Genomic DNA, 143,397 nt, shown 5'->3' with positions numbered 1-143,397 from the left:
GAATAAAGCAATATTTCCCTCTTATGGGATGAAAGCAAACAGTCTTACTGTTGTGTACAACATCTCTAGCTGTACAAATAATAATTTGATCGAGCTAAACAAATAGTGAATACATATGTAGCTCGTGCGGTATACCTTTCCACCGAAAATTAGGTCACGTGACACAAACTGCAAGAGAACTCATATCTGCGTATGCTAAGCGATACGAATACTAAAACGGCGACGTTTCGTTGATTCCCAAAGTTGGACAGGCTCTTCATAAATTGATGTAAGGTCTCGTCTTGACCATAATTAAGCTGCATGGTTTCACATTGAGATTAAATCCACACGAAGCCACAAAGCCGCAAACTAATTGATGGGCGAGCAGCTGAGTTGTGTAAATCACCGTTCGCTTCTCAAAAATAATTAAAAAAGAACTCCTAAAGCACTACTTTCTTTTGCTTTTAACCACTTTATTTTAATGAGACCGTTTGTGTATTTTCGATGCACTTTTTTTACCAAATTGCATTTTATCCCTTTGTTTGGTTGTTGTTATAGGAATTGATTGCGTATGAGAAAGTACTCGTTATTGATCAAAGTGTTCGTCTTTTTATAAAAACTTCTAATTTGCATTCAGTAATGCGGTTAGTAATTTACGCTACAGTCTTTGCCACTTACAAAATCTGCATTGTCTATAAGATCTCTCTCCGCAATCTCTCGTCTCCATTAACTTTTTGCCCATCCTTACATTGTGTAAGGCTGATTTAGCGTCTCCTTTATTGCTGTGTTTTTGCATTTAGAGTTCGTCTTATCTCTTCCTATCTTTCGCTGCACTAATTGCTTTCTGGGCCTGTCGGAGATAAATAATCAGCTCCGTGTAGCTATTAGGGCGATTCTCTATAAATTAGTGCATGCATCGACCGAATTGTCAGTTATTACCGCTCTAAGGTATTTACTAGGATTGAATTGTACAGTGGATCGTTACACAAACCAATCTAAATGGATTTTGTTCGTATTTGCGTTTTTTTCTTCTGCTCTTGGCAGATGATTCTAATTGCTTCTTCGCAAGATTGCGATGTTTTCGTATTAACAATTCGTTCAACTTCAACAAAAACGAGGGTTAAATGTGCCAACCCTTCGGAAATAATTCTTGCCATGTTCGTTCATATCACAAAGTTCAGAGAACCGCAAGGCCTTGTATTCGAAGTGTGGGCATCTTTTTAAACCTATAGTAGGTATACATACATAAGTAATTTTTGATGTGCGCACTTCCAGGGGGCGTATATTAAGTGATTTTTATAATTCTGACTGACAGCTAAGGGACATTTGAATACATAACTTCACTGTTAATTCATTAATATGCGCTTATGAATTATTTAGCACCGATAGCCTGTGTTTGTCTACTTTTTTTGGGTAAATTCACACAGGATTGAAAACACGAGATCGCTTTATGTGGTCCGGCGCTACTAGATAAAGATCGTTTAATGTAAGTACTAAAAAATTAAATATTTTTCAACTCTTCTACCCTTTTGAACAAATTTATTATCGATGGAACTTTGGCAATATATCCTCTATACCTATGAGTGTGAGTGCAATACCTGTCTGCTTGTTATACAGGGTGGTGCACGGTAAGTGGGACATAGGGATTTAACGTGGGAAATTAGTTTTATGCAAAATCCTGCCCTCCTGTACATTTTACAGAAAAAACTGTTGAGTTTAAAGTTGTTTAGAATTAAAAGATGCATACAACACTGTTTTTACATGTTTTATTAAGCTTTTCGTAAACCCGCAAATTTAAAAATAAATTTCAACATTTCATTTATTAATGGCAATTGGCAATTCATAAAACAACAAAAGTCATGGGCTATTGCTACTAATAACAAAAATGTTGAAACTTATTTTTAAATTTGCGGGTTTACGAAAAGCTTAATAAAACATGTAAAAACAGTTTTGTATGCAAGTGTTGTCTTTTTTCCGACAAAATTTGTGAGTAATTAAAAATTTTGTTCTGCCAACGTAACCTGAACCTTTACGAAAGAGCACGAAATATATTTCATGTCATCAAATTGTTTTTTTTTCAGCGAAATTTGTAGATAAATAAAAATTTTACTGTACCAACTTAATCCCGACCTTAAGCAAACAAGAAAGGCATAACATTTAGTTCCTCTCTATGAAATCAAATAGTTTTTTTTCGTTTTTCCCAAAAATCTCAACGAAAGAGTCTTATAATTGAAACCCAAATTGTAAAATTGACAAACATATTCCAAAACTCACAATTTTTTTTATAAAATGTGGGTGCAGTATATACCTACTCGTACGTAGGTTTACTACCGGAATCCAAAGGTACGGGAATTGGTCTGTGGGGATACTGCTCTAGGTAAAAATTAGGAAATCATTCTAAAGAATGAGGCTGATTGAAGTCTTGCGGAGATTGATCAAAGTGGCACCTCACTTTTTTGACGGAAATACACGTTTTGAACAACCAGGAATCCGAATCAAACAAAATATCTATGATGTCGGTCTGTCGGTCCTTCTGTATTCTCATTTCCCGCTAAACGGCTGAACCGATTAGAACCAAATTTGGTACACACATTCTTAGACAGCTTTTGGGCAGAATTGCGCATGCGCAAGTGTGTCAAACTCACATTTCCGGCTAAACGGCTGAACCGATTGGATTCACATTTGGTGCATATATTCACAGGTATAAAAGAGCGGTATCGCGCATGCGCAGGTGTGCGGGTGGTATATGTGCTATCAACACCAAATTTTTTAAGCGATTTAGTGAGATAAAAAGGTATATAAAAACAAAAATTTAGATTTTGGAAATTCTGAGACAAACCCCTAACCTAAGAAATCAGCAGCTCTTTGTCCAATATGAGTAGGTACTTTTCCTTTAATTTGAGATAAAAGCAATCTTTCTATAGCTCAAGTTAGTTTAGGAGCATAATTTTGGTCCCCTATGAACTATTTTGTCTATACGGGCTTGATTGGATTGCAGGTGGTGTTTCAAATTCTTGTTTAAAAAAATCGATTTATTTTAGTATTGTCATCAATAGTGTCCATCCATCAATTTTGTCCATAAGAGGTTTGTTGAATTGCAGGCTGCGTATCAAACTCTTGTTCAATTTCTTCCCAAATTGAGAGTAAACAGTCACGTCGTGTACGATTGCTCTCGTATAGTTTCTTCACATCCCATTCAGCATACGATTTTCAGTAAGGGAATTTTTTGCCACGCAGCCCGTATTCGAAAACCAGACTTTTAATCAGGCTGATATTCAATAGCACTGATCCTTGAGCTCGAAATTGATCGACAAAGGTTTGACATCGCTATCTCTTTTCGTTCTCGAATTAGACGAGGAACAGACCGACAGACGGACAAAACCATCACATAAGAGGATTTTTTCTTTCGAAAAATTCCCCTAAAAGATTTAAATTGCTCGTGCATTGATTAAATTCTTAACTCTGGTACTGTTTATTATATTACATTTAGTATGAGACTCCTTGTAAAACAAACTGTAAGTCTCCATTTAGGCATGTAGACTTTATTGCAGTTTAATATTAAAATTGTTTTCATGTTCACCTCAATTGCGCTTTCCTCAACAATGGAAATAATGGTTACTCCATTCATAATAGCGAACTGAATTTTAATCACTCGTTGACCCCATTCGTCTTGAGCCGCTAGTAAACAATCCACTGGTAATTAAAATTCATTGTCCGTTAACTTTAAGTGATAGTTAACGCACATGGCGCATTAAGCATAAAGTGTTATGGAAGATAATCCATTTGGACGGAGTACTAAAAGTCATGTTTTCTTTTTCAGGAAAACTGCCAGAACTACATGCGTATTATGGCAAAAACTGCGGCGGGAGGACTGCTAGTATGCGGCACGAATTCGTTCAAGCCACTTTGTAGAGATTATGTAATTCATAATGGAAATTACACGGTTGCAAAGGAGAAACCTGGCCAAGCCGTATGTCCGTACGACCCTCATCATAATTCTACAGCGATATATGTCGGTGAGTTTCTGTTTGAGAATTTATCGAATGGTTTCGCGCACAACAAATTAAAATGTATTATTTCTAAATGACATTAATTAATTATACCGTGCTTAGTATGAACGGGGGAGAATATTGAAATAAATCAATTAGAAACGTGGATTTTAAACTGAATTAACTAAATTAACTTGATTTACTGTTGGTGCTGCGCTGATATTTCGTACAGTTTGTATAGATTTCAGAAATTTACTACATCGCCTAGAAGTCTAACCTCTTTACACATGGATAGACAACTAGTGGATAATTTATTTACCTTCCATGGCTGCCGAATCTATGTTTTTAGCTCGAATTGCGAAATATACGCAAACTGCTTTATTTATAATGTTGCATACATAACAATAGGATTTCTGTCACTTGCAACGAAGAAAACTTCAAAGCGGTTTGTGGCAGTAACGTTTCTCTGCGAACGCCACACCATGCTGCTGCAAGTAACGAGCAAAAATAATGAAGACGTTTTATGCATGTTTGGTTGTTTCCCCATTGCAGACGTCTCTTTCATCTAGGCGAGCTTTTAGTAATGCTTAGATGCAGCTCTGAATACCGTAAAAACGCCCTTCCGTCATGCATCTCGTTAATACAATATTTATACATTATTTAGGGAATATACACGACTTTTCGCTAATTTTGCAAATTTTTCAGACACTTTTATACGTTTAAAGTGCACAAAGAGTAAAACAAGTAGAAAATTGGACGAAATTATTAGCGTTCGTGCTGTGCTTCATGCTATTTCAAAGCACGAGTTTACGTTGTTCCCCTGATTCGAAAAGTCCCAACACATTAATTGGTGCTGATTTGTACATAATTCCTACGTTTTTTGGGTTACAATTAACGAAGACTCGGAATTTTCAATATAGTATGATAACTCAACGCTTATAATCCGATCGAAACTAGAATGTACGTTTGAATTGTGCTCGCTATAATTCTTTCCCCAATAATAACATACAGGAAGATTCAAACTAAACTTCGTACCTATCTAAATTGTCCTCGTGCCCTTTTGGTGTGCACCAACTTTTACACCTTTCTTTAATATCTTACAAAATGTCCTACACAAATTTTCCAAAATTTAATAAAAGCATGTCTGCATTTTCCCAAACTTTTCCAAATTTTCTACTCATTTTTAACATGCTTCATTTCAAATATTTTTATACATTTCCGAATCATTTATCTCAAAATTATTGACACATTCGTAACATTTCCTACATATTTTCGAGACATTTCCAAATTTCTTATCCATTGCCAACATTTGTTTATGTTAAACGTAAAATGTCTAGGTGGTTCTGGTTACATTTTTAAAAAATGCCTACACGTTTTGAAAATTTTGAAACGTGTAAAAAATGTCCTTCCTACTGTTTTCCATTAACATTTCTGAAGCGTTTTCTAAATTTTTTCATGCAACACTTTTACATTTTCTTAAATTTATATGTTCGTTCAAGTATCTTTTAAGTTCTTCAACATTTTTTGCACATTTTTGATATAGTTCCAAAATTTCCTAAACATTTCTAGATCTTAAACCAAGTGACCATAACGAACGCAGACTGAGAATTTGAAAAAAAGGGAAATATGCAATATTCTATTTGTAAAAATGCAACAATATTTTAGGTTGTACCCTTAAGAGTCCTTCAACGTGACAATGAATTTGTGTGTTAATAAACCCACGCCCCACTGTATAAAACGAAAGCGCATTTAATTAACACTTACCTGCAAACGACAGGTTGTGATTCTGACGTGTGCTGATATGTCACGTTTTTTAGAAAACAACCAATTTTGAACAGAAGATCATGAAATATCTCTAGTGGTTTCAAAATATTGTCATTTTTCTGGTAAATATTTTCCAAGTCAAAATTATATTTCCAACGTTCCCATCCATTGGCGATTGGCGACGGTTTATCGGCGGAAATTTTGCAGGGAAGCATTTGCCAAGAAAAATTGTCAATACAGAGTCCAGTTTCGTTTTGGAAAAAGCGCTAAAAAGTTACAGGGTTCAACGCCAAGAAATGGACAGTTTTGGCTGTAACCGAAGCCGTAACATTTCTCTTTGCGTGCTTATACATTACATAAATAGGATATAAAGTCATGGATCATCATTTAGTAAATAAGACTTGTGTAAGACGGCCAATTTCTACACTTATTTACTTTTCCTATAAAGGAAGTAACAAATAAGCATGTAAAAAATTGGGAGTAGAAGAAACCAAACAAACATTTTTTCCAAATAAACTAAGTGGCGAAAATGTTCCGTTTGGGAGCTACGCCTCCAATAGCCCTAATTTGAGATTTACGCACCCAAAGCTCTTACATTGCTCGTTTTTTTCTTAACACATAGAAGGATGTTACTAACGGGTTTATCTAGGGTCCAACATTTCTCGCTAAGAGTGTGTGCTCTCCATTAGCTAAACCGCTTGTCTGTTTTTTTTTTACCAAATTTGGAATAGTTTACAATAGGTGTAGGGCGATAAGGGTCATTTTTATCTCATAACTCGATCAAATTCCTTTTTGCTCTTAATCTTAAGTGTTACGCCGTTTTGACTTCGAATTTGGATATGGAGAATATATGATGTGAACCGTAATTATTTCTCTTGTTTATTCGAAACGGGTAAAATTTTTGGTGAATTTGTTGGAAATCGAGGAATGGGTTGCGTGACTGACTGTTACTCTAAAGCTAACATTGAGCGGCAGCGAAATGGTACAAAGGATGTGTGAGATCTTGAAATACGAGAGCTCTTTGCTTTGTTCGATTTACGTTCGTTAATGCGTTTCCAAGGGTGTTTATATTGGATCTTACACTAACAAAGTTATGTTTGTGCAGGATTGCTAATGAACACGGTAACTAAAGGTTTTGTTTACAGTTAGCAATGTACTACTACATGCACACACGCTTTGCATATTTTTCCCCATAACATTGTTAAAGAACAATAGAGGCTGCCGTTCCGTTCCTTAGCTCATCAAAATGCGTTATAATTATATTGTTCCTTTTGTTTCAGATGGAGATTTGTATACTGGCACGGTGGCCGATTTCAGCGGAATGGATCCTATTATCTACAGAGAACCGCTACAGACTGAACAATACGATTCGATGAGTCTCAATGGTAAAGTTGCCTTTGAATTGCCTCGAATAATCGGCGCCTTGGCGCTTTCTATAGATTTACCCCTAAAACGAATTTCTTACAGCTCCAGATTTTGTCAGTTCCATGACGCACGGAGATTTCGTCTACTTCTTCTTTAGAGAAACCGCCGTCGAATATATTAACTGCGGGAAGGTAAATATTAATATTTACTTGTTTTTATGATGAAAAGAATATTTCATCCCAACATTTTCGAACAATTTGCGACGGTCTTAAATGCTACTTCTATATTCTTTTTGTCAACAGTTTTAGCGTTTCTTTTATAAAAAAAACGTCGCTCGCTATCTCTTCGACTTATAATCCATTATAAGGATGTCCGATCGATTTGAACTTTAAAAAGATATTTATTATTTGCGTTGCTGTTTCCCTTTGGGGTATTTTTCATTTTGCCTTTGCCTTTGTACGAGCGACTTTGATTGATATCCCAGAGTTGATATGAATCAATTCACCGTCGATTTTTTTATAACAATAAATCAGTTGCTTTCAATATTGTAAGAAATTTTAACTTTTATACGCGCATGAAATGTTACATTTTGATCTTCTTTTCTAGGCGGTGTATTCCCGGGTGGCCAGGGTTTGTAAGTATGACCGTGGAGGGCCACATCGGTTCCGGAATCGTTGGACTTCCTTCCTTAAATCTAGGCTTAACTGTTCCGTTACGGGGGAGTTTCCATTTTACTTTAATGAAATACGTAAGTACTATTCAGCATTTCCGTTTCAACCAAACTTGTAATATTGCGCAATACGTATATCTACGACTCCCAGCTACACTGTCCTGTCCCCGTGGTAAATGCTTACTTTAATTGGTTAGTCACCATACCCTTGTCTTAACTAATCACCAGTTGCTTGAATGACGCTCTGTTTGCTTAGGGTTACTGGGACCTTGCTGTTATAGCAACTTAACCTGATATAATAGAACTCAATCCAGGTGGTATCTGGATATACACTATACAGCGAACTTAGACGTGATGAAATTATTATTTATTTAACTTATTTATTGCAAATTAAAAATTTTATTATGAGAGCAAGGCATTTACATTGCCTATACATCCATAGAATCATTTCACTCTGCTGTAGGATTCAAAGTAATACCGTTGTTACTTTTTCGCATTTGGACATCCTCCTTGTTACAAGCGAAAAAGCATAGACGCTTGTATAAGCTCCACTTATGACCACAACTCCTAAATAAATGGCACGACGGGTAAAGCAAAACATATTGAGAAACGCTGTGATCATAGGGCTTACGAGTGAATAAATTAGTGGGTATAGTGCTTGAATACGTTTAGTACTATCGGACCCACAATACTAACGTTCGAGAAGAGTAACAAAAAAAATTAGGCCACTTCTTTAGTTTTTCCCAGGAACCATACACAAAGGAAAATATGCCTAACCACTTTATATCAATATTTCTGTTCCAAAATGGCGCACGCGGTAACAGGGGGACGCTTTTGGTCAACATAGGGAAGTTTCCGCTTTATAGCGATCTTGAACGAAAGTATGTCTGGCGATAACTATCATCGTATTTCGGAAAGCAAGCGCGGTTGCCACGATCTCTTGGGATCTAAAAGTTCCGTTCCGTTCTGTTTAAAGCCTAGGGTTTTCTATTAGTCATTAGGGCGCGCCTGTCGAGGCCATTTGAGTTCAGAAATAAGTTCCTTTTCGGTTTTTCTCGTGGGCGAGATTCAAATAGCGAAATAAGTGGGACAACGCGAGGATTCGAAGACTAATTCGCGAGCGATCACCTACACTGTGGGTGCATTTTTCTATCATTGAAAATTTCTTCCTAGATTTCTTCTAACTGGACTTTTTCGCGTACTATTTTAAGTGCGTTGAAATTGAATTATTAACGTAGTTATAAAAGTAGTAACGAATTAACTTCGGGTAAACATACTCAATTAGGTTTTCCTGCAGTTTTCCTAATTCGTAAGGTAAATACCGGAGTAGTATAGAACAACTTACGAGCTTCTGCAGGGGCACCTCTAAAAAGCATTATGCGGGTCACTCTGTAATTGGGCGCAAGCCTGTTGAGGGCCCAGAACAAGAGAGGGATAATAAATAAATAAATAAATAGCCGCATATTAAGTAGGTCGCATAAGTCGTGGAGAAAAATTAAAAAAATTGCGATTCACCTGCAATTTTAATGTGTGTTCGAATAGAGCAGACGAATTACAGTAAATTTCGGGACGAAGAAAAACTTTTTAGCATTATTATACGAGCGACTTAAGACCGTGTCAATGTTGAACCCACTCTCGTAAGGCAACCTCAGGACATAGAAACAAAAAAATCAAAAATAAAATATACACATTTTTTTTATATACACTGTCCAAGATAAGGATGTCTATCATGAGGACCTCGGAAACCAGAGAAGATACGATGATGGTCAAATTAGGGAAAAGTTGCGCAATTAAACATTTATTATCATGCTTTAAAGAAAACCAGAACATTTCGACTACTTCAGAAGGTATGTCAGTAAAACTGAAAATTGCCGATTTTGTTTTTATATCGTTTTGGTCTTATTTGAACAGATACAAAAAATATATTTAAAAAACCCTTCCTCATTGCTACCTCTATGAAACAGCGTTGAAAAATTTTCGATACAACGTTTCATTGAAAAGAAATCATCTTTATTTTTTTATATGATCCGTAAAAAAGTACATATTGAGTAACATTTTTTATTACGAATACAACGATGTACTGCACACAAAAAAAAGTTGGAAACTGTCCATTTCAAAAGGATGGTGCACCCGCGCACAACATCCTAATGGTGCGAAGGTGCCTACCGGACATATTTTCCATTTTCCCGAAAATTTCCCCGCACCATTAGAAAGTAAAGAGAAAGTGGTTTTTATTTTTTTTGTACCTGCTGAAATCAGAACAAAATAAAAACAAAATCGGCAAATTTCGGTTTTCTGGCATCTCTTTGAAAGTGGGTAATCGGAATTGTCCGGTTTTCTTTGCAATACGATAATAACTCGCTAATTACGCAACTTTTCCCTAGTGGTGGAGTAATTTTTCCCACCATTTTCTCCTAGAGTAAGTTAAGTATACATTTTTTATAAACTTTTTTACAATGGAGAATAAAATTGATTTGATTGATTGATTGAAAGATTGATTGAGTTGCATCTTCGTGTTTTCTATGGTTTTCGAAATCCGCATGATAGACATCCTTATCTTGGACACAGTGTATTTACAAGAAAATTCCACTATCACCATTTTTTGAACTAGATTTCTCGTGTTACGGACCATCGGTACCTTCTGATTTTTATTGATTTTGTGTTCTTCCCACACCTTATTTATCTTTCATGTCCCTTTTGAAAAGATCGGCAATGGGGATAGCAATCCTTATGGATGTTTCCGTCAAACAGGGTTGCTGCAGACGCTGCAGTTGTTTTAAAAAAACTTCTTTTGTAAAACATTCCTATAGATTCTCATAGAACACCTTTCCCAATTGTCCTTATACGTAAATTATAGGTTCTAGTTTGAAGAATCGTCTACCCGAATACGGTCACCATAGGCCATACGAGGGCCACCAAATTTAAACTACCTACCTATCTCTTACAGTTCCCGAGATTCACATGGTGACCCTCGAATTTGAATCAGCCTGTATAATTACGCGATTATGCCGGCCCGTGTGGCGCAGTTCAATTAAAGTTGAAGACCGCGATGCTAAGGGTAAATGCATATGGGTTGAGTTGGTAGAGCAGCCTTGGCTGAAACCCCGCCCACTCAAAAAGAATGGCAAAAATAAATAAATAAATGTTCTTTCTGTAAAAAACAACTCTTATAATCAGTCAATGAATATTCAGAAAATAGGAGAAGATGGGGTGGGGGGAGACTAATTTTTGATTCAGGGCTGACTTTGGATTGGAAAAATGATATCAATACTTCGGGTACAGTTCTAAAAATTATGTAGGGTGTTACACACAAGGATGTAAAAAAATTGGGTGGTAGAGGTGATCAAAATAAGCACTTTTTTCCAAATAAACCAAGGGTTCGACATTTGGGAGCCACCCTCAAAAATGAGGTGAAATTTGCTTTTCTTCTTCAACAGCCATAGGAGTTACAAAGACCAGGGGCACGTCTTTGAATAGGTTTTGGCGTATGTCCTTTCCGATTGAGCAATTTTCTTATCACGATAAGGACGCACCCCTAAATGGGGGTGGGAAAGAAGTCTAATTTCGACGAAATGTGGTATCTGGGGGTTTTTGAACATGAAAATCACGAATAAAGTTAGAAATTAATTAGACAACAGAATTCCCCGAAATTTGATGGGTACACACTTGAGGAGTTAAGGAACAAAATTGTCCAGCAGTTTTTCAAAATCAGTTCGGGTCAGAAAGTACTCCCGCCTACCAGTGAGTTATCTAAATTCGCATATAGTTAAAAATATCGCAAATAACAAAAATGAACGATGGGTCGCTGCGGGTGGTGGGAAAATGTTATTAAGTAGAGCTGAGAGTTCTATAACAATCAATAAGCATTATTCCAAGTATCTCAATATCGACTTAAATCGTTAATTTTTTGTTATTTGCGACATGTTCAACTAACTACATGCAAAATTAGATGATTCACTAGTAGGCGAGGGATACTTTCTCTCCCGAAGGACCAATTTTCAATTAGTAAGTACAACTTTTGCTTGAAAAGTGATTTTAAATAACTAGATACCAAATTTTGTCGAAATCATAATTTATTTTCGCACCCCCATTTAGAGGTGCCCCTTTTCGTGGTAAAAGTATTGAAAAAAAATTTGCAAAATCAGAAAGGGCATACGCTAAAACCCATTCAAAGACGTGCCACCAATATTTGTAACTCTTATGGCTGCTGAGAAAAAATTGAAGAAGCAATGCAAACTTCGCCACTTTTTTGAGGGTGGCTCCCAAACAAAACACGTTGGACCCACCGCTTATGTGGCAGAAACGCTTATTATCATAATAAGCCTAACGTCTGAAAAATATTTATAGTTTTATGCCAAATTTGGGACCCAAATCTTACAACAACGCAAAAACAATATCACATTTTGTATACTAACTTCTTAGCAATAAAATAATACTTTGCCTTTATACTTCTAACTGAAATATGGGTTAGCAATGACTGTGACAGCTGATTATCCATATACACAATTTGATTAAAAGAATTTTTAGTATAATTAGTAAGCGATACTCGAAGAGTTCTTCTTAAATTTATTGATGAACTTGATGATTCTGGTTACACCGTTTTGATGCGCTATAATACAAGCATCCTTCTACTGTTATAAAACCTGATTGAAATTACCGTCTGATATTGATAAAATTCCAAATTTACAATGCCTCGAAATTACGTCATGTGACTATGTCGAAAAAGTTGCAAGAAAACTTCATGGTAGTGGAGGTCCAGGAGGAAGCAGTTCAGATCAATGGACATTTTCTTCTGCGTCATCTATGCGGCATCTACGTTGTTCTATACCTGCTTTAGCTATGAAACTGAATGAAAAAGATCTTCCTTGGATTGCGATTCGTGCCCTAATGGCAAATCGACTGATTGCAATTGATAAATAAATAAGCAGGATGGTTTCGTGCCAAATCGCTTCAACTCGCAACCATTTTTCCGTGGAAAACAAAATGCATCTGTGCTAAAACACAAAAAAAGTTGTAAAGTGGGTGATATATGTAATTGTCGGGTTGTTTTTTTAAACATAGAAATTCCTTTCTGTTCATTAGGGGATACCTTTTCAAGCCTTTCAAGTACAGTAGGTATCCTATACTAAACGTCGAATTTCTGTACTAACTACACTACACAATGTAATTGCCGGAAATGAAGTTACAAAGCACAAACTTCAAACGGAAATGCATCTCAACTAAGGGGATGAAAGTAAAAGCTTGTTTAATTAATATAGGGATTCAGGGTTGCCGGGAGGTAGCTCAAATCCATTAGGGATAATAATGACAGAGATATAAACACTTAAATACGATAAAAGTGCGAGTTTAAATTGTTCCACTCGACCTTTTTTATAACCAAACATGTCTCTTTTCATTTCGATAGTTCCCACTACGAAGTTTCAAGCTCCAAAATGAGAAGTAAGATCGCGGAAGAAACTGGCGTCATTAAACTTAAAAAACGGCTATAAGTTCAAAGACGTTTCTTTTGTTTGATGTCACAACAAAACTGCGAGGCGGGGAAAAATATCTTTGCTTATATTTTATAGTCAGACTAACAACCAGCGTAGAAAATCAGCATTTTAGTATGCAAAGATATACACTCGCCATAAACTAGGGATTACTTTAATAAGTATAAAAATAAAAGTCGAGCCATTCTATTTTAACTTTTAAGTGAAGTAAGCTACCCGGCATTATTTAGGGTACCATTTTATCATAAAATACAGATCGGTGCAAACGTTTAAATGACGCTACTTCCTTAGTCCCACTACAAGAGAGCTTAATTCATTTAAAAATCAGCCGGGCGAAGCATTTCAATCTCACTTACTGATTGCAACCTGCATTTGACTTTCCCTAATCGGTTTGAAATTGATTAGATTTTTTCCTCTACGCCAGGAATGAATGAAATTTCAGTCATGATCAAACAATCTATTACCAAATAGCTCGAGTTTATAAACGAAAATAAATGATGACCACAACAAAAAGTAAATAATATAATAAACTAAGAAAACCAATTACAGTTTCGCAGAACTTCGAAAAACATGACGAGAAATTTAATTTTGCCCGACATGATTCGGATTAGCTTGGATTAAGAATACTTTGCAGCTACAAGTATTTTAATAATTTCGTTATCTCGCAGAACCATGCAGGCACAGAGTTTTAGTTAATAGTAGGTATAATATTATGCCGCCCCCTGCTTGGACTGACCCAACTATTTAGTGTTAATTGCATATTCTCACATATGAGGTAGAGGAATACAATTACACAGAGCGTGCAATGAACATTTGCGAAACAAGTTCATTTCTGAAATACCTTTGCACACATTTAATATAATTGCAATAAGGGTTTTGTTGGCAATTCTAATTAAATCTTGAATTATGTGCATTGTGATCGTTTTCGCATACCTGTTAACACTTAAAAATCAATAAGGTTCTAGACTTGACTGGCATGAATCTTTCGTGATGATTAAACAGTTTCCCATAAAACTATTCCGTCTTTTTGTTGACCTTTTGTGAATGTTTGGTGACCTTCAGAGTCCCATTTATCAAAAAATACCACGTCTTTCAATGTTGTATAATGAGAATAGAGCCAAATTAGGATAATTAAAGACGCGCCGCGCAGAAACTACATGCTTCAAGGGTTTATGGATGCTGGAAAATTGAGATAAGTTTAGGGTTGAACAATGAATAGAGAATATCATTCATTACCAAGGGCCTCCCAATACAGGACGGGAGGTTTTTCTAAATACGATCAAATAATATTTGTAATCGCTGATTAACGAGCTCATAGTGTGTTCATAATTTTGCGGTGTCTCTCCGCCAATCCGTTTCTCCGTTAGCATCATATCTCAAAAACGAATGGATCGATTACGATGCAGTTTTACAGGTGGATCCATTATCAAGTTTGTAGATCGGATTTGGTGAATGGGCAATGTAGGTCAAAAAATAAGGACGTCCCTCTGTTAATTACCTATGAACCGAATTGAATGAAATTCAAAATGAGCATAACTTTATAGCTATATAACACGCAATACCAAGCTATACCAGGAGCAGGGGCTCGTTTGCTATATTTCTTTAATTTATTTATTTATAAATCAAAAGAAAAATTCATTAGTATATACCAATTAACTCCCTCACTTTCCGAAATAGTAGCAACAATTTATTTAAAAAAATATATATATATATATATATATATATATATATACGGACTTTTTTTTAAATTTTAGATTATTTTTGGTAATTATACTTTGGTTACCACTCCCTTATGATCTATATAACGACTACCTCCTCGTGCGCTCTCTATCTTCATCCTCTGTTGTATTCGTGCATCCAAATCTGTATAGGTAATTTTGAGAAAGTAAGCATATCGAATACGGAGAAACAGACAGACACTGGTGTAGATTGCAATAAAAGTCTGATTCAGTAAACGTACAAAATACCTACAATCCTGCCTTACTACACAAAATCAATAAGGGACGCCACTATACAATAATTCATTCCAAAATGAGCTTCGTTTAGTCTCCCTTAAACAATGCCTTTGCGCGCCATTTATTTACGAATTTTCCACCCTCTCATAATTCAATTAATTAAGCGAGTAGAATGTTAAAGACGATTGCTTAAAATTCGTCGATTGAATGACAGAAACCAAAGGAAGTTCGAGTAATTAGCATGCTTTACATCATGGGATTCTGTTAGACACAATCGCTAATTAAGGTCACGTAATCGAATTTCCCTTAGATATATTTAGATGCAAATAATGAAGCCCTCCTTCCAGATGTACCTAAGCACGTAAACCGGCAGTTTATATTTGGTTACCTAATTTGAACTAAAATATACTGCCTGTACTGAACTATAACAAACTTTTCTCCTAGTCAGATTTTTGTTTAATTGTAGTTTTAATTTGTAGAATCAACAACAGAACTAATCGACGGCCAGTATGGAGATGTGTCCGCTCAATTAGTCTACGGTACGTTCACAACACCTCCCAATAGCATTTCCGGAAGTGCCGTCTGCGCATTTTCTCTACAAGACATTGCGGACACCTTTGAGGGTAACTTCAAAGAACAATCGGCGATAAACTCAAATTGGTTACCCGTGCAAAGCTCCAAGGTGCCCGATCCCAGGCCCGGTCAGTGCCACAACGACAGTCGTACGCTTCCCGATCTCACTCTGAATTTTATAAAAACGCACTCACTTATGGACGAAAGTGTCCCATCCTTCTTCGGACAGCCGATTGTAATTCGGACAAGTTTCCAGTAAGAACTTTTTTACTGTTTTGGCGAGCGAGTGATTGCAAATCAGTTTTAGCTATAGATTTACACAAATCGCGGTCGATCCACAAGTAAAGGTTCCAGGGGGCAGAACTTACGACGTCTTATTTATTGGAACAGGTAATTGGTTGTCACTGTTGAGGTTTTTGTTAATCTACTACTCTTCCTAGATAATGGAAAGGTAATAAAGGCAGTCAACGCGCTTTCTGCCGAAACCAGACATGGAGTGCGGCCCGTAGTTGTAGAAGAAATTCAAGTGTTTCCAGTACACGTCGCCGTTCGGGGGCTGCACGTCATGCATACTCAAAAACAAGAGGGCCGCCTAGTTGTCATAGCAGATGGAGAAGTTCAATCCTTAAGGTTACACAGATGTGATAGCAATAAGATATCGAGTTGCAGGTAAGTTTGAAAACATTATCCGGCAGTACCCACCAAATCTGCGTGGTTTCAGTGAGTGTGTGGCTCTTCAAGATCCTTATTGCGCTTGGGATAAAGTGCAAGGCAAGTGTCGATCGCATGGTTCCGGACGATGGGGTGAAGAAAGCTATTTTTATCAGAGCGTCACAACAGGGCAACATTCCGCCTGTCCACCTCCTAAGCTGGGCAAGGATGCCAGCTCAGCTGGTGGGCTAAGTTCCATACAACCGAAATTTAATCAAGATCACCAACCTAGTAAAGATATGCCTGATGGACAAGTTATAAATATCATGCAAGATCGAGGGTTTGAAAACATTGGAGGTACGTACTGTCTTGTTGTGAGCAACAAAAAAATTATAAAATATAAATTACAGTAATATAAAATTAAATATAATATAAATAAAAGAGACAATGGTTATAAGTAACGTAAATGTTGAAACTATCTGCCATGATTTTTGATACAAAGATGAAGTCTCTACCCCTTAGTTTTTTTGAATGACATTCTATATCTTTTGTTTCAAAGCCAACTTGGATGAATATTGCAATTTAAATTTGTCAAATGTGCATATTTTCGCCATATATCTGCTTAGGAAACAGATATCAAAATGCGGTTTTCACTGATATTTTCACATTTTCATATTATTTGATAATCAGTCCAGTCAGTATAGACAAAAAAAGCGTTACTTTGTAAATGGTCACACGCCATCTTGAAAAAATGGCGCCCAAAATCATAAATTCCTTCATATCTTCCAAAAGGATGCTCGTAGCAGAAAAACAGCTCTTATAAAATTTATTATTAAATTCTATACTGCTTTGCTTATATAACATTTTTTGCTGTGGCCAACAGTTTTGGAACTACAGCGTTTTAAACTCAAGGATAAAATTGAAATTTCATTATTTGCTCTGTTGGACTGTTACGAATGGACCTACAGTATGTCTTTCCATTTTAATCGGTAGGCTTGACTCGTGTTCACGCCACCCTAGAGGTGAGCATCCCCACGTTTTTTTTTATATGGTATCCCCTGTAGGCGTAATCTACAAAACCAATTCAATATTTATCGCGACCTGTCGTTCTGAGTTCACAAGGGTTCAATGTCGGCCCCCCGCCCAACGCTTCCAAAAATAGTTGACAAAAGAGCAACCCAGTACCGACTCAGTAATCTACATAACTCACACCGTGTCTGAAAGGGTCATATTACGCTTAATCGAATCTCTTACGCCCATATTTTACTCTTATAGTTGACTTGGCTTATTGTAGTTGTTAACAACTGTGTTGTAGATTCACTGTTTTTTTGTTTTCTGTTCTATGAAGATATTTCTGTCTGTCAACAGGTGATCCATCAGTTACAGCTGCTGACAATTCTTCGCCACAATATTCGGCAGAAGTTTTAATCATGGCGGTAGTTGCCGGTTCCGTCACGGCGTTAGTCGTTGGTTTCATTGCGGGATATTTGTGCGGAAGGAAATGTCACAAAGATGACGACGACAATTTGCCATATCCTGATACGGAATACGAATACTTTGAACAACGCCAAAATATGAACAGGTAAAGAACACCAACTTCTGACTTTGTCATTTGTTAGTTATTCAAATTTTAGTCGAATACAAGCAGAACCGAAACTCTTACCGCAAGAAGAGGTAACGTACGCAGAACCGGTTTTGGTTCCGCAACCTCCTCCAAAGTTGCACTCCCCCAAAAATACGTTGCGGAAGGGGCCGCATCAAAATAACGCCGAAACGCTCTTCCAATTTCAACCTGATACTGGTTATAATGGTAGAGATAATTATCGCGGTAGAGACAACTTTGGTACTTTACGTTCACATCAGGTAAGAAAGGATTTCTTCATTTGAATTGTTAGTGAAGTGGAATTAACTAGGGAGATAACTATAGACGAGGTGATGGATTTTCGACGACGAGAAGTGTAAAGAAGGTGTATCTCTGAGAAAGCAGTGAGGAGGGCGGAGTAGGTGCCCGAAGTTTAGGAAGACCGCGCCCACCCCGATCGGGCCATAGTGCATTGCCTACAAACAGCGGCTCTTCCAGTTCTCCTTCGCCGCCCTCCTCGTCGCCTTCACCGACACCTCCCAATACTGCCTCGTACATTTACAGGGCATAGTTTCATGTCCTCAAAATGACTTGAGCCATGCGCAACGCTTGTAATAAAGGTAATGTCAGTTCTACTGTAAATTACAAAACTTGAAAGAATAAAAAAGTAAAAATTACTTGGCTCTGCTTGGAACGTTTTGTACAGTGTTTCTTTAGTTTAATTTATAGTTTTAAGGCAAACGAGTGTGAAAATTATTTGAAAATGTAGTCAGAAAGATCTCAGATAGGTACAACATTTTTGTTTTGTTTAATACATTGTTAGTTTTTGTTTTGAAGTTGACTATAATCCCCTACAAATACACCTATACCTACATTTATCAAAAGGGCGATTTAAATAAAGAAGGTCAGTAGATAGAAAACTCAAAGATTTCCAAAGACTCAAAACCACCCAACTAACATCTTATTATTGTTATTTTTCATCATTTTAGTTCGTTCAAAACATTTTCTCCTTATTTGTCAAAATTATAACAAAGTGTGCCTTAAATATCACCTTATTTGAGTTGCACATACCTAAACAATTTATTTTTAATAATTTCAAATATTTCACAATCACAAAATAAACATGCCATTCGCTTATAATACATATGAAGCCAACATGCTCATTCAATTAATTGTCATCTAAATGTAAAAAATCATGTGCACAAAAAAACAGACATTTTGCAATCTCAATACCGATTTTTTGTTCATCTTATATTTTTTCAGTGGAATTTGAGAACATTGTTGCGCAAAAAAAGTGTTTTCAAAAAACTCTCCAAAACCAAAGGACAATACAGTCAAATTTCTACCTAATATTTAAATCGCCTCGTATGTTTGATTACCAAATAAATACTATTAGTCGTTTCGGTTTAGTTAAAATAAACCGCACTAAGTGAGCATCTTTAGCCATTACTTTTATTACAGAACAATAAAATTTTAAACTGAAATGATCACAATGACGTGAGATTATGATATTAAAAATAATTAGCGTAGTTTGTATTGTACCGATAAATAGTTACTCATTTGAAATAGATGGTGCGTTAGCGCGTAGGGCTATGATATATTGTAGACATGATATGATAGATTTAATAAGTATTTCGATGATTAATAAGTGCTTCTTATGGATGTGTTAGATAAGTATGTCCGTACAGATAGATTGTTATGATTTAGCAACATTGTGATTAGATTGTATATTCTGTAGCTATAAAGTTGTTCCACTTGGATCTGTTGACAGAGATATCTATATTTTAGCACAGAGTATCATCTTGAAAGGTTATAGATTAAATCGGGTACAATTCATAGTTTCAATTTGTTGGGTGTGTGAGGAACCTTATTAATTTATTGGATTTATTTTTTTATACTTTTAATTGAGTCTGTAAGGTTTAGAATAGTTTGTGAAACACACCAAATGCGAGTTACGTACTATATTAGTTTAAGTATCTACTTATAAGAAGATGAACTAGATAGGATCTGTAACCTTTAATGATGAAAGGTATTAAATTCCAGTTTCAAACTGTAGTTCTTTTGGATAATGGTCGCAATTATTTCAGTAAAACTACTACGAAGCTGGTGTTAATAATTTTTGAGCAACTCTACAATAATTTTCCATATCTAAAGGCTTTTTTAAAATTACTGCATCTAGTAATGTATATAAGACTGAAATAATTAATACTCCATGTCCAAGTTTAGTCGACAAGGCTAATCTTTAGCGCGCAGTATAAACAGTACAAACTTCCTCAACTTAGGAAACGTGTTATTTTTAATTTCTAGACTTTTATTTCGGATTTGTTGCATCTTTTTTATTGTTACTTACTATGGTCGTAACAAATCCCAAACACAAGTCAATTTTTTGGTGCTCGCGCCTTAAAGACGTAAACCCTTTACTGTCCATTACACTTTAGCATAGAAGTGTAAGGATACAAGTAAAGGTTTAGTTTAATTTGTATAATTTGCTCATTTACCTTTTATTGTAGCACTATGCATGTAGCTTGTTAAATTTTTTTCTACCGTCGTAACAGTAAATTGGTTTCTAATAGTAGAAAAGCACAATTGTAAATTTTAACATTATGTAACAACAAGCAGAGCTGAAATACTTGATAACGCTGTGTAATTTAGATTTCAAGTTAAACTATATTATTGTGCATATTGTAATTAAATTAAAAACAAAATTTTATGAAGTTTAAGTCTGTTATCGGTTGCGATTTTACGTATACAATTTTATATATTATTGTAATATTATTTTGATACTAACGTTATACGTGAAATGCAACAAATAACGGATTTCGATGTCGTTATGTTAAAACCTCCAAAATTCTCATAACTGTAAGACTATTCCAATAATATGTACGTAGGTTTAAAATTTCTAAAGTTGTATAAAGTTGTAGATAGAGTTTTAAAGGTAAAAAAAACTAGTCAAGTTATATATTTAATTGGTATCTTTTTGGCACATAATTTTCTTGTGGTTCATGTTTTGTATCGATTGAAATTGTATTCGTTTTTAAATTTGTCCAATTTGGTTTTGTCTGTAATATAAGTCATATGTCTACATAGATTACATTAATGAATAAACTTGCTTCTTCCTATTGCAACAGTGCCCAGTTGGAATAGCAGATTTGTCTGCTATCGCTGTGCAGCATTTTGTATTGTAAGGCTGTCGCCATTTTTTAAATTATATTTAAACGTAATTATATTTATTGTAGGGTTAACAATTACAAAGAAATATTAGTTAACAAAATGTTTATTATGTGGACTGATTGTATAAAGTGTTTCACAGACTCGGAACTTTTTGTATGTGAAAGACGTTTTTTATTGCCACAAGTGTTGTAGTTGTAACAGTATATTAAAAACTAGTTCTTTGAATATACTTTATACAGTTCGCCCATATTGGAAGCCTTCTGCAATACGTGTGTTGACTTCCTTCAGCCAAGAAATGGATTATATTTAAACATTCCATGTATGTTTAAATAAATTAAAATAGTTATTTGTCCCAAAGAGATATTGAAATACACTTGTCAATATATTATAGGTTACAATGTTAATTGCAAAACCAATTTTGTAATTCTAAAGCTAGACCTAAAAGATAGAACTGCGTAAGACAGTTGTAATTTATATAAGCCTTTGCAGATGTACTGTATATTATATATAGTTATACTTCCATTTTGTCCAGAACTTTTATTGTAGGACACGCTTGTTTGTAATTGTAATTATGTCGAAATTGTATCATTACTTTACTTCTAAGAAGTATGTTATTGATAGTCTATTTTTTATCATTATTATTTATATTTGTTCTTCATACTAAGGTTCTGGACAAATTGTGTTGAGATATCCATTTAATATTGAATTTTAGACAACACAATGTATTCTTTGAATAGAAATAAAAAGATAATATAGTAGTGCACGCTTACAAGACCGTAGCAGCTAGGCGGCAGCTGATTTTGCAAGGTATATCTGTCAATTGTAACAGTTGGAACACAACTCCCTGAAAGATGACTCAGGTCACATGCTGGGTCCCCCAAGCAATTTTTATGAAGTCATATTAAATTTGAATCTTGGTAGCGACGATATAGTAACAGGTAATAAAAGCGACCGCTCAATGTGCATTCCACAGTTAGCGGAGTTGGCGACATGGGCATGAAAATGGCCTTGGTGTCTGGAGCATTTATTTTCACTTTCCATCCAGACATGGGAGGGCTTCCCAGATCGAAATACATACAACGCCCATATCAATAAAAGTATGTTATAAATGAAGCTTTCGAAGGTTGCATCTATTGGATGCGGCTCAAGATAAAATAACAAACAGTGTTTATAATCAATCCAACTTTCACTATATTTTCGTATATTAACAAGTCCGTTCGTAGCTTTTCCTTCGATAGCACATTCCCATACCTATTACCACAGATTATTGTAGTTAATATGTGCTATTACTATAGGCACAGATTACCCTACACTAAATCTGTGCTATAGGAAACCCGTTTCCAAAATTTAGACCAATAGTACTCTCCAGGAAAACGTAGTTCGAGAAAGAAACAGACAAGGTGAAAATTATGCACTATGTGCTAAGAAAAGAAAAATGCCCACAGTACTGTATGGAGTGGAGATCCAGTTCGAACAGGTAGGTTGATATTTGTATATAATACTCGTATGACGAGATCCTGCTGGAGAGCATAAATCGAAAAACGGCCAGAAACAGCATACACTTTAATGTAAACTGAGCCGTCATCTGCTTTTTGGGGTTGTTGGTAAAATCAATCGGGATCAGGTGTAGATTAACAAAATTAACGGCTGACCCAAAAGATCAGCTTAAGTTACGCAGTGAGGGTAGTAGTTCTCTCAGTTCCGGTTTGAGGAAAGGATGTAAAGATCTGGTTCCTTGTGGGGGAAATAAACCGACGATCTCACCTTATACTTTAATCGAGCGTATATAAACACAAGATCCCGACAAATTTTACCGTCTCGTTGTCGTGGTAATCTCTTTCCAAGAACACCTCGAATAACGGAATAAGAGTGGTACGAAATAGAAGATTTCCTCTCAGAAGCGAGCACTCATATCTTTATTCTGATTAGCGAATGCGGTAACTATAAGGGTGAGTTTTTTCTGATGTTAAGCATGGGAATCTCTGAAACTAGGCGGAACTAGAAAGATGATCAAGTGGAAACATTTTTTGTATTTGGGAAAATTTATAATGCATGAGAACGAAACTTGGGAATCGTCAAGGAAGAGATGAAAGAATAGAGACTGATGAGTTTTTGACAAGTTTCCATAAACTGATTAGGGGCGTAAAGGACACCTTCTACAACTTGACTTGATTCCATCTTGTGCTAAGAAACCAAAGAATTTTCCTTGAAGAACTTGAATTTTGCATGTGACGAGATTCCTAAAAAGTGGTTGATCTTTTTCTAGGCCGTGTGTTTACTGGAAAAAATTTCCCAGGCGGGCAACTATTATATTACTCAATATATTACCAGGGGCGCTAAAAACCGGTGCGCATTATAAGCACTACTTCTGATCGGTAAGCGTACAGTTGAAGCGATTCGGCCTGGTGAACGCACGTAATAAAATATTAATTTACTTAAATTTATTTGATACGTAAACTACTATTTTTCACTGCCGTTTAAATTCTTTTTGAAGAAGAGAGTAGGTAGGTTTATTACTTCTAATTATGTGATGAGGTGGCTGTTAGGGGGAAACTGTTCAATAAATCGTAATGTACCTATAATATTGCATTCTAATTATTTCAAGTATCGTCGTATTTTACCTTCAATGACTACGATCAGTGATTAAAAATATTAGAATATTAGGCTACTTTAAACTATATACTATAAGTTGAGGTGTTTAACCGTTCTATAATTTGATATCAATGATTAAGTTAATAATATAACTTTTGTCTTTTGGGAAGATACAGAATGGTGTAGTGAAGACAAAATATTGCTACTTTCAGACCAATGCATTCGGGTTTAGGAGAAAACGCCCTAACAATATTTCATCATTGCCATCATTTCGAATTTGGGGATGTACTTTTTGGCATAATTTTCAAAAATGAAAATGCGTTTTTCTTGTTCATTCGTCCGTTCGTTCGTGTCAGGGCCGAGATCTTAAAATTGCAAAGTCGTCAAATGAGCAAAATAAAACTAAACTGGAAATAAATGAAAATATAGAATTAAAGGCCAATCCAATTTTAAATGTCTCGCATGTCGATGTCTAAGTGCAACTTGCTTGCCTTTATATCAAATGTAAACATTTTTTTCATCCGATCATATGTGATCTACATTACTCACACTCACTATTCTTACAGATGTTTTACTAGAACATTTAATACGAAGTAGCGCGCGTGAGAAGTAATTTAAAGGGGAAGAGATCAGTTCTCCAATATGTTACTGCACATATTCCCGTATTTCCTATTTTTTAATTTGTGCCTTTCTTCAGGATGTGTTGGAATATTAAAATCCGAATTAGACGAAGAAAGTGACGTACAAACGGCCGTTACCGTAAATGTATCGCTAACTTTAGAAGAAATCCAATTTGTCAGCGCTACGAATATGGCACGTAATTTACTAATTACCTTTTCTAATTACACACTTAATTACTTTTAATAGGAATATGAGGTTACACTATTGCTCCACCAACGCTGGTTGGATCCAAGACTCGACAACAACTTGTGTACGCAGCAAAAGGCGGTGAATGGGCAAATTTGGCGACCGAAAATTACCCTTGTAAAGGGTTGCTTGAAAATTTGCAATAATGTTGATGACACCCAATTTTGGCGTGGTTTCGGTAGTAAGGGAAACGTGCTTTTGAGTGAAAAGGTGACGGTCCGCTCCTCGTGCACTCGGGATTTTCGCCGATATCCGTTTGATATTCAAATTTGCGAGTTGAAATTTGGAAGTTGTAAGTGAAATTATGCAATTTATAAATAATGGACAAGAACACTTTGCAGATGTTTTTCCGGTTGACGAAATAGAGCTAAATTGGGATCGAAATCCCATAAAAATACTATCACGTACGGATTTAGACACATTTGAGCTAACCAACGTAACCACATATAGTGAAATAGACGTACGTCCGTCGGGGAACTTCCGAATTTTGGCCGTCCAATTTTTTGTAAAGCGGTATTTTACAAATTACGTGATGTCGATAATTATATCCGGAAATTTGCTAGTTACGCTCAGTTACGCATCATTTTGGATCAATCGCGAACGGATCAACTTTCGTCTTACGATGTGTTTGTCAAATATAGCCTTTTTGATTTACCTGCACGTCCATTCTTGCAGTAACACTTTAATTAACGCGCTAGATCTATTTTTTGTAACTTGCTTAATATTTTTAATCTTCTCATTATTCGGAAATTGTCTAGTTAGCTACTTGTTGTCGATGATTCATGTCGTCGACAAAGGAAATCGTAATCACCAGAGAAGCATAATTTTGGTACATCGCTGGATTAAGATACTGTATCCTGTCATTTATCTCTCCTCATTCTTACTTTATTCATATAGCGTTATATATTAATAAATTTTGTAAATTCAAATACATCATTAGCATTTTTCGTTTAGCGAGAAGTCCACAAATAGAGATTTTCACCTGTCATAGATCCCACTATATCACTGCATAGTTTTAACTTTTGGTTCTATACGAATCCTAGTTGAATACGAATGAATAACAGGCCCTCAATTCATATTAGGGAAAAACTGTCGCATGGTTTTTATGCAGAAGTGGGATCCTAGCCTGATAAATTGATCTAAAACAATGCAAGGAACAGGCACTGGTATCTACTCCAAAGAACTGAACTTCCATATCACCCAATCACTAGGCAAACTTGCTACGGTATTCAGAATTGGTAAGACTAATGCTCGTGCAAGAAAAGTTCTTGTGCATAACATGAAAAACAAAACTATCAGAATCTCCAGTGACAGCAGGCACTTGGTCACTGTAAAATTTCCTCTGGGATAGTTTCCGAATGTCACCATCCACTAGAGCAAGTAGCAAGCAGCAATACCCTTGAGCTCCTATGCGTTAAAAGGCATACTGGAAACGAAAGGTATTGAGAGAACCGACGAGTAAGGAAGGAAAGATAGAGGGGGGGTTAAAAACGATCGTAAAGTGAAGCAAATTTTAGCTCTGTTTGTCACCAATAAAATGTCCGCCTACAGTCCTTTTCTGTAGGATTAAAGCAGCAACCGTACCGTACCATTTTCACAAAATAACAATACATTAACTTTATAGCTACATAGATGACGAAACGGCACACTACATATTTTTTTAATGTCCCGTGCTAGTCCAACTAAGGCGATCCATCTTGGGGTTATCCTTGCCGGACATAGCTACGATTGGAGTCACTCCCCCCTTCGGTTCATCTCACGAGTGGAATGACTTGAGTGATATTAACGAATTGGACGACTCTGATCATGGCGGGTAGTACAAATGGCCCGAATACGAGGGCTAAGTACGCGAGGACCCTGTCCACCCTCCTATCTTAATCCAGAATCCAGCACCCTATTTGTTTTTATTACTTGACCTATAATCAGAAAATCACTCTATTACTCCTTACGTCTTAATTCGTGAATTATTTTATTTGCCTTATAACGAAGCACCCGTTTTCCGCCCTGAAGTATCATACCCGATGTTATGATTATGACCACACCGTATATTTGTGAAGTCGACCAACTTTGCTGAATACTCGGTATTTAGAAGCGTTTACTCATTACTAAGTAGTCTCCGAATTTAATTATTTGCTCTAGGAGACAAGAAGTGAGATTTGTGTGTTTTCATTTTGTTTAATGGTTTGCCGATAACGCACGCTAGTTATAATCGTTACTGTAGGAATATTTAAATAGATTGTACAGCCGCCAAAAGCTCTCTTGCCAGAGAAGAAGATGCAAATTAATACTTTCGAATTTCAAAGACGATAAGCCATTATTAATCAGGTTTTGTTTTCTGTGGTAAACTTAAAAAGCGAGCATTGGAATTGAAAAATACGAAGAGTGTGATATATTTGAAAAAAAGAATGAGTTAGATAAATTCTATACATCGGAAGAATTTTAAGAATTCGATCCGATCTGAATAGGAGTTTAAATAATAAGAAACATTCGAAGAATCGAAAGAGTTATAAGTATCTGATCGTTTAGCTCGCTCTTGGGAATACCAAGCACGACTGAATAATCCGATGAATTTTAAGAACTTTCAGGATTTGATGGATCTCCTAATCCAAAAGATTTGTAGAAATACGATGAAGTGAAGGATTTTAAGCAATGCGAACAATCTGACATAACTAGATCGAATCAATCTAGAAGAAACGAAAGAGTTTCCTGGGAAATGACGAGGAAACGAAAGAAATCCGAATATCCTAAAGAATCTGAAACATCTGATAAACCAGGGAAATACGTAGAAATTTGAAGCATTGGCAGAAGTTAAAAAAGGCGATCGAGAAACTTGAAGATCTAGTGAAAAGCAATATTTTGAATAATACGAAAATTTGAAGAAGCTATACCAAATCGACATGCGTATTATGAAGAAATGTTAAAGTCCGAAGAATCTGATGACGGTGAAGGATCCTAAAAATCCAAGTTGATATTCTAAAGGATCTGAAACATACAGTGTAATGAAAGGGTCTACAAAACTAAAGAATCTGAAAAAAACTGAAATAATATGAAAAACTAAAGAAATTGAGACAATGTCAGGAACCCGGTGGATATAACGAATTTAAAGTGAAAAATTGGAAGATGTTGATAACAAGTAAGAACCCCAAATCTCGTAAGTGCATTTCAAGTTCTTCTTCATGAAGGTTCTTTTCAGGTATCCGATATCGGATTTCCATCAAATTCCTCTCAAGTTTCTCTAAAATTAATTGTGCCTTTTATGCTCATTTGAAGTTATTTTAAGTTTTCATTATGTTCTTCTAAAGCTCTTATCTACGGGAATAGTCGGAGAATTATAAGTTGTTTGGTACTTAGTCTTGCCGGCGAGCATGGATTGATTTGTTCGGTCAGTTCCATGTTCTAGAAAGCGTATTGCAGGAAAGTTGAGGGGTTTGGTCAAAAAGTGTACACGCCTTTCATTTTTTGTCCTAGTGAAAATGGTTCAGTTCAACCAAAAAACTGAATATTAGATAAGGTTGTTAATTTGTGGGAATGCAAATATCTTTGGAGCTTGAAAAACGTAAAAATGGGGTGAATATACCTACAAGATGTAACAATAAAATATGTCAAAAAATGAATGGCAGAGGGGAACAAATCTAAAATTTTTAAATAAGCCGAAGATAACAGCTGGAAGGATGGACCTTACAGTTTTAGCTGTTTTCTGTGAAATTATGTCCAAAGTTCTAACTTTAAAATCGTACATCCCTAAACGGGCGAAAAAATTCTGATCTCAACGAAATCCAAAGTTAGTTTCAGCAAACTCCAAAAAAAGTACTAACTGCAACTTTTGGTCGAGCCATAAAAATGTTCAGTATTTCATGAAGTTTGGTGGGCACATTCCTGAAGAATTTACTTATGGCGTGTGATTTGAGTAGGAATACACTTGTAACAAATATAGCAAACGAGCTTCTAGGTCACTGAAAAGCTACTCAGTTCTTCCTTGGGTGATGATAAATACTGAAAACAGAATTGGAAAATTCGACACCGTTCGTGAGTTATCATGTACATAGACGGACGGGCAGAAAATCAGCAAAATCGCTCATTATAATCAATAAATAATCAATGTTTAGTGCCCACGGAAGAAAAAATGACTATACAAAACGATAAAGGATGTACGATCTAACAAGTTTAAGATAGCCACGAGTTTATTAAGGAGCGACAAAGCTCGTTCATGATTTTGAACTATCTATCCATCCTGTGCACATGATAACTCGCGAACGGTTTCAAGTTGTCCAATTCTGTTTTCAGTAACAGGTAGCCAATGGCTAAGTGACTATATGATTAAATTTTGGTTATTTGAACTTTCTGTCCGTCGGTCTGTGTTTGTCCCTAGTTGTCTATATTGATTTAAAAAAGCTTGCAATTGATTATTTAAGTGAAATGCTATTTTTGACAGGTCATTGAGGAAAAGTAGATACAAATCAGTTATTTTAATTATTAAATATGGAGGAAGATATTGATGGCCACAAAATTAAAAAGGCGTTATCGTAAAGTAGTTACGAATCCAAAATCGGCTATTCAAAATCGCAACGAATTTCTATAAATCCGGCCCTTTCTTTCATACCAATCGTAACTTTAATAGTCTTTAAAATGTCATAATTAACAGTCAATTCTCGTATAAAGTATCTTCGAGACAGGCGTATCTCCACATTGTTTCGGTAGGGAATCGATGCCTCACACATTCTCATTCTGTTGAACGGAAGTTATGTACGTGATACTCATTCCCATATTCATTTATGGCTAGATATTTATTATTCAAGCTACCGATTCTTTGCATACAAATCGCACATTGCTTACAGCGAGCTACTTTGCCACGGTAGGTATGCTTTAAATAAATCAAATATGCCCGTTTAATACCGAAAAGGAAGTGGGAAGTGTGAAAACGTAGGCACCTCGCCTATCATTCGTACAAATACTTCCTTTTACCGTACCTAGTCTTCTTCCTTTTTTGATTTTTACAATTTCGAAATGGGGGCATAGTAAACTCAAATTTCTCACTTAATGGCAAACACTCAGTGTACAAAATAGGGGTTACAATTACAAGCGACACGTGCCAGACCGTATAAGTTCCATTTCATTATTGGACATTAGTATGTGTTACGTGTCATTCATATTGTGGAATGTCATGTCTTTCTCTAAGTGTTACGGCGATAGTGCGTATAAAATAATCCGCTTCATATATTTTAAGTAAACCATCGCAAGTTCAAATTGACGACGAATCTTTAGGTCATTTTGGGGTTGGACGACCGAATTTTCACGCAGAAAATGTATGAAACTGCGTAAGGGTTCAGTGTCATATTTGTATCGTAAAGATAAGTGCTTTACGTTACATTGTGGCACTAAGCTCAAATTCGCACAGACTTGAGTATTATTCAATATTTTGTTGTATGGACATTTCTTCTTTTCGGAATTCTCCTTGCACAATTTATCCGTCAACAGAAGTAAATTTAAATTATGAAAATCTGGAAGTCCATTACGTTGAATCTCTTGCAAAAAACATATAATAAGGTAGGTAATTAAAGGAATAAGGTTCGAAGAATTTTCATGCATATATCTGTGTCCTAGGCTATATTTTGCTTTATTAACGTAATAATTAGGGAGATTAGGTCTTGTACTTTAGTTTCCCTGACCAGCCAAGTACACAACGCCCACGTTCCTTGTACTTAGTGATGCGAGCCATGTCCCTTCACTATTTGAGCTGGTGGAATACTATGCAAGCCATGTCCCTTAGTATTCGAGAGGTGTTGTGTGTGTTGCTCTCACACATAGCTCTGTGGTGGCTAATGCGCGCCTTGTTCCCTTCATGCTACGTAAAAATAGTAGACTCGAAGGGTTTTATGTACCTATGTTATGCGACTTGTTCCTCTCACATTATATTATTATCATCTCATCAACAGATAGCTTACTTCATTTATTTCGCATATTCACAGCCAATAAAGTAGATTGCTCATGTTATTTTTTGTATTTTCAGGACGATTGATTCAAGACTAGTAAAACCTGCCCCCTGCCCTTGTCCCGTCAAGCATTATTTATAAAAAGATACTTGTTTAATTCGTTTTATGAAGTACTCCATTGTAGTTTGTTAGTTACTAATTACGTTGAACAATGAAAATAAATTTAAAGAACAAACTAGGCTTTTTTATTATAGTTTTTCTTTAGGCGATCGATTTCGGGTGATGTATATTCCCATCATCAGGCCGGGCTGAAATACGCATACATCGTAATTAAGTGAGTATGGATTTATATTAATTAAATGTTATTCTAAGTGGGAGATCCTGGGTCGATATAACCGCCAGTTTAGACTATCGGGGACAAAGGAATGGCGTATCCTGGAAGATGAGTCGCTAAGCGACCATAAAGTTATACAATGGGCAATAAACGACATAGGTCTTCAAAAAAACCAACAGCCCGAAATTTATACACAAGAAGGCCATTTGGGCACAGTTCACACAGTTCAGGAATAAATGCCAGGAAAACCTTACCGATCCTCGGTTCCCTATCCACTTGCTTTCTGTATTCTCCTGTCAGGGTCTGCTCGATGAGCCTTAACAGTTAAGCTTATTAGGAGATAAAAAAATAATAAAAGTTCTCATTCGCTTGATATGTTCATTTACGCGATTTGTGTTGCCATAAACTTTTCACTGCAGGTAGATACACAATACAACAAAATGTAAATCATGCCCTGTGTATACCGTTCCCAGTTATTTTTCATTTTAGCACAATTTCCGACAGACGAGCAAAAAGCAACGTAGCTTTACAAAGAAATGTAGGTGTAATTCAACAAACGCACCTACTTTGTAAGTAGGTACCTTTTTACATCAATTAACAACAGCGCCATAACGGCTATGATAGCTGTAAGTTTCATACAGAAACTGAATGATTACTTTCTGAAAACTTCCTTGTTACTTGAAAATAGACGGATTCCACGAATAATAATACTAAAAGCATTCAAAAAGCGCATTGCATTTAATTGCAATTTCTGTGAAGTGTTTATTACGATTTGCTCGGTCAAGCTCAAGATTAAACATATGTTGGTACATTCGAAAAAGAAAGTATTTCTCGTTACACAACACATGATAATTGTTAACAAAAATTAGTACTATATTGATTTAAGAAGTTAACGGTAAATTATGAAATAATATGAGTACATTAAAGCGAGGTATGCGCTTTGCGCTTATAGTCTTGTAGGCTAAGTAAATATTTTTGAATTTAGAAACTCGAGAAGGCAGAGTCGTTGTTAATGAATGTAAATTGACATATCTAAAGCAAAATTGTTTGACACTTTCTACGATTTCGATAGAGTAAAAGAGAACGTGTCTGTACAGTGGCGACTAAAAATCTATTGTTTATTCTCATGTCATGCCTTCATCTGCTAAACACGCTTTCACAAACTAAATACAATTATTTTTAATAGAATAAGTAGGTACTGCAAATTATGGTCTACAATCTACATCATATGTAATTTTTTAATAGCCGATTTTGGATAGGTACCTACCTCGTACCTACTTAATGTAAAGCCTAAAACTAGTTGTTAGCGTTACTACAACCCTAACTTGACCACCAACAACTTTTAATTGTGACCGGTGGCGGCATAAACCTCAAAAATTGCTGTTTGTTAAATAAAAGGTAGCGAAACATTAAAATAGTGAATAGTTTTATACCATTTCATCTATGCAAAAGTAAATATACCCGATGATATAAATTTGTGAAGAAACGAGTAAAATCTCTACCGCTATCCTAAAACCCCTTAAGCGGCCATAATTTCATAAATCAAATAAATACCTATCTGGCGAACATGAACCAGGAAGATGTATCCCCATGTACAATAGAAAAAAGTGCATAGTATTTATATAGCATTGTGTTTCCTTTGAGGTCGCTCCTTCTACTAAATCCCGCCTTCCTGTAGGTGAGGGCGTGATAATTCTAAGGTGCAGAATACCGCTATTTTCCCATTTTATTTTGGACACCATACTGATGTTATCTCTTATAAACTTCCCTTGTATTTTGTCGATTGAGCCCCCGAATCAAAAATTATAGGCAAAAAAACCAATTTCGAAGAAAAATTCAAGGAACTGTAACTTTTGATCTGGTGGCGCAATCTTCAAACCGATTAAAATTATGGATTCTGCAGGTCAAAATCTATAAGAAAATGTTTTTTTCCCGATCGATTTTAGACAATTTGTTTTCCAACCCTTTGTTTTTCACCAAATAGTCTACTGCACCAAAATTTCTCGGGAAAACACTTTTTCTTATTAATTTTGGTGCGTAGAATCCAAAACGATTCGTACTTTTTCGATTAGACTTCTCAATCAAAAGTTATAGACTAGAAACCAATTTCGAAAGAAAATTGAAAGGGCTGTAACTTTTGATCTAGTAGCCCAATCTGGAACTGTTTGAAATTGTGGATTCTACAGGCCACATTCTATAAGAAAATGTTTTTTTCCCGGCGATCTGAGACAATTTTTTCTTCCGGCCTCAAAAAAAGCAAGTGTATAACCTTCCTTTATTACCAAAAATCGACTGCACCAAAATTTCTCGGGAAAACACTTTTTCTTTTTAATTTTGGTGCGTAGAATCCAAAACGATTCGTACTTTTTCGATTAGACTTCTCAATCAAAAGTTATAGACTAGAAACAAATTTCGAAAAAAAATTGAAAGGGCTGTAACTTTTGATCTAGTAGCCCAATCTTGGAATTGTTTGAAATTATGGATTCTACAGGCCACATTCTATAAGAAAATGTTTTTTTCCCGATCGATCTCAGACAATTTTTTTTTCGGACCTCAAAAGAAGGCAGTGTATAACCTTCCTTTTTTACTAAAAATCTACTGCAACAAAATTTCTCGGGAAAACACTTTTTCATATTAATTTTGGTGCGTAGAATCCAAAACGATTCGTACTTTTTCGATTACACTTCTCAATCAAAAGTTATAGACTACCAATTTCGAAATAAAATTGAAAGGGCTGTAACTTTTGATCTAGTAGCCCAATCTTGGAACTGTTTGAAATTGTGGATTCTACAGGCCACATTCTATAAGAAAATGTTTTTTCCCGGTCGATCTGAGACAATTTTTTTCTCGGGCCTCAAAAAAAGGAAGTGTATAACCTTCCTTTTTTACCAAAATTCGACTGCACCAAAATTTCTCGGGAAAACACTTTTCTTATTAATTTTGGTGCGTAGAATCCAAAACGATTCGTACTTTTTCGATTAGACTTCTCAATCAAATAGACAGAAAATCCTTCACTCAACGCTAGAAACGTTGAGTGAAGGATTCACTCAACGCTAGAAACCAATTTCGAAAAAAAATTGAAAGGGCTGTAACTTTTGATCTAGTAGCCCAATCTTGGAACTGTTTGAAATTGTGGATTTTACAGGCCACATTCTATAAGAAAATGTTTTTCCGGTCGATCTGAGACAATTTTTTCTTCCGGCTTCAAAAAAAAGCTAGTGTATAACCTTCCTTTTTTTACCAAAATTCGTCTGCACCAAAATTTCTCGGGAAAACACTTTTTCTTATTAATTTTGGTGCGTAGAATCCAAAACGATTCGTACGTTTTCGATTAGACTTCTCAATCAAAAGTTATAGACTAGAAACCAATTTCGAAAGAAAATTGAAAGGGCTGTAACTTTTGATTTAGTAGCCCAATCTTGGAACTGTTTGAAATTGTGGATTCTACAGGCCACATTCTATAAGAAAATGTTTTTTCCCGGTCGATCTCAGAGAATTTTTTTTTCGGGCCTCAAAAAAAGGCAGTGTATAACTTCCTTTTTTACCAAAATTCGACTGCACCAAAATTTCTCGGGAAAACACTTTTTCTTATTAATTTTGGTGCGTAAAATCCAAAACGATTCGTACTTTTTCGATTAGACTTCTCAATCAAAAGTTATAGACTAGAAACCAATTTCGAAAGAAAATTGAAAGGGCTGTAACTTTTGAACTAGTAGCCCAATCTTGGAACTGTTTGAAATTATGGATTCTACAGGCCACATTCTATAAGAAAGATTTTTTTCCGGGTCGATCTGAGACAATTTTTTCTTCCGGCCCACACAAGACATTTTCCACGAGCCCAAGGGCCCCAAGGAATTAAAGCCAATCCATCTGGGAGTTTGCCGTCAGTTCTTGAACACCCAATTGGTTCATGGAGAGCCGGCAGGAGAGAATGCCGGTCAGTTTCCTACGTAAAATCTTGCATCAGATTTCAAATAGAGTTACGGTTAATTTCACAGCGTTGTCTTATACACAGTTCAATTAACTAATTTATTAAACGTGGATGTGTCATGTAATTTGCGAGAGCAAGAGCAAAATGCACTGAATCCATGACTTTAAACTATGGGAAAACTCTTCCTACCGTGTCTTGAATTGATAATCGCTTGAGATCACGTTTATACATACTAGTGATGCATTTTGCGCGCTTTGTTAGGGAGCAAGGCTTACATTCGATTTTTACAAAAATAAACTGAAAAACCATTAGTTTATGATTACATAGAACTAATAAACCCCATTCCATTAGAAAATCCCAAGGAAAACGACCGTAGGAAAAAATTATCAAAGTCCTTATAAGATCGAGGTGACTTTTCAGCCCATTTTTGTTTGGTAGATCAGTATTCTATTAGCCATTATGGACTCCACCATCAGTAAGATCTTGCTGGGGACGACAACATTCCCCTTGTCGGTACGTACTTCCCGTTCATCTGCAATTCGCGTTTGAAGTTTTGACTCCACCATTAGTAAGATCTTGTCGGGGGTTACCACATTCCCTTTGTCGGTAAAGTAAAAATAAGTTGTATTCCATCTTGTCGTCGAATTTAAAATATATAAAATAAATATCTAGTAACTTTACAGTTTAATGTGCACATTTGTATAGCTACTCCATTTCTTTTAAAACAGAAAATTAGAAAAAGTCCAAAATAGAGCATTGCGATCTTTGAAAACTAAAAAAAAATGATTGCTTTCATTGTATGATCTATAGTTTTGCATGGTCCCATGGATCACTTAACATAAATCAATTTTTCCCCATAGTGAGATGCGAAATAAAACAAGAACACTATTTTTCCGTGTTCGCGAATATTCAAAACTCTTGGCCGAAACACAGCGGCCTACTTCGGTATCTAGGACCTGGAGTTATTCTGCTACTTAATCCACTTTTGTGAACAAAGCACAATTGGTAAACATTTTAGGTATATTAATTGTTATTGTTTCCTTCCGGTATAGGTATACCTTTTAAGTGAGGAAATTCGCAGGTGTCTGTTTAAAATGTAACACCATACTAATTAAAAATGGATCCTTTTGGTATTATTAATTGCACTTGTGGATGCCATCTCACGCCGTTCGTGACCTAATTACAAATATCAATTAATTCGGCAGACCTCGTAGTTTTGTAAAATCACATTTTAGTGAAAGAGAAAAGAAAGTTTACGGTGTCCAATTATTTTATTTCGCAAATCCATTTGACGCACCGTAACCTATGACCTGCGGGATCACGAGCAATTAATGTGGAGAACATCGCCTTTGATAAATTGCCTTATCAATTACTCCATTCAGATGTGAGGTAAAATTTAAGTAAATAATTAAACACCTGCTTGTTAAGTAAATAATAGTGTAGTACTCAGTACCTAGTACTACAGAAATGTTCCTTATTCCAATCCTGTATAGGAGGTGGGAGTTGTCAACAATATTCATAATAATTATTATTGAAGACCCAGTAGTAGTTTACGTAAAGCACGTGTCTTCAAAGGAAGTGAGTCAGATTATATTCATACTAAAAGACATAGACAACTTGTAGAGGGCCAGTATTTGTGGGAACACTGACAATACAACTTTAAATGTAAAAGGCGCGGCGTATGTAAATTGCCTACTTTTGGATAATTGAATAAATCAACATTTTTGTAAAAAGTGTTTATTAGTAAAATAATACCGGTCATGCTAATAGGAGCGCCGTCATTACTTTGTGACGTTCTCGTTTTTGCTCTGTCTCCAGTTAAGTGTTCTGGTCCATTGATTTTTGAGCGGCAGTGAAAATGTTTCCCAAAGAATGAAAGACGGAGAAGGCAAGATGTCGGCATAGCTGACAGTATTTGAACACCGGCTATGTCACATCGAGCCAACTTAAGTCTTTCAAACTCATCTCTTAGCGATTATTGGGGACCATAATCATCAGCATCAACACCTGCAGGTATGTAGTCTCATAAAATTAAAATTGCAAATTAAAAAAAAAGAATGTAAAAAACTATTCCCATATTTAGAAAAACCAATTGCGTGATTTAAACCGTTCTTCTTATTGCAGTAATAATATGCTTAAATAAAATTTTATATGAATGCGTGATCTGAATTCTTACATACTTACTTGCTGGAAATGCTAAACAATTTAGTATCGCATTCCTGCAGTAAGGGCATCGTAAAGATGTATGTGATTTCTTCACCTTTGAGAGCTGGACCTCCTCTTTTACGAAGTAGTGTAATGTATAAATGGTCAATTTCAAAGTGAATTCTTACTCAAACCTCAAAATTATGGTTCATTTAAGTTAAACCCCTCGAATGGTAAAGCAAGGCAAACATTTCTCCGTCAGTTCAACTGCCCGAAATCATTAGCCTTTTTAACATTATTTTCGGGGACTTCGCACTAATTGTAACAAAGGTTATTCCGTAGGTTTAATGTTCCGTTAGCTGCTTAATTGGCTGAACACCTCTTTTCTCATGTAAAAAAAGTAGCGTAATCAATTTTACTCTGAGAAACGTTTTGAAGACAACAAAATTCAGTATGGGCAATTCGGTGGGCAAAGATAAAAAATTATTGGATCTCTGGAAATAATTTTCCGATCGTATAATACATTTTTTCAGGTAGGAATCCCATCATATGTTGGTTGTTGCCGTTTTGAATTCTCCAAGGGGAAATAAAGCAGAAAAATTCATTTGCCATGCTTAAACCATTGGCTTTGCTGTAATACGCGCCTGAGAACTTTCTTCGGGAATATGGCTCGTATTTCCCATCTCCATCGTTTCCGATATAGTTCCGACGTACGAATCTCTGGATATACTGCATTCGTTAGGACGAAGCCTACGATACTTGCAGGCCGGACAGCTCGAAAAAGTCACAGTGAATTTTTTATTCCCGATCCGTTTAACATAGTGAAATTTCAATGGGAGCTTGTCAATGGTACACAATTAAATTATGGCGTTTTTTAATTTTTAATAACACTGGGAATATAGTCTAGGCGATAGAGACTGTAAAATTGGCAAACTGGACATTTTGAGGTGGAAAAGAAAAAAATGGTGGAATATGTTCAGTTAGGTGTCAAAAACAACATATTAAAAATCCCACCCTCCAGACCCTGTGCTAATGGCTCCAGCCACCCCACCATCCCCCAAAAACCGTGTTTTCGCTCTTTTTGGCTGATATCTCGCGATCTATGAGGTCTATATGAAATAATTTTTAGCTGAAAATATTTCTCGGGAAATTTCATACAAGGTAGATACTCAGTAGTTAGCCTAGGTGTACCTCTTAGCCTAGAAAATTCATAAAAGTAGGCGAAAATCATCATTTTCGTGTTTTTTTGCGGTTTTTTGCAAAAATATCGCGACCTTCAGGGCTAGATGAAATATGTTTAGCTGAAAATGCTCTTCGTGCAATTTCATACGAGATAGGTAACTGAAGAGTTGGCGTAAAGTCACCTTTCACCTACAACTTTCATGTGTGAGGAAATATTCATTGTAAAACAAAGTATTTCTATGTACCATTTATTCACGTAAAAACAGTATTTTCATATTAAAATATTCACACATTCATTTATACCTCAACGTAATCATTACCCTTATACTTATCCAAATCAATTCGTACTTTTTCGATCAGACTTCTTAATCAAAAGTTATAGACTAGAAACCAATTTCGAAAGAAAATTCAAAGGGCTGTAACTTTTGAACTAGTAGCCCAATCTTGGAACTGTTTGAAATTATGGATTCTAAAGGCCACATTCTATAGGAAATTTTTTTTCCGGGTGGATCTGAGACAATTTTTTTTTTCGGGGCTCAAAAAAAGGCAGTGTATAACCTTCCTTTTTTACCAAAAATCGACTACACCAAAATTTCTTGGGAAAACACTTTTTCTTATTAATTTGGGTGCGTAGAATCCAAATCAATTCGTACTTTTTCGATCAGACTTCTCATTCAAAAGTTATAGACTAGATGCAGATTCCACTTCTTCAGGCTCTTCGACGTCCTCTAGTGGTAGTGGGCCGTCTGAGATTACCGATTCGTAGGTCTCGTCTTCCGCTTTACCTGATGCATGGGTACCCTGAAGAGACGACGTGGCATTTAGGCACGATGTTCCATGACACTGGACGCAGAGTTCATTACACTTCAGACCTACAACAAGAAGCATTATGTCAAAAAAATGTTTATAATTATGTATACGATTATAATATTCTCTCGTGTGTCCTAAGTGTCCGGTAGAGAAGGTTTACCTGATTTCTTGCAACTGTTTCAGAAAATCAGGTAAACCTTCTCTACCCGACACTTAGGAGTTAGGACACACGAGAGAATATTATATTCGTATACTTATTTATAAAATTTTTTTGACATAATACTTCTTGTTGTAGGTCTGAAGAACGAATTCTGCGTCCAGTGTCATGGAACATCGTGTCTAAATGGGACGTCGTCATTTCAGGGTGCCCATGCAGGTAAAGCGGAAGGCGAGGAGAACTACGAGTCGGTAATTTCAGACGACCCACTAGCACTAGAGGACGTCGAAGAGCCTGAAGAAGTGGAATCTGCAGAGGATAATGATTACGTTGAGGTATAAATGAATGTGTGAATATTTTAATATGAAAATACTGTTTTTACGTGAATAACTTTGTTTTACAATGAATATTTCCTCACACATGAAAGTTGAAGGTGAAAGGTGACTTTACGCCAACTCTTCAGTTACCTATCTCGTATGAAATTGCACGAAGAGCATTTTCAGCTAAACATATTTCATCTAGCCCTGAAGGTCGCGATATATTTGCAAAAAACTGCAAAAAACACGAAAATGGATGATTTTCGCCTCCTTTTATGAATTTCCTAGGCTAAGAGGTACACCTAGGCTAACTTCTGGGTATCTACCTTGTAAGAAATTTCACGAGGAGCATTTTCAGCTAAAAATATTTCATCTAGCCCTAAAGGTCGCGATATATTTGCAAAAAGCCACGAAAATTGATGATTTTCGCCTCTTTTATAAATTTCCTAGGCTAAGAGATACACCTAGGCTAACTTCTGAGTATCTACCTTGCATAAAATTTCCCGAGAAATATTTTCAGCTAAAAATATTTCATATAGACCTCATAGATCGCGAGATATCAGCCAAAAAGAGCGAAAACACGGTTTTTGGGGGATGGTGGGTGGCTGGAGCCTTTAGCACAGGGTCTGGGGGGTTGGGTTTTTAATATGTTGTTTCTGACACCTAACTGAACATATTCCACCATTTTTTTCTTTTCCACCTCAAAATGTCCAGTTAGATGTCTTTATCGCCTAGACTAATAATTAATTTTCAGGTTTAAAGTCTTTGAAGATAAAACGATGATAGTATCTTCCATGTACCTTTACACTATCCAAGCCTTTTGTTCATTCCTGAAAAACAGTGTAACCGTTAAATCAACACCTACTATTTCGAAAGCACTTGCATTCCTTATTCTATTCTCTGGAAGAAATCACTGATCTGACTGTTCTACGACCTCCAAGGGTCCAATATGTTTCTCGCATATGACTTAGTACAGTTTGTACACAAACATGACACATATGAGGTAAAATATTTCATGCGTCGAGGCATGTCGCACTACTCTCCGTCTATTAGGTCTAATTCTTATTAACCCACAATCATCCTTGAAAGGTAACAAACATGATACAGACTTATTTTGTTCGTATTCAAAACCTAAGTCAAGTTGAATTAATGCAATAACATCCCAATACAGCCGAAAATAAGTTTCGGGTTAATTTCCCACTGCGATACATGCAATTAAGGTGGCGTTTACAAAAAGTGCAAAAGTTGCCTTGCGATTTCCTCAATAACTTTGTTTCGAGGTAAAAAAAAATGAACTTCTGTTAACGACCGATGGTTGCTAAAGGTTTAAGCTTGTGAATGAAGTTAAATTTGATAACAAATTATTATCAGTGTGTGATAAAAATGAAAGATATATATTTTATATGGGAGTTTTTAGCGCATTTTTGCAAATTTATTTGTAAAAATGATCAAAGTCCTCGTGTGAGATCGAAGGGACTTCAGCGCATTTTTGTGTGGCAGATCAGTGTTTTATTAGCCAATATTGACTCCACAATCAATAAGATCTTGCCGAAAGCTACCACGTTCACTTTGTCGGTACCATTTTCTCACTTACCGTGCACTCGCAATTCGCGTTTGAAGTTTTGACTCCACCATCATTAAAATCCTTTGGGGGTTACCATATTCCCTTTGTCGACACCCACTTCTGATCACCCGCAACAATTCGGATTTGAAGTTTCGACTCCACCATCAGTAAGATCTCGTCGGGGGTTACCACATTCCCTTTGTCGATACACAGTTCCGACGTCCCGTTCATTCGTAATTCACATTTTGGTAGATTTCGCTAAAATCCCGGCATAAAATCGTATTCAACTTTTGGGTACTTCACATAGCTCGACCTTCTATTAGTGACACGAGAAAGAGAGACCGCGATTCGCGCTGTAAGAAACTTTTGGGCGCCCAAAGTCGTCTACCCCTCGAAGCGCGCCGCGCAAAAGGTGGTTTATGTCGCCCCTAGGAAAAAAAAACAAAATTCCGCGACGCAGGAGTTGTGCGCGTTGACAAGATCTTCCCGACGACACCAATTTGAAAACAATCGGAGAAAAACTGTAGAAGAAGATAGATAAAAACTGAAAAATCTCCAGGTTAGTATAATACGCTCGGGGATGGCGTCCAGATGTCGTCGACTCCAAATCTTGTAGCCCCATCCCTAACGTTCTTAATTACACGGCCCCGATAGTTACATGTACACTCCTTGTCTTTTTACAAGCGTTTTTCTACGGGCGCGCATTTACTGCCAGCCAGCCAGCCAGCCGACCAGCCAGCCAGCCAGCCAGCCAAAGTGAGATTAAAAGCTACTTTTTACAAAAAAAATTTTTGCAAAAATGCGCTAAAAAGTAGCTTTTAACCTCACTTTGGCTGGCTGGCTGGATGCTAATGTGGGCGCGTAGAAGAACTCTTGTAGGAAGGCAACGGGTGTACGTGTATCTACAAGGCCGTGAAATTTGTCAACCTTAGGGACATGGCTACATGATGTGGGGTTGGCGACATCTGGGCGTCATCCTCGAGCGTAGTATACTAACGTGAAGTTTTTCAGTTTTTTCCTATCTTCTACTACAGTTTTGGTCCGATTCTTTTGAAATTGGTGTCGTCGGAAAGATGTTGTAAACGCGCACAACTCCTGCGTGGCGGAATTTTGTTTTTTGTCATAGGGGCGAAATTAACGACCTTTTGCGAGGCGCGCGCACGTCTTCGAGAAGTAGTCAGGCGCCTTTTACCTTCCGTTGCGAACTCACGCGGTTTAACGTTTCGTGAATCTCGAATCGCTGTCTCTCTTTCTCGTGTCGCCAATAAAAGTGAATTGCGAGTGAACGGGACGTCGGAAGTGGGTACCGTAAAAGAGAATGTGGTAGCCCGCGACACGATCTCACTGATGGTGGAGTCAAATCTTCAAACGCGAATTGCGGGTAAACGGGACGTCGGAAGGGGGTACCGTCAAAGGGAATGTGGTAGCCCCCGACACGATCTTACTGATGGTGGAGTCAAAACTTTAAAAGCGAATTGCGGGTGCACGCGGAAAGTGGGAAGCGGTTAGTGAATGTAGTAGCCTTCGACAAGATCTGTTATTGATGGTTGAGTCGAAAGTGGCTAATAGAATACTGATCTGCCACACAAAAATGCGCTGAAGTCCCTTCGATCTCAAACGAGGACTTTGATAATTTTTTAAGAACTTCTTTTCTAAATAACGGCGAAAGTACAGAGGAATTAGCTAAATAATTTTTGTTTCGTGCAAATGTCGGAACATTATATATTTGAATGAATGTTATTTCAACCAAAACTTTATACCCAGAAGGAAGTTATTGTGGAAACAAATTTCCAATTTTTCAATGTAAACGCCACCTTAAAAACAAAACGTATTATCCACGCTATCATTCGAACAATTTAGTGAATTTGCTAAAGACACGATAATACCAATTGGAATAAATCAAGATGACAATAAGTGGGGAAGTTTTAACCACTCTCCCACCATCTTGATTTCGCAATGTTTTTACAGAGCATCCCCGGGAAGGTAGATGACCTGGATTCATGTTACCTGGCACATCCCTCCACTGTTCTTTAGAATTATCCTGACGATTTATCCACGCCAAAAGTGTAGATGAATCAGACCAAAAATTGAAATTAACTTAATTATTACTAAAATCAGTCCGATACTGATTTAGCTGAACGACATTCTACAGTAGTAACAACTAATTCAAGTCTAGAAATATTCATTTTTTTAAACTGGAGTTCTCTTAAGAAAGATGCTACTGCATAAGATAATTGTGAAACATCACCAAAAAGTATAAAGAGATATATTAAGCCATTCTTCTATGCCAAAGGGAACAAAGCATAGTTTTAATTTTATTTCCGATTAAGAACGGAAATCTTTCAACCCATTCAGAAATTCATTTCTTATATCAACTTCCAATCTCATCCTACTTTTCTCCCACATTCTACGAAGAAGAAGTTTTGGTAGTAACGTAACTTCGACAGTAAACCCGATAGCATCAAACACTCTATCAGAAATAGACAACACTTCCCTTTTTGTAACTTTTTCCACGTTTATATTTAGAAAATAGTCTAAAGCCTAAAACATTAAATTCATTCACGGACTAACACCCTCACTAATATTCAAAGCATTAGACTTTAGCCTCTCACCGAAGCCGGCGGCGCGGTGGTTGCGTTGCCGACTGCTATTCTTCAGGAATCACGTGCCAAAACCCTTAGGAGACTTCAGTTTAGTTTCATTTTCAAAGGTACTCCATATCTTTCTAACTGACGCTGTTGGGTTGCATAATACTTATTGCAATGAAATGATACCGAATAGACAACGATCGCAGAACTTACTTGCCCAACCAAACTGTTTAAAGTAAAAAAGTAATTTCACTAATTACATAGGTCAGTGTTCATTAGTCATTGTGATGAATATGCATAACTAAACATCGATTAGAAAACGCAAATATAGTTCTGTTTCAGCTCTAATTAATCTTTCCTTTTCAGCTTCTAATCTTTTTTTCTTTTCAGCTCTAATCAATCTTCTGTTTTCCGAGGATGCTACATCGAAATAATCTCAATTTGTATCACACTAAGATTTTAGAGGTTTATGGTTTACTATTGTTTTTTTGTGACTATATGCTACAAGGAGATTTTTAAATTCATTTGTTTTGATGCCATTTTACCTATAAAAGTTTGCTTTTTATTGGCAGTTATCTGTCTTTTCTTAAATGTTAAGATTTGTTCTGTAATTTACACGAAAAAATTAGCCCCGTCTTTCATCTCTTCAAGGCGAATAGGCGGCGGCGAGTTGTGTCTCAACAGTGATGTACTCGTAGTTTGACGGGTACAGCAGTGACCGTCCACGCACTAAAATACAGGAGCAGGAGATGAGGGCCACAAATAGAGCATGCATTGATCTCATTTTCTTCATAGATTGCACAGCGAGTGTGACCCATGCGGACTTCATAAGTAACGTCAACAAGGCCTTGCTGAAGTCGCACCACACCAATACGGGTATACCAGCGGATCAGGCGGAGGACGACACGGACGTGCTTTTGGTGTAAACAGTACTCGAGAACGTCTAGACTTCTCTTGTAATTTTAGTTGGCAATGCTCATAGCATCTCATAATCATTCAATCTATATGGTGCATCCTGAATTGTCTAACCAATCGTCAAAACTGTACAACACAGAAATCCCAAACAAAATCGGACATATGAAGCACGTTGTCCTTTTTGTTAACGCTGTTATTGGTGGAGACAGAACATCTGCAATTTTCAAACATGGGAAGTTAATGTCTTACAAGCTACTGGAAAAAAAATAATGCCCTGAAATGAAACAATTAGTTGTGTAGCATCCGACGGCCCATGGCATGGGAAGAGTCGCCGATTTAATATTTATTATTTCAGCTTCATGAGGCAGCTAATTAACCGTTAGATAACAATTAAATGGATTGCAGCAAAGGTTATCAGGTGAAAAGTGTCTCTGGATGCGCTCTAATTTTTGGCGTATTTTCCTCAAAGTGAAAAATCGCTATTGGCTACACTTTGTCGGCCGTCACACGTACTTCTTCTGCACGACTAAATCGATTTGGGCGATATGCGGCTCCTTTGAAAGGACTTGGCGCAAGGATTCCGTGCGTACCACTAGGATTGGTTATGCGCATGCCGCATGCGTAATGTCAAAAATTTGGTTTATATTTATGAATGAAACAATAATTATGTAAACACTACGAATGTAAATGAAACTTTGTTATTTACTAAAACTTTTAACCGACATTTGATACATAGGCACCTAGAATAAAAGCAAATTTAACGCCAGTTTCAAAATTTGGTTTTGTGCATGCCAACTTATTTACAGCTGTTCAGATTTTGTATCTTTAGCAACTTCGTCCTTTTTTTTAGCCGTATACCGTTTTATAATGTTTAAGGTAAACGTCTGCTCCCTTTTATTCATATGGGCCATTAAGTGGAACTAGGCTACTGTAAGCATTTTTTTCTTGGTAGATGGATCTGTAGAAAAAGGTTCTTTTTGCCTACATCTTTGCATGTAGCTATCCAGTCAAGCCATTCTGGATTCGTCGATCTGAGACGAGTCATTTTCCCAATCTTAGACACTTATGAAACCGTTTTTTTAGGTGTAACTCACGATGTGGTGGTCCAAGAAAAATTTTAACAAACCAAAATCCATGATCAGTCTAGTTAGGTCACTTTTAGAAGCACTTAAAGATATCGTTTTATTTTTTGTTTTTCATCTTGATGTGGTGGTCCAATTTATTGGATTGGCCTTTTACCTTTTTGGGTCCTCCATGTGAGAATCCATCACAAAAATTCGATTGCTCTGAAAAGTAGGTACATACATATAAGACCCTGGAAGGGGTTTGTTTAATTTTCCACATCTAGAACAGCAAAATTATAGCAAGTATATTTTTAAAGTATTTTATTGCAACAATGTTTGTAAATTTTCAACAAAGGATATTCGCGAGAAAAACTTGCAATTGTTAAAAACTAGTTGTCACATCAAAAATAGGTGTATATCAATTAGAGCAAAGGTAACACAACAATTTAACAAATTTCTTAAACTGTACCAACTTTAAAAAAATTTAAAACATTAATGTAATTGATCCTAGTGTGTTAATGGTGTTTCATATCACAAAGTTAGTTATGGTACTAAAGATACCACGTATGTACAGTAGTTGAAAATGTACCTCCCGTGATTTAAGTATAATTCAAAATTTGGGTAACATATTAACAACAAAGAGGCATTTTTATGATATGTAGCTTACAGTTCTAGTATAGAAAAAATTGTTCGAAAAACTTCTTAAAGCAAACCAAAGAACTATATATACAAGAAATGACACTTCAAGCAGTATAAATGTTCTTTAAGTCTATTTTCTCTATCAGTTCTATTTAAAATTTCACTCTAATATGAGCAATATGCTTAGGTAGGTAACTCTTTCTAATCTCACTAAAAAACAATCTATTCATTCTTTGTAAATCATATCTATAGCATACACTATGTAATGTATTATGATTATAAGGTTAATTTGGAACGTTCAAAACTCTTACTATTAGTCATTAACTGTAATGTTTTAAGTAGTTAAGTAGAACTAAATTTCTAATGGAAATATCTTACACTCCCCAAAGAGGTAAACAATGAAAATATAAAATAGTTTAAAATTATGATAATACTTTTAAAACCAAACCACAGCACAGCTGTTTTCACCGCATTATACTCAAACAAGACACCATAAAAGACTAGAAAGTTTATGTGTAATTGCGCATACTTAGAAAATCCACGTTTCGACTGTCGATGTCCAATACGTCATAGCGGTCCAAGGAGGGAACCTCTTAATCATATTGTCAAATACGGGGGAGACCTGCTCAAATTGGTAATGTGAAATTATACCAAAGTCCATTATTGCTCCCGAATGATTGCCTGGAACCTGGAAAGCGAAATGAGAATCGAAGTGATAAATGAGATTGGTTACTTGAAAATCCATGGAAAACACGAGTGGGACCGAATCACCCGCATAACAATAATATATGAAGTACGTGAATCTGCCATTCCAAAGAGGCGCCGCAGCTAGTGGCTTCTCGTTCACTAAGCTCCAACGTTCAAGTGTAACGCCTAGCACTGGAGAAACCATTATTCCCATATGGAATGGTCCTACAACTCACAATTTAGCAAAAAGCCTACAGTTTCTGAAATACCTGTAATTGATACTGTAACCCTTTCGCCATGGGAAATTTTCTCTCTCTTTACTAGTGTGAGACTACTAGTCTCTTTAATTGTAACCGGTGGGCCAGGAATCCAATGTGTTTTAAATATAAAGTTTTGTACAGGTACCAGGTAAGGTAGCCCACAATAAAGGTACTTGACACAATCTTCATCAACCAATCGTGCAGCCTTTACTTCGGGAACATATCTTTCTACACTGTATGGGCTGTTGATATCCATATCGGCTATCCAGTATCCAGTTTCTCGACCGGTTACATCACCACTTATATCATGGAACGTTCTTTTTACATGCTGTTAAATTATTTTAAAGTTTTTATATGCGATTAGACATTTTAATTAAGAAACAATTAGTATCTACAGTGGTATAATTCGCTACAATTTCTTTATTAAGTCTGAGTGGTTAGTTAGAAGAGTACATACTATAAGGGGTGAATTTTTTAATTTTTCATTACTTTTCTATCTTAAATTTTTCACAATGCATTTTTTTTATAACACATGTCCTATACCTAACTGTAACATTTACCAAACATTTTCCCTTATCGGGTTAGCAACGCAGTTTGTTGCGCCGTCCACAAGCGCGGCGCGGTTCCCGACTGGACAATGTATAGACCAGCTTACAATTTGCGTCTTAACTTTTTTGTAGCATCATCCTGTCCTCATACCTTAGACATTTGTTTTGAAAGTAATAATTAATTAATGTTATACTTTACTATAGGGGTATTGCTACTTGTTACAGACAGCTGTTTGACCAGCCATTTATTATGAATGCACGTTCTTCGTCAAGATGTTTCTTGGTTCAGGTGCAAGCACTATAAGGTACCGAATTCAAAAAGAACGAACTAAATATAATGAAAACTGTAGGAGTAGTTAAGCCCTAGGACGGACGGACAGAGAAAGTGGCTACAATAGCGCACCCAACTTCGTTGTGAAATGCGCTAAAAATAGGGTAGTAAACTGTTAGGCAGTATAAAATCAAACCACAAAAGTTTAAAAAAATTCAAAAAAGTAAAACCGATTGACTAAACAGCATTTCAGGAATAATTTATAGACCCGCAATCTCTAAATGCACAAATTTGGTATCGATTCTGCATTTAACGTTTACTCACTATTTACATTTAATTTTTTTTCTAATAAAAATAATTCTGCGTTGTTTTAAGGTAGTGAGGCCCCTTAATGTGATAAAAAAACTTTATTACTAAAATATTGATTAAAAAATAGGTGGTAGGTAAGTACTGCACTAACAAAAAATATTAAAATCTGTAAAAAATGAAAAGTGGCAAAGTAGCTTTTTAAAATAATGTATTACACCAATGTAAAGCCATATTATAGAAAAAAGTAAACATTTACTTACCGCCATCATAAATCTTTGTGGTGCTGGAGAAGCCGGATCGCCAGAGTATGGAAATCCGAGGGGAGTAAGAATAAGTACCGCAATTGACAACAGAAATGCTCCGAGTAATAAGCTGAATACCCTTTCTACACTTTTTACTAGAATAATAAGAGGAACAAGATAGCTTATTAGTACGGAATAAAAATAAGTGATTAAAAGTGCAATTAAATATTCCGAATTATATGCCGCGCCAGCTCGTCCCATAATAGGAAAGCAGAGGTACAATGCTCCTATCATTAAATAAATGCTTTGTACAAATGGCAGTCCCATAACAATTACGTAGTATAGGAACAATTTCAAGGCTGAAAAAATATTCAGAGTGTTTATATCCGGAGTATGTGACTAACAAACCTGTCCAATTTCCCACAAACTTCATTATCAGTGAACCTACAGCAGGAAAGAGAGTCCAAAACAGTAGCAGAAAACTGGAACGGATGCGGAATATGATTCCAATAATCAACATAAAGCTCCATATTGACAGGTAGGCATCATATAATAACCTAAATTTGACCCATGGCGACGATTTTAAATCCTGGCATACAATTTCTATTAACTAAATGATCTACCCTAAAATATACATACCCGATGGTAATTGCGCGCGTAAAAAAACATTGCTGCGAATAAAACTAGCGTTACAGGAACAACATACAAGAAGAAAACCCAAAATGGCCTCGCGTACCAACTCATAGTACGCCCCAACGCATTTAAGCAAAAACTTATAGCGAACGACACCAGTATAGCTGCTAACCCAGTGATGAATATTGCAACTATTGAAGCTCCAACCTTTTTTACGTATTGGCCATTTGATATTGCTGAAAAAGAAATATAAGGATAAGAATACAATTTAAAATACATACCATCCGTAGAATACGCTTTTTTCATGTTTTCGTAAATCGAATAGAAACTGAGAATAACAGAGGAGATATTGACAAAATCGGCAATATGCATGGGCCATCTCACAACAAAAGCGCCCAGAAAATCGAAAAAGACCAGATTTCCGGGGCGATAACGTTCCACGTCATTTAATTGGTGGCCCATCGCCATACCTCGCGCCAGCGCCAATATGTTGTCACCGGTTCTTTGCAGTGTGCCTAACGGTATCTGATCGATCGTGTCAAATCTTGTGTGGTAAACGTAGCCGTTTGACGACCAAGCAAAGTCTAAACCTACAGAATGCGCAGGTTATGACAATGTTAACAACGTTCGAGTAATATATTACCTGACACGTTCCCGAAGTCTCTGAATATACGAAAGTCGGTATCGCCAGGTATTAAGCCGCTTTGAAAAATCTCCTGGGCCAGCGAAGAAGCGTAAGGATAAGGCACTTCCTCAGAATAAGTTTCCAAAATCCAAGGATGGTTAGGTCCGGCTTGGAAGAGTAACTCGCGCCCACCGGCGCCGCAGGCTTCGATGTTTATAAAAGCTCTGACCTGAAAGTAATGGAAGATTTGGACCACATTATCAGTAGGATTAAGTAAATGTAGTGTAGTGCGCGAAACATGCACCGCCGAGTATTTTTCGATAGGAAGAACGCCTTGTATCCATTGGAGGTTTACCAATTTTGAGAGAGTAATTCCAATGCGCACTTTTGATGCACTTCTTAAGCATTTTTATCCCGAACAAATTAAAATTTAAAAAATCGCGAGAATGATTCACGTGGTGTGCGTCTTTTTTGGGATAATCTGTTGAGTGTTACATTGATGCCACATGTGTAAAAAGTACCAAATTTTCGATATAGTCTGCGCTTTAGATTCAACTAGCAAAATGTTACTAATATGCAAAGTTCCCGAGTCCCGTATATTTTTACCCCATTCTGATAACGCCAAAAAAAAACAGTTGCAATTGAAAAGATGGATACATAGACGTCCTCCATTCCCCCGTTGCGGGTAGAGGAAGCGCATATGATTTTTTGAAACGTTGAACTGAAATCGACTTTGAAAACTCATAGCTCATCATCAATGATAGATAGTTATAAGTCGTTCAGTATATGAAATGTGTAGTGTAAGTGGCAAAATTTCACTTTCCTTGTTTGACACACTTGTGCATGCGCGATTCTCCCCGAAAGCTTTTCAGAAGAATCGAAGAATGTGTACCAAATTTGGTTCAGCCGTTTACAGACGACCGGCCGACAGACTGACATAATCGAGATTTTGTTTGATTCGGATTCCTTGTGCTTCAAAACGTGTATGTCCGTTAAAAAAGTGGGGGTCATTTTTTACCCCATTGCAATACCTCCCTTACTAACGCGCGGGTGGTTAAAAAACACCGAGCAACTTCAAGGAAATTAAGGGAGTTTATTGCGGTGCTAAAAAATTTGAAAATTCAAGTGAGATTATCTCAATTGAGGTCTCAATCTTGGGTGAGTTAAATTAAGGGCGAGGTCATAAATAAGACGCGATCTAAAAAACAAAGAAACAAAATAAATTCCGTGCATCATTGTGAGCGTTTGCCTTAATTCGCATAAGGAAAATACATTGGACCGCAGTGATGAGTGGCACACGTGTGATTACTGTCGGAAGATTAAACGGCGACAAACAGTTTCCATTCCCAATTTTGTAAAAAAATACAAAAAATATATTCACGTGAAATATAATACCAGTCCACCATCGCGCGTAAGTAGGGGAAAGTTGAATTTTTTATCTACGTACACCAGTATCAACCAAAAGTACCTTGACAATAGAAGATTTGAAGCAGTTTTCAATTTCGATAAGGAGATCTCTTTACATCCGGGCGAAACGACAAGAAATTCATCTCTGCCGTTTACGGTTTACGATTCGACTTACCTTTGATCTCACGCAAAGCATGCATTCTTTTATTTATATTTAGTTAGGGAGGACTCATCAGCTCGAAACGTGAATAAACAATGAAATTCTTTAGTCCTGTAATTCCAAAGATGATTAACGTACAAGTCCTAATTTTCAGGATTGTATTGTATAAGAAATCGGTAATTACTTCAGACCGCTGTTGATGAGACGAGAGACCTAAAAACGTCAGTACCTAGGGAGTGCCACCCATACGATACCTAATAAAAAATGCAATAAGAAATAAGACTAAATGGTCGCATTTGAACATCAAACCTGGCAAAAGTAAAACCTAATAATTATGTGCTACAAAAAAGAATTGGTGATAATAAACACAAAAAGTAAATTGTTTCAATTGACGTTCTATTTTCAGCAACTGCAAGCTTCTGCGCCATGGACAAGGACAAGGATTATAGCCTGATAGAATTCCCAGGCTATAAATCTGCCAAGATTCTCATTATCAACTAATAGAAAATCAATGTACCTCTTTTGCCCATTTATGTTGTGTAATGAAACCGTGCGACGCCGGCATGAAGTTTTCCTCGCCTCCGTTGAAAAGAAAAATGATGTTATGGCGTAAAATTTTTTCAGACTGTGAAAGAACCCTCAGCATCTCCATCATTACCGCGCAGCCGGCTCCATCATCACTTCCTCCTATAAAAAAAAGCTTCTTAGTTGCAAGAGTGCAATGATCTAGGTCATATTCATAAAAGTATTTGTTTCAGAATAGATTTTAATTATTAAATCTTTTAATTGTCATACTTGACACTGGAATTGATTTCAATTAAAATTCAACTTGTTTTGTCTATGAACAAAGTCGGCAATAGCTACCTACCTTAACAAACCTCCAAGTACTTTTACACACGAATTTACCTCGGAATTTACATTCATTTTGTAAGGCATTGGTGAGAGCCAATTCACCTGTGCACATCGACCCAGACATCGACATACACGTCTGCACGAACAGGTGTCTATTTGTCTATATAAAGGAAAGCCTTAAAATAGAGATGCTGAATGTCACCTTCACGTGCAAAACTATAATAATATTAGTTGTGTCAACAGAAGTTGATGATGGAAAATCGAAATAAAGATAATTCAGTGACATTAGACTTACAGAGATAACCAGAACATTTTCCCTACTAGAATGAATGTTCAAAATTTTTCGTTTGAGAAGTACCTACGTCCCCAAGTCCTAAAATATGCGGTAACATAGAATAATGCAACAAGGGTTAATCTAGGTCCTTTCTCTTTACATCTTAGTTAATGCTCTATACTTTTTAAAATAAAATTATACAAGACAGTGGTTTACCATACGGGACGAATTTTTTTTCATTTTCACTATGGGGATCTCATAAACCGTAAGTGATACAAAGTCGCTAAAATGCAAAAAGGTCAACAAATAGCGAAGTTATTGTAAAAAAATTGAAAAATGGCATTTTCGAGAACGCGCTGACGTTCATTTATTTTCAAAGATATCATAGAAAAATTTTATCGCAGCTTTCTGAAGGTACTAAAAATGTATGACTTGTGGGTTTCGAGGTACATCGCAACTTTCTTATTTCTTATAGACGCCATACTGGATTTTTATGTCACCCAATAGAAAAAAAGAAGCAAAACCAGTGATACGAAACACTTTCATTTGAGAATCAACCTTGAATTTTGGCTTTACAATGTATTTCTTATGACAAGAATTCCATATCTTGCTTGGAATTATTTTTGATTCAAACCAAATTCGTTTCTTTATTATACAGCATAGTCACTACCAACACGGCCATGGAACTATTGCCATGAGAAATACATTGTAAACTTCAAGGCAAAAATTCAAGATTAATTTCCAAATGAAACACTAAGTATGTATTTGGTATCGCCGTCTTTTTTAATTTTTTTCTCTACCGAGTGACGAGCAAATATGTCTATAAGAAATCAGAAAGTTGATGTGATTTATTCGAAACTCACAAATCATAAAAATTTTATTTTAGCACTATCAGAAAGTTGAGGAAAAATTACTAAGGGTTTGTTAAAATTATTTTTTATTAATCAAAATCATTGAAAATGACATTTTGGGGTTTTTTTGCCATAACTCCCATAACTTAGCTATTTGTAGAGCTACCAGAAGCTTTGAATAGGAAAAGTAATCGGCATAAAATTCTGCATAACTTTTGCTTATTAAGCAACTTTGAATCTCTTACGGTTTGCGAGAGCCCTATAGTGAAAATGGAAAAAAAACCTGTATATGTAAAAAAGGAGTTAAAAAATCAATTACTGCTTGCGTTAAAACAAACATGAGTTTTCAGGACCAAACCAAATAAACTCTTTTCGTTCTGGTCTCTGGTCTGTACTACATCGTAGGTATAAGAAAGAAACCACAACAAAGAAAGCTTAAACTGGAGGACTAGTAGTAGTACCTACAGACGGACAAAGTGCGGACAATAGCATTCATTTTCTTGCATTCATTTTCTTTTTGGAAAATGCGCTAAAAATAATTCGTGTAGTTCCAATTTGTTCGAGAATGTGTGGTTGAAGATCTCCTGATGATTGTGTAATAAAGTCCCAAGCGATTTCGGTGCCGCCGGAGGGTGGAGAGGGGGTTGAAGGTACAGTTTTGGGATTTTTCGGCTATATTCAGAAAATGGGGGGTCGTGGGAAAAAAATTTCTCATCAAAATCGAAACCTCATGAAATTTTCTACAACTTTATTTCTATACTTTTTTCCAAAAATCTCATCGTTTGCCAGTTACGGGCTCTTGAAGGTGACCAATTTTCAAAAAAACTCGCATTACCTGTTCACTTTTAACGTAAAAGTAGATAGTTGTAGGGAATTAAATTTCCTTCAAGAATCATTGACATGTGTGGTATTTACGCTTCGACAGTTCAACTTTATCTACAGCAAAAAGGAAGTGAAATTTCGCGAGCGAAGATAATTTCCAATTCAGTTGTACGTACAATTCCTTTCCATGAGAATCGTCTACGTCCCCTTCACCTTCTGGTAGGATTGGTGGAGAGTTAAAACAGCCCCTTTGGCAGTTGGTACAGTAAATGGTGCAAAATATGCCAGCATTCTTGCACCCACAGCTAGCCCTGCAGTTGGTAGTAGAACAACGGCAAAAAATGATTCATTCCCCACCCTCTGGCATCACCGAAATCGCTCGGGACTTTATTACACAATCATCAGGGGACCTTCAACAACACATTCCCGAAAAAATTGGAATATCAATAACGATAGCGTATTTTCCTCGGTATTTTCCTTGTTTAAAGTCGCCTCCCTTGGACTTCTCGTATTTATTGGTTTATTAGTTTCATTGGGCTATATCTAGGACAAACAAAACTGAAAAACCAAAATGTTTCCTTAGTTCTTTGCTTTTTTGTATCTCCGTATCGATAACACATACCCTTTCCAATGTTGCAAGACTTTATCAAAAATTCTTACCTCAGTCTACATTCTTAGTTCGATTTCGATACTATAACTTTTTTTCGCACGAAAAAAGCCGTTCGACAGTATTGTTGTTAAACACACAGCGTGTACCTCGGCGTGTACTCAGCAAATTTGATAAAATTCTTGACATTTTTGTGTTCCGGTAATAGCAGTTGAAATTACAAAAACTAATTTTGAATTCATTAATTTCGGATACTAAATTTCGTCGAAATCCTATTGTGCACAATTACGGTAACCATACTTCTAAAATATTTCTGGTTACCAGTGGCGTATCAAACTTATGTTTTTTTAAATGAAAATGGATCAACTTCCAGTGGCGTACAAACTTAGGTTTTTTTTTAATGGAAATGGACACACAACCCACTCTTATTGAAGAATTGGAAAGTACCCACTTGAAGATCACTTATTTTTTTATGTAACATAAAAAACATACTACTTATATCTTTAACTTTAAACGCTGTTATAACCTGGTTTCTTCAAAAATTGACCGCTTTTCGAATTTTTTTTCAGAGAAACTAAATCGCGCAGGCGAATAGGTATTGAGGGGCACAGGCTAAAACCTAAATCTAATGCAAAATTCGATTATAAGTAACATCTGCTGCTTGTGAGTTTTCAATATTTTGAATAATCAGTACAATTCTTTAAAAAACCTCAGGAATCGAAGTTATTTGTATTAAAATTTTATATTAGATCACGTTATCAGCTTTGTACGAAGCCCTAGAAGGGACACACGAACGAAATAAAATAATAATCTAAAATTTCGACTTCTAACACGAAATTTTAAAGCAAAATTTCGAGTTATCTCTCGAAAATTTAAAATTTCGACTTCTAACATGAAATTTTAAAGCAAAATGCGAGTTATATCACGAAATTTTAAAATTTCAACTTCTAACACGGAATTTTAAAGCAAAATTTCGACTTTCATCACGAAATTTGAAAGCAAAATTTCGACTTTCATCACTAAATTTTAAAGCAAAATTTCGAGTTATCAAAATTTTAAAATTTGAACTTTTATCACGAAATTTTGGGGTGTGTGAAGTTGCACGGTAATGGAAGCAACTTATGGCACTAAGTTGCGCTTTTTTTTTTTTAATTAACTACGACTTTTGTAGGTACTGCCGTTTTTACCAAATTCTGTGTTCAGTGGCATTTTAAAAAAAGACGCGCCCCGTTTGAAAGAGCACAACTTGTGATTATAATTATAACACAAAAACCGTGCATTATAGAACAGAGCAGCAACAACGAAGGGGATGATTTTGTCACGAAAATCCGAGCGGAAATCATTATAAGCGACAATGCACATTATCACTTGAGTCAATAAGCAAAATCTTAGTTTCTGGGGCACTGAAAATTCGCGTCTGATGCAAGAGTCATTACATCCATTCAAAGCCACTGTGTGGCGCGCGGCGTTCATGCGGGAGGAGTGATTGGGCCGTATTTTTTTGAGGACGCCGCGCCGTTGGCAATACGGTCGGATCGAGTGCTGCTTGGGGTGTAGTTTGAACAAGACGGTGCAACCGCACACAAAGTCACAATGGATACTTTGAAACGTTTCGCTGGTCGTCTAATCTTCCGTTTTGGCGATTTGGCATGGCCAACAAGATCGCCCGAATTAACTGCCCTAGACTTCTTTCTTTGGAGCTATTTGAAGTCGTGGGTCTATGCTAACGATCGCAGCGCTAGAGGAGAATATTCGACAGGAATGCGAAGAGTTATTGCCGGAAATCATGGGGAGAGTCATGGAAAATGCGATAAAACGAGTATAAATGTGTATTGACATTGGTGGCAGCCACTTAACCAATATCATGTTGTCCACAAAAAATTCTAAAAATCCAAATAAAGATTTCCATCATTCAACATCATTTTTTTAATTTAGTATAAAAGCTATTCAAACACAATGTTGGATGATTAATTTTGCGCCATATTGTATAAATGACTTCAATTCATTCTGTTTGTTCAATATTTTAAAAAAATAAGTCAGGCATCCTTCAAAAACGAAGCCAATTCTTGAATTTGCATGGGATTTTATCACGGGCATTATCCATGGGGTCGCTAAGTCATCCATGGACATCAAAGGATAATTTAGCACTGTTTACGTCTAGGTTTACGTGATAACATTTTTGGTGATGAGTTGATCCTTGTATGCGCCCTGATGTCTAATTTTGCTCCCTCACTAACAAATGTCTTTTCCTAGCTAAGATATACGGATATCAGAGGATGCCCACACAACTCTGAACGATTTCCACGCGATTACAAGATTTCTGTGTACTGCTGGATAGTTATACTGAAAAAGCCTGGGAAAAAGCTGCCTTTGATCTATATTCAATTTGCCCATGTACAAGGCGAGATCAGTTTGAATATTGTTAGGGGATTTCGACAATAAAATGCGAGATAAAATGTGCATAACTGGTGTTTTAATGATAATAAAAAACTCTTTAACTGTTTTGTTCTTAACTACATAAAGACGTTCCCGACCAAATCAAGAAAATCATTAAGAAATACGTATTGAATGATTTTTGCCAAAGAAGTTCTGATACTATATTGGCCAATTTAGGCTCGAATTTAGGTGTAATCATTGGGGAAGTGGGCAGTTATCAAGACAGAAAGTGGGCGTACTGGGCACAGTCCTGTTGGGATCTGATTTTGGCTCTGATATAGGTAAAGTAGGTACCTATTACTTTCACATAAGCAAAATTCCAAAAAACCAATTTCTAGTTTTCCTGTTTTTGAAAGAATTTTTTGTTTGTGTGTAAGGAAAAGTGCAGCAATCGCTTTCACAATTGCAAGACAAAAAATATTTCTATAGGTACACTTAATACAACCTTGAATCCTTTGTACAGGTATTTAGAGTACATTGTCCCCGAACAAATCAGTTTGAAAAGCAATGAATCATTTAACAAATAATAACTCACACTCCCACATTAACAAGTTGCCATGCTCCACTTTAAATGCTAATCAGTAATGAGCGTACCTTGTACTGACCTGTAGATAAATTAATAACAAGGTGAATAAGAAGGTACTTACCGGGGCTCTGTGAGACCGTATCAAAGTGACAGTTTAAAAGCAAACTGTTCGGCGAGTTAATCCGAGATCCCACCCTGACAATAATATTTTGCATGTTTCTGTAGACATTTGTCATTCCATCGAGAAATGCAAGATTAAAAGCTCCACTGGCCATTTGTACATCTAACTGAATCACATTATTTTCTTTGGCATTTGCAATAATCGTCTTGATCTCCCGCTTCAAGAGATTTACAGCTAATACTTCGTTAGCATAACTACCGGCCACTCTCGGACCTAAGGCAGTTAAATTCTTCAATAGGTTGTAAGCTCGTTCCGATATAAATCTATCCGGATATTTATGCTCCTCTGCAATTTTGATACCGGGCGGTAATTGTTTTTCAATTATTATAACGGTTATTAATACTGCAAACAAGAGTCCTAATAGGGCCAGTAAGTACGAAGTGGGTAAGGGAGGCTCGTCGAATTTGCTGTCGTGGGATTTAACCTTAGAATAGTCACTGAAGTTATCCTTCAAAAGGGGTGGTTTGAAACGTTGACGAAGGGTGGAATCCTACAAAATTAATTTAGTGACCCTGATTAAGAAGAATAGCTTACCTTGGCCATGGTCTTATTAAGTCAATGGAAATCTTGACCTCGCACTAACTAACTATACCACAATTAAAAGCTATAAAGGCAATCTAAATGATAAGTTATACAACTTCATTGTTATCAAATTTTATCAGTACCACAAATCGCAATTCGTTAACAGCAAGTTTAACGTTCGAGTATTTCAATGAGACTGTCAGAAACAGCTGATCGCGCTACCGCGGTTCGCGCGCATGGGGATTTTGTATTCAATCTGAAGGTGTTTGCCTTTGGGTACATTAAACTCGTCAATTAATCTCAATTAATTTTGGTTATTTATTTATATTCACAACAGAATAAAAATCACATTTCCGCCAAACGCCAATTTTGAAAGATTTTAAATCTGGTAAACCCATAAGCTATATGTAACTGCAGGGACAGGGTCCTGTGGGGCTAGGAGCCTTGTGAGTTGTGAATAGTGGCCTGGGGTGCGGAAGTCAGAAAAAATCAAATCGAGATCAATTAAAATCACAAAACAATAAATTAATAAGCTCAGAAATATTAACAAAACGAAACTGATGCCGTAAACAAACAGAATCTCGGAAAACTCACGTTCCCTTTCGTAATATTTTCTCATACCCGAAGGGGCTGGGGAAGGTGGAGCAAAATGTCCCCACAAGAATTATTTAAAATCAAAATGTGTTTGTTGTCACTGAAGTTAGCTTGAGATTTTAGGTTCGGATTCGCAATATTACCTACAGTGTACCTAGCCTATAGGTATGATATAGGTATGATATCGAATGTAATGAAGGGTATTTTATTAAACAACAAGGGAAGTCACTAATTGAATGGTCAGAAGTCATTATTAAAATGCGACAAATATCTACTGTAAACTCACCTTTCATTACAAACGCCCCTGTAATCTACGCATAAGGGGTGACATGGCAGCATTCAGTCTGGGGCATGTAAACAAATATCGCGACTGCTTACCGCGATCCTCGCCAATAAATTAAGTAATTCACCGGGGGGCGTTAGCCCTGAGCTGGTCCTAAGCTCTCCTGGACCTCCGAATACTCCCGTTGGCAATTGGGGTTGAATGGGTCGTTGGAGATGACTTCCTGAAGGGTTAAGATGGAGCTCATACCTATTTGGGAAAGGGTTACGCCGCACGCTCGTGTATTATTTAGGATACACATCCCGCCTTGGCCCTCTGACTAGGACCCTCAGCCAATAGATCAGTAACGTCGATCTATGTCGCTCATTGCCCTACCTGCGAACACACCTGCAGGTCGAGCTCACCCCCGAACTGTTTTTGTTAACAATGAGGCTTTTATGTTTCGTATTGCGTCGACACGACACCATGATCCTATCAACGGGAGCTACCCGCGGGACCGCGCGTCATATGCAGATAATGAACTCTAAAAGCCTAGGAATATATCCGGATATCTGCCAAGGGTTTTACCATAGCCAAACAACAAAGGAAGGCCAGCACGATGGCCTGCACAATACACTCGCACCACCAACCCGTGGGAGACACTCACGTTAAAGGGCTATTACTCCAAACTCACTCATACGTCCGATGCTGTACTTAGCATCCCTTATACGATCGTGATCAGAGCGCGTACGCGTGTTAACTGCCTTAACAGTTAACACGATCCCTTCTTGCACCCATATGTGCAGAATCGCGCATACCTACTTGACCAGCCAGCTTGCCACATTTATCAAATAGGGGTTGCGTTGACATTTTACTTTTTCGTTATTAAGGACTACCCTAAAATATCGTTCTTACACGAATTATGAATTCATCAAAGGAAGGGTTTAAAACACATACTTATTAGGTAGGTACGCGTAATGAAAGCAATATCAATTAACTACGACTAGCATGCAGATGTTACCGGAAAACTGCGAAATCCGGCATTTTGCGAAATGACTGATGCCGCAGGCAAAGAGGCAGGCTGCATTGGTAATTTCGCGAAATGCCTAGGGATTTTGCAAAATACCGGATTTCGCATTTTGCCGGTAACACAGATACGTTGGTAACTTGGTATACCTTTACAAAACGACAAAAATGATCAAACTACATACCCTACCCCTTATAAGTTATTATTCGATAAGCTTATTCCTTTATAATTAGGGACTTTAGTAAACAACCACTTATGATAATCATGGTATATCCACTTCTGCAAATAGGCCCTTTACAGATAGCTAAAGGGACGAATCTACTCCCCAAGGGTAGGGATAACATCACCAATTCTACAATTCTTGATCGAACAGCCTGTAAAACCACGCAAAAAATAAGAATCATTTCTGCCAAGACAGGTTTTGCAGATTAAGAGGTCGACAAGGCGGATCTACCCTACAAAGATAAGGGTAGAATTATTACTTCTGCAATTACGTTTGTCACAGGCTGGAAAAACTTTTAGAACAGTACCTATGCAAAAACTAAGAAACATTTCTACGAAGACAGATTATGCAGATTCAGGAATAAAAGGACGAATCTACCCTTAAAAGGTAAGGGTAAAATTATTATTTATGCACTTAGGGGAAGGAACTGTAAGAGTGCGCACTTAAATCATTTTTGTCCATTAATTAACAGTTTATACAAGGAACTTGGAAGAGGTCTTAAATAACAATGTGCATATTTCTTTAACTTATTTACTGTAAAAAATATGCAAATCAAAACGTTATTAATAAACAAAATCAAATTAACAAATTATTGCATATGCGTACTCTTAGCAGTAGGATGTTGGTAAGGACGCAGAAGGGTAATCTGACTACGCGGTAAAGTCGCACACATAATTACCCCCTAGATAATTTGAGCAGGATTCATGCCACCATTTTTCGCATTTTCCACATTGGGCGCCGTTGTTTTATTTTTTATAAAATGGTTTCCTCTTTCTTCGATTTTTTTCCTTTCATTTCTGGTCTCCTCTACTTTACAAATTCTCCTGTATTTTCGTTAAAAACTATATAGGTACTTACCTAATTTTGTTTTCTTATTGGAATTAAGCTTTCTTGACCTTAGATGCGTTTGCGTTTTTATTGTCTTCATAGCTCGTGTTTATATTGAGTGCTAGTCAGAACCTTCGACCTATCAACGGTTCTTCCTACTGCATATTTAACGTGCTATGTACTTGCATCCCGACTATCGTAAATTTCTACAATAATGTTTTCGTCTTGGTGGATTGCTCTAAAAGGATTGACTGCTGATCTTCATATTTCCCGCCAGTGACTAGTGATGGTGCGAAGTCCTCATCATTCAAAATGTTTAAATTAAGAAGCCAAATTCCGGTTGATCTGATGGCATTCACTGCCTTTTTAGCGCATTTCCACAAAAATAAAAAAAAATGCGCTATTGTGGCCACTTTGTCCGTCCGTCCGTCCGTCCGTCCGCTAACTTTGCGGCGCTACTAGTTTTTTGTCTTAAGAGCTATTGTTCTACTTTTTTCGCTATTTGGTTCGTTATGGTGTCGAGTCTTGTACCAAGGAAGGAATTTTTTCTGTACCGCTTACAAAAAAAGTTATTGTAAAAAAAAACAAAAAACCGTTTTTTACATGTTCCATAATTTTACACTTTTGCCGTTTATTAACGATCCTAGAGATTGTTTATAATTTTGCATTGCTATCTGTCGCCTGCCGGTTGGTCTCTCCGTCTGTTCCTTTGTCTGTCTGTCCATCTATCTGTCCGTGTGAACGATAACTTTGTTTAGAAATGTTCGATCGCTTTACATCTCCGTTAGTTATGAACTGAATTGCATGAAATTCAATATGGGCATAGATTTAGCCATATAATACGCAATGCCAAAAGTTGAATCGAATCGATTCAAAAATCACAGTGCCCTTTTCGCATCTCGACCATTTATAAACCGAATTGCAAACTTTTTTACTTACAAAAGTATTTGAATGAAATTTGATACATAGGCACTATAAAGGAAAATCAAACGGCCAATTTCAAAATTTGGTTTTGCGCATGCGCAGTGCCAACTTTTTTATTTATGGAAGAATTTAAACGAAATTTGATACATAGGCACTTGGGATAAAGGAAAATCAAACGCCAATTTCCAAATTTGGTTTTGCGCATGCGCAGGCCAACTTTTTTATTTATGGAAGAATTTAAACGAAATTTGATACATAAGCACTTCGAATAAAGGAAAATCGAACGCCAATTTCAAAATTTGGTTTTGCGCATGCGCAGTGCCAACTTTTTTATTTATGGAAGAATTTAAATCAAATTTGATACATAAGCACTTCGAATAAAGGAAAATCAAACGCCAATTTCAAAATTTGGTTTTGCGCACGCGCAGTGCCAACTTTTTTATTTATGGAAGAATTTAAACGAAATTTGATGCATAGGCACTTGGGATAAAGTTTTTTATTTATGGAAGAATTTAAACGAAATTTGATACATAGGCACTTGGAATAAAGGAAAATCAAACGCCAATTTCAAAATTTGGTTTTGCGCATGCGCAGTGCCAACTTTTTTATTTTTGGAAGAATTTAAACGAAATTTGTTGAAACATTGTGCCCTTTTCGCATCTCGACCATGAATTGCAAACTTTTTTACTTATAAAAGTATTTGAATGAAATTTGATACATAGGCACTTGGAATAAAGGAAAATCAAACGCCAATTTCAAAATTTGGTTTTGCGCATGCGCAGTGCCAACTTTTTTATTTATGGAAGAATTTAAACGAAATTTGATACATAGGCACTTGGGATAAAGGAAAATCAAACGCCAATTTCAAAATTTGGTTTTGCGCATGCGCAGTGCCAACTTTTTTATTTATGGAAGAATTTAAACGAAATTTGATACATAAGCACTTCGAATAAAGGAAAATCGAACGCCAATTTCAAAATTTGGTTTTGCGCATGCGCAGTGCCAACTTTTTTATTTATGGAAGAATTTAAACGAAATTTGATACAGAGGCACTTGGGATAAAGGAAAATCAAACGCCAATTTCAAAATTTGGTTTTGCGCATGCGCAGTGCCAACTTTTTTATTTATGGAAGAATTTAAACGAAATTTGATACATAAGCACTTCGAATAAAGGAAAATCAAACGCCAATTTCAAAATTTGGTTTTGCGCATGCGCAGTGCCAACTTTTTTATTTATGGAAGAATTTAAACGAAATTTGATACATAGGCACTTGGGATAAAGGAAAATCAAACGCCAATTTCAAAATTTGGTTTTGCGCATGCGCAGTGCCAACTTTTTTATTTATGGAAGAATTTAAACGAAATTTGATACATAGGCACTTGGGATAAAGGAAAATCAAACGCCAATTTCAAAATTTGGTTTTGCGCATGCGCAGTGCCAACTTTTTTATTTATGAAAGAATTTAAATGAAATTGATACATAGGCACTTGGGATAAAGGAAAATCAAACGCCAATTTCAAAATTTGGTTTTGCGCATGCGCAGTGCCAACTTTTTTATTTATGGAAGAATTTAAATGAAATGTGATACATAGGCACTTGGAATAAAGGAAAATCTAGCGCCAGTTTCAAAATTTTATTTTGCGCATGCGCAGTGCCAACTTTTTTATCTATGGAAGCATTTAAGTGAAATTTGATACTTAGGCGCTTGGAACAAAGGAAAATCTAACATTAGTTTCAAAATTTAGGTTTGCGCATGCGCAGTTCCAACTTTCTTATTTAGAAAAGCATTGAAATGAAATTCTTCTCATAAACTGAAATTGAAGTAGCACGTCAAAAATGGATTGCCCATGTGCAACGCTATCTTTCATATTTGTGGCCGGATTTTTACGATTTTAATAGAAGTTGCATCTTACAAATGGGAAATGAATGCAAGTGGAAATGCGCTTTATGTAAATCGTTTACGATTACTTTTTAACTTGTTAACATTGGCTACCTTATTATATGCCTTTGTGAATAATTCACCAAAATTTTTTTGGGTGATTACCTTTCCCGGATTTCTCATCACAAAAATTGCTGTGAGCACTTTTCACTTTTCAGTGTGCTACCTTATTATATGCCTTTGTGAATAATTCACCAAAATTTTTTTGGGTGATTACCTTTCCCGGATTTCTCATCACAAAAATTGCTGTGAGCACTTTTCAGTGGGCTAAAGTATCTTTTGTTAAGCGGCTGGATTTTGTGACTTAAATGCGGTGGTATGGCCAAGAGGCGAATATAATTTTCCCTGGAATTAATTACTGCCAAAGTTCTGTGGGAAACATGGTTATCGAAGATGAGCAATACCGGATTTTCTTTTGTTGGATGAGTGTGCTGCTTAAAATGCTTCATCCATTCCAGTAACAAATCTGAATTTATGAAACCACAATTGAATATATGTCGCAGGGTTCCCAAAGGTGTATTTTTAAACAGATCTTCATCTCGATCTTCATTCATCCTTTTCCGCCTGAAACGAATTGCTGTTTGCTGGTCGCACGTACGTACCTGCACTGCTCATGCAACATATACAGAGCAGTGTATACTTATCCTCTTGCACCACTTGGGACTTTTCCAACTACTTTTTTGCCTATAGAAGAAACAACTTTAGGTACTTTATTAGGGACTGTACAGGGATAAATTCAATGGGCGTAGAACAAATGTTTTCAATATGGCGGTTAGTCAGATATTGACATCAACTTCCTTATTTTAAATAGACGCCATAATGGATTTTTACGTCACTCGATAGACAAAAAAATTGCAAAACTTTTTAGCCTCTAACAAACTTCATTTTGTAGAAGTTATATTCTCTTCCTCGTTCCTCTATCTTTTCGAAGAAAATAAGTGTTAAATCATTGTCTACAAGACCTCACCTTAGTAATGGTTCGAAGTGATTCTAATCCTCCAAAACTCTGCCAATACATAACGGGTAACGTGGTTTTGAATATTTCTTCTACCGGGCCAGATGGTTGGTTTTATTGAGGGTAATCGAAATATTTCAGGACTTCTGAGCAAAACTGTTTAAATAATCATTTACTTATACTGTGCGTGCTTTTGCCAGATTAATTTCAGTTGCTTTTCAATTACCACCCAAAACTGTGGCTTCGGAAGTTGCATAATCAACATTTACTACATACAGTTCCAAACAATTGTTGACGTCATTTTGTTTGAATGAATAGTTTTATATGAGTCTAAGTCTAAGTATTTGTAAAAACTGCTATTCCATACAAAAAGCAATTATTTACAGTAAAATTTAGTCCGATTCTTTATACTACAAAATAAATAGTACCTATGCTTTGGATATAATCTTCCACATAGCTACGAATATACAGGTGTGGGCCTTTAAAAACTTATAAGAGGTATACTTTTTATACCTATCAATAAAATGATGTATGTTGCGAATGAAAAGTTCAATTGTTTGTTCCACGCAATAGTCTATAATATAGAACCAAATTGCTGATAATAACAAAAAATTGCGGTTAGTTTTGGATTCACCCTACCAGTAACGACCAGTGAAAAGTATGTTTAATACATAATTATTGTATTGTAATTTAAAGTTTTTACACCAGTATGGGTGGGCTTAAGGGAGTGGTTAGGGTAGTTTAAAAATAAGTCATTTGGATTCCCCCTTTTTAAAGAAACGATCTTTCATTAAAAATATAACCATGTAAGTTTTCAAAGGTCCCCATTGTATATTATAAGGAATAATTACCTACAAGTGTTCATTAATCTAATACAGTGAGTAGGTATATCTTAAAGTGTCAGCTTTAGTACCTATAAAATGTTGCTATCTACATGGTATCTCCTGTGTATAATTGGTTTAAGTTATTTTTAATTACCTACAATTCGTACGCTATAAAAACAGGCTAAGCTAATCGTTTATCGCCTGCTCAAATTTCTGTTCTGTTTACTTTGCTTGCGTTAGATAGAGATCCACTTCTGCCACGTTTTGATAGCGTAGGTACTATCTGTATGATAGATACAGATTAGGATTAGACAGAGACTGGCGTTTACAATCATGGTAGTACATTTAACAAAATCGAACGAGAAGAAGATTCCGCATCTCCTTGGGCTATCTATGATGTAAGTAGTACATTAAACTAAAAACTAAAACATAGGCACATATTACCATTGAATAAAAACTTGTATTCAATGATATTACCACAAAAACTTACAAATTTGTTTAGAAAGTATTAGGACTAATTTTCCTGTCGTTTGACAAGTTAAAAGCTTCCAAAACTATGTTTACAACAAAAACAACTATATTAACACAAAGGACGATATTATTAGTACGGTTTGCAGTGTCTTGATGTGATTCCTTGTTGATATTCAATCTCGCCCCCAGGAAAATGCAGAGTAGGGCTTGAAACGTCTTTCGGGGGAAAAAAATAAAATAAATAAAAATAAATAAACAAACAAAAACTAAAATCAAAAAAACTGTTTGGCTTCAATTTTTGTAATATTTACAGCCACCGCGGGATCTAATCCGAAATTCATTTTTATAATATCGCAAAATAAGGCCCCCGTTACGAACCCAAGAGCTACGTGGTTTAAAATTTCGGCTACGGTATTTTGTTTCGTGCTCTGTTGTATTGTCATCGTTGCCATTACGAGTGACAACAATGCGGCAGATACCTAAACACAAAAGGGTCAATTAGTGTAAGTCTCTTTTTGAGAATATCGGTTATGAATTTTTCGTCGAAGATTCACTTATAAGTCTAAGGGGCTGATTTGAGTATTCTATGCCGAAACCGGAAATAATAATATTAATTAAAGAGATAAGAAAAACAAAAATGAGGATAACGTCGTTTAGGACCAAAGCGGCGGTGTGATCTCGAGTCTTGTTTATGTTTAGTCCTCCAATTATAACAAAAAGTATGGCGACAATCAACTGTTAAAATAAAAATAAGAATTAATTAATTGACATTTTTTGGTAAATGGAAGAAAAAAGCTTTTAGACAAATGTAATAGAAATATAAATCAATTACTTTTCAAATGCTACCTTCAACCCTTCAAATATGTGTATTCAAAGCTTAAACGCAAATACTTATGTAATTTTCAGATTGACAAGTAAACACTAAAAGAATGGTTAATACTCCAATCATCTATCAGACGTTTAAAATTTTATTTACTAATTTACTAAGTACGTTTTTTTTGTGGAGCATCATGATTTCTGTCGTGAGAGAATTTAATCCATGGCACTAGTAAAATTCCTAGGAAATCAAAAATTAATTGCTACAATCAAATCCAAGAAATGATGCTCTGTGACAACTTTTCCAAGTATAAGACTATTTTTGACTAAAAATAAATGTCGCTTATTTATTCAATAGTTCAAATCTATAAAAAAGCAAATCTCGATGGCTGTAGATATCACAACATTATTTTACCCGGAGAGATTTAATTTAGCTTCCATCAACCTTTTGAGTCAAATCAGGTGCTTCAAATACAGCATAACGCGCGACACTCGGATCAAAAATTGAAATTAAGAGATTAAGAACTGTGATTAGGAAGGAGCATGTTGTTGTTAAATAGTTCAGCATATTCGCCGAGTAATGATATTCCTCCAAATGAAGTCGACAGTCTCGCATCATACTAAAGGATAAGCTCACAATTGCGACTACTACCTGACAACAATACAGAAAACGTATAAAATATCAATTTTTTACTATAGTTCGTTTAGGTGTTTGGTTCATTTTGCAAACCAAAAGATTTTGATACTGAACCAACAAGTGATTTGGTTCGTTTTGGGTCGTAAATTGGTGTTTGAGTATACGGGATCTTTAACAGAAGAACGTGATACCCTTTTTGTGGGGGGGTATGAAATTAATTTGTTTACACTTTTATGGTTAATTAAACCCCCTCAACTCCTTGGGCACTGGCTGCCAATTTTATTGTAAGTACTTTTGGTTATTATTTTTTCAGGGTTGATTACAACCGCTCATTCCGTCGGACGGTGATTAACAGTTTTATTGTAAGCATGTAGGATAATTACTGATCTTTAGGGTTCTGTGAGCAATTAAAGCGTGTTTACTGGTTTTAGCAGGTAGAGTATCATGTTTGGAGTGGTTACAAATCGTCATGAAGTAGTTTGTTTTGTATGTATTTTATATTTGACTGAATTCTCGGCGCCATTGGTTGTTCGAGCGTTTTGGCTGCTGTATTCTCTGTAAGTCAAATTTGTTATCATTTTCAACTATCTATACTAAAAACACAACAAAAGGTTTGAAAGTAGACAAAAAAATTTGAAATATTCTTACACTTTAATTTTTTGTAACTATAAATAGTGAATTTTTTTGTGAATAAAAATTAATTTTAGAGAGTAACACTCCCGTACTTGATATATAAAAAACTTCGATAACATTGTCTTATAGCAAGCTTTAAATTCCACAGGCGTGATGTTCCTCCCAAAAAGACTGGGGATGGACTGAAATTGAAGGGCCATGATGAACCATTAGTAGAGCTCTCTAAAGCACCTTTTTGCTCAACATTCATTAATTGTTTATACGTTATGGAATGTTTCCTTGTGGGAATTAAAAAAAATGTTTCTAATTCTAATTTATGTTTTATCTTGGGAACGGTGTCAATATGATATCATAAATGAATTCGGCATGCCCAATTTATACGAAAACGATACCAAACCTGTCCCAGTAGCTTAGCTCATGTAGATATCAAAGAAACATCGGGAGCCCCCCTCACCCCGTCAAAAATTTACATAAATCTTGATGGCTCAATTTTTTAAAACCATCCTTTGGTCCTAAGGACGAATCCTGCCAAAGGGTATCTTTGGTTCACAAAACGCCGTATATGATTTGGTATAACGGTCACTCATACCTGTGCGATTAATCAGGACCAATAAGGTGATAGGAATCAAGGTTTGCTGCGTTTCAAATGAGGTTATAGCTCTCATAAAAATAGAAATTATAATTTTCCTTCAACGAGACACATAAGAAGAATGAATACATAAAATACCCTATAGAATCTTTGAATATCCAGAAACCCAAAACTATAAATTCAGCTTTGGCTTCAGCCCGATTTAAACTCGGATCGTCCTCGCGTTCAAAATTTACCGAATTCTTTACTAAAGTAGGTAAAGTAAACAAAGTAAACACAGAACTCGCCAGGGACAATCGTCCTCTTTGCTGGTCCAGACTGAACTTTTCGAAATCGTTATAGATATTTTAAAACTTTTTGAAACCACAAGTGCAAAAATATGTTTGTTGGACTCACCACAAAACAGACACTAATTTCAATTCAATAGGAGCAAGTTGTCTGGCATTGAGATGGACCTGCATTGGAAGATTTTGAAATTCTACAAACGAAATGGGCACCTTGGTGATTAAAACACAATATTTTGGAGATTCGATTTAGTGGTCTCAATTGAAAGATTGCTCCCCCTCTATTCAACAATAGACAACCAAAGCCGCCATTTCTTATTCAATTAAAATATAGGTAAGTACCTCAGCTTCGTTGGGTCATTGTCTGTCATATTTGCAAATCACGTTTGCCCAATATACAATCTATAAACTACCTACTTAAACACCATTATGCTATTTTTCAAGCTATTTTCCAATCCATTTATATTACATCCTACAACATAGGTATGTGCCTGTTACGAAATGGCACTCAAATTAATCATTGATAGATAATTCGAAATTTTGATCAATTAGTCACAGTGTCTGTGTCAGTAATACAATCAGAATAGTATACCGGAAGTTTCTACTTTATATCATGATTAATAAAGTGAAAAGTGTGCTAATATGGGCTTAAAACAATAATAAATACGTGACCAAATTAATAGTTTAAATAATAGTAAAGAAATTACCTGCAAGACAATGGAGACTATTATTAAACTGAGCATTAATGTATAAAATTCGTGTTGTTTTCCGACTTGCAACACGTATTTCAATTGTGATGCATTCGCCGTTAATAAAGCAACATCCAGCAGACCTTGGGCAATGGTTTTCTTCGTTGCGTATCTGTTGGCGTCCAAAGTTTTCTAAAAAAAGACCAAAAATAATTAGTACACCATACAACTCAAACTAGTACCAAAATTTGCACTCCAGCCACAACGACATTTCCATCCGGCTGGTCACTACCGTTCGGTCTTTGCGACATCTTTAAACTGTTTCGAATTTGGATGCTGGTTTAATTTCCGGTGTTTTGTTGGACAATAATCATCGCATTTGACTTGAAACCTGTACAGTCCGCGCTGTTATTTACGAATTTACAGTAGGTACGCCACTTTTTATCGACAATTTGTGATAACGCGACACAATAATATTTACCAAGACTACTATTCTGCTAGAATGATAATAGGTATCTAATCGAGGAAATAGGACGCTTTTGTGGCTGCTCCGCATGATTAACTAGGGCTTGCATCAGTTTAAACCAGCACAATGCAATCAATAGGTATAATTGTTGGTGGCAATGCACATTTTGTTAAATGGGTTCAATGAACGTAATACATTAATCACTTTTATGTAAAACAAACAGTACTTACCTCTTCAGGTCGAAGGGGCGAAACTGACGACGACATTTTTGTGTAAACGCAATCACTGCATCACAAACACCTCTTAAAATTATGGTGTTTATAGGAATGAATAAAATATCCTTGCAAACGCTATAACATCAGCATTTTGTGAAAATGTTAAATAGTTTCCCTAAAACGATCAATTTTTTTAACCAATGAGAGACCAGTACCAGCTATTTCGTCGTCACATTCTTTCCACCCCCAAAATCGATTGAACAACACAAGAATATACTTGCAATTAACAAACGTACACGTTATAATGACGTAGCCTAGAACATTATCGGCACTTAATTTTTAGCGTTGCTGCGTTCGTTTTATGATCCACAAAAATAGCTGGTTAGGAGAAAATTAGGACATAGGTCCTAGAAAATCAACATCGAAAACTTTTATGCGGAGTCAGGGGATAAAATCGTTTTATTAATTGAATCTGTTTTTATTTTGTTTAAAAAATAAGGTTGAACACGTTAATTGTAGGTTAGAGGGGGGACTTTTTGAGAAAAACCATCTTCAACCATCAAGTGTATAAAGACAATACTGAATGTAGAATAATTATCAAAATTAAAAAAAATATCGTTCGAACCCCCAAAGGGAAAAACATCCTCAAAACGCGTAAAATTGCAAATATTTCTTACTTAAATGGCAAAAATTAATGAAAAATATTAAGCTGCTTAAGTATGCCATTAGTTCATAAAAACTTTATATCCACCTGTGTGTTATGTTGAGGAAAAATTAAATAAAATATGAAAATTTTGGGGAAAGTAAATGCCTAAACGAAACATTTTGGACTCTTGGTGTAGTTTTGTAACACTCTATAATAGGAAATCTAACGGGGTATTCTCATAACCTCTTGCTGGCCACAGAGTGCCTGACAAATTTCTTACAGCGGCCGTAAAAGAATTAAATTTAGTAATTTTGTTGAAAGAAGCAAGTTTATTCCCAGTATTTTAGCCCAAAGATATTTCTGAGATTGTTGGACGTAAAAGGTTCATGCAAAAAAATTAGCCCACTGTTCTCTTCAAAATTTGTGGGTCAAGAGCAGTTTTCAAAAAGTGGTAAATGTGCGTGACCGACGCTTAATTATTCGATGTTGATTATATATTTCAACAGACAAGCAATTATAATTAGATTACATTAATTTGGAAAAATAATAGCGCGCGAAAAAAAGTTCATTGTAACAATTATTACACCTAGTATTACAATAGGAAGGATGCAGTAATTGTGTAAGAGTTTGGTTATATAACAGTCTTGACGATATTTTTCATCAGTAAGATGGAATTTTGCCACTTAACGCTCACTGTGCTTATTTTTCACTTATGTGTAGTATTTTGTCAGCATGGATTGTCGGGCTCAAATTATATTGAAAGGCAGTTACTTTGTGCTCTCGACCAAGCGCCTTGTGATGGTTTTGGACAACAAATTAAAGGTACCCCTATTTATTTTAATTTTTATACGGTGTAAATATGCAAAATAAAGAGGAGTAATTTTTCAGATTCACTCCCCGAGATAATTGGAAATAATTGTGCTTCTTGTGATAATAGAAGATTGGCCAGTGCACAAAGGGTTGCTCGTTTTGTGCAGAAAAGGTATCCGCATGCGTGGTTAGCGATAGTTGATAAATATTCTAGATAATATGACAATAATTTATTGTAAAAAGTTGTAAAAATTTGGCCCATGGGGGGATCGAACCCACGACCTTCGCGTTATTAGCACGACGCTCTAACCAACTGAGCTAATGGGCCGATGTATTCAAGCACTGCTACATTGGGAACCATAACCAGTCATATATATAGAACAGATTTTCAATGTTTTAGGGGTTGTAATTGTAATAAAATACATGAAAACCAAATAATTTTTATTATATCACATTTCAGTAAAAGAAAAATTTAAATTAAGACCAAATGTATCTACTGCCTACCTATATCTCAGATAGTACCTACCTAAGTAGGTACCTACCTACCTACTATACCTACCTAATGGTCACAGTTCCAATGTCTTTTAGTTCCATAAACAATTTATATAAGTAGAATGAATTTGTTACATTAATACATAACATCTAGAATAAACTCGCAATTTCTTGTATACGGTCCATATTGACGAGCTGAGTCAATTATTATCATGCAAAATGATGGACATACGTAGGTAACTATTTTACCTAAAATGTTTATGAGGTCCACAAAGTGTTCATTAATGTTACTATACTCAATTAATTAATAAGTTACCATTCCAAAGGCAATTAAACCCAACATTGGGCTCTGGGCCTCCTAGCCTGCTACCCTTCCTATCAGCCTTAGTGGCACCTTGTCAAGTTCTCTCAGATCTTGCTTTCCTTCTAGCATAAGCTCAACTCCCTCCTAAACTTACTTGAAGTGCACGTCAGATTTTTCTTTTCTTCAAATTTTTTTCACATTCATTTCTTAACTTCTTTCTCAATGTATCCTTAAACCAAAATCACCTAAAGTTAGCTTCAAGCTCTCCAAAAGGTCTTCCTATGTATTATATGTTATTATACATACATACATACACATACATACATTATACATATAGCTCTTAAGCGGCTGTGCTTAAGTTGCTGTCAAGTTCCACATTTTCCTCAACGTGCTTTGTCCCTTCATTTTTCAGAGTGCTCAGAATATATTAAAAACAAATCACTGGTTTTTACATGGTTTAATTAAACTTTTGAGAGCAGTAATGTATTAGAGACCCTTGACTAAGGATGTCATACTTTATAATCTATGAAAATGAGAGCTATTTTTGTACTCCGTGGACTAAATCAATGTGTTTTGTCATTCATTTAGGGTGTCACTTTTCAAAACGCGACGAGGGGCAAAAAGTGACAGTACACACTGGGTTCAGGGTTCAGAAACCATTAAAAATCTTTGTAGAGGGACATAAAGGCTCAATATTTTTAAAAACGTTTAAGGTTTCTCGGAGACCAGGACTAATAAAAGTTGTTACGTTCTCCCAAAGGTTCTAAAGGGAAGAAGTTCACATCTGGTATGTCTATTCGCTCTTTTAGAGACCCTTAAAGACTCTCCAAGAGAACATATAAAAGTTTGACCTTTAACGTTTCTTAAAAGTATTTGAAAGCTTTCAACGGTCACAAAAACTTAAATATTGGAAAACCATTGAATACCTACATTAAAAAATTTCCAAAACTGAAAAGGCTCTTAAAGGGCCAGCTTTTAAGGAGAAGTCAGAACCTCAAAGACTATAACAGCTTCTCTTTATATGCATTTTAGACCCTTGAAGCTTGTAACATGTCTTAAAAACTATTCAACGTTATAATGAATCATAAAGTCCAATAAACACTTTAAATGTTTTTAAAGGCCCTTTAAAAAGGTGGCAAGAGAATCCTCTTGATGGTTCTTGAGGGCTTTTGTACTTTAGAATCACTTTTAAAGATTAATAAAAAGCTATTGGAGACTCTTAAAAGATTCCTCAGCAATTCCCATCGACTTACGAGCAATTGCGTAGAAGATGTATTGATGACCAAGGTCTCCGTGTTTATTAATTTTCCGACGTTCAGCCTCGGAAACCGCAGCACTGCATTATCTACTGGTAGAATTCAAATAACTAGGAGCAAGCGTATCTATCACAGTTACAACTCACGTAAGGGATCGTCCTCTTTGACAAAGGATCGAAGTAATACCATCCGGCGCTTATTATCTCTCTATGTCGCCGTTGGTTCAAGAACAGAGTGGACTTGTAACTTGGTTTAACGATTCGTGTCGAGATCTGCGTCCTCCAAACCCTGTGTATTAAATCCACGTGCTGATGCAGTGGATAGCAACGTAAAAAATAAGTTCACTTAGGGCCACACTAAAGCAAGCATTCAATAAAAAAAAACGCTGACTGTGTATCAAGAAGCTCAAGCTTCAGCAGTACTGTTTCAAAGGGCGAATTCGACACAGATGCACAAAGAAGTTCAAAATCAGCTCCGTCGATTAGTTTGATGCCAGGAATCAAATGCTTCTTTAGGCTATCTTACGCATGTTTAGCTTCAATCCTCTAATTCTCGAAAATTTTATGACTTCTTCAACATCAGTAAGAACAGGATATCGTTCAGGTCTGAACGATATCTACAAATTTGGCAAGGGCTTCTAATAAAGTTAGTGACGAAGCGGAATTAGAAATCGTTATTAAATCTGAACGTTCTTAGACCATCAATTCTTCCAGATGAACTTCTATAAAGAGCTTTCTTTTTGGTTTCATGGGATGTTAAACGGAGATCAACACGAACGTCGTCAAGAAAAGGAACAGGAGAATAACTTGCCTCACTATGCAGGTGTTTAGATTCAAGCGCATTTCATGTTTCGGCTAAATATTTAGCGATCACTTCTGAGGAGCAGAGAGTTCTCGCAGCACCAGTAAATTACCTTCAGCTTTGAATATAAAATATTCAAAGCCTTCAGAATGCTTCAGAGTTACTTATTTACACAACTTGACCTTATTCTCCTGCGCAGACTCAGATCCATGAAAGCCACCTTTTTTTTAAATTTAAGTGACAATGAGATTGTAGGAAGGTCTTGAAAGGAGCAACATCATTTTTGTTGGAAGTGCAACGAATTTCATGCCTAGAGCGATGAAAGACGGAGTACACACACAGGAAAAAGGAAATGCCTCGGCTAGGAAGCAAAATCGTTTCATGATCTTACATTTTTTAACAGGTTTGATCACTTGCTGCATTATCTTCATTATCTTTATTTAAATCCAAAACTCCTTCCATTGACAACGTCATCAACAGTAAAAATAGGATCAGGTTGAGAACGTGCTGAACCTACTCGTTTAGTAATTTTTGCTTAACACCACGCTCAGAGAGTGACCTATAGCAACAAATGGAGAACGAAATCCAACCTTTTGAAGTTTTCATTCTCAGCTTTAATTATTATGTGTACCTAATTTAGAAGAGTTTTTACCCGAATAAATTTTGGTTTTGAATACATACGTCAATATAAAAAAGCCATGAGGTCATGAGATCTTGCGACCCAAGTGTTTTTGGTCTAATAATCTTACCAAACATTTATTGAAAACTTGAGTTCTTGGTTGAACCAGGTGATGTCGTAACGTTCTGCAATATAGAACATTCGGTTCGCTATGATGAAGTTATATAATTTTCACTTGAAAAGAAAATAAAACTTTCCGTCATCAGATTCGCTTAGGCACCGTCACCAAACATGGAAGCAGGAGCACCTTCAAATTTAGCCATTAAGCCCCTTTTGAAGGTGTTTTGCGCCATATAGCCGTTTCCATATACCAAAAAAAGTACAGAGACATCTCACAAAGTGCGAGAGGTGAATTATATTTAGACCAATGCGAAGCGGGAAAGGGCAAGGGAAGAAAACTAGAGCCAAAATGTGTTTTGATCACTTTATAATAAAAATATAATTAATTTCTAACTACGCTATTAAGTGACGGCAAGAATTTTCCATATAATACTGTATCCTAAATTAAGCAAAAATCAAAAGGCTTATTCTTTTGGATTATTTTTAACGAATTCTTCATAGCGTCTTTTGTATTCCCCCTTCGGGTCGTACTTTCTAGTAAGTCTCTCCCAATCTCGCTTCCTTTTTGTCATCAAATGCCTGATTACTTTTTCGGATGTTTGTTTTTGCCTTTCGTTGCATTTACTGCATCCGCTAGCAAGGGCGTCAGGTAACGTTTCTGAAAAAGAATGAAAAACGACTGTCACTACCGTTATTAAGCAATTTGAAATTATTGCATTTCACGCGAAAATAAAAATGTGGTCAAAAACCAGCAGCGAAGGGCTGTGTAGCGAAATTTAACAATGCCTACAATCTTTTGTTTCCAGTAACCCTGAATTACATACTGGATTGAATAGTGAAAGTAATACACAGCATGTCCACAGAAAAACTAACATACCCAAATGCTGTGTTAAGCTACACATTCCTTTTCCTTCAAATGAATTATTCAAAAATACTTACTTCGAAGTTCACGGCCCTCCGCAGTGCAAGGTCCTTCCTCCATCAAACATTTTAAATAATTATTTAGCACTCTGTCGTTTTGCAAAATCGTATCAATATTAATATTATCATATTTATTTGTGTATTTAGTGGGCGACGCCGAAAGAGCAACACCGACACAAACTAACACTAAGATGCTGATGATCTGCATCCTTGGTATTGCTAGTATATAAATAAATTACTTTAATATCGCAAAGGGAACAGCATATAAAAGAAAGTGAAAGATCACGTGACTATTCAAATGGTAAAAGGTGAATGTCCATTAATGTTGTACCTTGCGTATGACCTACATCTTCGAAATTCAAAGAAGTGAAATTGGTCTTGTACTATAGAACGCGTTTGTCGATCCACTTCCAGTAGAGGTTCCAGGAAAAATATGTCTTTTATGTCACTTTCTGCCGCTTTCCAAACGATGGGGTTTCCCTGAGAATTTCAAAATAGAAAATCGGAGAGGACGTTATGCATTATCTAGCGTAAATCTACCTTGTAACGCAATGAACTTTCGTTCCAGCAAAATTCTAATTTATACCTTTCCTAAAGTAACGTGGATTTTTGTGAATCTTTAATAGGGTTATATTGCGAAAAATATTCTTTGGCTTCATCAGTCTGATATAACAAAGGGTCCAGATATCTACTTCCGAATAAATTTATTTGCCACAAGAAAAGTTTTTTGACCTAAATTTTTTATAACAAAAAGGGATGTGTATCACAAATAATTTTAATTTCAATAAAGTGAGAGAGATAAATGTAGGTAATTTGGTTCACGTGCCTTGAATCCGTATGGTGCAAATGTTAATTAACGTGTAAAATTGTTACAAAAGCCTGGCGTTCTTCGCTTCGACACACAAAATTGTTGATACTTTTCTCGATCGCTTGTGAAGGGGCGTTTTCCTATCGCGGCGATGTTAATAACTGTGCCGAATGCTGCCTGTTGGCATATATCTTAAAAGTATTGATATTTTAGGTCCAGCAAAGTTACAGAAACGTAGGATGGAGCTTATCGGTGGCACTTAAGTGGGTCTAGAGTAAAACATTTTAAGAGATGCCAATAATTATAATTATTAATAAAATTAATAATAAAAGTCCTAGAGGTTGTGGGGAACTACTTTGTCTGTACAAACTTTCATATTATAGTTGCTATTTATTTTTGTATAATGAAAGAGATAACTATGGAAGGAACTGCAGTTTTACGGTCTGAATTTAGCGCACTCTTTGTTTATGAAACAATGAAGAGCTGTTTCAAATATCTACCACATACAAACCATTTTCTTTAAATATTTCCTGCAAGTAATTTTGTTAGTCGCCATTTTAAATCCGTCAGTTTGTTGGGCACCATCTTGGATCCACCCTCCATTGTGTTAGTCCCCATTTAAAATCCGCCGTTTTGTTGGGCGCCATCTTGGATACGCTCTCGATTGTGTTAGTTACCATTTTAAATCCGCCATTTTGTTGGCTGCCATCTTCGATCCGCCTGCCAAACTATTTAATTATTCTGGTGGTGGTGGTGCAAAAAATGATTATTTCGTTTCTAGTTGTATCCAAGTGGTCTGTTTCCCTGTTTATAAGATTAATTCTTAGAATTGTTAAATGTAGGGCAATTAATCGTTTATTTTGATATCAATTTTGGGTTGTTAGTTTTGTTTGAATTTATGGGTAGTTTTATTACTTTTGTCAAAAGGATGATTTAATTTATTAGCGATTAGAATGCATTTCAAAAACCGGAGTGGAAAAATTTTATCGGAGATTAGGGAATTCATTGTAAAAATTTGGATGCGTGACCTAAGGGAGGACAAGATGCGTGATTGGTTGTTGAGTTGTTACGTATCCGCTAATTGGAGGAAGATTTTCGAATTTTGGAAAGTAGGAGAGTATGAGTTAAATACTGAAAGTTGGTGTTAGAAGAGGACCTTTTGCGAATTTCGAGGCCGGGATGAGGTTCGTTTAAAGTTTAGAAGGCGCGATCCAGAATCCAAAGCCAGAACCTTGATCCAGGATCGTAAGCCATGATCTTGGGGCAAATTTCAAGAGGACTATTAGTTTTCTAAATGATTTTAGAACTTTAAAAATATTTAGGATGCCATTAAAGACATTCGCGTTTAATAGTATCTAGGAGTGTTTAATGCTCTTCTAGAGCCCCCAAGCGTCGCGTCTGCTAAAAGTCTCTAGAGAATTTTACTGTTCAAAAACCTTGATTTTCGAAACCAGTTCTTCTGTACATACATGGTGGTGACTTTCCGGGGTGCAAGAGGATCATGACAAATATCCTGAATATGTGCAGAGCAAACTTTTTTTATTTGCAAAACCGATTTTTCCCCAACTATCATAGTACATCTTTATAATAACATAACAAGGAAGTTTTCCTACTAAGAAACCCACCCATCCCGTGTATTAAACAAAAGAATGTCTTAACATTGAAATTAACGGGCAAAGATTGCCAGTTATATCTCTTGCTTTTTCAGCATTTCTCGCAATTTGAAGCGATTAACTTTACCAGTAGGAGTTAAAGGAATACGTTTCACTATCTTAACTCCTCCCCTCAACCTCTTTTGGTCCTCAACTCTGCTATCCACGTAACGTACGAGATCATTCGCCTTTACATTTCCTTTATTTTCTAGTAACTCGACCAAAGCGAACGGATGATTATCGTCTGTCTCATGGGGAAGACCCAGAACAACCGCCCTTCCCACAGACGGATGCGCCATAAGTACGCTCTCGATCTCAACTGGGCTAATATGGTGGTACAGGTACTTGAAACTTTCTTTAATTCTGCCAGTGATGAAGAAACACCTCTCCTCATTATAGTACACCAAGTCACCCGTCTTCAGCCAACCTTCCGAGTCGAACATCTCCGACGAGTCGTGATTGTAGTAACCCGAAGTTTGACACGCTGACCGTAGCCTCAGCTCGCCTTTACGATTTGGCCCTAAAATTTCTTCGGTATCTAAGTCTACCACCTGAAATCGTTCGCATGTAAATCAAAACCACGACTGGAAAATTTTACTTTGTAACGAAAACCGGCAAGGGGTAGCCCGACTGAATTTGGATACCTCACGGCAAGACTTCTAGAAGCCGCACTGTTTGGAAAGGTAAAGATCTCTTGGAATACTTCCGTTTGACCGTATGTACTGTGAATGAACGCATCCGGAAACACAGATTGAAGTTTTGCAATTTGATCCATGTTTATGGAGTTGCCACCGATAGCTAGTTCCCTTAAATTGGAGGGGTCGACGAATGGCGGCTTTTCAGTTCTTGTAAAAGACATATAATCATTCCATCCGAAAAAGGTAAAGTCTATACGATACTTCAGTATCGACCAGGGATTAATCACTTCCAAGTCCGAGAAGACGATTCTGGTGAAACCGTTTGTTAGCGTTTTATGAGCGAAGGTGTAGAAGACTGACCAGTAGGTCGTGGAAAATATCGCAAGTTGTAGGTTTTCCTTTCGATCACTAAAATATTGTTTTCAGAATTAATTTAGTCCAGCTGTTGGTGCTTACAAAAATGTGACAGTGGAGAGCACAGAGTAATGGGTATGACAAATTCCTTTTGGTCTACCTGTCGTGCCACTACTAAAAATAACAATGGCCGTCTCATCAAGGTTGGCCACTTCCCGAGGGCGAAATTGGTCTTCTTGGCAGCGCTTGGCCAAAAAATCCTCGAAAGGAGTGTGATTTTTTGTTGCACCGAAGACAACTATAATTGGGTCATGCGCCAACCTTTCAGCAACTTTCTCAACCAATTCAACGGCTTCTTTACATACGAAGATCATTTTTGGATTAACTTGCTCTAGCAAATAAAGGTTTTCTTCCACTGACATATCTTCGCATATTGAAGCCGATATCGCTCCTATGAATAATGACGCGATATACGCCACGAAACATTCTAGGGCATCTGGAGAACATATGGAAATAAAATCCCCAGGTCTAATGCCCTTAAGTTGCATTGTAATTGCAGTTCGAATGCACTTCATTAACAATTGATCGTAGCTTTCTTCCTCACCCGTATTCCCATTGATCTAAAATACGAAAATGTAAAGCGGAAATACGGCAATGAGAAACCTGTGCGATTTTTCCCCTATTCTTTAACATGGAGTGGTAGTATACGTAGCCTATTCCCCTACGATCTGGAAGTGCAAGCGTATTATCCGTGGAGATTACGTTAGGATGATCTGAAATCGATTCGCCAATATTAAAGTGAATGTATGAAATATACTCACTTTGGCTTTCGTTCGCCATCACCCCGAAAGTGATAATAACTGGTTCAGACTTTAAATGCGCATATCGTACATAATTTTTTTCTACTTTTAAAGTTTTAATGAGCCAGTTAATGCCAATGTAAACCATAGTCAAGGCCATTTAATGAAAGTATTTTTTTTATTTTTAATGAGGTAATATACTAACTTAAAAATATATATGTGAGTGACTTATTTACCTTTCACGAGCTTTCAGCTGAACTTGCTGAAGAGTCGTTGAGATGGAATTTAGCGCTGCTGATTATGAAACTTAATAAAAAGAGAAAAGTGGAGTAATCTAGAAAATTTGGAGAACAAACATTTATTTTCTAAAGAAATTGATACTTGAGACGCAAGTGGAAAGTTTGTGGAGCAATTCGACTACGGAAATTTGGCATAAATCATTACCAAAAATAGAAGGAAAGAAAAACAATAAAGGGTAGACAGAGGAGTTGCGCTTAAGGTTTTCCCAATTAATCGTATAGTGGCCAATTGAGAAAAGCCCTTTTTAGGATGCCTTCAAAAATGTTTCAATATAAGTATTTTGTTGAAAAATTCAATAATCAAAATTGAGAAGTATTAGGGAAAGGATATAGAGACAGAGGAGTACTCGATCGTAAGGACGAACAATGGGGTATTCCTATTAGATAGCTCAGCTCTCAGGCCGAGAATTGAGTGGAACGTGTGAATAGAGATTGTGCAGTAGAGGGAGAAAATTACTGTAATTCGTAGGTTTTCATTACAATCCTTGAAAGGTCACGGCCGGTTGCAAGAAAGTAAATTATAATTGAAATCCAAGATTATTTGCCAAACATGAGATTAAATAAAAATTTTGTTTGCATGACTTAGTATTGGATTAAAATAATCTTTATTATTTCAATCTAGGTTTATTCCTGCTATAATCCCTGATTACGTCAGTTTTGGGTTGCACGAACCTGTAATCCTGCATTTGTCACTAGAATAGAACGGACGGACGGACGGACAGACGGAAACACGAGCACATACGCTTTACCTCAACTTCGTTGTGTTACGCTAAAAAATGATATTTTAACTTTTCATTTTTATTACATTAACGTCAACGTTTCTAATTTAACATTAACTCTGTAAACACAGATTTCCTCTTGAACACTTTTTCCAAAGTGTCCATCATTGCTTTCGATGTTTGTGCATCTTTAACCATTGCATTGAATAATTATAAATTTCACTTCCATTGAACTCGAACTCTTCAGTTCATCATTGTCAAATGCCTCGGTATAATTTCCAACATATCTTAGACTCTTTCCACCCACAAATCGGAATTTCCAATTGTCAAAATTGCTCGAGGTTAATAGGGATAATGTTAGAAATAAACCTTGTGTATTGTATTCTTGTCATACGTTTAATTGCTTTAGCCTTTGAGCCCATAACCTATTGAAATTTGAGTCTTTGGCCGTGTTATTTTTCTCAACCCTTATAATACTCAATTAAACTTTACTAAACAACGTGATTAAAAGTATTTTATACGTCACCACTAACATTGGGTACAGTAAAACAACAATAGGGTAACTAAAACCGTAATAAATTATATCCCAAATACCGATTTATCAGAAATTCTGATAGTAGACCCTTTCAAATATAAAAAAGAAACCTTTTAGTAGGACTATAAGACAATTACCGATTGGCCAAAGAAGTAAATTAACAACTAAAAGGCATGGAAAAGCATTTGCTATTTAAATTTCTTGTTTCTTCAACATATCTTGTACTGTGAAGCGATTAACTTTACCAGTAGGAGTTAAAGGAATACGTTTCACTATCTTCACTCCTCCTCTCAACCTCTTTTGGTCCTCAACTCTGCTATCCACGTAACGTACGAGATCATCCGCCGTTACCATGATTTCATTTTCTAGTAACTCGATCAAAGCAAACGGATGATTATACTTCCGTTTGACCGTAGAGGCAGTGGATGAACGCATCCGGAAACACAGATTGAACTTTTGCGATTTGATCCGTGCTTATGGAGTTGCCACCGATGGCTAATTCCTTTAAATTGGAGGGGTCGGAAAATGGAGGCTTTTCCGTTTTTATAAAAGCCATACATTCGTTCGGACCTAAAAAGGTACAGTCTATACGATAGTTCAGTATCGACCAGGGATTCATCGCGTTGAAGCTCGAGAAGACGATTAGGGTAAAACCGATTGTTAGCATTCCATGAACAGTGACATGGAAGAGTGTCCAGTAGGACGAAGAAAATAGCGCAAGTTGTAGGTTTTCCTCTAGACCACTAAAAAATTGATTTCGAAATGAATTTAGTCGAGCTGTTGGTACTTACAAAACTGTTACGTTGGAGAGCACAGAGTAATGGGTATGACAAATTCCTTTTGGTCTACCCGTTGTGCCACTACTAAAAACTACGATGGCCGTCTCATCAAGACTGGCCACTTCTCGAGGGCGAAATTGATATTCTCGGCAGCGTTTGGCCAAAAATTCTTCGAAAGGAGTGTGCTTTTTTGTTGCACCAAAGACGACAATAATTGGATCATCCGCCAAACTTTCAACAATTTTTTCAATCAACTCAACGGCTCCTTTGGACACGAATATCATTTTTGGATTAACTTGCTCTAGCAAATAAACGTTTTCTTCCACCGACATCTTTTCGCATACTGAAGCCGATTTCGACCCTACGAAAAGTGACGCGATATACGGTACGACACAATCTACGTCATTTGGCGAACAAATGGAAATAAAGTCTCCAGGCCTAATACCCTTCATATGTTATGAAGTTCTCCATTTTTTCTGGTTCGTTGAGATTCAAATACTTCAAATATTTCAAAAATCTAATACCCTTCAATTGCATTGTAATTGCAGTTCGAATGCACCTCATTAACAATTGCGCGTATTCCCATCGATCTAAAATAGGAAAATGTAAAACGGAAATACGGCAATGGGAAACCTGTGCGATTTTTGCCCCATTTTTTAACATGGAGTGGTAATACACATAGCCTATTCCTCTACGACCTGGAAGTGCGAGCATATTATCCGAGGAGATTACGTTAGGGTGATATGAAATCGTTTCGCTAATATGATAGTGAATGTGTGAAACATAGGTACTCACTTTGGCTTTCGTTCGCCATCCCGTCACAAGTGAGAATAACCTGTTCAGACTTTAATTGCTCATATCGCCAGCTAATGCCAATATAAACCATAGACATTTAATTCACTTAGAAGGCAGTATAACAGTTGCGTAAAAACCTAACGAAAATTTACCATAAATCATTATCAAAGAAAGAAACACAATAAATGGTAGAATATGATACACTGACCACCTTCAAACATTTGTTTATATCCTTTGAAGAAAAATTCAGTGCATTAAAAAGTAGTTTATAGAAAGGATAAATATAAATAGACATGCGAGTAAAGACGAACAATGAGGTACCTCAAACTTATTTTATGGCAAATAAATTAAGATAAAACACGTTAAAAGATTAACAACGAAATTATGGTACAAAACACGCGATAGATGCGTGGCCCCCTGTAAAAATTAAAGAAAATCTGTACTGTTTTCGTTTTCTAATACTACTCCAGTATTTCACCTTACGAATTAGGAAAACTGCAGGAAAACCTAATTCGGAGTAGCCGGCAGAATGCTCGAAACTGATCTAAGGAAATTCCCATCTCTGTCACAGATGAAAAATTCTTACCTCAACCCAGGTTCGAACACCCGACCTCCGGCTATGTAGCTCAAAGCTCTACCACCGAGCTACATAGTCGGTTAAATTTTATCACTTTTATCAAAGGATATCGACGTAGATTGTAATATTCAGGTACAAAAACAAAGAGAATCCAAAGAGAAAAACCCTAAAAAAATATTCGATGTTAATAGAGTGTTGTATCATCTTAAAAATACATAGCTCACGGGAGAAATGGATCGATATTATTGGAGACAGAGAGATATTTTGCATGATCTCTAGTGTCAGAAAAAGGAACTACAAAGTATATTCCCGTAATCTAACCTACAACAAACTTACAAGAGAAATATACAGCTGATATTTTATTCTTGTTACGTTTAATTACTTTAGACTTTGGGCCCATAACCTAGGGAAATTTGAGTCTTCGGGGATCTTATTCCGCCCAACTCTGTTAAATATTCAATTAAACTTTACTAAACAACATAATAGAACGCACATAATACGAAAATCAAACTTTTTAGTTGGGCGCATTTCATCTAAACACATTTAACAATTGCCCAAAGCTGTAAATTACCTAACAACTAAAAGGCATGGAAAAGGCAATGGTTAGATTTCTCGTTTTTTCAACATATCTCGTACTTTGAAGCGATTAACTTTACCAGTAGGGGTTATAGGAATAGATTTCACTATCTTTACTCCTCCCCTCAACCTCTTTGGGTCCTCAACTTTCCTTTCCACGTAACGTACGAGATCATCCGCCTTTACGTTGACTGCACCTTGTAGTAACTCGACTAAAGCGAACGGATGATTATCATCCGTCTCATGGGGACGCCCCAGAACAATCGCCCTTCCGACCGACGGATGGTCCAAAAGTACGCTCTCGACCTCCACTGGACTAATATGGTGATGTAGGTACTTGAAACTTTCTTTAATTCTGCCAGTGACGAAGAAACACCGCTCCTCATTATAGTACACCAAGTCACCCGTCTTGAGCCAACCTTCCGAGTCGAACATCTCTGACGAGTCGCGATTGTAGTAGCCCGAAGTTTGACACGCCGACCGTAGCCTCAGCTCGCCTTCCCGATTTGGCCCTAAAATTTCTTCGGTGTTTAAGTCTACCACCTGAAATCGTTCGTATGTAGATCAAAACCGTGACTGACAAATTTTACTTTGTAATGAAAACCGGCGATAGGAAGGCCGACGGAATTTGTATACCTCCTGGCAAGACTTCTAGATGGAAAGTTAAAGATCACCTCGAATACTTCCGTTTGACCGTATGTACTGTGAATGAACGCATCCGGAAATACAGATTGCACTTTTGCGATTTGATCATTGCTTATGGAATTGCCACCGATGGCTAGTTCCTTTAAATTGGATGGGTCAGCGAATGGCGGCTTTTCGGTTCTTGTAAAAGCCATACATTCGTTCGGGCCTAAAAGGGCATAGTCTATATGATAGTTGAGTATCGGCCACGGATTCATCGTGTCGAAGCCCGAAAAGACGATTCTGATGAAACCGTTTGTTAACGTTTCATGCACGAAGACGTGGAAGAGTGTCCAGTAGGACGAGAAAAATACCGCAATTCGTAGATTTTCCTTTCGATCACTAAAAAGTGATTTTCTCAATGAATTCAGTAGAGCTGTTGGTACTTACGACAATGTGAAGTTGGAGAGCATAGAGTAATGGGTATGACAAATTCCTTTTGGTCTACCCGTCGAACCACTACTAAAACCAACTATGGCCGTCTCAGTAAGGCTATCCACTTCTCGAGGGCGAAATTGATCTTCTTGGCTGCGTTTGACCAAAAATTCATCGAAAGCAGTGTGCTTGTTTGTCGCACCGAAGACTACAATAACTGGGTGATCCTTCAACCTTTCCGAAATTTTTTCAATCAACTCAACCGCTCCTTTGGATACGAATATCATTTTTGGATTAACTTGTTCTAGTAAATAAAGGTTTTCTTCCACTGACATCTCTTCGCATATTGAAGCCGATATCGCTCCTATGAAAAGTGACGCGATATACGGCACGACACAATCTACGTCATTTGGGGAACATATGGAAATAAAATCCCCAGGTCTAATACCCTTAATCTGCATTGTAATTGCAGTTCGAATACACCTCGTTAACAATTGACCGTAGCTTTCTTCCACACCCGTATTTCCATCGATCTAAAATAGAAACATGTAAAACGAAAATACGCCAATGAGAAACCTGTGCGATTTTTTCCCCATTTTTTAACATGGAGTGGTAATATACGTAGCCTATTCCTCTATGATCTGGACGTGCAGGTTTATTATCCGTGTAGATTACGTTACGATGATCTGAAATCGATTCGCCAATATAAAGTGAATGTGTGAAATATACTCACGTTGACTTTCGTTCGCCATCACGATCAGTAAGGACAAACAATGAGGTGACTCAAACTCATATTATGGAAATAAAAATCTTAGAGAGATAACGCAAGTTAAAAGATTAAGGTAGTATACTACGAAACAAGTGTATAATCAAGTGTTTAAAGTACGCACAACGAGTTTAAAGCCACAACGCTTAGCGGAACCAATTATACACGCCTTTCTTATAGTATTTTTTATTATACCTGCAATCTAATTTAAAAATAAGGGAAATAAAATGAAATCATATTGACGTTATACTAGAATACATTTCTAATTAAGTGCGATAAAAGTCACCGTCGTTGTAACTAAAATGACTTCGATTGAAGGTGATAATACACCGTCCATTAAGCGGCTTGTTGCAAAAGTAGAAGAAAAGTTGGTAGGTGTAAAATCCAAATGCAAAAACCTATTATAAAGAATATGAAAGGTTGTTGGCGTGGATAAATAGGAAGCATCTTTTAAATAAAGACTTAAATGCATCGTTAATGCTGGCATATATGAAGGAAATGTCAAAATCTTGTACCCTTTGGTGCATTCATTCAAAACTTCAGTCAATACTTTAAACCACGTGCGTTTGCGAAAACTTCCAATAAAGGGTATCATCCAAAGACATCTGTTGCATTTGCAGAAAGCCATCTGAGAGAATTTTTTCTAGATTATAGTTTCATATGTCATATTTGAAGTAACATTACTTACGAAAGTTCGGCGTACTTTAAACGCCCTTTTGTGGGGCTAAATTATGAAAGTCCTCGTGTGAGATCGAAGAGACTTCAGCGCATTTTTGTGTGGCAGATTGGTATTCTATTAGCCAGTTATGACTCCGCCATCATTATGATCTTTTCGAAGATTATCATATTCCCTTTGTCTCCACCCACTTCTGACTTCTGGTTCACCCGGAATGCGCGTTTAAAGTTTTGACAATTTTTGTCAATACCCACTTCCGACGTTCCATTCACCCGCAATTGGCGTTTGAAGTTTTGACTTCAGTATTAGTAAGAACTTGTCGAAGGATACCGCATTCCCTTTGTCGGTACTCGCTTCAGACGTCCCGTTCACCCGCAATTCGTTGGTCGATTTGGGGGGAGGTACTTATCATATCTTGCGCTTCTGTAACCGAGTTCTAACAACTTTTGGGCGCTCAAAGTCGATTACCTCTTGAAGACGCGCGCCTTGCAAAAGGTGGGTAATTTTGCCCCTAATAGGAAAAAATAACAAAATTCCGTCACGCGGGAGTTGTTCGCGTTTACAAGATCTTTCCGACGATAACAATTTACAAATACTCGGACCAAAACTGTAGAAGAAGGTAGGAAAAAACTGAAAAATCTCCACGTTAACACACCACGCTCGGGGATGGCGCCCAACCCATGTACCCTTATCTAGTTGTTAATTACACGGCTCCGTCTTTCTACAGCGTTCCTATAGGGGCCCGCATTTCCTGCCCGCCAGAGATTAAAAGCTACCGTTATACAAATAAATTTGCAAAAATGCGCTAAAAAAGAGATTATGATTCAAACACGTAATAGATGCATGGCCGCCTGTAAAAATTAAAGAAAAACTCTGCCGTTGTTAAATTTCACCTGCAGACATGCCGCTTAGACCACTAATCAAGCAAGCTTTGAAAAATATGAATGCTGCATACTTACTTAAACAAGCTGTCAGGTGAATTATTTTTGGCGTCTTAATTTCGTCTCATCAGGGTGAGTTTAATTATTGAATAAAAACCCTACATTCAATGGTTTAATTCTTTTTCGAACTTGATGCTTTTCATGCCCGCGTCACATCCAGAATGTTTTAGGTGTTTTCCAATTTACAAACATGGCGGAAGCTGCAACTTCCCAATTTTGGCAGTCAGGCTGCGAACACTACAAACGGCATTGTCGAATTATGGTATGTTCTTTCCGCAAGTTATGTCGATACCTAATAATTATTTCATAGGCCCCGTGTTGTAACAACGTATACCCTTGCCACGTCTGTCACGATGAGAGTGAGGATCACGCTTTAATTCGTACAAGCATCAGTAAGCTGCTGTGCATCGCTTGCAATACCCTTCAGGACGCGAAAAAGCAATGTGACTCTTGTCGTGCTTCGTTCGGAAAGGTTTTTAAGAAGTTTTCCTAAGCCAATAATGTAACTTTACGGATTTCAGTACGCGTGTCTTCTGTGCTTCATTTTCGACGATTATTGGAAAGGGCAGTTCCACTGCGATAAGTGCGGGCTGTGCCGTGTGGGGGGTCAAAACAATTACTTTCATTGTACGGAATGCAACATGTGCTTGGCACGTACATTGATGGATAACCATAAGGTAGGTATCCCTACAATTGTTATTGTCTCATCGTCTCTACTCAATTTTAGTGCGTGACGGATTGTGCCGCCGGGAACTGTCCGGTTTGTGCCGAAAACTTACACACCACACGTAAAACACTTCACGTATTGCCGTGCGGGCACATACTACATTCGCAATGTTATGAAGCGGTGAAAAACGAACAAGAAAGCTGCACTGTGTGTGAGGTGTAGGTGGTATGATCCATTCCAGTTGATAAAGTGTTCTAGTTTTGTATTTCTTTTGGTGTATTTAAATGTAACGTAGGTACCAAATAAATTTTTCTCACGGTGTAAAAGGTAACACAGAATTAACCAAATGAAGTTCGAGATCCCATAGTAGCTCATTTGCTCGAGCCCAAGCGGATTATTTGCAATTTAGATGCATTATTCCTCAAAAATGTCTACAAATAATTTAACGTTTTTCCAAAAATCTGAGAAAATATCTCTTCAACGTAGTCGCTTTTCTTGGGAAAAGTATAATGCGGTAATCTAATGTAGACGTAGTGGTATCGTATCATAGCGTATGGGTAGCACTGCTATATAGTGCATACTGACGTTTACATGTATGGCATCACTGTTTTCCATAGGAGCCTGTACTGAAAGGTCACTGCAAAACGCACTATAGGTATACACGTTTTCCGTTGCCTCGACAGCCGTCTGTGTAAGGTTCGGGAAAGAATGGTTTGCCGGCGCGGCGCCTCGGATGGCGCCCAGGAAAGGAAGATCTGATAGCACCCCATCAGTTCGGTTCTCGCAGCTTCAGATCAACAACTGACCACCTAGCCGACATAGGAGCGGGTGTGAGTAGTGCCCTTGCTAACCACGCGCACCTCTTCTTGGTCTCTCTGGATATAGAAAAAGTCTACGAAACAACCTGGACCACTCAAGTCATCAAGATCATGATATCACTCAAATTTTCGAACTTCCTTAACCGCCCACACATGAGAGTGAGAAACAATGGAAGCTTGTCCGCACTAGTCTCTATTAACGGGCTACCCCAGAGATCTGTTATCAGCGTCATTTTGTTCATCGTAACTATCAACCATTCTCTCAGAATTCAAATTCCCTCTACGAGCACGACCTCTCGATTTCATGCTGGGGGGGGGGGGGGGGGGGGGGTCCAAGCTTGATTATGATTCTATAATATATGATTCTGCGAATCACTCCTGAACACTCTTCATCCGATTGTGAATTCCGCCTACCGCATTTGTCTAGGAGCATACAGAACGAGCCAAGTTAAAAGCTTACTAGTAGAGGTAGGAGAACTCCCCTTGCTACCAGAAGAAGAATCCTAAAGTACGGGATAGCAATTCCTTCAACGCCGGACTCCCATGAACTCGACATGCTTCAACGAACCCACCAGGGACAGACCGAAACACCCCGACTACGAATAGCCAGATACGCTGCTGAGCTAGGGATCATTATCACAGCTGTGTTTTATGTATGAGAGATCACTTGGATATTTCTCTCCGTAGCATCAACTGAAGATACTTATAAACTTCGACCTCAGCGGACAGGGCCCAGACTCCCCGGTGTTGCATCCTCGTCCAAACCGGTCTGCCTGATCACTCTCATTCCAGTTTTTGGTAAAACACCATCGAACGTACCACCGCTGGATCTGGAAACCCCGAGCGAAACCGCCCAGCACACAAAGATTTCATTTAAGTATATGAGTATACGAATCGTCTTATATAAAATCTGTTAATAGCCCAACTCTTTAAGAGTCTCAAGGGTTCTGAAACACTAGAAGCATTCTAGAGCCTCTTGATACTCTTCGAGACTGTAGGTGATTCATAAGAGGTGTTAAAGATGTAATAGCTTTCATAAAAATCTTAAATGATTAATAAAAATCTATTATTGGTGCTAAAGGCCACTCAAAGTTCGGCTTTCAAATGGGGGCTTTCCAATGAGGGTTCTAAAACCCTCATGGAAAAGTTTTCGACATCCTTCTTAAGGTCCTTATAAGGCTGTCAAAGACCTCAGATATGAGATACACCTATGGACTCCTAAAGCTAAATGGCTTTGTAAATCATTCAAAGCTAATTAAAAGCACTGAAGGACTCCTCTTAGATGCTGCAACTCTGTGAAAATCATCGAAAGCTTATTAAAGGGTCTTAAAGACTAAAGGCTGTGGTTATCAGTGGGAGCCTAATCCGTAAAGAAACTGTGAATAAAATCCGAAGCCCATTTTTCTGCGAAAGGTATAACTTAAAGTCATACGTTTCTACTTCATTTCTACTGGCAAATAGTGTTTGCGTCTAATAGTCTCAGGTCCAGAAGTGAGATAAAGTTCGCATTTCTAGTAAAGCTATAAAAATTGGCACATAATATGCTTTTTCACTCTTTGGCATGCCGCCACGGTTTTCTGCTCCTCTGGAACCCCCATTAATGGGAAGGGGGATATTGATTGCTAATGATTGGATCATTTTTTACTCTACTCAGCTCCATGGTTGTGAAAACACGATTAGAATACAACTGTCGCCAGGAAAGATTGCCGGTCAAGGCACACCTTGTGTCAATTTACAATCTATGTTTTTTTAAGATACGAGCGACTTCCGGAATAGGATCGTGCCAATGTTGAATGAAAAGACTTTTCGTTCAACATTGGCACGATCCTATCCCGGAAGTCGCTCACATCTTTAGAAAAACACAGATTGTAGACCGGGATCAGGTCTTCTGTGACCGGCAATCTTTCCTGGCGAGAGGTTTATTTGAGGTCGACTACTGTTATCTGAACTTAAAAAGTACTCAAGAAGGGTCAAATTAGCCAGTGTTTTTCATTTTGCGTTCAGAACTAAACCTCAAAGCACCTTAAAGTGCCTTTTGATGTTAAAGGTATATCTAATTATACGTACTAAAATACTCTCATTTTGCAAAAATATTCTCCACCACAGAATGTTGCAGATATGTTTTCAATTGCACAGAAATCAGATCCAGGCTTTTCTCATCATTATATCTACATTATTTTATAAACCCGACCTACGACTAGAATTATAACCTGATCACCTTTAGCTATTAGCATCAACGGAAAAATCAATATGACCTTTGTAGATAAAAAACCTTAGTAGCTGGATAAACAGTAACATAATTTTAGTGCACTATTCCAGAAATGGGGCATGTAACTGTTGGAGATACTTTCGCCGTACGTCCGTTGCTCAAATACCTTTTATTTTAAAGTGCTGCCTATTTTATACCAATCCCGCTAGCATACCCCCTTCGCGTTGCCAAAATATAATAAAAACTTTGCAAAATTTATTAGTTTTACTAACATAACACGAATATTCACTATCAAAGTATTAAAAATATAAAAATCTCACTAAAATACAGACATAATCAGTACGTCAGCCATCCTATACTTAGTTGATGAATTAATTTAGGTACTCCCATCAAAAACCACTTTACATTCACTTACTAGTCTGATTACTGTTACATTGAACTTCAGACTGAATGCACTAATTTTATGTATATGGAACACTTGCAGTGTTATTTGTTAGTTATGCAGTACTAGTCTAAGTAGGTTAGACTATCCATAAAATCTAGAACGATTGAAATAAATCAGGTAGTGTGTCGATTACGACTTTAAAAGCTATTTGGAAATCTCTTGAAAATTCCCAAATTTACTGTTCACTCAGCTATCACATGTGCCGTTGACTATACCTACATTTAATGATAATGGATGACACGTTTGGCACGAAACTGTAAAACCATCTTTGTAAATGAAGACTCCTTGTATTAATTGTTACCCACAAATGCGTTTAGTACCATTCCGGCAACTTGTGATCCTGCCTCAATCACTCGCGTGCCGATTTGGCCTAACGATGACAGAAGCTGTACACTGCTCTGAACCAAAGGGGTGGGGGGTCTTGGCGCTTGTGGACTAGGACCGTATGCCACCGGACGCCACCCGAAGATAAGGGGAGGTTGGGTTGTTGTTGTTGACGGCTTTGTCGTGGTGGTGGTAGTGGTAGTGGTTGTGGTAGCGGTGGTGGGTATCTCTGGCGCCCGACTTGGTGGGTACGTTGATGGTTTATCTGATGTCTGGGTTGGTGTAGTGGTTTCAGAGTCGAATCTGTTAAACAGTGGCGGTGCTGTTGTAAATATATTCGATAGTAGGTCGTCTTCTTCAGTTCTCGTCAATGCCGGTTCGGTAGTTCTAGGCGTAGACTTTGATATTGGCATTGTAGGACGAGGGGTGGGTGATCTTGTCGGATGATAGGTACGTCTGGTTTTCTTCGTTGTAGTTGGTGGTGAAGTTGGCTTTCGCGTTGTTGGGAATAAGTCGCTCGGGAAATTCTCATCCCCAAATCGATTGCTCAACAAGTTAGACTGGTCCTCGACTTGAACCGTTGGATCCAAAGTTAATACAAATCGTACGAAGTATTCCCCGTTGGGATCGTACTCTGAGACCAATTCGCTCCACAAAATTGGGTATTCCGCCCGTAGGCGTCGAACAGTTCGTACTATAATTTCTTTTTGCTTCTCCGTGCATCTTAGGCAATTTGTTTCGAGAGCCTCTGGTAGAATTTCTGCAATTAAAAACAATATTACTATGGTGTGTCGCAAACGTTTGATCAATTGAATTGTTTTATATTCGTATTTTTATTGTGGGGGCGTGGAGTAAACGTTTATGGATTTCTCTCAATTGTTTACAAAAGCACTGATGGTCAATAAAAATGAAAGCGTGAAATTATGTAAGTGTCCGTTGGTTTTATGCAACTTGGCCATTCAGTACAGATCAATGCAAATGCAACTTCGCGCGGGAAATAGGGGAGTTCATAGCACTTACGATTTTTGCTCGTCCATCCGTACCAAGGTTACCAAATTTCGCTTTAATTAGTACAGCGATTATATGATTTAAGTTCTGCCAACGCGTAAGATAATAATATTATTGTATCCATTAGATGATGTGGTGCGTATAAAAAATGGTGGAAAAAAGGCACGAATAACAGTAGTGTTTTCCATTGCCGGTTAAGCGAAATCTTTTGACAAATCAGAAGCGATTGTACTATTCGGTTAGTTGCAAGGGAAAATTAAATAGTTCCCAAAATTGTTCAAATAAAAGTCGTATCGCAGACATAAGGCAGCTATTCAAAGATTTATTTACAGGCCAGGTATGCTACAACCGCACTAAAGGAACTTTCAAATAGAGCGTGTTTTTATATTTACAAATATGCCCCCTAAAATCAGAAAGTAGACAGTTTCACTGTCTTAGTATCAACGAACTTATTACTGGTCGTGCGATTTAACCGAAATGCAAATCTCTCTTTCAGAAATATTGAAAATGAGAGAATGAGAGCTGAGCTTATGGTGATCTTCACTAGGTACTGATTTTTTTATTTTCCCCCCAGACGGTGGGATAATTTTAGGCCTCAAGTTCAAAAGGGGAAGAGAAAGTGAAATTAATATTGCGGAACGAAATTGGTTTTTTGGACAAAGTGTACGAAAAAAGGCGACGCAATGATGTCCGTAAGAGAGGCACTCTTGCATCAAAATTTTTAGTAACAGAAAGAGAGCTTTTTAATATTAAAATAAGTAAAAAAAAGTAAAATTATTGATTTATTTATAAAAAGGTGTCGATATACACTGTCTCCAAGATAAGGATTTCTATCATGCGGAAAAGTTGCGCAATTACAGAGTAATTGTTATGCCGTAAAGAAAACAAGAAAATTCCGATTACTTCCGAAGATATGACAGAAAAACCGAAATTTTCGTATTTGCTTTTTATTTTTATCTGGTGTTGTAGGCTCCAACTCTTTATGTGCTATAACTTTGCTGAGAAAACAATTGATGAGGAACGAACTAGAGAACGAAAATGTTGGGGACGTAGTTTCTAACTAAACGAAGCATTTCTGATCCTAGAATGGTTTAAAACACGTTTATTTTGGTCCCATCTACTACCGAATCGTTTGCATCCTTCATTGTCACAGTCCGTATACATATGTAACGTTTCACGTCAAAACGGAACCCTCGTTCTTGGCACGGATTTTTTCCTAAAATTACCTTCTCTGGCCCATCGCAAGGAGGATAAGTGAATTTCGCAACGCTTTCCGAGTATAACTACGGCAAAAAACAAGAACTAATATTTCTTTCCCTATCAAAAACTGTCCAGTTTCTGACCTATTTATCCATTTGAATGAATGAAACGTAAAAGTCTATCAGGGCCGTTTGCACTGTTAACTTTAAGCCACTCTTGAACTTAAAATCCATTGCGTTGATTTGTCCGTCGGGACCATGGTTTCCATGGATAATAAGCAACTCTGCTTAAAGTTATGGTGGAAACGGCCATAACCTACATATTTCGTATATAGGTAGGTACGTAAGTATATAATTTCATATCTAACCAGCGCAGCGTATCATTCCTGGTAAACATGGTAGTCATAAAAATTTATTGCATTTACATGTTTACAAAATTATCCATAATGCGTAAAGTGTAATCTCCGTAAACGCGAACTTTTTTGCATTTTAAGACACACACAAATATATACATATGATTAGCATCAATTATCATTATTACTAAATGGATATGACTCTTCGATGAAATGAAACGTAACTGTTTTACAGAGCACAATGGTTTCTTTTTTTCCATTCGTTCCAAAAGAAGGAAACTGAAACTGATATCCGATGAACTCTCCCCTAAGGCGTCAACCCTCAAAACAAGTGTATCTGAAAGCAAATTTGTCTTCTGAAGAGAATGAAATGCAGTCTTAAAGTTAATCTATGGGATAATACAAATACATTGGCGATGTTTCTGTGAATGACTTTCCTAAATTGCATGTTCTGGCGAGAGCAACATTCCCTGGAGACATTGTTTCCGTAGGGACTATGTTAAGATAATTACGCTCATACATCCTTCACATCCTTGTAACTTAATGAAAAATCGGAAAATGTCAGAAACTGATGCACCCACCTACTTAGGTACAATTCACGTTCACCAACAAGGGGAGTGCCTATTAGAAATGCCTTATCGTGAACAATAAGCCCACATTTGCATTAGAACACAATACATGAAATTATTGGGATCCGCCCTCACCTGCTGAGTTGTTTTGAGGGTAACGCAGTAACTACACAAACAAGAAATATTATCAAGGAAGGTGGATATCCTTCGCTCTAAATACTTGCAATTCGATAGGTAACATTTTTCCGATGCCATAAAAAAAGTCGCCTCGGGGAAGGTAGGTCAGTTCTGTAAATGTGATTAACAAAATAACTTGAATAAAACGAAAACAAGATAGCGGTGTAGGGCGATATTCAAGTATTATATCCCAAGTGCACGCCAAATACCTGAATATACTCAGATCTGCTATTTGGCGTGCACGAGGGATATACGGGATGACTATTGCCCGACAAAAATTTTGCAAGATAAGAAGAATATAATGTTTGTTTCGATCCTTTCAAAGACATGGTTTTTCAAAAAGCATCATGAAACCGAAAATAAGCATGGGTTGAGTTACAAATTGCCATTTTACAAATTGTAATTTTCGTTAATAAAATTTGGAATTATTTATTTAAGTTTCATTTTAGGTATTTACACATAAGCAATACCCGCGGGTATTGCACAAGTGCATGAATACTCGAGGATATTTGTCTGTTGCTAGGTGATTTCCGTAATATGCATTAATATGATTGGTTGAAATTTTCTGAGGGCAATAGTCTCAATTATAACGATAAATGGAAGGAACATAACTATTTCTTTTACCCGGTCTTGGCAAATTATTTATTTTAGTAATTTATGCTTTCCTATCATACAACGTCGGTGCCGAAACAATAGGTCAATTCATAGTTGTGATAGGATGCCCCTCAACGCAGAGTCTTTTGTCCCTATTCACTGGACTAAGAGGCCTATTCTGTATATTGTCGTTAACAAACGATATCGTAATGGTAACGATTTGATTTTGAACGACAGCTATATTCCGCATCACTGATGTTATATGACATACAGAATAAAGAAAGTCGTTGCCGAACAATAACCACTGTGTAACGATTTTGATTTTGATAGTGAAATTAGTGAAAAGTCAAAACACGACAATCATTGCTAGCTTCTGAGATATCCAAAAAACTTGTGCTGTCACGTGCATTAGATAATAGATCATCTTTGTATGGTTGAAAAGAAATCGCCCATCTTAATCTTTGAAAATAATTAAATCGTTTTACAAAATAGGATTTTAGATTTTTTAACCATTTAGAATTACTTTATAAAAGAATTAAGTCATAAGCTCTTTTAGAGAATTTTACTTAAATGCAAACCACAAATTAATTTCTTAAATTAATTATTTTAAAAGATTTAAATCATGTTTAAATTTGTTAGACCGTTTTTAAAATTGGCTTTTTTAGATTTCAGAATTACTTTTAAAATGGCACGAACCCTTTGAAAGAATTTTACCAAAAGGTTCAAAACCACAAATTAGGTTCTTTTTTATACTCGGCACATGAATTTTTCTGAAAGAAAGAATAATTTTTGAAAGTAGAGGTATATGGCAATTTTAATTCGATTTTTCAAAAAGGTTAAATCGTAAGCCCCTTGAAAGAATCTCACCAAAAGGTTCAAGACTATTAGTAAATCTGTTTCAATTAATTCATACTCAGTTCGTAAATAGCACCTTATTATTTTTTTAATTAAGTTATGTAACAAGTAGGTTTTTTTGTAATTCAGAATTAGAGAATTTTACCAGATAGATTCAATACCACTAACTAATTTCTGTTTGAAATAATTCATATTCCCATAGACATCTATTAGTGGATGGCAAAAATTCACCTCCTACATCTTTTTGAAAAGAATTAAAGCATTGGATTCTTTACAATTCAGAATAATTTTTAAGTCCTGAGTGCTTTAGAGAATTTTACCAAATAAACAAAACCATATAAATACTTTGAGGGTTGCCATGAGCCTTTTGAGAGGATTTTACCAAAAGATTTAAAACGATAAATTAATGCTGCTCAGCGCATAGGCAGCTATTTTAACGCATGGAAAAAATTCCCCCACCTTTATTTTTGGGAAAGAATTAAATTATTTTAAAAATTGGTCTTTTTACAATTCAGTACCTATTCAGCATGTAAAACCTGGGAGAGAACTTTAACTAGGTGCATAGCTATTATTTATGAAAGAGGTAAAACATTTATTAAGTCTACATGAACGCTTTGAGAGAATCTTTCCAAAAGGCCCAAAACACCAAAATAATTTCTGTTTGAATTAATTCATTCATCTCAGCGCCTAAACAGGTATTTATGAATAGCAAAAAACCTCCCACCTTAATTTTGAAACGAACTAAATCTAGAATTTGTAGAATTTTAATGCTTACAATTCAGTATTACCCTCGGTTTTACCTTTTCCTCTCAGAGAATTTGACTAAAAAAAAACCACAAATTAATGGTAAAAATTCTTCCACCTTCAATTCAAAATTTCTTTTTGAAAGAATTGAAAGAATTTAACCAAGATTTAAAAATAAAACATTAATTTAATTTATATTCAGCGCATGGGCCGATATTTATACAAAATTCGCGCGCCTCAATTTTGTAAAAAGGATTAAATGATTTTTAAAATTGGATTTATTGCGATTTATTTTTTAAAAAGGGTGTCATAAGCTTTTTGAGAGAATTTTTATCAAAAATATTCAAAGGCGGGATTTAATTTCTATTTGAATTAACTCATACTTAGACCATAGACAGCTATTTACCTATACATGAAAAAAGACTCCCATTTTTTTTAATTAAAATATTTTTAAAGTTTAATATTTTTACAGTTCAGAATTACTTCTTAAGAGGATTAAGACATCCTTCCTTTTGAGAGAATTTCACGAAAAGATTCAAAAACAAACTTCCGTTTGAATTAATTCATACTTAGCGCATACCTGCCACCCTAATTTTTTGAAAAAAAATGAAATCGCTTTTAAAAATGGGCTTTTTTACAATTTCTTTTACAAGGATTAAATTTGAGAAAATTAACCAAAGGACTCAAAAACTAATTTCTGATACAGTGCCTAGACTAGACACCTTTTTTTTCTCCTACGTTCATTTTGTTTATGTCAAAAGAATTAAATCATGTTTTACATTGAATTTTTTAATTGGGTTAAGTCCGAAGCCCTTTAACAGCATTTTACCAAAAACTGAAAATCAAACTTCAGGTCTGTTTGTATTAATTCATCCTCAGTTCTGGTTTGAAGCACATTAATTTACCACGTTACTTGACCTGCTTTCCATCAAATAATAATCGCGTCCTAGAAACACATACATAGAAATAGTTATAGAAAAGTGTCATAGCAATGCTGCAGAATCGCGATAGTATATAAGAAAATTAATTTCGATTAGCACCTACTTACTAGGCTTATATGCAATCATCTCAAATGGTGTTCACATATATTCAGTATGCATATAATGCGAACTACTGTACCTTATTTCCATGTAATTTCATAAACGTTTCCTCACTTACTCTAATTGCATACCTAAAAACCCACTATTCGGCATATTGCTTCAAATTTTAAGAAACAGGTGAAAAAAGAACAATTAAAATTTCAACGCAATCCGTTAACTACTTAAACACTTTTACCCTTTCTAATAAGGCGACAACAACACCAAGTGAGTGAGTGCATTAGCCTCAATTAGAGCTGCAACGAAATTTACTTAAAAAACCGAATTTGTAAGGTTACGTAATGCGCTCATTCGATTATTACAACTAATGGTCTGAAATAGGTACCTATTATACAATTAGAATTTTGCAGGTATAGCACCTTGTTTTTATAGTATAACCTTCATTTCAATTTCAATACATAGTATCTGAAATGTTGCAAAAAGTATGCTCCTACCTAAGGAAAACGAAAACGGAAATATCCAAAAAACCAACTGCATATTATTATAAGTGATCGTTGTCTATTAAACCTGTCCCCAAAAAGCAAGCCATAAGATCCATTATCAACTTGGAAGTACTTCCACAACCCTACGAACCGAATTTTCCATTCGGATATACGGCAATGAATATTATGGCAAACAAAGAAAATTGATTTCTCAGGAGGGACCAGTTTTTTTGTAGGAAATTAACCAATTTAATATTATAATTACCCCGAGTTCTAAGTACACCGCAAATTACCAAGTCTGTCGATTTGAGTTACATAATAAATTACAATCTTCAAAAAACTCAAGACCTGAATCTAATTAGGATTAGTCTTGAAATGAAACCTGTGTGCGTTTTTGAATGATAAAAAATACTTCTTTTTCTAGGCGACAAAGCACCTTTTTTTTGCCAAAATGCCCTAAAGACATGGAAAAATTAAGAATTTAACGCTTTATTGCACATTTTCTGGAATTCTACACGGATGTAGGGGCACCTAATCGTGGCTAACGAAGTCATGAATAAAATTAAGTGTAGTATTATTGCACTTTTGTTAATCCAAAATTACTACTGCGGACGTATTCAAACCATACCAGATGGTCACATCTCTAAACCACCCTAGTCGTGGTTCTACAATTGTCTGTACCGGGTTGAAAGTTAAAAAAACCGCACTGCATCCTTTGCATAATGAAAACATTGCATTAATAATTAGTAAGGTTAGGTACGTAAAAAAACCGTTAAAATACAATTTTGATTAATTACTTAGATTTGACAAGGAAACCCCCCATTATTAGGAAAAATACACGATAATGGCGAAGAAAAAATCTTTGGAATGAGAAAAATGCTACTATTGTTCCATCTTAGGGCAGTACGAAAAATTACGTACCCCAACTAATTTAAAACAATGAATTATGACATAACATTTCTATGAAGCGTCTCTTCCGTTTAATATTCACCTCAGCGTGACACAGTCAAAACGGAAGTAACATCAAAATTAAATGGACAAACATTTTGTACTTTCACCAATTTAAAATACTCACGTTTTAAATCGGCTCCTTGCGGAGGACATGCTCCTCTATCTAATAAACAATTAACGTAATGGATCACTAATCTTTTATTATTTAAAATCTCCTCGACGTCTAAGGCGTCGTACTTCGTTTGGTAGTAACCACCCGGTGGATCGGCGCAGGAAGTCAGTTTAAAAATTGTTGAAAAAACCACTATCACTAATTGAAACCGATCCATTATTGCTAGAAAGTTGGGGCGATACTGTCTAATCTAACCTCACTTGACGATATTAAATATCGTTACCACAAGAAACTGCGCGATGATGTTACTATATCAGCAGCAGAAGGACGTCTTGTTCATTGATTGTGACGAACGAGTAGTGAGCTACTGCAAGCTCAGAAATGCATCTATAAAGAGAGTAGGGTGTTCAAATTGATTTTTAAGTGCTCCACATAGTAGGTAATTACCTTAAAAAGAGAGAAGGTAGAAAGACACATTGTTGGGCAGTTATTTACACGAACCCCATTGTTTAATTAATATCGTGCGTCAAGTGCTTTGTATCACGCTAAATCTTACAAAGGACAGGTTTGAGTGACATTAATTTGGGCCAATCTTGATGTCATTGGAATATATTATCCGTTAATTTTCAAGTACCTAAAAAATGTAAACATTACCACACATTTTTTCTTTGAGAAACGGAATTGCCATTTGCCACTATACGTTAAAGCGTGCAAGGTTTAAATGGACATTTGTAAACCGGTGGAAGTTTATTACCTTCTGGTAATGTCGTTTGCATTCAAGCGCCACATAGTGAAAGTCACTTCGCTTCCGAAATGCAACTTCTTTATTGATTCTTCGGTTGGATAATGAAGCACTTTCTCCAAGTCGTTGACACGATGTGTGCGCCTACTATTTGATTAAGATTAAATGAATGGGGTTGTATTATTACGATACTGAACTGTGTCCTTAATTACAGTCTAATTAAATGGCAATCAATTATTTACATGTGAGAATTATGTTATTCCCGTAATCGGCTGTAATTTTGGGTATAAAACGCTCGGGGGTGACGCCTAGATCTCGCCCACCCCACATCATGTAGACCCGTCCCTAAATTAATTACACGGTCCTTGTAGGTACATATACACTCCTCGTCTTTCTACGGGCTCGCATTTACTGCCAGCCAGCGAGCCGACCAGCCATCAAGCCAGCCGGTCATCCAGCCAGCAAAAGCGAGATTAAAAGCTGCCTTTTTACAAATAAATTTGCAAAAATTCCCTAAAAAGGAGTGCAGTTAGTGCCGTGGCCGTGCGTTACCACCTGAAGCTCTATGTGTCTCAACGGAGCACATGGATCATCTCTTCAACCTATATTCTGTAAAAACCTATCCTGGGGACAAACTTTGATGCACCTATACACCTCGAAATTATATCAAACAGCTCGGGTTGAACTAGGCTTCTATTAGACCCCTTTCACACTATCAGGTTTCACCGGTCAGGTTCCGGATCTGATGAAAAACTGATGTGCAGTAGTGCATTGTTGTGAATAGGAGTTTTCACACTCTCGGGTTCCGATCAGGCGCCTGATTGCAGTCGGACAAGTCGATTAGGTAATCAGGTCTTTGACGCCGCATTAGGTTTAACCGGACAGGTTTTCAGTCGTGTTGTCAATTTTTTAGAAGGAGCGACAATATTGTCGTTGAATGAACCGTCAAATCCGTTTAGAAAACGTCACCTGATAAAAAATCTGACACAAACCCAGAGAACTTTATTCATTCAGGTCCGGAACCTAACCAAACCGGATAGTGTGACCGTACCTCCAAGGCTTCCGAATCAGGCCCATTTTGGTGTGGTAGAATACATTTTTTCACAAGCCTTTATCTTCTGAGGGAAACCTCTTCCAACTTTCAAAATTGTGGAATTAGGGTATCCAAATCTGGACCTCGCAGAAACAAAGCAGACGTTTGGTGAAACCGGAATGCTTACAGCTACAATCCACCCAAACAAACTGTTTTGCAAAACACGGAGATTCTTACCTAAGCTTAAAACACCCAACCGCATTCTGTTCAAATACACTACAGCTCCCAAAAGAAGATCTATTCACCAAGACCGTAAAAACTTTCATCAAAAAGAGACCGTGATTACTTAAGAAACTTTAAACCATGTGACAAAATTCGCAGCGGAAGATACCTTTTGGGCGCCCGAAGCTCACTACCCTACCCCTCGAAGAATCTCGCGTTGCAAAAGGCGGCTAATCTCGCCCCTAGCAAAAAAAAAACATAAATTCCGTCACGACACCAATTTGACAACAATCCGACCAAAACTGTACAAGAAGAAAGGAAAAGTACACCACGATCGAAAATGTCGCCGCAATGTCATTTCCCGGCCCCGGTAGGTACATGTACTGTACACTCCTCGTCTTTCTACAAACGTTCTTCTACAGGCCCGCATTTGCTGCCAGCCAACCAGTCGGCCAAAGTGACATTACAAGATACCTTTTTACAAAAAAATTTGCAAAATGCGCAAAAAGCGCGAAGTATTCTGAAAGTTCTCAAGATTCTATACATAATCTAAAAAACGCTTCTAAGATGATTCGAAAAATATACGGAGAATCTTCTAAGAAGATTGTAAGATGATTGTTCTAGGAACATTCTCATCATCAGGAGATCCCAAAATAATATTTAGAAAATTCTACTTACTTTCTATGAATATTCTTCTCTCTTCTGGAGTTCTAAGAACATAACATTACGATTCTACAAAGAGAAGTTTCAACAAATGTTGAATATTTTTAAGACCATTCTAAGAAAACTTTTACCTACTCCAAAAGGGTTGTCAACCCTAAAGATTCTAAGAAGGTGCTACTAACATTTTAGACTTTTCTAAGCCAAGTCCAAGAGTGTTAATATTACGAAGATTATAAGAACTATTCTTAGAACGGGTTAGTTATAAAGAGTATGAGAAAATTTTGGGGATTTGACCGATCTGAAGATTCTACAGATTTCATAGCAATTCTAAGATATATTTTAAAAGCAGGTTTCAGTTTTCCGTAACAGATTATTTTAATGAAGGAATTATTATTAATTTTTTACAGAATAATGGCAGTTGGTAATTGGGTGGGAATTTTCAGATGTTTTCATTGATAGACGTATCAATTCCATTGGCATAATCGTAATTACAGTCATTTATTTCGATCTCGATAATATACCTAATAATCAGATAATCTCGCGGTAAGTACACCAAAAGAAAAGTGAGGTTGACTTCCTAGTTTACTGCTTTTAATTATAATTAGCTGTTAAACATTTTCTTGAAGTAATTTTGTAACCTTCAACCTTTCACTCTCACAGGTAATTTAGAAAGGGGCCAGTCGTTTACAACTTATTTATAACGTTATAATTGGTCTTCAATTTTAACCACAAATCGTTAAGATGTTATAAAACCGCTGTAAATATTTTGATGATATTTAATATATTACACAAGAGCAAGAAATTTGTTCATACAATTTTGGTCAAGAGAGGGAGCTTATTATTGATCTCTGTGTCACGAAAGGGTAATAACTTTTTACCGTAACATAAACGTTTTATGCCCAATAATAATTTTATATTGAAAACGCAAGATGTACACTACGCCATCCTGCTGAAAAATTAAAAGCTAATTTTTCTTGTCATAATCTTAAAGTTTATATTACCCATTTACACTACTACACTATTAAGGGTTGGCCCATTCTAAGGTTCACATTAAGTTTATCTTTGTCCTAATTTGAAGAATTCGAAGGAAAATTAAGATTCCAAAGGCGTGATGATTCTCAAGATCTTTAAGGGTTCACAACTGGGAGGGATCCGAAACATTCGAGAAGACACAATGAGAGGTATCGAAATAATTCCAAGAAACGGAAAAATCCGAAGAATCCTATTCGTAGAATTTAAAGTAATCAAAATTGCAGTTGAACTTCCTCTCCTTGACACGGCGAATCCCCTAATTTATTACTTCCAAGCAATAAATCTGGCCTTTTCCCAAAGAAACTGACTGATCAATTCAAATTTTCACCGTACAATAATAACCAAGTTTACGTAGTTTATTCCTCATTAAACATTTTAGGACAAAGTTATTACCTAATTACAACTCCCAAATTATTTGTATACTTACACCAAGACGTATACACGCAATAATTTTGAGACCCAATTCAATGTTTTGAATTGTTTCGAATATTATTAATTGTATTAAAGATATGATATTATGTATTATGCATGTACGACTTGGGGTAAATAACTATTTCCTAAAAATAGACAGATCGTTGATAATATTAATGGGATTTAAATAACTTAATAACTGAGTAATTGGAAAGATGCCCACGTTTCAAATGAGGCGTAGGTAGATAATGAATACCTACCTAATATGCGCCTTCAGTTTTACATAGACTCAGATTACATATGCACATTTTGTAATTTTAGATAGTTTTTGATTTTTGTGGTCACATCGTTAATAAATTTAAGGAGTGTGCACCTAAATTTAAAAAATATGTATGGAACCTAATGATGGGGCAAATTCTTGGTTAAGATTAGACAGGCTATGGGTGATTAAGATCCAAATATAACGTAATACCTTATCAACTATTTAATTACGTCATTATATTTCAGTATTTTGTTTGTATATACAGGGTATCTATAAAAGAACTCCGGGGTTTTAAGACAAAATATTTTAATACAGTAAAAAATGTACATACATGTTTTATACATGATTAGAAAGCTTACATTTTCAAGATTTTGTAACAACTTAGTAAAGTTCAATGTGAGCTCCGTTAGTTAGTTAGTCCAGACGACACTGACTGCCTGCCGCAGCCGTTACGTCATTTCACGGTCAACGCTCCGCAGCGCTGCCAACTTTGAGAGAAACATTCCCAATTCGTATGAGTAAAACTCTTTGAGCTGCTTGTTTCAAAGGAATTGATTAAATTTTGCTATCTTTTATAGTTTAAAAAATATTAATTTTTTAAACCCCGGAGTTCTTTTATAGACTCCCTGTATTAAGGTTTGGTGATTGATGACCCGTATTATTATGTAACAACCTAATTGAAATCTGATCACCTTGAATAGTCGTGTAGAAGCTTTAAATCTGTTGTGGGGTTTTCCATAAACATTTAGGCAAAAATCAGGGATGTCAGAACACCGTACAGGGTGATTGAGACAGTTGCTGCTTACAACACTTAATTACCGGGGACGCAAGTGTCCATTAAATCGAATCAGGATAATTATTCCGTGAGGTTTAGATTACTAGAGGATTAATTCGATTGCAAAACATAAAAGGCAACACTTTTTAAGATTGAAGAATATAATTCCTTTGTTTCCATTCATCGAAAGAGCCGTATTAACCCACACGCATAAAACATAGCAAGATCATAGTATGATCTTTGAACATAGTAAAATCATAGTATCCTGCCCCCAGCATATCACATGCCTAATTAAATAATAATCAACATAACAATATTTACTGTGATAAAGTGGTTGGCACATTTAACTTGTCAATAAAACATTTAACCAAAAGTTAAGTATAAAAGCTAACATATACAAACAATATTCACAAACACGATAACTTTGTTTGATTAATTTTTTTTAATGAGTTGAACTATTCCTTTATGACTAAAAAGGATAAAAAGTAGTTAGGCTCCGCGCATTTGGCACCTGGGAAAATTGGGAGAGACTATATAAATTCCAACGTAGCAATGTCGACATTGTTTTATTATTAGGGATTTACGAATATCACTTGAAAATGAACAGCAGACCAAGTAAAAGCTATTGTCATTATAAATAATGGATCGAACCATACAATTAAAATTAATTTTGATATTAAAAAAACATTAAGAAAAGTTGGGATGAAGGTATTACTCTTATAAATTAATTCATAGCTAAGTGCTAAGTTCCCTTTCATAGTATCTTTATATCGAGATTTTGTTAGCCTATGTTTCATAAAATTTATACAACTAATTACGTTCGTTAATCTGAGGGTATTGGATCTCGGCATGCGAATAGTGGTTTATCAGTTAATAATTGCTAACATTTTTGGGGCTTGCGAAAGAGCATTAAATCTGGTTACGTGCGAACGTCAATAAAAATTAATTAAATATTTTTAGTGTAAGTAAAATCTCCCAATAACTGGACTTCACTCTGCAGCTCAAAATAAAGCAATGCAACATAAATATCAAAAATTCAGTATTAATATAGGGTAGAAATTTTGTCTGAAGCACTGAAAATATCTTCAAAATAACATTTTTTTTAAGTTTATGGTATCCAAAATGATAAGAGATTTGCTATCAATTCTGCGTACTTTAAATTTGTGGTTAAGGGGGGCATTAAATTATAATTTCGTAAAAGATACTCTGTTGATCTACTTCTTAAAGATTATGTGGATTCATCCTCAATTTAATTCACAAAAGATTTATAGTTCTTTAATTGACCTCTTAAACAAATTCACTTGCCATATATGGTGCGGCTAACATTTATGGATTTGGTGCATATTAAAATTTGATTGGATTATGAAAAGATTTAAATGGAACATTCGTGTGTATATATAAAATCAAAGGTGAAACTAGAAAAACGAATATGTAGGTAACTCGAAGGGTTGCGACATATCCTTATAGAATCTGTCAATCTGATCACCATTAATAATTAAAATTAATTTGATTGATATTTGAATCATTGTGTACTGAGTTAATTTAAAAATGGACATGACAAAAAAGGAATCCTTTCATTCATACACTATTGATTGGATATTCATACAGCGCGAGCATTAAATTTTCGATAACCATTCCAGGTATCCTATTATATTATTATTAAAGATTTAATAAGAATAGCCTCGATGATGATTCTTGCTTAGAATCCAATGAATAATTCAGAAGATCTAATCGAATATGCAATTTCAATAAACGGATATAGGTATTTCTGACATGTGACCTCTAAAAGAAGCATATCGAATTTCGAAACCACCTTGCCAACAAAACTATTTTGATGTACCTACCGAAATAATTACTTTGTAGCGAATTAGAAATTAAGAATTTCTTGAACTTTGTTTGATGACTTTATTATTTCTCGGACAATTTCCTTGTTACCTACATTCAAACGTGCGTTGGGTAAATCCAGCATTTCTTAAACAAGTATTCCATGGATGGTACTCCTTTCAATGCCAATCCATCGTGCGTGACCCAAGTCATCATCGCACTTATATACTTAAGTAATAAACTAATAACTTACGATTAGTTAACACGGCATTATTCTAATGTTATTAAATCTCATTTTACGTTAATTATAAAAATTATCATAAACTAAATTTGTCTATACTCATGGGAAATAAAATTACACTGTTAATTTACAAGAAAAATAGTTCAAGTACCTACGATCAATTATAGTAGGTAAATAGTCCCTAATAAGAGTTCGATGACCTTACTTCTGTAATTAAAGGTAAACAAACACATAGTGCAATTATTGGTTTGTGACCTAAATTTAGAAATTAGCGATCCGCAGATAATCTGAAAAACTGAACAGTAGCGAATCCAGTTATTTCTCATAACCTTGACTTCTGCGGAGAGGCCATGAGATCTCTAGTTTTAAAGGCCCCGTAGAGTGGCTTAAGGCTCTCAGTATGCAAATTATTAACGCAAGCGAATAAACAAATTATATTGAAAAGTTCAACTTTTTTTCTGTCTCGCTGTAATTCTGTAAACTCATGTTGAAGGCGCTATTATGGCCACTTTCTTCGTTCGTCCTGTCTGTCCGTCCGTCCAAGGCCTTAAATACTAATATAGTTTTCAATATGTTTAATGTGCGCATGCGCAGACTGTGAAATGTCAACTTTCGTATTTATTATGCGTATTATTTTTTGATATGTTAACCATAAATGCCTCTAGTAAAGGTCAGTACCGATCTCTCATGCTGTACAAACCAGGTGTGCGCATGCGCAACCTGCGCGTTGCCAACGTTCTGAATTATGGAGATATTTTATTGAAGTTTTAACCCTAAATGCTTCTAGTAAAGAAAAACAGCGCACGTAGCTTAATGACCTTTTGGAAAGTATCGATTAATGCATGGAAAATGCGCTCTTGTAATTCCCTTTCATTCCGCCAGATTTCAACATAAAATTAAAGTGAGTATCCCGTTCCGCCCCTCCTCCCACAACCGTAATTGAAAACAGTCCATTCCATATTTTCTAGTGGAAAAGCCACTGGCAAAGGAAATAAGAGAAATTCATTGTACAAATTTTTTGAAAAGCTGTCTAATAAGCTGAAATTAATTTTACGCTCTACAAAAATGTTGAAATTGATTCGTTTTTGGGGTTGAAAGTGTTGAACTTTAATTTTATGAAAAGATGAAACTTTGAAAATACATATCACTTTTCAAAAAAATCTCGCTCTGTCTCTTCATAACTTCCTCATATATAGTTCACAATTTAGAAAAGAAATTATCTTTCTTATGTTTGTAGACTTTTTTACTTGCGTGTCTGCGTGTGCCATTTATAGAACAAATTAAGTCTACATTTAATGCTATAAGGTCAATACCGATGAAAGCTGTAACACTCGTCACTGTTCGTTTTTACATCTGACACAGATAAAGATATTCAGTCCATATCTTAGAACAAAGGAAGTGAGCAATATTATGATTCATACCAGTACTAATTAATATAGGAATTTGATTTTAAATTGACAATAGCTCCTTCAACTGAATACTATAGTCAGTGGTTTCCAGTGTTAAAATTCACGATTAAATATTTCCCCTGACCAATCATATGTACAGATTTAGATTAACTAGGTGTCTATCTTGAGGCAGTATTTTTTCTCAAAAACATTTACGTAGGTATATTGCAAATCATTTTCGATAGATAAGAGTGATAATAATGAAGATTTCCATTTAGAACGTATGTGACTTACAGATGAGGGAATTTTATTTCTTGTTATGAATTAAACGCATTCAACTGATGATGCTATCTAGGTATAAAGTTACATCTACCAATATATACGTATATGAGGTATTGGATAAGAAAATTCCAGCCATTGGTATTTTCCTTGATTTGTCCAGGGCGTTTGATACTGCGGTGTGTCACCAAAGCATATTACACAAATTATACATACCTAAATATGGAATTAGACTGAAATTTATAACTACCACATAAAAGGCGTTCATGTATTACAGAATTGGATTCTACGGATAATTTATGGAAAAATTTACTTTATGCTTGTGAATCCTTATACAAGAAATCAGATGTCATAGATCTACGACAACTTTACTGCAACAAGATCCTCCAGTTAATTAAAAAAATCCAAAGTTACTTTGTTACCCGCGACATGCACTCTTATTATACACGTATGAAGACCATTACTTTTTCCAAGGAAAAAACAATCTGTAAACGATGTGCTCATTGCGTTGCTCCAAGGCTTTATTCCATTCTACAGTGCGAAATAAAAAGCACACCTATGTCTATCAATCCCAGTTTCAAGAAAAAAGGTGTGGATACTGGAACAGGGACGTGTACTATTCGGCAAGGTTGTAAATGGAATTGTTTAGTTTAGTATATTATTTCCAGTTTTTATTTGGTGAAATGAAGTAACAATATTTCATAGTAATAATAATATTATTGAAATATTTGTATTCGCGCGAGATTGCGTTGCCGGTACAGAAAATAATCCTTACGACGTTAACTTGTTGAAAACCCCAGTATAATATACTCATACTTGTAATCTGAAAAATTGAAATTGACCAGGTAGTGATTTTTATTGACATTTCCCACATATAGTTCACCTATTTCCTACATTTTCAATGATGGTGAGATACGAGGGCGTACAGATTTTGTTAAAAAAAACACGTATTACTATCAGGGTGACCAGAATAGTGCAATAAAAAAAAATGCGATAAAAAGAAATAATTTTTAGCTTATTTGGAAAATACATTAAACCATCCACAATAAATCTAATTAACCTAAAAAACGTAATCATTAAAATTGCTTCTTACTTTACACTGTTTCAAATTAGAAAAACCAGTTATGGTTCTAAAATCATTTAGGTATTACTTACTTATGTTGAAAAACTCCATATTGTTTTTCCTACAACAGTTTTGTACAATAATTCTAAGAAATGCTCGAGTTGGTTTTCCTGATTATCACCTTTATCTTACACGTAAACGTAATTGTAGGAAAGTAGGTATATCTTACTTGATACTTCTTTCGCATCATATAAATGCGATCCTTGAATATGAATATCCCTGTCAATTGTTACCTATACATGCAAAAAATCTAGACCGCTTTGATGTTTCCTCGTTAACCTCACATAAATCTCCCAAAAAATACGAAATCCGTTATTATAGCAATGAATTAATAATTACTATGCATGAAAAATTAAAATAATGTGTTCATAATATCAGCAATTTAGTTTATTTTAGTTACATTATCTGAACTTTAGGCTACCAACCGTACCCCCCTTCATCTTAAAGTATACTACACATCAAAGAATACTACGATACCTGTGACGATACTACCCGTTGTGCACATTTTAATTTTGGGTTCAAGCCAGACTTGATGTCTTTTTAGACAAAGTCTTAGGGGTGTTTAAATAAGGTACGGTACAAGGACGATGCCCATTTCAAATCCCAGCAAACGACGGGAGCGAGGTTTTAATGGACAGAGTCCTGTAAACTATAAAACACCGTGTTATCTTCAAGATTTTTTATAACACCATTAAAAGTAAATAATTACTTTATTTTATATTTTATTAATTATATTCAATGAAGCACTGAAGTTTATGTTATCCGAATTCGTCTTTAATAAATATTTCATCATGAAAGAAAAACGTTTCTCAAGGATGGCGTACGTAGTAACCATTGTAATAGAATTAACAAAATTAGATACGAAAAATTAAACAGTTAAGGAGTTCCTGGCCAAACACAAAAAACAAAATAATATCGCTGCCCCACCCTCCCTAAGTCCCTACAATCCTGACTTCGCCCCAGCATACTTCTTTTTGTTCCCTCAGGATAAGGCAGCCCTGATTATTTATTTTTCAGTAGATAAATGTTAATGAAAGACAAGTGTTACAATGCGACCTATTGTAATACGACTATCTTGTGGCACGAGTGGCGACGCGAAGCGTAGCCACGAGTGGCCGCAAGATAGGAGTATTACAATAGGTCGCATTGTAACACGCGTTTTTCATACTATTTTTTCTATTTCGGTGCTTTAATTTAATTAAAAAAATCATTATCAGAAACTATAGGGAACATTAGAACTAACATGTTTAATGTTGGGAACACTTTTTATGCCGTTAAGTTTTAGGTTGGCAGCGTAGTAAGACTGACATTTTGAAGTTCAAACATGGAAGTACCCAACGAAGTACCTACTTGTACTAAATAGTAACTGCCAACTTAAGAGATGAGTTACCAAAAAAAAACGACTATAATCACTGTCTTTGTACAACTGTTTTCGGCCCAAAACAGTTGTACAAAATCATCATTGTGACACCGAAATAGAAAAACATGTTTGTTGCCGTGTTTGTGGACACATTGTGTGTTGCCTACCTTATGTACACAATTGACTATAAAATTAAAATAGATATAGATGTAGCATAAATTAAGAAGGAGACATAGGGATTTATGTGTATTGTTTTTTCCCTATACTACTTTTACATGACAAAATCTCTGCTGAAGGGCGACTAATTTTATGCAACGAAAATAACTTCTTAAAACAAATAAAGACCTGGATGTCATATTGAATTTGAATATGGTTGCTTTGACTTCCGTATTTTTATTTTCAGTGGTTCAGTGATTTTTAATGATCCATCTTGTTGATGGGTTACCTCACAATGAGGTCGAAACGATCAGTACTACTACCATTCCCTCATGAAATGCGTAAATTAAACGTTTTGAATGTTCTAGATTCTAGAAAATTAGAAAACTTTGATTTTTTGCTTAATTTAATAAAAAAAAAAGGAATTACCATAGAGGAATTGTATTCAGAGCTTTATAATGATTTCTATGACTTCTACCATACAATAAAGTTTGTTATTATACACGACGATGAGTAATAATAAACAGAGTACTGAAAACCGAATTAGAAAATTCTAAACAGTTCGCGAGTTATCATATACCTACACAGGAAGGAATACCTGATTAAATTTTTAGTGCTGCTGTATAATTGATATTTATTGCACAATGGGGAAAACACCTTCATTTTTCCGGATATTTTAGAAATATAGATCGTCATCGGGGCGCCATCAAGTAGATAGAGGATTAATCACCGGCAAAAAGGAACGATGGCGGATGTGACGTATTTTTTCGGGGAAATAAGACGTGTTTATTTGAGAATGCTCTAGAAAGTTTTTGTTTGTCATAAATACATCACGTAATTAAATTTTCGTTACAATACGTAATTATTAATAATTGTAGTAGATTATGTAATTCATTTGCCTTTATTAAAGCTCTGACTGAACCACACGTATTCAACTTTAGATATACTGTTCCAGAAACATAATTAATTAATATTGTATTGCAATTGCAATTTGCAATTTTGATAGAAAATCAAAAAATGCAAACACGCATGCATTTAGATAGCTAGGGAGAAGTTTAATGGAAGGTTTACCTGACTTTTAACATCCCACACCCTCCAACCCCAGCTACACCCACTGTAAAATGCACCTCTACCGAGTGACACATTAGGCAGAAATGGCCACACTCTCAAATTTGGGTGGTGTGGTTATAAATTAATGTAATAATAATAAAATAGTAAAATTTAGCATGTGTTATTCAGTCTTATACTTTCTTGAAAGTGCAAGTTGTCTTCATGTAGCAGCATGTCTCATTGTAGTCCACTTGACTCTCCAAAGATTGTGCGATCAGAAAGTATCAATCCGTTAGATTTTGATCAAATTCCCATCCTTCTGGAAATATCGGCTCTAAAATTTCATGTAAGAACACCTGCCCAATCATTGATTTTCTGTGGAAATTGGGTGCGATCTTCTTGAAACTAGTGTGGATATTCGTCACCCAGTATTATGTTTATTCACAAATCCGTTCAAGAGAGAAGCAAATTTGTCTTCATCGATTTTTTGGGACATATTAACTGACAGACATCAATTCTCCAATCGTAATCATCTTCGCCCAATTTTTTTTTAAACCTGTACCTTGTATGGGAAAAATTTTCTTTCTCAGAATTTTATGAACTGATCCATTAGTCAATTTTGCGACTGTTGAAATTGATGACCTCAGCTCATCAAAAATTCTTGGCTGTGTAACTTTTTTATTGCACACTGATCTCATGTCCTGAAACGTATGGGGAGGCGTTTAGAAAATTTAAAAGAGAATTAAATAAGATAGGAAGTTTTCAACAGAGGTAAATTTAATTACGTACGTTATGTAAAATTTGAGGTAAATATTCTTGATTTCCTTGCAACATTGCCGATTGTTAAATTATCCATATATAGCAAACATATCAAAATGAATGTCCTCAATAAAAAGCATGTCATTCCTAAGAAAGTGGTTCTACTGTTATTCAGACACATCGATTGGGACTTTTTAGCATTCGATTTTTTTACTGGTTTCATTCCCTGTTCTGCCCCAATGAGCAATTCTTTAGGCTTCAAGAGTTTCAGGTCAATAAAAATAAGTCAGAGCCATCAATAACAAAATCCCATCTGATCATCTAGAAACTAGCGCAGAAAAAAATTTTCGCAGTACCGATTGTCTTTGATCAAACAAGTTTATTTGCTAACTTAGTATTTAAAATCTGTATGAATATAACACGTATAATTCGAAATTTACTTTCTCTTTGCATCATCTCCTTCATCATCGTCCTTTTCGTATCCGTACTTGTCCCTAAATATACCCTTTGGATCGTATATTTCGAGAAGTTCGTTAAAGTCGTCCCTATAGAATTGCAATATGTGGGTTAGGACCTTTCCTGCTTGCCGTTTTTGTATATCACTGCATTTAATGCAGTCTGTCAACAAGGCGTCCGGTAAGTAATCTGAAAATTAAGAAAGTAATCAATATTGGATTTTTCCTAAGAGCTTAATTTAATTAGCGTACACTGTCAGTTTTCTATTTCCATTATTCACTTCATCGTTATTATCAATGCCTGTTCGTTAAAAAAGAAGTAAGTGATATAAAAAATCAAATCACCAAGAAATGTATGGTATAAATGCGACTACATTTTATACAAGGGAATTCATGTTTCAAAAATTTCAACCCCTGAAACGGAAGAATGGTGAACACCGACCGAATCATTTTAGACGTTTATTCGAAGAAAAACCGCATGTCGAACAGACCGTTTAAACAAAATTTGACATTTTCAGTTTTTCGGTGATATATCAAGTATTTTCAAAGATCTTTCAAACCTCAAATACATAGATTCATGCATCCTTCTGTGCCATAAGTTTGCACCCATTTTATACTGATTTGTACTGTAAGCAGCACATTTTGTACCACCACCTCAAAACCGCTAGGACCAAACATATTTTGGAGTGGAACTTAACGCCACAACCCAAATGTAGAGATCTCCACAACCTTGCGCCAAGATTTTGTACCGATTCATACAGTAAGCACCGAATTTAGTACTACTACTTGGAACAAAAGCATAAAAATTTGTATGGATCTGTGTACTTGGTGGCGTTAGATGTTAAAAGGTATATCAAATTACCGGATCTCGTAAAAAAAGTAAAAAAAAAGCTAAATTGCGAAAAGGAGCTAACTATACAATGAGGTAGTAAATATGAAAATTACGTACAATTTTTCCTATATTTTTCTTTTAATGTATGTTTAATACGTTCAGTAAATGATGACAGACTTTTTGTATAAAAGTACAAACTACACCGTAATCAATTAAGTAGTTGAAATCCAATTATAACAAGCGATTAAACAAGTTTGCACTTATATACGCTATAACGCCCTTCGGGGTATAATTAAATGTCGTACCATTCGAACATATTCAAACTTTTTGATTGCGAGGTATACCTACTTTGAGTTTATCCACATTACTTACATAATAACACATTGTACACTAATGGCACTTATCCCAAAAATTCGTTAATATTTACCTAAAAAATCGTCCATACTTTGCGCAAGTACGAAAATACAAATGCTATAAAATTAGTCGCAATAAGTGGTAATTAATTAATTCTCACCTTTCAATAATCGCCCTTCTTTTGTACACGCTCCCTTATTTTGTAAGCACTTAATGTAGCTCTTCATCAACCGTTCACTTGCAAGAACTCTGTCTACATCAAAATCATCGTAAGTAGTTGGATAACGTTCTTCATCCCCTCTTTTACTTCTCGCAAGAAATTCATTTGCCGCAGCAACCCTTAGACGGTCTGTTATAAGCACGAATGTAGCAAGAGCGCAGACGACAGGTAGATTCACTTTCATGATTACTATCGTAGGAATATTTTGCTGTATTGTGCCTGAACTAACAATGATGTTACTTAATAATTCTGAACACGTACCTTGGACTATGCGCGAAATCTTGTAAATTATTTCGTTAAAAACTCAAGGTGGGCAGCTTGAATTAATTCCAGTAGCACATCGCACTATTTCGCAAATGTTTTCCAGGTACTTGTGGACGTTAATGGAGCCCTGTTGTTGCAATCCTTGATAGTCTACTTATTTATCAATCTATTGCTCGTTATAGCTCAGTTATAAACGGTTGTAGTTATTATGAATAATGGTAAGTAATTACCTTTGCTGATCAAGTCCAGTCATAAGAGTTATAATGTTGCAAAGTAATTTCTTTCTTTTTTGAATTTTTAGGATCCCGTGGTAGGTGTGAAGATTCAAAACAGTACAGGCAGGAGCACACTTATCGCTGGCGAAAGTGTACATTTCGATATTGTAGTTTGCTTGGTACTCAGATTTGGATTCACAAATATTACAATGAACCAGATAAATGATACCAATTTCCCATAGTTATCCTTTATAATTAAATTTGTAACAGGACACAAACAAAATCAAGCACTTCTGCAAAGAGGAGCCTTACAGGTTAGAGGGGACGAGTCTATCCCCTAAAGTTGAGGGTAAAATCGCAACTTCTGCCGTTAGTTGTGGAAAGGGTTAGAAAACTCATGCTAAAAGGAACACCCAAATATCTTGAGATAAGTAGAGGTGAGTCGGGGTGAATATCGGGGTATAAGATACACTAGCAAAAATGAAGCAAAAGGGAAAAGTAGTAAAAGTAAACCGGATACTTGGTCATAGAACATAAACAATAATTTTTTTTACAGGAATTTGAGTAATTTATTTAGGAAAATACTTATTTAAATAATTGTTGTCACGATCGAGGGTGATTTAATAAATGATCTCCAAAATAGCCGTCGAAAATAAAAAAATTACCTTTTGAACTTTCTGCCAATCTGTAACAGATAACAACACAAACGAATAAGAGGGGCACTGAATAGCGCGGCACATAAAATATTGCGAAAGTAATGATATCGTCTGACACTTGGGCAATCGAATACTAAACCGTAATTAATACTCAATAAAAATCAATAATTCAATTTATGTTAACCGACTACTCGTACAATCAGGTATAAAAGCATAAACGTGACGTTAAATTCAAGTAAACTACTTTACGATGCACAAATAACTAAATTTCTATACAATTGCAATGCAATCTAACCAATTCAAAATGTAAATTAGGTAGTATGAACAAATTCTTCCGAGTAAATCAAGTAACGTAACTAGAAATTGTAGACTCGGACCAAGTCTCGGTAACTTCAAAAACTAATTTAATGATTAGACGAACGGCGACGATGAATAGCATTTTAATAGATATGGATACGAGGTATGTAAATTAAGTTAGTGAGAATGGTCCTGTAATATGTTTCTATGGCAATCCTGGACGTGCCAAACTTGGAGGTACGGTATGTAGTCAGGTCATAGGCGTACAATACAAGTTTGAACTCTGTAGGGTCATGTGATTGTCTATAATCTTGTTTTAGTCAGTTTTTGCAGTTCGTTTTAAAAATGGTTTTAAAAAATCTTCCAGAAGAGCAAAAGGTCATGACAAAAAAACTGTGTTGCTTCTTTGGCATCGATTGAAAATGACTTGCATTTCTTAGAACGTGTGACTGGTGACAAAAGTTTTGTGTTTGAAAATGATCCAGAAATCAAACACCAGAGCATGGAATGGCACACTTGGTCCAGATATCAAGATCAAATGGAATTTTTGCCTAATAAACAAATTTCTTAGCAAGTATTTGATTAAAAAGATGTTTGAATCTACCGAATCACAGCCATCGGTCCTAAAGCAAGTTAACTTAGATACCTTCCTTACTATAATATCACTTCTCTCTGCTCTTTGGGCCTCTATTTCCTATTGTGCCCTATGTGTAACCCACAAATGTGTGGGTTGACTAGGTAAAGGATCCTTAGCCGAACCAATGCCCACCCGGGTTTCATTACAAATGCCTGGCCTTTTTCGTTTTAGTGCAATGATTTAGTAAAAGAGAAAAATTGTAGATAAATAAAATCTAATGGTTAAGTTACACCGCTTGCTCACACCATAACCATCTTCTACATTCAGTCCCCCAGGGCTATGACAGCCCCTCCGTTGTTTAGTCGCCTTTTACGACACGCAGTGTTTCTGCGGTAGGGTTATTCTTCCCCGACCCTACACGGGTAAATATCATACCAAAATAAACTAGCACAGGTACTACCCGCGTTCTGCTCAAAAGCTTTTCAGCTCTTCCTTTTATGTCTAATATGGATACCAAATTTGGTTCCATCGCATTCGGTTCAGGCGTTTAACCGGAAATGAGAGTACAAACGGACCGACAGGCGGAGATAATCGAGACTTCGTTTAATTCGGATTCTTCGTGCTTCAAAACGTGTATTTCCGTCAAAAAAGTGGGAGGTCATTTTTTACCCAATGCAATACCTACCTCCCGGTATAAAATATGAACAAAATAAAATAAATTTACGGATTTACTTTTGTTTTAAGGACATTCCAAGAAATGATTATGGTATAATCGACTTTTGCAACAGATCGTTGTATTACCTAAAGGAATAGTATATTAAGATACAAGTGTATAATTAAGTCTTTAAAGCACGCGCAACGAGTTTAAGGGCACGACGCAAAGCGGAGTGCCTTTAACGTTGCAAGTGCTTTAAAGACCAATTATACACGTGTATCTTATAGTATTTTTTATTATACCTGCAGTATAATTTAAAAATAGGAATTACAATGAAATCATATTGACGTTGTACTCGAATTCATGTCTAATTAAGTGGGCTGGGTGTTCGTAATTTCACAATTGCCATGGAAATTTCACTTGACGTTTGCTTATAAAAATCATCGTCTTTGTGAATAAAACGAATTCCGTTGAAAAAGATAATACACCGTCCATTAAATCGCTTGTTGTAAAATCTAAACAAACGTTGGTAGGTGGAAAATCTCAATCCAGTAAAGCCTATTATAAAGAATATGAAAAGTTGTTTCCATGGATGAATAGAAAGTTACTTACGAATAAAGTCTTAAATGCATCGATAATGCTGGCATATATGAAGGAAATGTCAAAGGTATTTAAATCTGCTATCTTTTGGTGCATTCATTCAAAACTTCACTTATTGCTGCGACTAAAAAGTGGAACAGATTTGGAAGCATACCCTAAATTACGCGCGTTTGTAAAAGCTTCAACTAAAGGATAGGTACAAGCCAAAGAAATGTTCTGCATTTACAGAAAGCGACTTAGGAAGATTTTTTATTTCGCCCAGATGACAGTTTCAAAAGTCATACTTGAAGTATCGTTACTTAGCAACTTTAAAGCACGTGTGTTTTAAAGGCCTTTTTTCGCACGCATTTGAGTGTTTAAAACGGAGATTGTGATTCAGGTATAATAAAAAGGAATTAGTTCAATGTTCAGTCACATAAAATAAATAAGTTAGTTATTTGGCTTGAAACACTCGCTATTGGCACAAAGTTGCTTTGTTAAATGGTGACATTTAAAAACGGAAACTATAAAATGGTGGTGGCAAGTAAAGTGTTAGGTATATGATTCCAATCCATCCACAGTTAAAAAAATATTTTGCCCACAAGGCTCCTTTAGAATGAGTAGTTTTGGTAAGGATTGAAAGTTAAATCTAGGAAATAGAGAAAATGTAAAAAAAAAGATATAAAATGCACCTATTCTATTTCATACAATTGTTATGACACAGAAAACGAAAATTAGTTTTTCTTAGATTCCAGGTAAGCGACAGAATATTTCTTATCCGGGTCGTATTTGTCTTGAAGCATTTCCCAATACTGTGGCTCATTACCTTCTATGTGCTTCAGTAGTTTCTCGGTTATTTCTTTTTGTTTATCGCTACACTTGCTGCAATCTGTTTGAAGAGCATCGGGAATGTTTTCTGAAATAAAAATAGTTAGTAACAATTGCACCATAACGCATTGTGTGTGAATAGTCCACCAGGAAAATATCTACATCGATGAGTCGAGTTAAGCTTTATCTGGTATGTCAACGATTGTATTCAAGTAATGATTTTTCTTTGAAACCCTTTCTTTAATAGATAATGTTAATGAGACAAAGTTCTACTTGATAGTGATAAGGAATCTTACATAAGGGAGGATAACAGCCTGTTCGAAGGAGTGTACTTAGGGGTTGCTGGATGAGTTTTGCAAGAGCACATACGGAAGATTGTAACATAGGACCATTTTGATCATTTTTTGTCACTTTCTCACATTTTTCCACTAATCCCATCCAGTTTAGGTATAAGAACTATCTCGATATCAATCACCGCACTCTCATAAAATGACGTGAAAGCACTGGGAAAAGGAGTCATATTCGACAAAGAGTAGGTTATGGGTTTGTCTCAGAATTTCCAAAATCTAAATTTTTGTTTTTATATACCTTTTTATTCAACCGAATACGCCACAAAATCGCTTCACTTACAACAATGCACACTTAATAATTTAGTTCACTACAGTTAATTAAAAACGCGAAAATAATTCAGGTTAAACGGCAGGATATCCACACCGACTCGCGGCCACGACTCGACTGTTAACAAATAAATTTTAAATGATGCATTATCGCCTGTAACTGGTTTCTGTATTTAATATATTTGTCGATTTAAGCCGATTACTCACTTTTCTCGATAAAGCTAGATAGAATCATTGATTTAGAAAAAAATTTGCTGTGGCTAGCACAGATACCACCCGCACACCTGCGCATGCGCGATTCTACCCTTTTATGTCTAAGGATATGTGTACCAAAATTGGTTCCAATCCGTTTCCCAGTTTAGCCGGAAATGAGAGTATGATAGACTTACACATAAGCGATTCTCCCCAAACTCAACTCTTCAATTTATGATCTAAGAATATGTATATCAAATTTGGTTTAAATCGGTTCACCCGTTTAGCCAGAAATGAGCGTACAGACAGACAGGCCCATCGACATCATCGAGATTTGTTTGATTCGGATTCCTGGTGCTTAAACCGTGATTGTTATAGTAACACGAAAACACTAAGTATGTACTTCTACCATTGTTTAAATACTTTAACCGTTCTCGTGATAATTGGGCCATTGGTAAAAACGTCTCGTCTAAACCATTCATTTTTTGTTTATATCCTTAACTTAATTTTTGGAAGTAAACCCGATGGTAAATCATTACCTCCTTTGTGGAAAAGTAAAAAAATTGGCTAGTTTGTCATTTTGATCTTTTTTATCACTTCTTTTCCAGATCTTCCTAGCCTAGACGTTTTAGCATCCCTGCTACCATTGCAGCCTTTTCTTTTATCAGGTTTCCTATTGGTCCCTCTACCTCTTATATGTAGATGTTGTCTTCCTCCGTATCCGTTTCGTGTACTGTACTATTTCTTTCTTCAATTGGTTTCTTAATGTCTATAAAGTAGTTTATGATCTGCCTCACTTTCTTCTTATATTTTTTTCCCAAAATTCCTCCCATGAAGCATATACGAGTAACTTATAACGGATTCGAAAAAAACGGAACATTTTTTGCTGTGAGTATCTATAATGTGACGAAGAAAACGGTAGTACTAAAGCATTTTGGCTTTTGCGCTAAAAAACTAAAAAGGAAACGAGGTTGTGAGAACTAATGTGTTCTACCCGCAAGATCAATGCATGCCCACAGATTTGAATCCCTCGTATTAAGAAAAGAATAAGTCACAGATTACCCACTATAATATGATTTTGTTTACTAAATTACGAGCAGGTAAACTGCAACAGCACTCAGTGGTCTGTATTTTAAGTTGCCTACTCTGTATAATGTGGTCTTAGATCATACAATATACCTATATGATCTAAAGAATGTGGTTCTATTTACACTTCGCAATATCTTGTAAGTAAAAGCATTCAATGGTAAAAGCAAAGAGTACTACTCTTTGGTAAAAGCAAAGAGCAAGGAGGAGGCCTTTGGGGAAACTTCCCTACAGCAAATGACCCAGTCCTGATTGTATGTTACATATTTAAACGTCCCCAATAACAACCCACTTTAGATTAAGTACCTAATTTTCCTTTTCACGGCACAAAAAATTGGGGTCGTTGATTTTGAAGCTAAGGATAATGCATGAAAATTTACCAAAATGTGAGTTTTATAATTAGAATAAGTGTACCTTCTCCTAAAAATGTAATTTAAAAATAATATAACTTTGTACAGTAAGGGGAGAAAATAAAGATTATGATTATGATTATGATTATGATAATTGTGAAAAACACATGAAGCGAAAGGATTATTTTCCTTTTTTCACAAGAATTGCGATATTAAATGAATACTTACTTTTCATTTCTTCTCCTTCGGCAGTGCACGGCCCATTATCAGTTACACAGTTGACGTAGTTTTTGAGAAGTCTTGGACTATTAATTATTGTGTCTACCTCAAAATTGTCGTACTTGGTGCTATATTTAGTATCTTCTCCAAAACCATTTTTAATGCAGCTTAACGTCAATAGGAATATTGTTACAGTGAGTACACACATTTTTGCTTGCATACGATAGAACATTATAAAAATAGTCAACCGAAATGTGCACTTATATATGCACATAAATTGAAGATAGGCACGTTATGCTATTTTTCTTAATGAAAATTGAGCAAATTGCATTTCCTATCTTTTATAATAATTTTTAAATTTGATAGTATCACGAAGGGAATTAACCAAGAATGTGTGTATATTATAGAAGGAATGGTTGTTGTTCAATTTTTATACTAAGTGACATTGAAATTACCACACTAAGGAAGAGTTCGAATTTGATTTTCAATCGTGGCCGAAACGTTTGATTACAATTTCATTAAAATAATCAAAAGGTTAAACTGGCCAGTATCGATTTGGTTTTTAGGTAGTGTATACCAAGCAAATTCATGTCGAAATTCCTCCAAATTCATAATTTTACGCAAATAACCAATTGCTAAATTGTAAGCTTTTGTATTTTTAGGACTAAGGGTTACTGTTACATGCACATGGTGGTTTAATTTTCTGGAAGTGAGAAAGCAGTAAGTTCGCTTCTTTTACCTTCGGAACTAATTTAAATTCGAAGGTTTCTAGGTGATTTATCACTTCGTGAATATGTTTAGCTTCGACTTTAGAAGAAGGTAAATGAAATTCCTCTTTAGTGGTGTCAGTCAAGTGGATGAATCTATTAGTAACCAACATATTTTTAATGTTTTTTTTAAAGATGCGATACATCTACAAATTTAGACTGAAGTGATAAGAACCGCATTATTTTTCAGTTTTCGTTTTCCATCCCACTCTCGTTTTCTCCCACACGTCGGGTTCTTAATGTGTCTAAAATGCAACATGGTAGAGATATGAATAAGTACGAATTTAATTTTACTTACTTCACAAAGGAATGTGATACTGGTAGGTGTCTAGTTTTCCTTTCTAACTTTAGCAACCCATTGCTTTATTCTTTGAGGGTCCCTAGAAAATACTTTCATAAGGTATCCTTGCTCGCTTCTGTTAGAACGCCCAGTAACGCAGCATCCAACCATTATAGCCACTACAAAAAAGGTACTCATTTATGAACTGTTTTGTTGCACAAATTATGCGCAAGTGTAACGTTTAATTGCCTACAACAAATTGTGTAGTTTCAATCAGTTAATTACTTAATATTCAATGTTTAGCTGTAATTCGTAAATTAAAAAATGCGCTAAAGATATGGTGCTTATGAGATTTTAGTCTATCATAAGTCTAGCATAAAAGGTGTGCACTTTAACAGTCTGTAATAAAAATAATCGCTGCTATAAAAAAAATATATGTCCCCTGACCTGACCACAGATTTAAAGTAGGTATACGTAGATTCATAGTAAACTGTTCATAATTTTTGATACCATAAAAAAGATTCTTCAGAAAAATGTTGTTTTGAAGTAATATTCAATGCTCCAGACAACATTTTCAACCTGTATAGATCTTTGTAAATATCCATTTCATCAAAAAAGTTCAAATGATAGTTATTTACATAAAAGTCAGGAAAATGACACATTACTGGCAAGGAAACACTGAAGTGCGAGGCCCCTTTGGGGCCGAGTACTTTAATTTCCGAGTGACGGTGCGGTCAGTAAACTGACAAGCGGTAGGATAACGCAGTCTGCTCTGGCCTCTGTTATGGAAACTAAAATTTTCTGACAGAAAGTAGGCATGAAAATGAAGGTTTCAGGACGATTTTCCTTACGAATCTCGCTTCCTTTCTTTCTTTCTCCCTTTCTTTCTTTCTCTACCTTCTCCTTTCTCAAAATATAGAAACTTGCTTATCGAATTTGAACGCATTCTTTAAGATATATAAAAGTACCGCTTTATACAACATTCCAATCAAAATTGAAACAAAAGCGCGCTTTGTACATCTGTCTGTCCGTCCAACATAGGGCAGGTTTTCAAGAGCTATAGCTCATCTAGGTGTCTAGCGAAATCTTATAATATCAGGAAGTAACCCATCCCTTTTATAACGTGCTACTATCCATAGTGCACTATGAGAAGCATGGGAAGGGAGGATAGGTGGAAAGTTCCATTATTCTTTCAATTTTCATCGGGACATCCATAGTTGCGGCACGTAATTTCTAAAAAATGAATTGTACCTAACTATAATAACCAGATGATATCGTTAGCAACACGTCTAAATTTTGATGCCCAAAGAGAATTTTATAGAGGAGATGGCCAGATGTTACGTAGTAATTAAGATCCCTTTATTAGGAAAGTACCACGGAGAGTACTTAAATATTGTTTTTTTTAAACTCATCATGAACTTTTACCATAAATAATTTTTAAAATTTAGTTGACATTTTCTGCATTGCATTATATCGGCCAAATGTGATCTGGGGTAATTTTTTGTATATAAATATTGCTGGGATATCATGTATGACTTCAATTTGTGCAATTGTTTTTTGTTAATGAGAAAGATGCCATGGATGATTCGTTTTTGTTGTTATTCGGCCACGCAATATTTTACCCCAAGAAAACTCGCTCCCAGGTAAATTCGCTCCTGGAAGATCCGCCGCCAAAATATTCGCTCAGAAAAATTAACTCCTTGGAAATTTTGGCCATGTAGGATTCGCTCCTTCATCCGGAACTTGCTACAAGGAAAATTCACGTTCAAGAAAGTTCGACCCCAACGGAATAAAGGTCACTTTTTATGCTAGTTGCACTATTTTGTAATATATGTGCTTATAACTAGTGCTATATGCCTTTCAGTTGTAGGAAGATTCGCTGAAAAGTAAAGATAAAAGTTCTTTGCTAATGTTTACCAGTGATATAATTTTTAATTACCATTTGCGGATAAGATTTCATCGCAAAATTCCCCTCCTGGAAATAGTATGCGAATCTTCATATCTTGTTAATTGATACAATGTAGGTGTTCATTATACCTAAATACCACAAGTTTGTGAACTGGTTATAAATGTTTGCGGATATAAATCTCAAAATATTTAAATAAGTAGTACCTACGATATCAAAACCATTGTCAAGGAAGTGTATCAATTGTAAAAATTCACTCTTAAGTTTTATTTTAGTTATCTAAAAATTATTCGCATTTCCAGAACACAGGATTTTGTATTAACTGACAATGTGCGACAGAAATTGGCAACAACTACGCCAAGCATAATTAATGTGTCACTAATCTTAAACGGATACCTGTATTTTTATTGCTAACGATGTTAAAAACTTCAACCTTAATTTTAAATCATTATCATGATCAAGGGGCTCCAGTATAATCTAGAAATTTTGTTTATGTTCAGATTTCATCAACTGAGTACTTACATTCCTTATTAACATTAACAATTAATTGATATCCCAAAAGGGTACAAGATAGGTACAATAATATCACAAAAACTGCATTTTCTTACTTTACAGTGTCCTTAGAGGCTTAGATTGTGTGTAATAAGCAAAGAGTATATAACGACGTTATATACTCTTTGGAGTATATAACGACGTTATATACTCTTTGGTAATAGTTATTTGTACTACTTTTGAAAGGGACACTTTTTTCAGGAATTTGCAGTTTGATTAATGAGTGCGAAGACCAAGTTAATCAAGCATAGTTATATGAAAAGTGATACTTTCAACACGTGTTGTACACGAAATTTTTTTGCATAGTGATCCTTAATAATTCCCATAATTGAATACTATCACTGACATTCGCGATTTTTGCTATTGTTCATATAGACAGAACTAAACGCCATGGAAAATTGGAAACGCATAGTAAAATAGTAGTTGATAACTATATGCAAAACAATTTATTATGATTGATAAACTTAAAGATTAAAATTAGATTTTTTTTCAAGTCATGGAAATCAACCACTCTCCCTTGCAAATCACTTCACTCAAGGTTCAATAAAGAGAACAAATTTTCTAACACCTGGCATGGGAATGGATTCATTAGGAATACTTGGAAACATTTCAGTTTCTTCTTAAATAATCAACTAAATTTCGAATTCTAAAGTGAATAACATTTACCTTCTCTAATAACCTCGGTAATTATGTACCTGTAGAAATTTGTAACATCGGCAGGAAATTACAATAACCCATTATTTCTATCAAATACATGAAAAGTGCACAAACAATTATACTGCACAACAAACACACTTACGTATATCATTTCAAAGTGCAATTAACAAATTTCTAATGCCAAGGTCGCGTTAAGAAAATGCTTTTGCAATGCCCGTTTTGTGGATCATCTGGAAGCTATATACGAGTGCGTTGGATAGCAAGTGGTTTATTATCCCCAAACCAAATTTTCGTTTCTTTGAAGAAACAGTCAAAAGTATTGCCTCTACGGCCGCCAACCTTACCTACATGGATTTGCTCTGGAATTGGAATTGTGCTTCATGACGTAGATACCAAGAAAATAACCCTCTGGGTTCAAGGACCACAGGAGCTGCCTTATTGAAATGTGTTGGTTACCAATTAGGTACCATTTCATCGTTCGAATGAATTTATTCACTTTTGTTCAGTTAGTTCATTTAAATGAGAACGGAGGTTATGCAAATTGCAAACAACAAATTTGGATGTAGTTCCAGTGACAATGCAATAAAAGGTCAATAAGATTTCAACCTTGTCCCAATTGCATTCAGATATAGCTAGACCAATTGTGTATATATATATATAGTAAGTTGCAATAGCTAAAAGTAAACATTGGTTGGCCTAACGTATTACGTATATACCGAGCGTAAGTCAATTCTGCGAAATTGGAAAGATATTACGGATGTCCTCACAGAATGATGTATTTTTCCAGGTATTGGTATCTGTCGTGACGTATATGTTTATACGCCGTGTCGCTCCAATTAATTAAAATTTGACCATTTATCCAAACAAGCATTAAATCGGAATTAATTTGCCTTGACTAAACCGCGTCCAGAAAATAAATTGCGGTAAATTGAAGGAGGCTTTTATAATTAATAGATATACTTTTTTTAACGCTTTGTTACACCTACTCGCACCACCGTGAAGGTAAAAATTATATTCTTATTCGTCTTGAAACAAGTTTTGTAACTGAATTTCCTTCAGTTGCTTACAACTTTCTTCACCTCACAATTAATAAAGATGTGATTTTTTCCATGAAACCAAAGTCCGTTACACAACGGTTAGTAGGCCTAGGTTCTTGAAGGGTAAGCCTGATTTATATTGATCTGTGGTTTTCCATAAGGTAGTTAAATTTAAACCGCTTATTTTTACTGCTGGTAATACGCACTACCTACCTTTTCGTAACATGTTTGCCATTTGCATGACTGTTTAAATAAAAAAATTTAATTCATCTTGCGTTTCATTGCTCCTCACGGTTGTAGAAAAATTGTTGCACTAATGCACATAATTATATATTTACATATTTTAAGAAAATGAAATTCTGAATAAAAAACCTAACCACCAGTAAATTGAAATTAACAATCAATTGAAGTCTTTAAGATTATTACAACCAACATATTTTCATCTAGTTGGTATCGGCCACCTGCCTTTTCTGCATGGCGACAATTTTAATAGCATATGCTAAAGCGGGGGCTGCTTGAACATCTCTTTGAAACACGAATAGCCGTTTTCTAGTTTGACTAGTTTTGGTATATGCACTGTACCGACCTAATTAATAGACAGCCATGTCAGGTTATTTCAAATTTAAAAATCACATGCCTTTTATGAAAAAAAATTTTTTTACCTGTTTAAGTAGCCCCGTAGGTATATGGGGTTTCCTTGGTAACATTTTGCCTTTCGAAGTGCAGCAATGTGTTGTGCTTATTGTTGCACGCAGTGCACGTGCCACGACGGCACATCTTACTGGTATGTCCTTTCTTTAAACAATTAAGCATAATCTAGCCTGGCGAGCTTTCTCAATACATTTCTCAAACGACAATTGATAATTCTCAACCGAACATTACTGACCAAACGAACATTGTAAGCATTCACCAGTTTTCAATGTATTGACCTTTCGTACAGATATCACACCTATACGGGTATACTTAGGGAGAGAAATTAAATTCCTAAATCCCTATCTACTAATTTCAACTATTGCTGTCCCCGCATTTTTTTCAAACCTCCTACTGTTTTTGATTCGATTATCTTCATTTTTGGTATATATTTTGTTTGTTTAGTATTAAGGTTAAGTTGGTAGAAATAGTGTGGTAGCTCTGAATAAAAAACAGGACTTTGATTTTTTACTTATGAAATTTATTGCAAATTTTACAACTGTGAACCAAATTTTATTCTTGCCCAATAAAATAAACTAGGCGCATGTAAGTTTATGACCTAACAAATGCAAGAGTATTAACAGACGGCCAGTTGCACAAAAAAAATCTAGGATTATTGTTTAATCCCGTATTAAGACATTTGATTGGCTTTATACTGCCGTATGCAGTCAATCATATGTCAAAATTCTTGTTTAAACTCAGATTTGGCAAATAATGTAGGATTTTGATTATAATTCGCTTCCCTGCAACCGGCCGTTAATGTTCTACAAAATCCGATATACGGGGCCACTCTTCATGGAAAAATTAAAAAATGATACACACTTTGAATAAAAGGGAGAATTGATGCAGGGTTGCCACACTAATTCCTATTAACTTAACCTTACTATTGTTACCTGAATCTCAGAATTGTTTTTCATGATCTATCGAAAGAAAATATTATCATGATGGTTTTACTTCTGGTTTTACCGCATGGGGATAGAAACTTTTTTATTGTAAATAGAGTATACTGTATTTTATTGAATTTTCGAAATCCAAATGAAGATCTGCGTCGTGTGATACCTACCATCAAAGGTTTTCAAGTTATTCAAGATTTTTCAAAAATTTTCACGTTTTTCTTTAGAGCCCCCTACCTATGACCCCGGTCACAGTTTTAGAAAATCTAAAATAAAACGGAAAGAATAACAGATAGGTATAGGCACAGACAACATGTTGTCTGTGGTATAGGGAATGTAATAATTGATAGATGTAGATTTCTTTTCGACATATGAAAGTGCAAAAAAATAAAGCACGTTTCATTTGACAAAATAAACTTTATAAGAATTGAAATTATTAAAATTGACAATTAGTTTTTGAACACCCTTTAGAAAGGCGATCAAAATTTAAATTATTCTCATGTAGCATCGTTAGTATTGTTGATTTGGAAGACTTTTTGAAGAAATTTGACAAAAATAGAATTGTCAAAGGTGTAGAATTTCAAGAAGTGATTCGTTAACCTTTAAAGTTAGGGTTGTACCCTCTGAACTCATTTGGTTACCTACAACTAAAATCGACTTTCTACTACTTTTTGGAATAAAATTGTATGCGATGAATTCTGGAGGACCCCAGCCTCGAGTCAATTCTAAACATAACTACCATAGCTTGAGCGCTTTCTCTAAATAAATCCTTTTGAAAAAGGAGTCAGCAGCTGAGACTGAGATTGTTCTGCATTCTACAGACTGTTACTAACTTCTCGTTCTTTACGTTTCTTTACGTGGAAAGATCAGGGAAAATTTCTATCTATAATCTAATGGCACAATGCTCCGTGAAAGGAGCGGATGTGAACACGTAACCAGCTAATACTACAGGATCTACTAACCCTAGCACCGAGTGGGAACAATACCTACTGTTTTTCTGGAAAAATATGTAGCTCTACTATGGCATTCAATAACTACTCAAATAATTTCTTTTAAGGTTCTTGTCTATTAGTAACTATATTGATTTGATCTGATTGGTCCACTATAGTAATGAAGTCTTGAACAGTAGGTATGCAACTATAAGGGAAGGCAACAAGGGAAAAATGTATCCCCTCAATTATTTATGACTACAGATATTATTGTTTCCCTTTTATATCGTAGATTTGTATCAAAATTTTACATGTTCAAACTATACTCGTATTTATTTGATTTGACATGGATATCACGAACCCTTGCCATTTTTCCGAAAGAATTAGAATTCAACTCAGTACTACCCATGTTCCAGGTTGACTAGTCGTTTTAGCAGAACTGTCGAGCTGCATTTCAAGATTACGAATAAATCAAGGTGCTTCTTGTAAATCCAAAATTTGCTTGTTCAAGCCAATTTTTTCCATTTACTTCAAAATTTGTTTCCTCCTGCTTAAACTGCAGATAATTTTTCTCGGCTGTTGCATGGGCAAAATTAGGAAATCGAAGTTGTATACTAATTAGAAATTGCCACCTAATGATGGTTAAAATGTTTATGTAAATGCCACAACATCGTAATGTAAAGAATATTACTTCTTTGAAGTGTTATAATTTATTATTCATTAAAATAACTACGTTTACTGCGAATGTCAAGTGCAGCGAATATTTGATACGAAATTAATACACGCGTAATTTAATTGACGTTAATTCCATCTAATCAATTTATTAGTTTTTGGGATATACGCCATGTGAGATATGCGTAAGAAACTGGAAATTTAAAGAATGACGTAAGGTGTTACCTTAACGACAAGTATTTGTTTTGCCCCCCTCTGATTGTATACACAATTATTTTCCTATAAATGACCGCAGAAGTCAGACAGCTATCAAATCGCAATTAGTCGTTGTAGTGAAGAAGTGAAAAATGAAGACCTTACTTGTTGTACTCTTTTTTGCCATCATTGCCGCAGCATGGGCGCGTCCCAAGGAACTTTACACTGACGAATTCGACAACATTGACGAAGACGCAATTCTCGCAAGCAAACGTCTCGTTGACAACTACATCCATTGCGCCAAAACTGGTAAAAAATGCTCCCCAGACGGACAAAAATTCAGAGGTAAGTTTTTTTTGTAATTCGAGTCTTCTATAATATTTTGTAATCGATGAGTAAAAGTACATCACATTTAATTTGATTATGTTGTTCAACAACATTGTAAATAAAGTGAAAGTGTCTACAAACCGTATACCTAACGTGTGTGTTTAATTGTTCTTTATCTTTTCAGACTTGATCCCCCAGGCTTTAAAGACACGATGTGAAAAATGTACCGAAACCCAAAAGACGAAAATCAAGAAAATTCTTAAATGGATCGTCGAGAATAGGCCCAACGACTTCTTAGAAATTGAAGCTCTATTCGATAAAACGCACGAGTACAGAACTTTATACGCAGACGAACTGAAGAAGGAGAACATTATCCTACCTGCACTGAAGAAGGCTTAATTAATTTAATAAATTTTAACAAATGTAATATATTTATTAATAAAGTTTTTGTTTAAAACTGCTTGTATTTTCTTTCATCGAGGTTGATTGGGCTTGGTGATCGCAATCCTAGCCTCTTCTCAGTGTTTTGAAACATCGAGTTTGATTCAAAGATCCAATCAATAATATTATGTTTAGAATTCCATTTTTGAATAATTGCAAGATGTAGTTGTTACCTAATTGCCTATAGAGACAAAAGCAAACCATTTCATTGCAATTAAGTTGACAATTATTAGGAAAGTAAAAGCAACAAGTTGTTTTATGGTATTGTCAATTAACAATGTTTATCACGTTCTATGTTGCATTAAATATTTACGCGCAAATTGCATTAGCAATAATTGTAACCGCATAGTTAAAACAAATTCTGTCTGGGTAATTTTTATTTATGACGGTATGTTACGTGAAGTAATTTCTTTATGTAACAATTGATTCTGGTCGTAAGGGAACCCCAAGCATAGGTATACAATTTTAATTTTTTCGCACTTCCCGCGACATATAGTAATTCTTATGTTTGGTTAATTTCTTAACTAAATAGAAAACGTTTCCTATAATTTGTAGCCCTAATTTATTCATGCACGACTTTGTCCAAGCGAATGCCCACTACGTACAGTCACGGACAACATTAATACCCCTCACATCAACACAGTTAACCAACGTACCGGTTACCCCAAACATGCGTTTTGCTTTTTCTTCTATTCATATTAGTTTGAGTTACCCACGAGCATGGTCTCAGACAAAAGCATTTCAGAATAAATTGTCAGAGGATCATTATTTTAGCTTTGTTAGTGACCATACCTAATTTTAACGCATCTTCGAAGACAAATTATTAGTTTGCTTGTGTCAGTCTTTGTCTTCCATGATAATTCAAACTACTTTTGAATATCTTGCGATCCAGTTATTGGCAATTGCGTTCGCATTTTGTAAAGCTTAACTACTACTATCAAATACTGTCAAAAGCGGGTGGTCCGGGAAATTAAGGGAGAATTTCTTTAATTGCTAACAGTTTCCTCGTCTCCTAACGACTGCGGCTTTTCATTACACGACAATTTGTGAACTTCCAGTGAGCGGACAATTTGCGTAGGGACGATTCGCACCCTAATAATTCCGGTAGGAATCATTTCTGCACAGTTCGTTCCCAGGTTTCTGTTCGTTCTGCGGATCCTTTTCCGATACTCTACTGTCAAGGTATTAAGGTGGTTAAGCAAGGGGATGGAAAACAATTTTGTTCGTCGAGACCTTTTGTAGTATAAAAACTTTACCCTACCAATTCCCCACGTAACCACATTTCAATGAAGTATTATTCCATATTTAAACAATTCTCATGGTACGCTTATACCTAGCTTATGTAATCAAGCATTTATTAGTTCATTATTGCTTTCACTGGATCATTGAGGAATAACCAAAAGAAACAAAAGGTACGTATGGTTTAGTTAGTTAGTTAGTTACGTACATTGCACAATAAACCCATGCGCTATATTCTTATGAGGGGTTTATTCAATTATTAGATCATTAACAAATAGCCAATAGATTCAAACGTTTATTGTGCGATACCACACCTTTGTTTCTATTGGCTATTTCATAATGACCTAATGATTGTTTAAGTGTACAAACCCATACCATAAGTCAATTCATCATTAAAAACTCATGAAGTTGTTTCTTGGCAATCAAGCTGATCGTTTCCACGTTTTCTGGATGAAATTAGCGCATAAATAGCAAATTTTGGCACTTCTTGGTCAGCATGGACGCTACCAGTAAAACCACACCGAATTCTCTCTTTAGCCACCGAACTAATCCGTTCAGATTTCTTCACTAACCGCAGTGCACTTAATAATTTTCACACTTCTCGTTTAGGTACTAAATGAACGAAAGCGTTGCATTTTAATAATCAAAAATAAAAAAATATTTCGGGAAATCCGCCAAAAACTCGAAAAACAGTTTTTAGACACGGTTTTAGACATGACTTGTTCGACCCGTGCTAATAAAGATTTTTCGAAATCTGCCTTCTCTTTTCTCTTTAATTTTACGTCCAATTCTTTCAACGTTCCCAAGTTCCCAGCAGCTCACTCTTTTCAACCTTATCTCTACTCTAAATTAGCAGCTAGCATGATGCATGAATGTGTCAGCTCCTGGTAGCCCACAAACTTTTTTGCCTCCGTTCTTATATTTACTTTCCACCAATATAAAATCTATCTGTTTACTAAATAGGGTTCTGGTGCTTTCCCCGTGTAGCGCCTTCTTTTATGGTTCTCAAACTATGCATTCGTAACAATTAAATTATTTTCTTTGCATCAGCTTGTCTACTCCACATCCACTCCATCTCACTTCACTGACACTAATAAAGTCCAAATTACTTTTTTTAGGTTTTCTAGTTTTTCGCTTTAAAAAGGCTTCTAACATTCCACGTTCCGAATCTAATCCTACTCCTATCATTTTTCTTGGATGCACACTTCGTATATTTTTCCTTCCCGAAATCCGATTGAGGAGATACTTTACTTCCGGGATTAACTTTAAAATGCGATATATGTAATGAATTTCTCCATTTTTTGGTTCGTTGAGATTCTTTGAAATATTTTCTTTTTTTTCTTCATTTCTCATTTCTGCCACCGTCAACTTGGGTTATCAATAGATCTTTACTGCATTGGTTTCTCGTTGCCTTCTGCATCCTATGCCGTTAACTTTAGGTGTTCATCCGATTTCGCTCTACAAAAGAGTGCCCTTCTCCCAACCGCTCTTCTGTCATGAAGCAGTTGTCACTTGATGGGAGTTGATTCCTTATTACGGGAGGCGTTCGGTTTCGGTTACCTTTTACGACATCTAGGGAATACCACAGGCCAATTCTTTACCCGGACCTGTAATGGTCATGTTATGTCACTTTTTTTCATACAGAATGAGGTTTTATTACCATTCATGTTTATGCATAGACTAATTTTAGTCTAGGATGGGTTATGCAAGCAGGTACGATAAGTTGCCTATCGATTTGCAATATTTTAAACTTTTATCTTTGGTACTACCAAAAAATTGGAGATGTGAAAATTCGTCCCCAAGCAGGTTTGGATTTACCACTAGGCCCACAAGGCCCGGGCCTAGGTGCGAATCGTTCCAAGAGGCGCACGGCCGGCCGCCAAACCAGTTTAATGTTTTTCAAATTAAAAATGCACACTTTTTATAATTTCAGCTTAACAAAGGAAGAATTACTCTAGATGCTTGCGCGTCTATAGCAATATTCTTTGTTTTTTATTATTAAAACATAAGTCTAAAGGACTCAACTTTACGAAATGTCTGCGTTTTTATCATAAAACAAGCTATTTCTATCTTCTGTCTATCTTCTTTTTCACAAATCTCAGACCACTACGAGTTTTTGTCGCACAAGTACATAAAAATAGAAAGCGAACAAAAAACAGTTTTTCCGGTATAAAAAAGTGTAGTCATAAAAGTTGTTCATCTACAAAAGATCACTTTCGACCCTCGGGATTTCGTCCGCGGAAAAATGCAGCTGTTTTAATTATTTTTCCCCAATTTCTACTCACTTTACCTGCATTAAAAATCCGGTTTGAACCCGGAATTAATTTTGGCAAAAAATATTACCTACATAGCCTGGTCTATTATTAAAAGGACTCACCCTCTTAGATATTTGGCTTATTTGACTTTAAGTGTTCTATGTCTTAAGTTTTCCTCATGTTTTTCTACAGGAATAATTGACATAGAAGTAAACAGTGGAACATCTACTGATGATGTATATGTACCAAGCAAGCTTGTGGTATTACAATATTTTGAGCTTTATTACAGACTCCTAGAGAAGAAATCAAATTTAAGAGAAGATAGTTTGTTGGAGGAGGAAGCACAAATTGAGGTAAGACCAAAAATACCTATATATTATACATAGCTTCTTTTTTATAACTGCTTTAAGTACCTGTATTAATATATTACTTTAATAATAATGCTTAGCTTATTAACATATAGCTTACCTATGCTCTATTTTTAGTATATGTCTAACTTTATTTTAGCATCATGCTAAACTTTTCCTTCCATTTTGTCTTGAAAAGTCACTCTTCCTTCTTTATTGAAATATTCTTTGTAAGTATTGCTTGTTTGCTTTACTACAGATGTATTTCCTTGAGCTGCTCGTTGTAAGGGTATTAAACATGGTCCATTTTCACCCCATAAAACACCACTTGTTTCGATATCTTCCTTGTCGATATCTGACAAGCGAGTGAGAGAGGGTCTTTTCAAATAGTTATAAAAGACAGTGTAACGAGAGCATTCATTTCCGTTCAATTTTTTGCGATTCTTCCCGTTGAATTATGCGGAAGGCAAATTTCTAAGTTGAAAAATAGTTAAGGATTCAAGCACTTTTCACCAAACAAATACTCATGTTCAGTTCATGTCTTTATCTTGCCGATTGTAATAGCAGCGAGCTTTCGTAATTTTATTTACTCCCATGTTTTCCAATGAATTATTTGTTCTAAAGTGTTTTTCGACTCGTTGCTTGGCTTTGGCTTTGAATTACACGCTGGAAATCCGTCGTGTTAAGTTACTTCTGTAAATCTGCAAATCAAGCAACAGCAACGAGTCGGTGGGATTTTCGAACCCATCGTTGAAAGTCCGAATTTCTATATTTTAAGTACCTAACTACACATTTAAATAAGTCAGTGTATATGTTACCGGCAAACTGCGAAATCCGGCCTTTTGCAAAATGCCTAGGCATTTCGCGAGATAACGAATGCAACAAGCAAAGTGAGAAATGGAGCTCGAGTTCGCACTTTGCCTGGCTCTCTTTAGGGATTTCGCGAAAGGCCAAAACATGCAGGCAAAGTGCGAAGAATTCGTCATTTCCCACAGCTTGCGCGTACAGCGTTGCCATTGGATGGTAAACGACGGGACGATTGCGATTTTATTTAAGTGTTTGCTAAATATTGCGGTCACGTTTAGACTGCATTTCTTCTATTGGTTTTTTGTTGAGTCACGCTTTGCATTTACTGTGGAAAATATATCACATGGGGGAAGGTACTAACGCGACAGTTTTACGTTTGGCACTGTTGTACGTGCAATCTGTGGAAAATAGCCGAGCATTCTCACTTTGCCTGAATATTTAGGCATTTCGCGAAAATTGCTAAAGAGAGGCAGGCGAAGTGCGAACTCGAGTTCCATTTCTCACTTTACCTGCTGCATTGGTCATTTCGCAAAATGCCTAGGGATTTTGCAAAATGCCGGATTTCGCAGTTTGCCGGTAACATATACATATTAATCTGGCTGTCTCTCAGTTATCTTTGAGAATTGAGCAAATGTTTTAAAGGTGGTTATAAAATGAACAAATGTATAACATATTAACGTCTGTACAAACACCCTGTACAAAATTTTATATTTGTGAGAATAAGAGAAGAAAGGGCAAATATATCAATCCATTTTTATTAGGTAATTTATTACATCTCATTTGCCAAATTCGCGGTTTTTAAACTTATTTGTGAGCTAACTAAAGCAGCTCAATTATTCAGAATGGTAGGTAGGTACCGTTAAACAGCTCAAAAAAGTTTGACATAATAAAGAATTGCATAATTTTTGAGCTTGTCCTAGAAAATTCAGCCAACTGCATGGACTGATAGGTACTGTAAAAGTTAAAAACAATATACTTACACGTCTCTATACCGCATCAGACGTACAAAGGTTCGGATATTTTCACATAAGTTTTTATCATAGAATATCTAGAAATAATTTATATATGGTAGGTAACATTACATTTCGACCGATATGGTAACCATTCTGTAAGCTAAAACAAAGCATTTTTAGTATATTTTGATGACGTTTAATGTCTTACGACGGCGAATATTTCTCCAAAACCTTTTAAGACATATCGGGAAAAGAAAGAATTGAAAATAAAAGCGGTTATTAATGAATATTATCACTGACGCGTATAGTCTAGAAAATGACTGTGACAGGATTAGTTTCTTACAAGACATTTAATCGTAGGTGTCCTTCATCACCTTATGCGTCATTTTATATATAATTAATATTAAAATAGCATGGCAAGGAACTTGATTTACGTAGATAGACCATTAAATTTGTTTACAGTGTTCTTCATAATTATACTCCAAATAAATTACCTAATATAATGACTGCCGATCTCTTTTTTGGAACACAAAAAAAGTTGTTAACAACTAATTATTTATGTAAGAGGAGGGCATTACACAGCACGATTATTTTTTATTGGAACTAATCGTCTTTTAATCCACTTCCACTTTCATCGCCAATTTTGGGCGTTTAAAATTTGCTATAAAAATCAGGCAATTCTCAATTGAGTCACACCAGTTCGCTTATATCAAACATGAAACTTATAATCAGCTTAGGTTTGTTTGCGCTTTTTGCATGCGTTTGGGCCGCATACGAAGAGTTCGATGGCATAGACATCGAAGAAATTTTGAACAGTCCCCGATTGGTTGATAATTATATAAAATGTGCGAAGACCGGTCAAAAGTGCTCAACGGATGCGCAAAAGATGAAAGGTAAGAGAAAACAATTGGGTAAGTCAATAACGAAATCGCTTGCAGCAATCGTACCTGGCGCGTTAAAATCGAAATGTCCGGAATGCTCCGAGGAACAGAAGGCGAAAATTCAAAGGGTGTTCGAATGGGTCATCCAGAATAGACCTCAGGATTTTCTCGAAATTGAGAAGATTCACGACCCGGAACATCACTACCGAGCGGACTATGCCGATGAATTGGCCGCCCGTAATATTGTACTACCGGCACCTATCTAAAAAATTGTATTACATGTTTCTTACGATAACGTAGATACTAAACTGCTTTATAAAAAAGACAATTTAGTTTTCTTGGTATTGAAATTAAGCCTCATTTTGCCATTTGTAAGAAAAATTGCAGGATAGTGTCGCCATTATTACAGTAGCATACGGGGTGGTGACTTGACGAACGCACCATAGTTTCAATAGTAATTTTTTAATTTCTGATTATTTGCTCTCCGAATTATTTTAGAAATAAAGTCTATTTAGTTTTTTTGTAAAGCAAAAAGTACGAATCCGTACATACTATTGCCACTGATTTTCTTAAAAGTGCCAGTTTGTAGTTATCCAATCTCTTGATTTCAGAGTTTAAAAAATTAAAAGCTATAGTATGCAAGGATTCATTATTTTTTCGACAAAAAACCTAAATAGACTTTATCTCTAAAATAATTAAGGAAGTCAATAATCAGAAATGAAACAATTACTATTGTTGTGCGTTGTTCAAGTCGCCACCCGGTATAGTGTTTGTTCCACAGGTAAAAACTGATTATTATAAAATGTTTAGATAGTGGAGTAGTCAGTTTGTCCAAAATAAACATTTTTTTAAATAATGACCAAACCAATCAAAACGAACAAGCATAATGTTACATGCAACACATGCTCTGCAGCACGCTGGCTCCATACGCCATCTTCAAATTGTAATTGCAATCTACTACCTTGCGATTCAACATTGGCAGGCAGTTTTTAGGAGATTTGCAATGATATCGCAAGTGAAATAATAATAAGTCAATTTTAAATATCAAAGTCAAGGTGGTGTAGGGTAGGTAGATGGAATTAATAATATATTTGTATTACAGTTCGGTTCCTTCTCCATAGTATTATTGAGACGATTTTGAGTATTTTAATATACTTTTGAGAATCAGAAAATGTACAACTACTGTTCGCGTTTTGTCCATATTTTGCGTCTTTACATGTCCACCATTCGCATAAATGGCAATCCTTTTTACATGCAACCACCGATACCAATTTAAAATCTAGCATCATCACCCTCTATTGCTCTAATTCTTTTTCTACGATTATCCGTACCTACTTTAATATTATATAGTTCAAGTGTTGATGTAAAAACATGTGCCAGACTTCAATTTCCTACCGTATGCTTCTCGGAGTAGATATTCTAATGTAGGTACTCTATTACTACTTCGTACTTGGCGTTTGTTCTTTCTTCTTTATTTCTTGAATATTACTGGATATAAACTTATTTTCCGAAAATCCTTCTTCTTTTCTTCAACATTTGCAATTACTTTTCAAAGACTTTTCACCTCTACTGTTTACTTTTTATTGACGTGTAATTTACTTTAATTTTCAAACTCTTCCTTTCCGGAATCCGTTTTCTGCTTGCTTCTTGCGCTTGTTTCTTTCTAGACTAGACTATTATTACGCTCATTATTCCGTGGTTTTATTATATACTGTCCACAAAATCCACCATAAAGTGTATTACTTCAGATAAAATATTATTATCAATGTGATCAGAATTTGAATCTTCGCCCGCATCCTCTTCATAATCATCATCTATTTCATCGTTGCACATGTTTTCTACATAGAAACGGAAAGCTGGTTCCTTGATCTCCACTGAAATTTATATAAAATATTAGGTATCTACAGCATATAATTATTTGAAAATCTATTAAGTGATTACTATCATAATCCATCTTGTAAGTTATAATTTCATAACAAATTATACCCTCTACTTGACTAGATACAAAAACATGTTTACCTATTATAATTTATTATGAGAAAGCATAATTGCATGCGTATAAATTGAAACAATCAACGCAACCAAGGCCTTTATTGCAGCTTGCACTAAACAAATTCTAAGGATTTAGTGTGCAGGGTCCACAATCGCCTTTGAAACGAAAACATTATTCCTTGTGTGAATTGAAATTTTTCAAATTGCAATTTTCTAACCCCTTTCGAAACCAAGGGTTATACAAAAATCACCAGAATGGGGAAAGACCCACGGAAGATGTATTTACTATTTTCATTTACTTGATATGCGAAAATTTATGCATGAAAGAAGTGACTGCTTGATGCATTCCTCTACCGCAGTCCGAGCAGAAATTGACGAGGAAAGAAATTTATTAGGAGAATTTTTGGCGGGTTTTCACATGCGACTAAACGTGGGTATTTCAGTAGGACCCTCTCACAAAACAGGAACCAGTGCAATTCTCCAACCCCAAAAAAAGGCCACACCCAGCCTTTGCATGGAAAATGGATGGTGAATTTTTCTGGGGCATGGCAAAAGAGACCACAATTAACGATAAAGTTAATGGAAGCACGATTAAACGCCTGAGAAGACACTTAAAGCAAAACAACCAAACGAAGAAATACTGCGCTGTTGCACGACAATTGCAGGGCCTATCGAACTGGCCATCTTCAGCCCATTATCGCAATTCACAATCTTGCCGCATTCACCCTACAGCTCAGATTGAGCACCATGCGACTTCTTTTTGGTAAACATGCAAAAAAATCTTCAGGTGTCGCAAATTTACCTCCGATAATGACCTGAAAGGCGCAATTGCGTCGTTTTTTTAAATCAAATGTTTTTTTTATGAAATGAAACAGCTGAAGGAAAGCTGGAGTAAATGTGCTACTGGGGATGGTAGTTACGTAAAAAAATAAATTTTGTTGAAGCTTAGCACGCTTTTCTTCACGGTTAAGCAGGAAAAAAATTAAAAAAGAACGCCCTAAATAAAACAAATAGGTACTTAGTCAGTGAAATTAAAAATAAAATTTTCTGATAGAGCAACGAGAAGTAAAAATTTTTTCATATTGGCACAAAATTTAGACTACGCGATTCTTCAAAATATCCCTGTTTGTACACCGAGAAATATTAGGGAAGAAGTGCAACTTCGGAAACATTACAAACTTTTTAAAATCAATTAGTATCCATACACCAATTATAGTCATAAAATTATAGAAGCATATTAGCGCATATAACCCTACGCGATTGATGCGCAAATAAAATAAACCAACCAGAATTAACCATAATTAGAGGCTTTAAAAATAAAATTTACTGTTCACTGCATTGTTTTTAATCTCATAAGCAAATTAATAATTAATTATGTAGATCACACTATTTTGTGGTTGCAACTAATTGGGTGTAGTAAATCTGTCCAAGTAACAAAGCTATTGTTTTTTGTAAGAAAATTACTTCCTAGTAGCGAATGATAAAAAAAACCTGTAGGTGAATATTTTTGCTTTCTTAGTACATGGACAAAAAGTTTAATTTACCAGTTTACCTAATTTGCGATTCATTGCTTTTGTATGGACCTACAAGGTTAGTTTCTGTAACTATTTAGAAACACAATTAGTGTAAGTGAATTTGCAAGAATATTAACTAAACTTTTTTGTTGCAACGAAGCTCAACGGCCTTCGTTAGTAATTAAGACATGTGCAGATCTTATCACCTACCATTTTAAATTTACAAAACGTATAAGTAATAACAATAAGTATGCTCCATATAGTCATAGTCATATACAGATTATAGCGATTGTATAAATAAATCTAATTATGATCTTTGTAGTTTGATCTACAATGAACTGTTACGTGAGACTCAATGGACGCATTAGTGATTAAAAACCATTAAATTATACATTTACGCATCATTATAATAACTTGCGTCATAAATTACTCATTCATAACTATTCCATGCCAAAAAAACTCTTTCTTGGTGTTAATTAAAAACGCAATCAGATTTTAAAAAAAACTATCAGTAGGCACAAATAATGAGATCATTTATCAATTCGAATCATTTGTCGCCAATTCAAAAGCTTTTTTCTGTTGATGTGACAATATTATCATTTCCGGAATTTTCGCCCCGCTCATGGAATAGTGGTTCATGGGAAATTTGCGTCAATTACAATTAAGTCCACCCCAGAGATTTCGGAATATCGCCCTACGAAATATTGTTTTACTTCTTTTGCCCAATAGTCCTCTGAAAAGCCCTTCCGATAATCGTTCGTAATCGAATTATCAAACACCAAAAAATACCTTTTTCGTACTTCCGAGACTAAAGTGACAACTTCACTCCATTATGACAAGTACTAAAGTGTCACTTTTTGTCCCGCCGGGATTAAATTTGGACGAAAATCCCGGAAGAATGAAATTACTAACAAGGCAATTTCAGTAGGTTGTTCCACATTTTGTATGCGGCACTACTTCTTGAACGCATCGTACTGCTGCTCATATAGTTTTTTGGATTTCGGTGGTATCAATTCATTACCTAGTAGTTTGGTTGCTTTTTATCAA

The 143,397-nt window shown here is 35.9% G+C and overlaps 12 protein-coding genes, 1 long non-coding RNA gene and 1 other non-coding gene across 22 annotated transcripts; 5 read left to right on the top strand and 9 right to left on the bottom strand.

Annotated features, from left to right (window-relative positions):
• Positions 1–3,470: 3,470 nt before the first annotated feature.
• On the top strand, positions 3,471–21,903 carry LOC116162179 (semaphorin-1A). The gene is made up of 12 exons (XM_031475728.1): positions 3,471–3,494; positions 3,800–3,995; positions 7,013–7,117; positions 7,200–7,288; positions 7,704–7,845; positions 15,691–16,039; positions 16,092–16,174; positions 16,225–16,453; positions 16,506–16,792; positions 17,804–18,017; positions 18,070–18,298; positions 18,349–21,903. Exons 1-12 carry the CDS (start codon positions 3,471–3,473, stop codon positions 18,412–18,414), a joined length of 2,013 nt encoding a protein of 670 aa, XP_031331588.1. The 3' UTR covers positions 18,415–21,903.
• A 1,686-nt stretch (positions 21,904–23,589) lies between these two features.
• On the top strand, positions 23,590–25,580 carry LOC116158786 (gamma-aminobutyric acid receptor subunit pi-like). 2 transcript variants are annotated; one of them, XM_031471626.1, is made up of 4 exons: positions 23,590–23,692; positions 24,478–24,593; positions 24,648–24,939; positions 24,989–25,580. In XM_031471626.1, exons 2-4 carry the CDS (start codon positions 24,591–24,593, stop codon positions 25,555–25,557), a joined length of 864 nt encoding a protein of 287 aa, XP_031327486.1. In that variant the 5' UTR covers positions 23,590–23,692; positions 24,478–24,590; the 3' UTR covers positions 25,558–25,580. The 2 variants fall into 2 exon arrangements, with proteins under 2 accessions (XP_031327486.1, XP_031327485.1); XM_031471625.1 differs by lacking the exon at positions 23,590–23,692 and having other exon boundaries at positions 24,355–24,593.
• A 20,954-nt stretch (positions 25,581–46,534) lies between these two features.
• Positions 46,535–58,649, bottom strand: LOC116174824 (endoplasmic reticulum metallopeptidase 1-like). Its single transcript, XM_031492827.1, has 11 exons — positions 58,449–58,649; positions 57,855–58,404; positions 51,883–52,052; positions 49,817–50,027; positions 49,455–49,763; positions 49,180–49,409; positions 48,949–49,129; positions 48,559–48,899; positions 47,180–47,498; positions 46,957–47,135; positions 46,535–46,911 (listed from the first exon to the last, which is right to left on the bottom strand). The coding sequence occupies exons 1-11, from the start codon at positions 58,455–58,457 to the stop codon at positions 46,753–46,755; spliced, it is 2,658 nt and encodes an 885-aa protein (XP_031348687.1). The 5' UTR covers positions 58,458–58,649; the 3' UTR covers positions 46,535–46,752.
• Positions 58,650–64,930: 6,281 nt separating this feature from the next.
• On the bottom strand, positions 64,931–71,036 carry LOC116160306 (ninjurin-2). Of its 5 annotated transcripts, none has more exons than XM_031473490.1 (3): positions 70,375–70,708; positions 70,151–70,324; positions 64,931–66,700 (listed from the first exon to the last, which is right to left on the bottom strand). In XM_031473490.1, exons 1-3 carry the CDS (start codon positions 70,441–70,443, stop codon positions 66,512–66,514), a joined length of 432 nt encoding a protein of 143 aa, XP_031329350.1. In that variant the 5' UTR covers positions 70,444–70,708; the 3' UTR covers positions 64,931–66,511. The 5 variants fall into 5 exon arrangements, with proteins under 5 accessions (XP_031329350.1, XP_031329348.1, XP_031329349.1 ...); XM_031473488.1 differs by having other exon boundaries at positions 66,558–66,963; positions 70,375–70,702; XM_031473489.1 differs by lacking the exon at positions 64,931–66,700 and adding an exon at positions 66,977–67,219 and having other exon boundaries at positions 70,375–70,719.
• A 1,487-nt stretch (positions 71,037–72,523) lies between these two features.
• Positions 72,524–72,597, bottom strand: Trnai-aau. Its single transcript has one exon. It is a non-coding gene; the product is annotated as a tRNA-Ile (tRNA).
• A 3,614-nt stretch (positions 72,598–76,211) lies between these two features.
• On the bottom strand, positions 76,212–77,030 carry LOC116176685 (ejaculatory bulb-specific protein 3). Its single transcript, XM_031495419.1, has 2 exons — positions 76,801–77,030; positions 76,212–76,519 (listed from the first exon to the last, which is right to left on the bottom strand). Exons 1-2 carry the CDS (start codon positions 76,988–76,990, stop codon positions 76,326–76,328), a joined length of 384 nt encoding a protein of 127 aa, XP_031351279.1. The 5' UTR covers positions 76,991–77,030; the 3' UTR covers positions 76,212–76,325.
• A 2,078-nt stretch (positions 77,031–79,108) lies between these two features.
• LOC116176635 (luciferin 4-monooxygenase-like) lies at positions 79,109–84,195 on the bottom strand. Of its 3 annotated transcripts, XM_031495291.1 has the most exons (6): positions 83,379–84,103; positions 81,056–83,330; positions 80,898–81,007; positions 80,337–80,854; positions 79,841–80,288; positions 79,109–79,793 (listed from the first exon to the last, which is right to left on the bottom strand). In XM_031495291.1, the coding sequence occupies exons 2-6, from the start codon at positions 81,192–81,194 to the stop codon at positions 79,278–79,280; spliced, it is 1,731 nt and encodes a 576-aa protein (XP_031351151.1). In that variant the 5' UTR covers positions 81,195–83,330; positions 83,379–84,103; the 3' UTR covers positions 79,109–79,277. The 3 variants fall into 3 exon arrangements, with proteins under 3 accessions (XP_031351151.1, XP_031351171.1, XP_031351160.1); XM_031495311.1 differs by lacking the exons at positions 81,056–83,330; positions 83,379–84,103 and adding an exon at positions 84,162–84,195; XM_031495300.1 differs by having other exon boundaries at positions 81,056–84,103.
• Positions 84,196–85,084: 889 nt separating this feature from the next.
• On the bottom strand, positions 85,085–87,146 carry LOC116176643 (luciferin 4-monooxygenase-like). The gene is made up of 5 exons (XM_031495327.1): positions 87,107–87,146; positions 86,950–87,059; positions 86,389–86,906; positions 85,905–86,340; positions 85,085–85,857 (listed from the first exon to the last, which is right to left on the bottom strand). Exons 1-5 carry the CDS (start codon positions 87,123–87,125, stop codon positions 85,342–85,344), a joined length of 1,599 nt encoding a protein of 532 aa, XP_031351187.1. The 5' UTR covers positions 87,126–87,146; the 3' UTR covers positions 85,085–85,341.
• Positions 87,147–88,656: 1,510 nt separating this feature from the next.
• On the top strand, positions 88,657–89,737 carry LOC116176646 (RING finger and CHY zinc finger domain-containing protein 1-like). Its single transcript, XM_031495358.1, has 5 exons — positions 88,657–88,828; positions 88,927–89,018; positions 89,067–89,228; positions 89,278–89,433; positions 89,484–89,737. Exons 2-5 carry the CDS (start codon positions 88,947–88,949, stop codon positions 89,643–89,645), a joined length of 552 nt encoding a protein of 183 aa, XP_031351218.1. The 5' UTR covers positions 88,657–88,828; positions 88,927–88,946; the 3' UTR covers positions 89,646–89,737.
• Positions 89,738–92,690: 2,953 nt separating this feature from the next.
• Positions 92,691–101,669, bottom strand: LOC116176644 (mucin-5AC-like). The gene is made up of 3 exons (XM_031495343.1): positions 101,313–101,669; positions 93,201–93,979; positions 92,691–93,149 (listed from the first exon to the last, which is right to left on the bottom strand). Exons 1-3 carry the CDS (start codon positions 101,515–101,517, stop codon positions 93,117–93,119), a joined length of 1,017 nt encoding a protein of 338 aa, XP_031351203.1. The 5' UTR covers positions 101,518–101,669; the 3' UTR covers positions 92,691–93,116.
• A 13,310-nt stretch (positions 101,670–114,979) lies between these two features.
• Positions 114,980–123,275, bottom strand: LOC116162168. Its single transcript, XM_031475718.1, has 4 exons — positions 123,026–123,275; positions 120,464–120,640; positions 116,422–116,784; positions 114,980–115,265 (listed from the first exon to the last, which is right to left on the bottom strand). The coding sequence occupies exons 1-4, from the start codon at positions 123,246–123,248 to the stop codon at positions 115,057–115,059; spliced, it is 972 nt and encodes a 323-aa protein (XP_031331578.1). The 5' UTR covers positions 123,249–123,275; the 3' UTR covers positions 114,980–115,056.
• A 167-nt stretch (positions 123,276–123,442) lies between these two features.
• LOC116176698 lies at positions 123,443–138,573 on the bottom strand. Of its 2 annotated transcripts, XR_004146492.1 has the most exons (4): positions 138,172–138,573; positions 137,991–138,123; positions 124,082–124,242; positions 123,443–124,028 (listed from the first exon to the last, which is right to left on the bottom strand). It is a non-coding gene; the product is annotated as an uncharacterized LOC116176698 (long non-coding RNA). The 2 variants fall into 2 exon arrangements; XR_004146490.1 differs by lacking the exons at positions 123,443–124,028; positions 124,082–124,242 and adding an exon at positions 137,752–137,926 and having other exon boundaries at positions 138,172–138,561.
• Positions 131,697–132,348, top strand: LOC116176651 (allergen Tha p 1-like). The gene is made up of 2 exons (XM_031495372.1): positions 131,697–131,939; positions 132,106–132,348. Exons 1-2 carry the CDS (start codon positions 131,747–131,749, stop codon positions 132,318–132,320), a joined length of 408 nt encoding a protein of 135 aa, XP_031351232.1. The 5' UTR covers positions 131,697–131,746; the 3' UTR covers positions 132,321–132,348.
• A 67-nt stretch (positions 138,574–138,640) lies between the features above and the next one.
• Positions 138,641–139,228, top strand: LOC116176676 (putative odorant-binding protein A10). Its single transcript, XM_031495407.1, has 2 exons — positions 138,641–138,856; positions 138,902–139,228. Exons 1-2 carry the CDS (start codon positions 138,679–138,681, stop codon positions 139,108–139,110), a joined length of 387 nt encoding a protein of 128 aa, XP_031351267.1. The 5' UTR covers positions 138,641–138,678; the 3' UTR covers positions 139,111–139,228.
• The last annotated feature ends 4,169 nt before the right edge of the window (positions 139,229–143,397 follow it).

The sequence above is a fragment of the Photinus pyralis genome, unplaced genomic scaffold, assembly GCF_008802855.1.
Source record: "Photinus pyralis isolate 1611_PpyrPB1 unplaced genomic scaffold, Ppyr1.3 Ppyr1.4_LG1, whole genome shotgun sequence".
Lineage (NCBI taxonomy): Eukaryota > Metazoa > Arthropoda > Insecta > Coleoptera > Lampyridae > Photinus > Photinus pyralis.
The sequence above is the reverse complement of the archived record's forward strand: the minus strand, read 5'-3'. Positions and strand labels throughout refer to the sequence as shown.

Coding starts and splice junctions, on each gene's coding strand:
- LOC116162179 (XM_031475728.1), top strand. CDS start 3,471: ATGAGACTCCTTGTAAAACAAACT. Junction 7,289..7,703: donor AATATATTAACTGCGGGAAG/GTAAATATTAAT, acceptor CTTCTTTTCTAG/GCGGTGTATTCCCGGGTGGC. Junction 16,040..16,091: donor GTAATTCGGACAAGTTTCCA/GTAAGAACTTTT, acceptor AATCAGTTTTAG/CTATAGATTTACACAAATCG.
- LOC116158786 (XM_031471625.1), top strand. CDS start 24,423: ATGTTACTGCACATATTCCCGTATTTCCTATTTTTTAATTTGTGCCTT. Junction 24,594..24,647: donor TTGTCAGCGCTACGAATATG/GCACGTAATTTA, acceptor TACTTTTAATAG/GAATATGAGGTTACACTATT. Junction 24,940..24,988: donor CGAGTTGAAATTTGGAAGTT/GTAAGTGAAATT, acceptor AACACTTTGCAG/ATGTTTTTCCGGTTGACGAA.
- LOC116174824 (XM_031492827.1), bottom strand. Junction 52,053..57,854: donor TACGGTCTCACAGAGCCCCG/GTAAGTACCTTC, acceptor TTTTTTTTATAG/GAGGAAGTGATGATGGAGCC. Junction 48,900..48,948: donor GTTTGTGGGAAATTGGACAG/GTTTGTTAGTCA, acceptor ATATTTTTTCAG/CCTTGAAATTGTTCCTATAC.
- LOC116160306 (XM_031473487.1), bottom strand. CDS start 70,443: ATGTCGCAAAGACCGAACGGTAGTGACCAGCCGGATGGAAATGTCGTT. Junction 70,325..70,374: donor TGGCTGGAGTGCAAATTTTG/GTACTAGTTTGA, acceptor GTCTTTTTTTAG/AAAACTTTGGACGCCAACAG. Junction 67,953..70,150: donor TAGTCTCCATTGTCTTGCAG/GTAATTTCTTTA, acceptor TATTGTTGTCAG/GTAGTAGTCGCAATTGTGAG.
- LOC116176685 (XM_031495419.1), bottom strand. CDS start 76,990: ATGCAGATCATCAGCATCTTAGTGTTAGTTTGTGTCGGTGTTGCTCTT. Junction 76,520..76,800: donor GGAGGGCCGTGAACTTCGAA/GTAAGTATTTTT, acceptor ATTCTTTTTCAG/AAACGTTACCTGACGCCCTT.
- LOC116176635 (XM_031495300.1), bottom strand. CDS start 81,194: ATGGCCTTGACTATGGTTTACATTGGCATTAACTGGCTCATTAAAACT. Junction 80,855..80,897: donor ATAGGGGAAAAATCGCACAG/GTTTCTCATTGC, acceptor TTCGTATTTTAG/ATCAATGGGAATACGGGTGA. Junction 80,289..80,336: donor CTCTCCACTGTCACATTTTT/GTAAGCACCAAC, acceptor ACAATATTTTAG/TGATCGAAAGGAAAACCTAC.
- LOC116176643 (XM_031495327.1), bottom strand. Junction 86,907..86,949: donor ATGGGGAAAAAATCGCACAG/GTTTCTCATTGG, acceptor TTTCTATTTTAG/ATCGATGGAAATACGGGTGT. Junction 85,858..85,904: donor TCGCCGGTTTTCATTACAAA/GTAAAATTTGTC, acceptor GAACGATTTCAG/GTGGTAGACTTAAACACCGA.
- LOC116176646 (XM_031495358.1), top strand. CDS start 88,947: ATGGCGGAAGCTGCAACTTCCCAATTTTGGCAGTCAGGCTGCGAACAC. Junction 89,019..89,066: donor AACGGCATTGTCGAATTATG/GTATGTTCTTTC, acceptor ATTATTTCATAG/GCCCCGTGTTGTAACAACGT. Junction 89,229..89,277: donor GTCGTGCTTCGTTCGGAAAG/GTTTTTAAGAAG, acceptor TACGGATTTCAG/TACGCGTGTCTTCTGTGCTT.
- LOC116176644 (XM_031495343.1), bottom strand. CDS start 101,517: ATGGATCGGTTTCAATTAGTGATAGTGGTTTTTTCAACAATTTTTAAA. Junction 93,980..101,312: donor GCAAGGAGCCGATTTAAAAC/GTGAGTATTTTA, acceptor TTTTAATTGCAG/AAATTCTACCAGAGGCTCTC. Junction 93,150..93,200: donor GAATGGTACTAAACGCATTT/GTGGGTAACAAT, acceptor ATGGTTTTACAG/TTTCGTGCCAAACGTGTCAT.
- LOC116162168 (XM_031475718.1), bottom strand. CDS start 123,248: ATGTTCTATCGTATGCAAGCAAAAATGTGTGTACTCACTGTAACAATA. Junction 116,785..120,463: donor TTACCTGGAATCTAAGAAAA/ACTAATTTTCGT, acceptor GCCCACCTTGAG/TTTTTAACGAAATAATTTAC. Junction 115,266..116,421: donor AGAAGGGCGATTATTGAAAG/GTGAGAATTAAT, acceptor CTTAATTTTCAG/ATTACTTACCGGACGCCTTG.
- LOC116176651 (XM_031495372.1), top strand. CDS start 131,747: ATGAAGACCTTACTTGTTGTACTCTTTTTTGCCATCATTGCCGCAGCA. Junction 131,940..132,105: donor AGACGGACAAAAATTCAGAG/GTAAGTTTTTTT, acceptor TTATCTTTTCAG/ACTTGATCCCCCAGGCTTTA.
- LOC116176676 (XM_031495407.1), top strand. CDS start 138,679: ATGAAACTTATAATCAGCTTAGGTTTGTTTGCGCTTTTTGCATGCGTT. Junction 138,857..138,901: donor GGATGCGCAAAAGATGAAAG/GTAAGAGAAAAC, acceptor AATCGCTTGCAG/CAATCGTACCTGGCGCGTTA.